At 51.0% G+C, this 134,006-nt stretch overlaps 5 protein-coding genes across 22 annotated transcripts; 3 read left to right on the top strand and 2 right to left on the bottom strand.

The window, feature by feature from the left end:
• Positions 1-3,380: 3,380 nt before the first annotated feature.
• Positions 3,381-11,676, top strand: LOC109258604 (tubulin alpha-3 chain). The gene is made up of 5 exons (XM_053902309.1): positions 3,381-3,495; positions 7,229-7,451; positions 8,333-8,481; positions 8,795-9,475; positions 11,279-11,676. The coding sequence occupies exons 1-5, from the start codon at positions 3,493-3,495 to the stop codon at positions 11,573-11,575; spliced, it is 1,353 nt and encodes a 450-aa protein (XP_053758284.1). The 5' UTR covers positions 3,381-3,492; the 3' UTR covers positions 11,576-11,676.
• A 1,359-nt stretch (positions 11,677-13,035) lies between these two features.
• On the bottom strand, positions 13,036-20,435 carry LOC109258619 (mitotic-spindle organizing protein 2B). The gene is given in 5 exon segments (XM_019435553.2): positions 13,036-13,296; positions 18,590-18,707; positions 18,709-18,770; positions 19,689-19,837; positions 20,052-20,435. Coding segments are annotated over 5 exon segments (651 nt in total). The 5' UTR covers positions 20,216-20,435; the 3' UTR covers positions 13,036-13,138.
• Positions 20,436-20,777: 342 nt separating this feature from the next.
• LOC109258618 (sphingomyelin phosphodiesterase 4) lies at positions 20,778-43,910 on the top strand. 9 transcript variants are annotated; one of them, XM_019435552.2, is made up of 20 exons: positions 20,778-21,379; positions 23,652-23,735; positions 25,189-25,275; positions 26,131-26,273; positions 26,424-26,499; positions 27,092-27,200; positions 27,309-27,361; positions 27,863-28,014; positions 29,940-30,072; positions 31,625-31,696; positions 34,939-35,025; positions 37,593-37,738; positions 38,523-38,613; positions 39,239-39,339; positions 39,936-40,099; positions 40,596-40,801; positions 41,396-41,629; positions 41,852-41,983; positions 42,180-42,308; positions 42,423-43,910. In XM_019435552.2, exons 1-20 carry the CDS (start codon positions 21,305-21,307, stop codon positions 42,750-42,752), a joined length of 2,604 nt encoding a protein of 867 aa, XP_019291097.2. In that variant the 5' UTR covers positions 20,778-21,304; the 3' UTR covers positions 42,753-43,910. The 9 variants fall into 9 exon arrangements, 8 of the variants coding, with proteins under 8 accessions (XP_019291097.2, XP_053758281.1, XP_053758279.1 ...); XM_053902304.1 differs by lacking the exon at positions 20,778-21,379 and adding an exon at positions 21,470-21,618; XM_053902307.1 differs by lacking the exon at positions 20,778-21,379 and adding an exon at positions 21,657-21,966.
• Positions 43,911-59,736: 15,826 nt separating this feature from the next.
• LOC128777040 (coiled-coil domain-containing protein 74B-like) lies at positions 59,737-65,523 on the top strand. Of its 5 annotated transcripts, XM_053902301.1 has the most exons (8): positions 59,737-60,034; positions 61,246-61,287; positions 62,388-62,447; positions 63,458-63,620; positions 64,449-64,626; positions 64,701-64,783; positions 64,865-64,936; positions 65,090-65,523. In XM_053902301.1, the coding sequence occupies exons 1-8, from the start codon at positions 59,785-59,787 to the stop codon at positions 65,226-65,228; spliced, it is 987 nt and encodes a 328-aa protein (XP_053758276.1). In that variant the 5' UTR covers positions 59,737-59,784; the 3' UTR covers positions 65,229-65,523. The 5 variants fall into 5 exon arrangements, with proteins under 5 accessions (XP_053758276.1, XP_053758272.1, XP_053758274.1 ...); XM_053902299.1 differs by lacking the exon at positions 62,388-62,447 and having other exon boundaries at positions 59,739-60,034; XM_053902298.1 differs by lacking the exon at positions 62,388-62,447 and having other exon boundaries at positions 59,739-60,034; positions 64,437-64,626.
• Positions 65,524-66,236: 713 nt separating this feature from the next.
• On the bottom strand, positions 66,237-133,231 carry LOC109258626 (mediator of RNA polymerase II transcription subunit 15). Of its 6 annotated transcripts, XM_019435586.2 has the most exons (18): positions 133,088-133,231; positions 110,271-110,358; positions 96,594-96,645; positions 94,821-94,850; positions 93,110-93,322; positions 84,310-84,557; positions 82,884-83,210; positions 81,681-81,806; positions 79,258-79,382; positions 71,142-71,294; positions 70,917-71,044; positions 70,564-70,698; positions 70,409-70,472; positions 69,465-69,531; positions 68,783-68,943; positions 68,518-68,684; positions 67,960-68,058; positions 66,237-67,274 (listed from the first exon to the last, which is right to left on the bottom strand). In XM_019435586.2, the coding sequence occupies exons 1-18, from the start codon at positions 133,153-133,155 to the stop codon at positions 67,138-67,140; spliced, it is 2,388 nt and encodes a 795-aa protein (XP_019291131.1). In that variant the 5' UTR covers positions 133,156-133,231; the 3' UTR covers positions 66,237-67,137. The 6 variants fall into 6 exon arrangements, with proteins under 6 accessions (XP_019291131.1, XP_019291127.1, XP_053758266.1 ...); XM_019435582.2 differs by lacking the exon at positions 79,258-79,382 and having other exon boundaries at positions 71,142-71,278; positions 133,088-133,229; XM_053902291.1 differs by lacking the exons at positions 67,960-68,058; positions 79,258-79,382 and having other exon boundaries at positions 71,142-71,278; positions 133,088-133,230.
• Between the last annotated feature and the right edge of the window lie 775 nt (positions 133,232-134,006).

Below are 134,006 nucleotides of genomic sequence, written 5' to 3'. Positions count from 1 at the left end.
GAGCTCACGAACCTTGGGATGGAGCCCTGCATCAGGCTCTGTGCTGTGCGTTGGTGGAGCAGAGCCTGCCTCGGAGTCTCTCTCTCCCTCTCTCCCTTGCTCTTTCTTTCTCTCAAAATGAATAAAATAAACATTAAAAAATAAAATAAAAATGGTATGCCCATACAATGGAATATTATTTGGCCGTAAAAAGAAATGAAATTTGAGGTGATGATAGCATTCTAAACTTGCTTGTGGTAATGGCTGCACAACTCTGTGAATATACCAAAAGTAATTGGACATTTTAAACAGATGAATTGTAGAGTATGTGAACTGTATCTCAATAAAGCTGTTTACAAGAAACAGGAGTGAAGGATCATGCTACCACAGGCATGTATCATGTAACAGGAGGAATGTGTCATGCTATAACATGAATGAACCTTGAAAACATGATGCTGTGAAAGAAGCCATTCACAAAAGACCACATATTGTATGATTCCGTTTATAGGAAATGTCCAGAATAGGTAAATCTACCAAGACAGAAAGTAGATTAGAAGTTGCCTAGGGCTGGGGCGCCTGTGTGGCTCAGTGGGTCGAACATCTGACTCTTGATTTCAGCTGATTGTGATCCCAGGGGATTGAGTCCTGTGTCCTGTGTCTCCATGCTGAGCATGGAGGCTTCTTGGGATTCTCTCACTCACTTGCTCTGCTCCTGCTCTCTCGCTCTCTCTCTCTCTCTCTCTCACTCTCTCTCTCGCTCTAAAATAAAATTTAAAAGAAGTTGCCTAGGGCTAGGGAGATGGGAGGGACTGGAGGTTGGTAGCGAAAGAGCATGGGTTTTTTTGGAGATGATAAAAATGTTCTAAAATGGATTGTGATGGGGCGCCTGGGTGGCTCACTCGGTTATGCATCCAACTCTTGATTTTGGCTCAGGTCCTGATCTCACGGTTTGTGGGTTTGAGCCCTGCTTCAGGCTCCCCGCTTACAGTGTGAAGCCTGCTTGTGATTCTCTCTCTCTCTCTCTCTCTCTCTCTCTCTCTCTCTCTCTCCACCCCTCCACCACTCATGCTCTCTCTAAATAAATAAATAAATAAATAAATAAATAAACTTAAACAAATAAGTCACCTTCTCTAACTTTTCAAATGGATTGTGGTGATGGTTGCACAACTCTGTGAATATACTGCAAACCACTGGATTGTACACCACTTTAAGTGGGTGAGTTGTGGGGTACCTGGCTGGCTCAGTTGGTAGAGCATGTGATTTGATTTCAGGGTTGTGGGTTTGAGCCCCACATTGGGTGTAGAGATTACTTACAAACAAAAAACATATTTTTAAAACAATGAGTGAATTGTATGGTATGTGGATTATATCTCAAGAAAGTTGTTACTAAAACAAAAAATCATATTGTTGGATCCAATTTTGTAAAACCCATGTATAAGTATATACACAGGGGAAAAAGAAACTAAGAACACCTTGACATATTAATAGTGTTTAGCTATAAGTTGTGGGTTTGGGGATGATTTTTATTTTCCTTATGTTATTCTTCATTTCCTACACTTTCTACTCTGAATATGTGTCACTTTTAAAACCAGAAAAAATAAATAGTACTTTAAAATGTGATACAGGCTACAATTCAGTTACGTATGTGGAATGATTGGAGCCGTGAGGGTGGAGGAGGGTGCTATAGACTGAATTGGGTCCCCCTGCCAAATTCCTACGTTGAAGCCCTAACCCCCAATGCGACTATATTTGGAAATAGGAGGCAATTAAGGTTAAATGAGGTCATAAAGGTGGGACCCTGATCTGATAGGATTAGTGTCCTTATAAGAAGAGACACCGAGAGCTTGCCCCCTCCTCCCACCCCTATAGGCAGACACAGCAAGAAGGGAGCCTTTTGCAATCAGGAAGAGAGCCCTCGCTAGAAACCAACCCTTCCAGAACTTGACCTTGCATTACTCTTCTAGCCTTTAGAACCGCCAGAAAATAAACTTCTGTTACTTATGCTACCCGGTCCATGGTGTTCTGTTATGGCAGGTGACCTAAGATAGAAGGATTCACTCTCTTGGAGGGAAGAAGCAGGGAGGGTTTCTCCTGGTTTCCCTGGCTCTCCGTTGACCTCCTTCCATCTCCCTCCTCCCTGCTGCCAAAGCTATCTTTCTAAGGGCCGACCGAATCATACTATCCAAATGTTCCCAAGGCCTACAGAAAACTTCCAGCTCCTCTCCCTGTTGTGTTCCACTGCAGGGGCAACTGAGTTCCCCGCTCATCTGTAATAAGTTAAGGGTCTGCTCCAACATGCTCTAGGGAATCACCAGAAAGGATGTTGCATTCTGGTGATAAGTTTGGGGTTATGCCAGAATTCCTTTTACCCTGCTTTTCTCAGAAATAAATACACAGTGGATCCCAAAGAAAGTTAAGTCAGTCTTTACAGAATGGAAGAATCAGGTGATTGTACCAAAGTTCCCCAAAATGGACACTGCACTCCAACCCAGCCTTGGCGGGGGGAGCCTGGGGTATACCCTCCAACTCCCTTGTCCCCAGAAACTCAGAAATCCCCAGATTAAAGAAGTAATCAAATCCTGCCTGGTTCCCGGGCGCTGGATGGCAAAGGCCTTTCTGCACCGGAAAAAGGGTGGACAAGAAAGCTGGGTGCAGATTTTGGGTATGAAGCTGGCATCCATCTTGTTAGTTGTTAGTCTATCTCAAGTCTCTTGACATAGAACACACCTCCGCGGACCAGATGAAGACACTTGAAGTAACAAAGTAACATCTGTGAACATGACTTCATAAGCCTCCAATCAACAGCGTCCACCTTCTCAGGAGACCCCCCCCCCGCCCCCCCCGCCCCCAAATTTCCCCGTAAAACCCCTCGTTTATAAGCCATCAGGGAGTTCGGGACGTTGAACACCGGTTTTACGTTCTCCTGGGTGGTGCCACACCAACCAATAGCCTATCTTCAAGGCAAAAACTTGGTGCAAGTCTTTTATTGGCTTGCGAAGCACGGGAGAGCAGCTCTCCTTTGCATTAGTTACAGGTAGATGGTGGGCAGGCCTTGAGAGGGTGTCTCGTTTGCAAAGACCGGAATCACGAGCAGACAGGTGAGTGGGCCTGGGCCTCCAAGCAAGAAGGCGGCACAAGCTTGGCGTGAAGCCACGCGCACATTGAGGCCTTACGTGCACGAAAATGTGCTATGTCCCACGCAGAGAAATCCGTGACCACTCCCACCTAACATCCCAGGATGCATCAGAATGCTCTGCTTTGGCTAGGCCACAGCCTTCCCGCCAAAGCCATATCCAATCAGAAAGCACCATACTCCGCAAGTCAAGTAACGTCCAATCAGAAGCGGGATTCCAGGCCTAGGTCCGCCCCGAGGCACTGAGGACCAATGGGCACCTGGGCAGCGGCGGGCCAATCCCGGGCCGTGTGCACAGCGCAGCAGCGGCAGTTGGGCGCGTGGCGTCTGTGGCAGCGGTTGAGGTCTGGTAACGGCGTTGGGCAGCAGCTGAACTCACCATGGTGAGGTCCCCCCCTGGCCACTCTCGGGTCATAGAGGCCCAGGCAGGAGGGAGGATGAAGCCCGCCACATGAGGCCCCTGGGTGGGGCAAGACTGCGACAAATCCTAGGGCCGGGGCTCTGTGTGTGTGTGTGTGTGTGTGTGTGGCGGGGGGGGGGGGGGGGGGGGGAGATCGGGGAAAGAGGGGGCTGGGGGGGGCACGGGAGGCCCAGGGCTGCCCGGACGAACAGATGATAGTCCTCTCGCTTGTTCTCTGGGTGTGCGAACCCTGAGGGCAGCGGCAACCTGCGTCGTGGTAATGTCCCGGATGAAGGGGGGGTCGGCAGGTGCAGATGTCTCCTCGAAAATTGTAACTTTATGAGCCAGGTTGGAAGCTGGGTGACCTTGACTTGTTGGGTGGCCTTGACTCAGTCTCTGAGGACAGCCGTTATGTTGGGTTCCTGAGGCCTGGAAGGTGGTTCTCAAACGTTGGGGTCCCAGGACATCCCTACAGTATGTATGTATGTATGTATATATGTATGTATGTATGTTAACGTATGTTTATTTTTGAGAGAGAGAGACATACACACAGCACAAGTGGGGGAGGGGCAGAGAGAGAGGGAGACACAGAATCCGAAGCAGGCTCCAGGTTCTAAGCTGTCAGCACAGAGCCCAACGTGGCGTTCGAACTCATGTGATATGAGATCATGACCTGAGCTGAAGTCCAACACTTAACTGACTGAGCCACCCAGGTGCCCCTACAGTATTTCTTTTTTTATAGAGTTTATTTGAGAGAGAGAGAGAGAGAAAGAGTGCAAGTGGCGGAGGGGCGAGGGAGAGGGAGAGAGAGAATCCCAAGCAGGCTCTGCACTGCCAGCCCAGTGAGCTCAAACTCACAAACCATGAGATCATGACCTGATGGGGAAGCAAGAGTCACGCTTAACCATCTTAGCCACCCAGGCACTCCATGGACATCTCTACAGTGTAACAAAGTAGGACTCCAAAAAGCCTTTGTTTATGTGGGTTATCTCCGTAGTCGTTTGCCATGTTAGAAATTTTAAAAATATTTATTTACTTTAAGACAACATGCTGACATAAACACCAGATATCCAAGTTGCAATAGCCATAGTTTGTCGGCTCTTGCGAGGAAAATAACATTCTGTGAAAAAAGCTAGTTCAGTTGGCAACTGAAAGCACACAAGTGCTATTTCTTAAAACAGCTGTATTTCAGCAGGTGCACAAGAGCTTTATGGATACTTTCCGTTTTGTCACAGTACTTGAGGGTGGATGTTTTATAAAATAATCATTTTTTGCTTCATCATGAATATTCTGAAATGAAATTGACTTTTTTTTTTTTTTTTTTTGGTCTTTTTACCGTGAGTGCATAAGGGTGAAGAATCTAACGAACACTGGTATAGTTTGGTGCCACTACCTTGATTTGTACTAGGGCATTAACAGTTTTACCCCCCCCCCTTTTTTTTTAAGTTTATTGTTTTGAGAGAGCGTGAGAGAATCCCAGGCAGGCTCTGCACTGTCAGTGCGGAGCCCAGTGCGGGGCTTAAACTCATAAATGGTAAGATCATGACCTGAGCTGAAGTTGGATGCTTAATTGACTGAGGCACCCAAGCACCCCAGTTTTACCCACTGTTTGATTATGCACCATCAGTGAACACGGTGAAATGTGAACACGGTGAAAAGGGCTGGTTATCTCAGTAGTCCTACTGTGAAATCGCTTTAATTTCCAATTACCCTGAAGAGGTCTGTGGATCTCTAGTGGCCTGAGAAGGCCGGTGATTACTTTGAGGACTGTTAGCGGGTAGGGGATCAGTAGAAACAATTGACAGGAGGAAGAGAGCAGAAAGGTCTGCGCATTTGCTGTCTGGAAGCTGAAGCTTCTGGGTACGTAGGGAACAAAGCAATCTGCCAAGAATATGAAGAGAGCAGTTGGACCGGAGCTTGAAAAGAAAGAGGATGAAGATAAGGCTGAGTAAAGTAAGGTAAAATTTTAATGATCCAGGTGAGGTTGGTGATGAATTTTGAATGGCTTTCTATTGAAAGCTAGGAATGACTTTTCTGACTGCTTTTCATTAGTTTCATTGGATAATCAGATGGAAGTGGCCTTGCAGATCATGTAGCACACCAGCCCCCATTTTGTAAAAGAAAAAACTGAGGGATTTTCTCAGGGTACAGAGCTTACTGTGATCATACTAGGGCTGAGTCCGTAGAAAAGTAAATCAGGCATCCTGTGAAGCATAGGCTGCCTGGATATAAGTAAGGCAAAATGAATAATACTGATCTGTAAATGGTGTGATTGTGTGGATTCCAAAAGACTTCCCAGAGTGTTGATGAATTTCTTCTCTGAAGGAGTGCATTCCTTGTCATTGGAGAAGTTCTTTCTGCAAGTGAATAATAGTTCCTTCTGGGAGGGATTCTTAGGGTATTGTGGCGTTACGTGAATCTCTATGCCCCTAATTGGAGAGTTGGTGTTTGTGTAATAAAAAACGGGACTTCAGGGGCACCTGGCTCAGGCGGTTAAGCGTCCGACTTCAGCTCGGGTCATGATCTCACGGTCTGTGGTTCGAGCCCCGTGTCGGACTCTGTGCTGACAGCTCAGAGCCTGGAGCCTCCTTCGGATTCTGTCTCCTCCTCTCTCTGTCCCTCCCCTGCTTGTGCTGTCTCTCCGTAATAAACAAACCTTAAAAATAAGAAAAAAAAATTACCTGCCAAACTTAAAAACAGGACTTCAAGTTCTTGGTATTGTATATTAGGATTTAGGGTAGGTGGGACACCTTGAATTTTATTTGATCTCCTCTATGTATTTGTGAGGATACGGTGTCTAAAATAGAACAAATGATTAATGACTGTACAGTTATGTTTATGGCGGGAAAGATATGATACAGTCAAAAAATAGGTACTTTGAGTCTAAGGAAACCACCAAAGGACAGTGTAGTGTCCTACCATTTGTGATGCCTGGTTGCCATTAACTCCTAGCCTTGAGGTGAAGGGAGTGGTTACTAGAAGTTGAGAAGGTGGCTTTATAAAGAACACTGACTGCTGAAAGTTTGTGGCCTTGATAAACACACTCAGGGAGCCCATGGCAGTCCGGCAGGGTGGGAGCCAGGAAGTGAGCACCCTGACCACACTGTCCTCTAACCTCGCAGTCTCTTGCTGATGCCTGCCTTGGCTAATGCAACCAGAAGCCAGGTGCAAGGAAGCCCCTTTCATGCAGTCCAGATGGGTCAGCCTCCCTGAGCACAGCCCTGGGTGGAGAAAATAGAGGGTAGCTGTAGATGGGTAGATGGATGACACACATATGGTGACCACTGGCACCTGGGCCATGGTGACCTGTGTCCAAGTCCACTCTTCCTTCCCTGATCTATTAGTTGTTACATTCTCTTTGGACAGGACACCATCAGAAACTAGTAGCTATATTCTTTAGAGAATAACTGTGGCTGTATGGTGACTGTGGCTGTATGTGACTGTACGGTGTGGCGTTTACCATTGACATTACGTGTATGGTAGCAAACGCTTTTGTGTAGGGGCTAAGTCCGGCACTTAGTAGCTCGGGTGGTTTAGAGCACCTCAGTTTTCATAGGGACTTGAAAAGGGTCACATAAGCCTTCTGGGAAAGGTCTGGGAAAGCCATAGACAATGTGAAGTACATATAGATGTGTGTGTTAATATGGTTTCCATGCCATATAGTGTTGGTTCCCTTGAAGACAAGGGGATCTCAACGTTTGTGTTCTGGTTCCCAGCGCGAGTGCATCTCTATCCACGTGGGGCAGGCAGGTGTCCAGATCGGCAATGCCTGCTGGGAACTGTACTGCCTTGAACATGGAATTCAGCCCGATGGTCAGATGCCAAGTGACAAAACCATCGGTGGTGGGGATGACTCGTTCAACACGTTCTTCAGCGAGACTGGGGCTGGCAAGCATGTGCCCAGAGCGGTGTTTGTGGACCTGGAGCCCACCGTGGTCGGTAGGTGCTCGGGCACTTGGGCAGCTTTCCCGGGAGAGTGGGAGAGCCTCCCTGAAGCCCCCTCCATGCCCCCTGTGCTCCTTTGAATCCTTTCTGCAGAAAGGACGGGGTGTACAAGTACACGCCTGTGGCTACATCGGGTGAGAAACTGAGGCTCCTAAGTTAGGAGAACCTAACGTACAGGAAAAACATAGGCTGGTAATAGATTCACTCGTGGCCGCCTCAGCCCCAGGCAGGTGGTTGTGTAGACTCCACCTGCGGGGTGCCCAGGCACTGGTCCCTCCTTAACGCTGCGCACACCAAGATGCTGCTGCGTGAGAATCTTGACCTGCATCTGACAGAAAGGTAAGTAGAGAACATTCGTTGGCTTCCTCCAGATTAGAAGGCTGAAGTGGTTGCCAGGGAGAGCTGCAAGGAGAGAGCACCTTTCAGTGGCCACCCAGGGGAAGACAGGATGTCACCCTAAAGCCTGTGAGAGGCAGGCCACAGAGGGTGCCCTGATGGGACTGGCCGGCCAAAGTCATGCTGACCTGGTGACTGTCCAGCATGTAAGCGATTTTTTAGTTACACTCTTTGAGGTAGCTGTGGGTAGGAGGACATATGTATGCACGTGCAGAGTCACCTGTGTGCGGGTGTGAGTGGTTTCCCTCCTTTGAGGACCAGTCAGATTGGACTTTGTACCTCCACTTGACTTTACCTGCTGAGCCATAGATTGCTGTTGTGGTCTGCGTGTTACGCAGAGACGTTTTCTACGAGACCCTGATGCTGCCGACCGCGAGGAACGGCACGTGCTTGGTAGATCCCGACGGTCCCCAAACCCACCCCTCCTGGTGAGTTAACAACGGGCTTGAAGCCCTGCGGCCCACGTGTCCTCTTTGTAGATGAGGTGCGCACAGGGACCTACAGGCAGCTCTTCCACCCAGAGCAGCTGATCACCGGGAAGGAGGACGCAGCCAACAATTACGCCAGAGGCCATTATACCATCGGCAGGGAGATCGTCGACCTGGTCCTGGACCGGATCCGAAAACTGGTAAGGGGGTGCCGAGAAGGCTTCCTGTGGACGTTGCCCCGGACGGGAGGGTATGCAGGGATTGCGACCAGGAGGTCGCTCTGGCAAAACCCCAGGCCAGAATCTTGAGTCCACGTTTCCCTTCACGTGTGGCTTCAGTGCGTCCGTACATCTCTAACGTCTGCCTTGCTTTGCTCCTGAGCGTCCTGCACGTGCGCTGTGGACGATTTGAATGTGTGATCATCCCGCAGAGGCAAAGAAGTGAGCGTGGCTTGTTGGAGGTCGGCGGTGTGGCTTCCGCGGGCACTGACTCGCGGTCTCTGGTTTCTCTCAGGCGGATCTGTGCACGGGGCTGCAGGGCTTCCTCATCTTCCACAGTTTCGGGGGCGGCACCGGCTCTGGGTTTGCGTCCCTGCTCATGGAGCGGCTGTCGGTGGACTACGGCAAGAAGTCCAAGCTGGAGTTTGCCATCTACCCGGCCCCCCAGGTGTCCACGGCCGTGGTGGAGCCCTACAACTCCATCCTGACCACCCACACGACCCTGGAGCATTCTGACTGTGCCTTCATGGTGGACAACGAAGCCATCTACGACATATGCCGGCGCAACCTGGATATCGAGCGGCCCACGTACACCAACCTTAATCGCCTGATCGGGCAGATCGTGTCCTCCATCACGGCCTCCCTGCGATTCGATGGGGCCCTGAACGTGGACTTGACGGAATTCCAGACCAACCTGGTCCCCTACCCCCGCATCCACTTCCCCCTGGCCACCTACGCCCCGGTCATCTCAGCGGAGAAGGCGTACCACGAGCAGCTGTCTGTGGCCGAGATCACCAATGCCTGTTTTGAGCCGGCTAACCAGATGGTCAAGTGTGACCCTCGGCACGGCAAGTATATGGCCTGCTGCATGTTGTACAGGGGGGACGTGGTCCCGAAAGATGTCAACGCAGCCATCGCCACCATCAAGACCAAGCGCACCATCCAGTTTGTGGATTGGTGCCCAACTGGATTTAAGGTAGGACTGGGTGATGTTGAGTGGTGTTCCCGGTCAGCAGGCAGCCGACCAAGCACAGCATGCCCTTTGTAGGGGATGCCCTGTTCCATGGCAGCCAGCCCCTTGGTCACAAATTAGTGAGCCAGAGTGATAATTTATTCAGTGGTGCCATTTGAACTCCCTTCCTGAGTTACCACATTGTGTATCTGTGTGAGAATTTTCTTTTTTAACAGAACAGAAAGTTTGGGGAAGGATTTTTGTTGCCGCTTCTGGGTGAAAGAATTAGTGTGGGAAAAATAGTTTGGACTTAGAAATGTAGCAATTTTCAAGGGCATTTTGACAATTTATGTGGATATTTGAAATCGGGGTATCACTATAAACATCAGTGTTCCTAAATCCCACGTCATTCTTCAGGCATAAGGAAATTAAACCAAACCTAAATGTCCCATGCAGCATTTGATTTAACGAAAAATGGTCATGGATGTTTTCGGAAGAAATGGCAACATACTCATTTCTCTGTTAGTAAGATTGGCAAGTTTGGACAGAGGCTGCCTCCAACACAGTTTGTGCCAGTCTTCCATCTGATACAGAATAGGAAACTTGCTGTAGCTCTTCAGCTTTGTCCAGTACTTGGACGCTAAACTGTCGATGCTTTCCATCTGGGAAAATGTGCTTCCCTCTGCCTTGCTTTCCATGCCGCCTAGCTGGCTCAGACCTTACTGCTTCTGGTGGGCTTGCTGCAGCGGGTCCTTCACTAGCCCTTCCTATTCTGGGTTCAGGGATCGGCACAGTTGGCAGACCAGCCATGTAGAGTTTTATGTGGACACACCCACACCTGTTCATTGGTGTCTCGTTGTGGCTGCTTTTGTGCTCCAAAGAGAGAATTAAGCAATTGTGACAGAGACCATGTGGCCCACCCAGCCTAGAATATGTGCTGTCTTGCTCTTTTTTTTGTTAACGTTTATTTTTATTGTTGAGACAGAGAGAGACAGAGCATGAACGGGGGGAGGGTCAGAGCGAGAGGGAGACACAGAATCTGAAACAGGCTCCAGGTTCCGAGCTGTCAGCACAGAGCCCGACGCGGGGCTCGAACTCAGGCCGTGAGATCACGACCTGAGCTGAAGTTGCACACCTTAACCAACTGAGCCACCCAGGCGTCCCTGTCTTGCTCTTTATAGACAAAGTTTGCCGACCCCAGCTCTAACTGACCCTGTGTATCCCTGCCCAAACCTCTGGTCGTGTTGTCTCCTGGTTTGGAAACTTAGAATGCCTCCCCTTTTGGACCCAGCCCTCGAATATCACCCCCTTTCTCCTACTTAGCACACACATAGGCCACCTCCTGTTGCAGTAGTAGCAACAGTCCTAGGACCTGAGGGTGTGCCTGTCGCCCTGTTATGCACAGGCTGGCTCATTTGGTAGGAGACCGGGGGTACGATCTCCCCTGGTGATAACAACCATAGTACTCTGAATCGAGTGGAAAAGGTTTCAGCTCCAGAAATGAATCCCCATCTTGTAGAAGCCTATGGGGAAAATAACATGAGGAATACAAAGCAGTGTCCCCTTTTAGAAGAAACAGCCCTGTTGCCTGAGCACCTGTCACATGTCTCAGTTGCTGGGACACAGCCCTTCAGGCAACTTGGGACTGAGCCGGGAGCCAGGGCTCCTTTCCCCAGTTTTGCTGGTCTGGAAACCAGCACCCTGCTCACCTGACACCTTGCCGGGCACAAAGAAGGCACCTGCATGTCTTTTGTTTCCATGAAAGCAGCTACCACTTCTGGGTTTGACACAAGTTTCACAGACTGTTTTCTTCCCCTTCTCTGGCAGGTGGGCATCAACTACCAACCCCCGACTGTCGTTCCCGGAGGGGACCTGGCCAGGGTGCAGCGGGCCGTGTGCATGCTGAGCAACACTACCGCCATTGCCGAGGCCTGGGCCCGCCTAGACCATAAGTTTGACCTCATGTATGCAAAGCGAGCCTTTGTGCACTGGTACGTGGGGGAAGGCATGGAGGAAGGGGAGTTCTCCGAGGCCCGGGAGGACCTGGCAGCTCTGGAGAAAGATTATGAAGAGGTGGGTGTGGATTCCGTGGAAGCAGAGGCTGAAGAAGGGGAAGAATACTGAATGGGGACATGGCTGGCAGGCATTCCTCTCTCCCTCTCTCTCTTGCCACCCTGCAGCACAGGTGGTTTTCAGTTGTTTCCAATTAAAGTTTCTGTATGAAACTTCGGTCTGTTGTGATGCCCCTTTGGGATGCACTCATGCGACTGCACAGATGGGTGGGACCCCAAGGCCTGTCAGGCCGTGTGGAAAGCTGTCCTGGGCTGCACTGTGAGTTGTGTACAGCACTACCTACATCTGTAGGGAGCCAGTGCATACTTGACATGATCTGCATGACCTGGGGAAAACAGTTATTTCCAAATTGAGGTTCCAAAGCACAAAGATTTCCTAGATTCTAGCGAAACTGAGTTAGGCTTTCAATTGAATTTGCAATTTTTCAGGTTTCTCTGTTGATGGCACATGGTGACTAATGTGTAAGTTTGGAACTGGAGTTTGAACACCTGAGGTCCATGGAAGGGGGCTGTCCACAAAGTCCTTAATGCTGTGGGTCAAATGTGTAGGGTGAGGACATTCGGCAGGGGCGGGGCGGGGGTGTTGGAGTTTTATTGGATTCTCCATGGCATTCACAGTCACAGGGTGAGCTCTAGATTACGGTTCATCTTTGACTTTACTGTGCACGTAACCTGTAAGACAGCATTTCCACTCCACCCTCAGACCCTTGCAGCTCTACCCTGGGAATGGTCTCGGCAAAAGCACTGCACCTTTCTCTTTAGCGAAACATGTTGACGTGCATTTATAAAAGTTTTAGTAGGGGCGCCTGGGTGGCTCAGTCGGTTGAGCGTCGGACTTCAGCTCAGGTCATGATCTCACGGTCCGTGAGTTCGAGCCCCGCGTCAGGCTCTGTGCTGACCACTCAGAGCCTGGAGCCTATTTCAGATTCTGTGTCTCCCTCTCTCTCTGACCCTCCCCCATTCATGCTCTGTCTCAAAAATAAATAAACGTTAAAAAAAAAAAGTTTTAGTAACAAGAGTTTGAACTGTGCAGGTCACTTCTATGTGGATTTTTTACAGCATGGTACTGTGAATGTATTTCTCTTACGATTTTCTTTTCTCCAGTTTCCTAGAGTATAATACAGTATATAATAGTATATGATATATATAGTGTATGTATACAGTCTATAATACATACGTAAAAGATGTGTTAGTTGACTGTATATTAACAGTAAGGCTTCCTACTAACAGTAGGCTGTTGGTAGTTAAGTTCTGGGGAGTCAAAAGTTACGCTGGGATTTTCAACTATGCAGGGGTTGGTGCCCCTGACCCCCATTTGTTCATGGGCCAACCATACAGAGATTTTTCTGTATGACCTGAAAATAAGGTATAGTAGGGTGAAACCACTGGTTTAGGTCAGTTAGTTGTTACGTTCAGCTGCAGTACATCTAGGCCCACAATGCAAAACTGATTCTCAATCTTTGAGCCTTAATGTATTCAAAAGGTGATAGAAAACAGCTTGGATGGACCCTCGGTTTTTCACAAAGCTTTATTACCAACCGGAGGAAACCACACGTAGCCTCTGCTAGGAGGCTGGTGGAGCCCACAGCTGGGTGGCGTGAGAAGTCTGCCCGTCTCAGGTGCTGCTCCGAGTGGGGCTCTTCCCCGGCCCGCCCCCCTTCGGCAGCCTGGTAGCACTGGGTTGTCGGGGCATTCTTTGGCTGGATCCTTCCCGGCCGCCACGTTCTGCCAGTGCTGGGCCTCCACCCAGAGCCGTGCTGCCTTTGTTTCTCCCTGAGCGGACGCAGAACACAATTGTTAGGAACCAGGGCAAACTCCACAGTCGGCGAGCTCAGCCGGTTGACTCCTGCCCTGGAGAGTGTAAGGAATCGCCCGACCACCAGCAGCACAGGAGGGCTCGCCACCAGGGCCACCACTTTGAAGCCTCCCCTGGCGCTCCCTGCTCCAGATCACCCACAGCTGAACTGCTGGAAGCACATCCATCAAGAATGGAAGTCAGGCTTTTGCATTTGGACCTTGGAATCTTTCCCTCAGGCGTTTCCCTGACTACCTCAAAGTATTTTGCAAACTTTCGCTGGTCAAGCCTCTTGCTCTCAAGTTCAGCTCCAGGATCCTGTGACTGGCTTCATGCTGAGGCTTGACTGCTCAGAGGAAGCTTGCCCTGACCACAGGTAGTCACATTCAGATGGAGACCACTGGTGCAGATATCCCTTGACTTGTAATTTACTTACCTTCCCCTCTTTCTGTGAAGACCGGAAGATCTGTAATCACACTTGGGCCAAACTTTATTCTAAAGGAATTCAGGATGTTGACAGCATTCACAAGACTGAGAGGACACCAGGAGGCACAAAATGCGCCCAGGGAGCAGGCTCACCCCCTGGGTCACTGTCCCTCCCCACTGGGCCTTCCCCAGCCAGGGCTCCTCTCTGCTCCAGCCTGGCAGGGTCCATCCTGCAGACTCTGACCAGGGGATGCGTCCCATGTTTGACCCTCAACCTTAATGTCAGTTCTTAGTCAAATAAACAGCCTGCAATGGGGACATGTGGGTTTTTGGAGAAAAGACACCATGAATTTCTTGGGGGCATGTTGAGTCACTCCTGGTTCACCATTTGTCACCTGGAACAAGGGGAGGCACCTACATTTGTGACACTGCAGATCCTGGCTTCTTCAAGACATCAGACTCCCTTTCCATCCTCTCTGACACTACTTTCTCCCCAGGACTCCTACAGAGATAGGACAGCCCTTCCTAAGAGCATTTCTGAACAGCTCCTCCCCAGGGAACAACAGGGGGTCTTTGCTGCCTAGTGGGGTGGAAAGGGTTACCATGGTGCCACTGCTTGGAATTCCACAGCTCAGATTTTCCCCTGCCCTGCCTCCCTGGGCTTGCACAGGTTTGATTCAATGGAGATGTAATAACACGTTACAGAGGGCCAGGGCATGTGGTGGGGTGAAGCTGGGCCAACTCAGCCTGCCAGTGGTTCATGGAAAAAACAAAAGTAGAGAACCGTCACCACACATTTCCTTTTTCCGGTTACACATTCTGATATTCTGGTTCCCGCTGACTGGTCAGTGGGCAAGGATCCTGTCTCCTGTGAGTGCACGAGCCCCGCCACTCTACAGCTCCCAACCTGCTGGTCAGCTATGAGGCCATGTCCCTCTCCAGGCCTGGCCAGACTGGCATAACTCATCTGTAGCACCTGGCCTACCCCTGCATGCTTAGGCATCCTACAGACTAGGCCCAGGGTCCCTGAAGGACCTGAAAATATAGCTCAAGCATAGGCCACCCCCAAAATGGCAGTGTGGGTCTCAGACGTGGGCCCGGGTCTGAATGCAGCTTTTCTTCACCCTGCCATATATCTGAATTTCCTCTCCCCCTCAGTATAATGACCAGGGCCCTTCTGGAAACTCCAGGATGAGAGGAAAGGAGAAAATAGCAAATAATGTTCATTTTTAACCTTGATGAGGCTGACAAACCCTGGAAATAAGACACCAATGTAAATTTGAGCCATTAAGAAAACCATCTAACCGTTTATCGAGCTCTGCAATTCTTGGAACCTTCAGGAATCACATGCTCTCAGTTAGTGGAGAGACCCACTTAGGCCTCATGCAGAGCTGGGGAGGCATTCTGGTCTGAGGAGAATGGTGTGAGGGCCTGTCAGTGGACAGACCTGCTCTGTCCTGGACACAGCAGGGGACTTTCTGCAACCGGTCTTACCTGCCCCAGCTCCCTGCAATGGGGTAGTTAGGGTCCGATGGATTGGAGGGCAGGACTGAGCCAAGGGTGATTATAGGCTAGGGTGGGTGGCAGTGACATGCCCCCAGGCCCGATGCCTGAGGAGCCCTCACGGGTGTCAAAGACAATGAGCACTGAAGGTTAAAAACAGCCTGGCTCACGGTGTTAAAAAGTTGGTGCTCCTCCTACCCCTAATACCTGCCCGAACCGCCCCCAACCCCAGATGAAGCAAAACCCCAAAGGCAACCCTAAACACACCCCCTGCAGCTGGGGAGCTGGCCCGCCCCAGCGGGACCCACTGAACCATTTAACTCTGGTGTGGCCCATGTGATCCCAACTCCCCATCCCCTGCAAGCTCTGTTGGCAGAGGTGCGGGGGGATCAAGGGTTGACAAAAAGCCCAGAATGTGAGAAGCTGCTCCCATCTTGCCCATGTTCCCCGGGAGTGGCCTTTCTCCTGCATGGTGGGAGCACTCCCTCGTGCTCAAATGGGCCGGTGGGGCCCCTGCGGTCAAATATTAGTGAGGGGCCGTAAGCGGACACTGGATGTGTGTGTGAGGAAGGAAAAGAACAAGGGGGTGAGGCAGCATAGCAAGTGCCCTGATATCCTCAAGGCTGGCTGGCAAGGTCTGGTGGCCAGGGTGAGCGTGCAGCCAGGACCACCTATCACTGCTACTCGAGAGCCCACCAGAAGGTCTACACCCACCAGCCAGTCCTGCCGCCCTCTCTGGCTGAGCACACAGGAGTGGCTTAATCAGTGCTTCCAGAACACATACAGACATAATGACAAAGACTGATGTGCACCATGGACATGCATACTGCACTTTTGACCCTTAACTGGGCCTGTGCTTCTTAGGAGATGTGACCCTCTCCTGCACACATGCGGTACATACAGCCCTGACTCAGTGTTTCAGGCAAAGTACAATTGTTCTGGAGCAGCGCTGTCCCAACAGAAATATGATGTGAACCACATGTAACTCATTTTCCAGTAGCAACATTAAAAAGTAAAAAGTGGGGGAGGGGCCGGGTGGGCTCAGTCAGTTAGGTGTCCGACTTCGGCTCGGGTCATGATCTCATGGTTTGGGGGGTGGAGCCCTGTGTTGGGCTCTGTGCTGACAGCTCAGAGCCTGGAGCCTGCTTTGGATTCTGTGTCCCCCTCTCTCTCTGCCCCTCCCCCAGTTGAGCTCTGTCTCTCTCTCTCTCAAAAATAAATAAATGTTAAAAAAAAAAAAAAAGTAAAAAGAAACAGGAAACTAATGTAAATCATGTATTTTAATTAACCTAAAATGTGCAATATTACCATTTCAGCATGTAATCAATATGAAAATTACTTGTGAGGTATTCTTTTTGTTCCAGTTCTCTGGCATCTGGGTGTCTGGTGTATACTTAAACTTGCAGTGAGTCTCAGCCGCAAGCCCTGGGGGGCCCATGGCTCCTGTATTGGACAGCGCAGCTCTGTGTAGGGCTCACAGCTTCTGCATACCAAACTTCATCTTACACATTCCAGAGGAACATCTTTTTAAAGCATACAGTTTCCCTAAACCTCAGCAGAGAACACTCGACCGAATTTTATTTTTCCTTGGTGACCACACCCTCATCATGACAAGCATTTACCCTCTTTGTGCTCTTAGGGTCTTCTGTTTCCCCGTGTTCTGCCTAGTAGAGCCAGGAATGGATGAGCTTGTCAGTGACAGTCCCCACAGGCCACCTGGATGCTGTGCATGCTGCAGCTTACCAGATCAAACTCCTGGGCGGGCCTCCAGCCCCTGGTCTGCAGCAGCTGCCACCCCAATTCTGTGGGAAACCTAAGGCCAGCGAGCCCTAACAGCCCCAAACCCCCATCATGATCCTAGGCCACCACAGTCCCCCAACTGATCACTCTGACAACTCTCCTCATTTTTTTCTACCTCAGATTCTGCCCAAGGTCTGTGTGGACAGACAGATTCTGCAACATGTGGCCTCAGAGCTCTTGATCTCTGATGGCCTCTGCCTCTTGGCCACAGCACACTCCTGGCATGGCCCCTCATGTGCCCCACTCCCCTCCACTGCCTCCCCACCAACCCCCTCTCCAGGCTGCCCTCTACCCTCACTGGGCATCTCCCCAGGACCTCTATGTCCTCATATCCTGGCCACTGGCTGCCCAACCCAGCAGACCCAAGGCATAAGCACTTGAGAAAACCCTGTGGGGCCCAGCACTCCACGCCACTCCTGTCCCTATGCTTGGGGCTTCTTCCCCACCTCTCTCCGAGCCCCTCTATGTCAGTGCTCTGAGCACCAAAGCAAACCCACTCCACCTCTGGGCTCTCCGCCCTCCCTTTCCCACCTCTCCCCTCCAAGCTCAGGCCTGCTCCCACCAGTGACCTGGGCCCGCATCTCAGGCTGGAGCGCTCCCCACTACTCCTACCTCAAAGGGCTGCAGGGCAACAGGACTCTGAGCCTGCGTAACCCTTGCTGCTCCAGCAAGGCTGGCTACACTGGCTTCCTCCTGTCTCTGTCACCATTGGTGTATCTAGCCATCTCCCAAACTGGAAGGGGGACCTGTCCATCTCACAGCCCCCCTGAGCCCTCAGCGCTGAGAGCCAGCCTGGCACCCAGTCACTGGGTGAGCAAGCAGCAACACCCCCTTGAAAGAGGAGGGCTCCATTCCCAGTTTCTCCCTCCCTCTCCCCACTGATTCCTCAACTCAGCCTTGTAGTCTACTGGCTCTACCCTGACCTGCCCCTTGGCCCTTCCCCATGCCGAGTTTCAGGTGGCACCTAGAACAGCGAGGTAGGTGATGTGGGAAAGGATACGGAGAGCACAGCCAGGGCATCTGTGGGATCTCAGGCCCTCACACGCCCCTGGCTCTGGGCCTCCAGCCTCACCACACCGGGCAATGCCTGGAAGGTACCCTCAGCTCAGGAAACAGGCAGGAAAGGACAATCACATCTTACCCTCTAGGCTACCTGTCAGGTGACAGCATCTAAGCAACCAAGGTGTTTCTCACACCTAAGGCTTCCCTCTCTACAGCAAAGTAAAGGCTCTCCTGCCCCTCGGCCTGTTGCCCTCCTCTCGGGGTGAGGGCACCTCTACAGACCACAAGTCACACCTGGCAGAATTGGCCTCTGGGGGCAGGGGGCGTTGGTCCCATTCCAGCAGTACTGCAAGTGGTCTCTAATAAACCAAGATCTGATATCGTGTCCCCAATCCCTAAGCTGTGTAACAGGGATGGCCCATAGGGTCCTGCCCTGGCAGTTCATCTCCAAGTTGCTCTGACTCTCGAATAGGGGCCACAGCAGTTTCCACAGAAACAAGAAAGAGCACCAACCCCCAGAGATAAACCAGTAAACGCAACCTGCAAAAGGAGAGAACAGGCAGCAAGAGAACCGGAGGGAACCGGGGGGCCCTGGAGAGAGAGGCGAGTGCGTGGCAGCTGGGCCGTGGAGCAGAACCGGAGAGGCCGCAGGCCGCGGGGGCCGAGGAAAAGGAGGGCCTTGCAGGGGGACTACAGCTCTTGGCAGAGAGAAAGGAGGCCTCTGGAGGTCAGAGAGAGACACAAAGAGAGCAGACAGAGCGTGGATCAGTAAGGAAGCCTGCGCTCCAGTGCCCAGGGCCTCTCAGGAAAGGGGGCGTGGGTACCCAGGGCCCTGGCACTCCCTCCCACAGGGACCCAGCCTGCCCCCCACCTGAACATCGGCCCCTTCTCAGGATGTCTGTGAGTGCCCGAATGCTTCTGGCCAAGCATTCAGGTTGTTTCTGAAACTGGGAGCAGATGCGACACACCAGGAGGATGCAGCTGGAGCTCCACTGTGACACCTTTGTCATGGGCACCTGCTTATCCCCCAGTCATGCCTCTCGAGAGTGAGGAGGCCCCTCAAACTTGAGCCCAGTGCGGTGCCCACTCAGGCCTCTGCACCCTGCGTGTCTAGGGCAGCCAGGGGCTGCCATGATGACCCGTCCTGCAATCCGAGGAAGAACGCTCAGCTGGCTAGACTCCTGGGCAGCACCTGGGCCCAGATGGGGTATAGGCTAAGGGGTGGCAGTAAGACCTCTGCCTGCCCCGCTCCCTGAACACTTTCCTGGAGGCTGTACACACCGTGAGAACAGGAACCAAAGCCACCTTGTTCCCGTGTTTGTGGAATGAAAGCATTTCTACCCAAGGAAGGAGGCAGAATCCCACATGAGGCTTAGCCTGCTGGCCACCCTGGACACCCACTTTGCGACCACCTGATCTGGACTTGCATATGTAGCAAAGGGTAGCAAAGAAACGAAACTGGGGACTGGAAACCAAAAGGCGAGCCCTTGGGCAGTCCCTGTGGGTCCTGGGACAAGACGCACAGTAAGGCCAGGCCACTCAGGACCAAGCCCACCTTGTGTCTGGCACCGCCCACGTGCCTCCCCTGCCACCCGCCTCCTGAGTCACAGGGGCAGGGAGCACCGGGCCCAGCTCTGACCTCGGGTCTCCGGGACGCTCGATGTGGGCAGAGACACGGCCACAGGGTCCTGGGGCTCGCTCGCCAGCCTCTGCCCAGCACACATGGACTTGAGCATCTGGAAGACAGCGAGGGGCGCCACGTTCAGCTTCAGCAGGTCCACCAGGATCCTGGAGAGAACACACGCGGTGGCCAGTGAGCCTTCCTCGCCCAGGCTCAGGAAGGCCACTTCCCTCAAGACCCCAACTCTACTCTGGGCGCTCAAAGGGGTCCGAAAAGGGCGGGGTGGGGGTGGGGGGCTCCTCCAGATCAGAGGCCCGGGCGGGGGAGCAGGGGTGTCTGGGGGGTAGGATGAGCGCGCACTCCCCACCCGCGCGCGCTCACTTGAACACGTCGGGGTCTATGGCGCCACCCGCCGCCTGCGCCAACTCGTAAAGTTCCATCTCCTCGGCGCTCAGCACCTTCTTCCGCCGCAGCGCGAGCTTCTGCAGGGCCGCCTCCAGCCCCGGGGGTGCTCCCGGCCCGGGGCCCGCGCCCGGGGCCGCCATGTACCCGGCTAGCGGGAAGACGAGCGCCCCGCCCCGCCCCGCCGCGCTCCCTCCTCTGACCCCGCCTCCGCCGGGCCCCTCCGGCAGCTCCCACAGCGCCTTCTACTGGCTCCGCCGGTCGCTTCTCTCCCTGCAGCGCTACCGCCTGGCCTGCCCCGCAGCCCTACAGCAGAGGGCGCAAACCGGTTTGTCTCCTCTCCGCCGTTCGATCCGCAGAATTTACCTGCGGGATGATGAGGGATAAAAGCAGAAAAATGTTCATCTTTAGCCCAGAAAGCTGATAGCCTGCATAGTTTTGATAAGGATCAAATAAGTACTGGTTGCTACATTCTTAAAGGGTCTCATGACTGCCTGTATGTCTCATCGATAGTTAATACCGAACTGAATGATAAGCACCAGAGAAATCTTGTGACAGTAGTTTTAGGAGTAGAAATTGCAAGAAGACATTTATGATCTATACTCCCTGCACGTCCTCTCCCCCCTGAACACTAAGCATATAACCACTAGCTTCATACAGCAAAAATGCAGCTCTTTCGGCCCACAAGTCCTGTATCGTGCTACCTAAATGAACTTACTAAGTTGCACGGATCACCTCAAGAATTCTTTTTTGAGGGTCGCACTCAATGATCCCACAACAGGGAGACGTGTTAGGCGTAGGGGATGCCGTGGCGGACCTCAGAAACCCGTTTCTGGGCCATCAGGGTCGGGCCGCATTGGTCGTTCTCGCTTGGGCAGCAGCACCCAGGGCAGTGCCTGGCATATTGAAGGCGCTCAATAAACGTCTATCGTAAGAAGGTCAGTCAATGCACAGTGTATGATTTTTCCGCTCCAGTTCCCCATTAGAGGGCGCGCTTCCAGGACCTTAATAAACGGCTTCTCTTTAGCAGGCGCACGCGCGCTCCTTCCAGGGCACACGGAACTCTGGGCTAAGGGACACAGCTGCCCCCGCTGCACACGCGCATCCGGAGGTGTAACCCATAAACCCCGCCGGCCTTCACTCTGCGCACGCGCCCTTTGAGGTAACTGCTCGCAGAGGTAGCGGTGCGTTTCCCGCCAGGCCAGGGGAGGCGTGGCGCCAAGCGCAGCTTGATGACGACATTTCGGCGCCGGGTAGCCGAATGGCGGTCTCCGTCCCTTAGGCGGGCGACTTTATGGGTCCCACAGGTGAGTGGTTGGGGCCGCGTGCGGGACGGCCCCCGCGTTCCGCCCCCCCCCCCTTCCGGACCTCCGCCTAAGTCATTTCCGTTTCTACGCGAGCCGCAGGCCTTAGGCCCGGCGCCGGTAGCTCTGCCCCCGGCCGGGCGGGCAGGCTGGGAAGCCAAGGGCTCGGCTGTGCGCTCATGCCGTCTTCCTGGGCTGCGCACTCGTGCCACCTTCTCGCGCGCCTCGCACACCCGGTCCTGGTGGGTGCTTGGTTAACGTTCGTTGACGGGTTGGCGGAAGGAGAGGTTCAAGTGAAAGTTGAGCCTTGGGCTCCACAGGCTGTGTGGGAGGAAGAGCCGGGTGTGGATTCTCGCCTGACTCTTCCTCCCTGTGTGGACCGACCTTTGTGAGCCTCAGTTTCGTCTTCTGTAATATGGAGCTCCCATGCTCACTTAACAGGATACTTGTGAGCATACTCTGGGAACATACTCTGCTTCTCAGAGCGCAACCAAAGGGAGGCCTTGGCAGTAGTGTGATTCGCTTGGAATGACTGGCGATGCCTCTCTGAGAAGAAACTCCAACAGGATCCGAAGCAGCCATTGAAGAAAGTGGGTGTAAAGTGGCGGATGAAGGGAACACATGGTACACAGCGGACAAGGGTGTGATGGATCAGCCAGGCTGTGGCAGCGTTAGAGAACAGGGCAGACGAGACACTGCCCTCTCTTGGAAATACTCCTTGTTTTGGTGCCTCTGGGCCTCAGTTCTTAAGCTGCTGCCTATGCAGGCTTCGTCTAAGAAGGAGGTGCTTCCACCCCATCATGTCTAAAGCTCTGCCCTTTGCAAACAGGCCAAGATTTTATGCTGCTTTGATCCTTCTGCTTTGGTCATCTTAATCAGTGTTCTCCTGGCCACTTGGTTCAGGAGCAAAGTGTTTACATTTTCCTTGAAACTGAATTTGATAGCGGGTGCCTGGATGGCTCGGTTGGGCTTGATTGATTGATCACTCGTGGTTTTGGCTCTGGTCACGGTCTTGCTGTTCATGGGTTCAAGTGCAGAGCTTGCTTGGGATTCTCTCTCTCTCTCTCTCTCTCTCTGCCCCTCCTCTGCTCATGTGCTCTCTCTAAATAAATAAATAACCATTTAAAAAAGACACCTGAATTTGATAGCTAATATCAAGAATTGAAGAAAACCTGGAAGATGCTTATATTGCCAAGAAGCAGAGATGCACATCTCCCTTCAGCTCCACTGCCTCACAGCCTCCTTGCATCTAGTCTTTCTCCATCCACATACACTTTCATTTGCCACCTCAGCACCTTTACTCTTGCTGTGGGCACAGCTGTGCCAGGAAAGCCATCATCAGTGGGACTCGGCAGGCTCCCTTCCTGTTCAAGTCTGGATATTTTCAGTTTCTGACCTGGGTGGTCAGAGAGAAGGGAATCTAAAGAGTTGCTCCTGATTTTCTGATGGCTTGTTTGAAAGCTTCCTCCAGCTTGCTCATCCCCTCCATTCATTCTCATAGAGCACAGGTGACATTCGGGAGATTCACCCACCTGTCTCTGTGGGAGATGTGTTAGGAGATGAGTATATTAGAGTCTTGGCTCTGCTGAGTGAGGGCAAGTGAGTTACCTCCTCTCTGCTGCTAGTTCTTTATCTGTATTGGCCCAGCAGATTGTTGTGAGGAAGTATAGTCTGTTCTTGCTTAACAAACTTAGCAGCTTAAGACTGCGTCCGTTTATTATCTCACAGTTCTATAGTCAAGTCCAGGAGGGCTTGGCTGGATTCTGTGCTTAGGATATCACAAGACTGAAATCAAGGTGTTGGTTGGCTTTGCTGTTACCTAGAGGCTCTCAGGAAAAATCTTTCCAAGCTTCTTCAAGTTGCTGGCAGAATCCACTTCCTTCGGGCTGCAGAACTAAGGTCCCCATTTCCTTATTGGCTGGCAATGGGAACTGCTTAGGGTCCGCCCACTTGAGACTTCAATTGTATCTGCAGAATTCCTTCACAGGACCTGCATGAGCATTTGGTTGATTCTTGGAGGGCTATCTTTAAAATTCTGCCTACCACTGAGTATTAAATGAGGAAACGCGTGGAGGGTCCTTAGAACCAGGCGTGCCACACAGCAAGTGCTGTACAAGCTTTACAGATTCGCCACTGCGAACCTGGCTCTGAAGCTGGCCACCACGTACTGCATCAGAACAGCGTTTTTGTAAAACGTGAAACTTGGCAGCACAGGCTGTGCTGTAGTATAGTGTCGTGTGGCAGATGTTGAGATTTCGCCTTGGTTTTTTCACAGTGGTTTCCTCAGGTGGCCGTTTTCAACGTTCCCCAGGAGGCTGCTATGGCGTTCCCTCACCTGCAGCAGCCCAGCTTCCTCCTGGTAAGTGTCAGTTGCCCACGTGAGGGTCAGTGAGATGATGGTTCTACAGCTGAGGGACTTGAGAGTCCTATCCACTGACTTGAACTTTGCACTGGTGGTTTTCTGAGGGGCATGTGAGGAAAAGAACGTTGGACTTGGGATTAGAACCCTTAGACTTGGCTCTGCCCCCTAATGGTGTAGGACCTTGGGTTTACTCAACCTCTGAGCCCTGTTTTTCTTATCTACAAGAGGAGCTTCTTACCTACAAGATAAGCTGATTCACATGCCATTTTTACTGCTTCCTGAGGTCTGGGGAGGAGCACGGGAAAGGATATACATCAGAATTTTCATGTCTTATAAACCTTTACACACTTCTGGGATATTCTAATAATCGTACTGTCATCCCTGGATAATGGAGGGACAGGGACCCTGCTGTGCTGGGGGCAACCAGGACTGTACTCTAAGTATTAAACATGACACCAAGAAGTTAGGTGTGAGGCAGATATCAGTGGTGAGGATTCCTAATTTCAGGTCCCAGAAGATACTTCTCGTAAACATTTATTCAGAAGGACATCCTTCCATGGTGCACCCTCTAGAGCCAACAGATGCAGTGCCTCTGGCATCGATTGGGTAGAGACCAGGCATGCTGCTAACCTACCCACCCTGCGTGGCTGCAACAGCCCAGGTTTCCACCTCTGACTGAGACACCACCCTCATTTAGAGGTGGCTAAGGCCTTAGGTATCCTTGGGCAAAGCCCTCTTGGTTCACATTCTGATATTTTCTCCTGATCTGAATCCATACCCCATGACCTTGGGTAGATTTCCTTCATTCTTGTCCTGAGTTTCCTAGCCTGTCCATCACCTTCATGATTAGTGTCAACATTTGGTTAAAGCTATCATTTCTCACCTGCCTGCCTTGTTTCTTAAGGTAGTGAGTTTAGTTGGTTTGTTACCTACTGAATAAAGGGTAGCTTGGTTAAGAGGCCTTCTGTCACTCTCATTTTGCTGGGCATCCTCACTGATGATCACAGTGGGGTCATCACAGAGGGTCATCACATGGGAAATTTCCAGTTCACGTGTATACACTCAGTGAGTACCCTGTGGTCTCTGAGGGGTGTCCTATGCATAAGCATCCTCTTCTGGTTGTGGGACTGACCCTGGAGCTGACCCCCTGCTTATGGATTGTGTGGAAGTCACTTCGGTCATGCAAATGTGCAGTTCTCTGCTATAAGTGGGGATGCCTGACAGAGGGTGCAGGGAAGAAGCCTGAGAGTTGGCGATGTAGAGAGCCAAGGCGTCTCCTAGTCGTGTCCTTTAGGCCACTGACACAGGCACGAGGTGCCGGGGAACCAGGCCGGTGGTATGTCTGACTCCTACCTATCATTTGGATTTCTGTTTTGATTCGAGCCAGGATAACTGCAAAAGCCACCAAGTGAATATGCTCATGATCTTTTTGGTTTGTTCTATCTTCTAGGCTAGCCTGAAAGCTGACTCTGTAAATAAGCCTTTTGCACAGCGGTGCCAAGACTTGGCTAAAGTCATTGAGGATTTTCCAGCAAAGGTACAGCTCTGCTAGCATCTCCTTGGGGCATGTCTCCTACTCGTTGAAAAACTTTTTTTTTTTAAGTTTATTTATTTATTTTGAGAGAGACAGAGAGACAGAGAGACAGAAAGAATATCCCAAGCAGACTCTGTGCTGTCCAGGCAGAGCCCTGTGCAGGGCTTGATCCTGTGAACTGTGAGATCATGACCTGAGTGGAAATCAAGAGCCAGATGCCTAACCGACTGAGCCACCAGGCACCCCTGAAAAATGTTCTTATATAAGCCCCTGATTCCTACCTCTGAGCATTGCCCTGGACAGAGGCTTGACCCAGTATCGTAAGTGTCGCGTGTATGGACACATGTAAACATGTCAGCATGTAGGCCAGGGGTTCTCAGCCACAGGTGCTTCTGTCCTGCATGGGATTCTTAGCACCGTCTGGAGACATTTTTGATTGTCACACAGGGGAGGGTGCTACTGGCATCAAGTGGGTAGGGACCAAGTGTGCTAATAAGTATCCCCAAATGCACAGGACAAACCCCGCCCCAACAAGGAAGCATCCAGCTCAAAAAGGTTGAGAAACCCTGATGAAAATACTGAAAAGATACATTTAAATCACACCCAGAATTATCAAATAGTAGCGTAAGCCCAGGCAGCTGACCTGGACAGGGATTCTCACCGATGATCACAGGAATGTCATCAGGGGTGGTCAGTCACTCCAGAAATTTCCAGTTCATGTGTTCACGCTCCATGAACAAGGTGGCAGTTTGTGGCACGGGGCTGGTCTGGGTGGGAGGCTCACGTGGCATGGAGCCCGGCAGTGGGCACCGGTCCTCAGCAAGCCTGCCCGCAGCCTCCCCTGCACACCCATTTCAGGAGCTGCACGCCATCTTCCCGTGGCTGGTAGAGAGCATTTTCGGCAGCCTGGACGGTGTCCTCGTTGGCTGGAACCTCCGCTGCTTACAGGGGCGAGTGAGCCCTGTGGAGTACAGCATTGCAATGGAGTTTCTAGACCCCGGGTAGGTAGGTTTGTCACCTGAGAGGGGCCGGGTGTTTTCTCATGGTGGTCCCATTCTTGAAGCACTGAATTTCTCAAAACTCAGAAACCGTCAAAGCAAGATGGTTTGCAGTTCATTGCCCTGTTTTTGTTGTTTTAATTTCATCTCCAGTGGCCCAATGATGAAGTTGGTTTATAAGCTCCAGGCCGAAGACTATAAGTTTGACTTTCCGGTTTCCTACCTGCCTGTAAGTAAGCCGTGGGGTGAGAGCCGTGCTCGGGCAGAGCACCCTGCACAGCGGCTGCGGCCGTGGGGGAGGCGGGCAGGGCTTGAGGGGCTGCGTCAGTGGGCACGGCACCATGGTGTCTGCTCAGGGCCCAGGGGGCGTGGCACATAGAACTTCAGTGGTTACTTTTTTTAAAGATCATTCCAAACTCTGCCCATGGGGAAGGCGCCACACTCCTGGTTTGTACCTGGCTGAGTGGCAGGCAGGGCCTTGTGACCAGTTGCTGTTTTTCTGAGTCTCCGGTCCAGGGGGCAGAATTAAGGGATGACTTGTTCAGGGGATTTGAGGAGCAAAGAAGACGGGGAACGTCAAGTGCTTGACAAGGCTCAGAAACTCAAACAGCTGCTGCCCTTGCTGTTTGCGGGTGTTCCTGAGGATGGCGTGAACAATTCTGAGTGGAGGCCCTCTTGCTCTGGTGCTACCCAGAGGACGGCACCACTCCCCCAGGCAGGGTCTGAGTGCCTGTGGCCTCCACCGCACCCCTCCCAAAGGCTGCACTGCATGGGGCGCCCTGCCAGAGCCTGTCCACAAGCCCAACACGCTCTCTCCGCAGGGCCCCGTGAAGGCATCCATCCAGGAGCGCGTGCTCCCCGACAGCCCCCTGTACCACAACAAGGTCCAGTTCCCCCCGACGGGGGGCCTCGGCCTGAACCTGGCCCTCAGTATCCTTTGTCAGTCCCCCAGGGGTGGGGAGGCCATGGGTGGCCAAGACGTAATGCTGAGGGTGGTCCAACAACCCCTGCCTGTTTGCCCCCTGACACTGCCATCAGATCCGTTCGAGTACTACATGTTCTTCTTTGCTTTGAGCCTCATCACTCAAAAGGTACGAAAGGGATGCCCCTAAGCAGCTCTTTACCAAAGCCCCCATGAAGGGTGGGGGCTGTGGCCTAGGACTTTCTTTCTCTTCCCTCTCCAGCTCCTCCTTTGCATCCTCCTCCAGCCTTCGCCCTTCAGGCCATTCTCACTTAGTGAGGATGACAGGCTGGTGGGCGGATTTGACAGGTCATGTGGGGTGACCTGGGTGCCTCGAGTGGTAGTCGGGAAGGCTTCCCACAGGAAGTGCTTACTGGGCATGGGCGCAGGGCAGAGGTGCCCAGGAAGTTTGCTGTACATCATCTTCCCATGTGCCAAAAAGGACTGTGGGGTCTAGCCCCCTGTGGTGGGAACTTTGCTCCTGGCACTGCCCACGGTGCTTGCGTTCGGGCCCTTGGGATATGGCCCATGTCCCAGGGCTCATGTGCAGTGATTTGAGCCCTGCGGTTGCTGGGGTTAGCAGCCAGGGTGGCACCCAGAGCTACACACCAATGCAGATTTGCTTTTCCAGCCACTCCCTGGGACTCTCCACATACGAACTTCAGACTGTGCCTATTTCATCCTCGTGGACAGATACCTGTCATGGTTCCTGCCCACAGAAGGCAGTGTGCTCCCCGCACTCTCCTCCAGTCCTGGGGGGCCCAACCCCTCACCCGCTCCCAGGTAAGGCTCTCTGGTTGCCCTGGCCCTTGGCCTGGGGTGGCCCAGCCCTGTGGCTAGCCTTTAAGGCCTGGTTCTTCCATGAGGGGGTGGTCTGGTCAGCAGGCATTGCTCATAGGGACAGTAGTGCCACTCTTTGTTCATGGTGTCCCAACTTTTCTTATGCCTGAGATCTCAACCCCAGCTACCCTAGCCCAGACTGGAGAGGAGGGTAAAGGAGGACATCTGTGTGGGTTTTCAGTGATTAGGTCCTGTGGCCACAAGGACGAGGGCTGGCTTTGGTCTGGGAGTGGGCTGTGTTCTGCCCACAGCAGCCCTCCCCACATGTGCATCCAAGCCCCACACCGAAGCGGTGTGTTGCCAGGGCCGATTGATGGCACTAGGCAGGTGGTGCTGGAGAGAAAGGGGCTGTGGGCAGGCCACAGCAGGGCTGACGTGTGGAGGAATAAGAACAGGAAGAATGTGTGTAGGCTGCAGGACCAGGTCTTGGCCTGAGCCAGAGGCCCTGGGGCAAAAAGCCTTTCGTGCCAGTCCAAGGCTGGGCTGTGGCTAGACCGTGCAGGACGGGAGTGTAGAGCCAGCCTCAACTCGAGGGTGAACTGAGGCCTTGGCGGGGTGCATTTAGCCAGTGGCTAATTGGCCGCCTCTCCCCAGGAGACGCTCCTGACCTGGGAGCTGCCAGCTGTGCTCCTCACCCTCCTCAGTCTTGCTGGTGTACCTTCTTCCCTGGGAGGCAGGTTCAGGCCCACCCCACATCCGCTGACATGTGCCGTGCTGTGACCCAGAACTCACATGTGTGCACAGATGTGCCCAAGGAGGGGGGATTGAAAAGAGGAGGTGGGGGCACGGAGGTGGGGAGAGGCTGCCCCGGCATCAGTAATGCTGCGGCCAAGAAGGACCAGGGCTGGCCAGGTTCACACCCTCTCAGAGGCAGGTTTCAGCTGCCCAGCTGTTCTCTGGGCCCGATTTTGTTGGCTTGTTTTAACATAGAATTTCAGACTTACAGAAAACTTGCCACAATAACAAAAAACTTTTAAGTCCTTCACCTACGTTTCTGAATCATTTCATTCTTTATCTGTATGTGTTTTTTCTGAGCCATTTGAGTAAGTTATAAATACAATGCCTGTTCCCTCTTAATGTCTTGGAGTGTATTTCCTAAGAGCCAGTGCATTCTCCTACACAGCCTCCTGCACTTCTATCCAAGTCAGGGAATTAATATTGCTACCCGGCTGCCATCTAATTCTCAAACCCCATTCGGGCTGCACTGTCTACCCCACTAATGTTTGCTACCTGGCTGGGATCTGGGGGAGGGTCACTCTCTGTGTGTGGTTGGCTCTGGTCCCCCTCCAGTCTGGAACACTCTCTCAGTCTTTCCCTGTTTCCTGACCTCAACACCTTTGAAGCGTGCAGCCTGGAGGTGTGCAGAATGCCCTTATCTTAAGTTCTCTGGTATTTCCTAGTGATTAGACCCAGCAGCCCGTGGAGTCTGTGTGCTTGCAACATTGTCTTGATCGCTGGGCCAAGGGCGTGTTGGCCAGGTTTTCCTACCATAAAATTAAATGGGTCCTTTGTGCCTAAATTAATTAGCAAAAGGGATTTGTTGGGAAGATCTACTGAGACTCTGTAATTATCAGTGGTGTTCGTGTCCCTTGACGATCGTCAGCCAAATCAGTTATTAATTGGTTGGTTGCCAGATGATAGCTGTCTGGTTTCATCCTATAGTTATCAGTGGGCATTCTGTGGTAGGAAAGACTTTTCTTCCTGTCTGTTGATTGTGTGTATCGATATGGATTTGTATGGATTTGGGGGTCGTTCTATGATTCAACAAGTGGTAATGGTTACTGTTGCCAGTGATGTTGATGTTGAGATTGCCCCCGGTTGTGCCAGCAGGATCCCCTAACGAAGGCCTTTTCCTGTGTCTCCCTCAGAACACCAACCATGCCCTTCGCTTCTTATGGCCTCCACCACACCAGCCTCCTAAAGCGACACATCTCTCATCAGACATCTGTGAATGCAGACCCTGCCTCCCATGAGATCTGGAGGTCAGAAACTCTGCTTCAGGTGAGCGCGAGGAGGCTCTTCTCATCTTCTGTTTCAAAATAAACTGCCTGGCCACCTTCCACCCCCAGGGGCAGAGGCCTAAAGACTGTCCTCAGCCTGAAAGTGGTTCTGAATTGTTGGTGTTCCCCTGCTGTGGCGTGTGGGAAATCAGACTAGAAGAAACGTGCCCATGTGTCTAACCTGTATGTCATTGGCAGTATTTTTCATCCCAGCGTCCCCTTTCCAAAGACTTTTGTCTTTCTCATGGTAATATGAGCGCTGCTCAGTTTCCATTGGATCCGTGTAAAAGCTTTCCCCGCCTTCGACATTTTCAACCTGTTCCCACGTTGCTGGAGATGTTTCCTGTGATCACCATCATTTGGATATTAAACCCCTGCCCCAGTAGCGTTTTTGTTGTTGTTGTTTGGTTTTGTTTGTTTGTTTTATTTTAGGGAGAGAGCGCATGCACACGAGCAGGGGAAAGGGGCAGAGGGGGCGCAAGAGAGAATCTTAAGCAGGCCCCGTTCTCAGCGCAGAGCCTGACACAGGGCTTGATCTCATGATTCGTGAGATCATGACCTGAGCCGAAATCAAGAGTCCAATGCTTAACCAACTGAGCCACACAGGTGCCCCAAAGTTCAATAATGTTCTGTCATGTGGATATTCCCCTTTTTGTGTTTCTGTTCATCTATGGATGGCCACTTGGGTTGTTAGCACATTTTAGCTATGGTGAATAGCTGTTTCTACATGGATGTACAAATATCTCTTGGAGACTCTGATTTCGGTTCTTTGGGGTATATATCCTGAAGGGGAATTGCTGGGTCATATGATAGTTCTATTTAATACTTTAAGGAGCCGCCATACCATTTTCCACAGTGGCTGTACCATTTTATATTCCTGTCAGCGGTGCACGACCTTACCAAGGCCCATCATTTTCTGTCTTTTAGTATAGCCATCCTCATGGATGTGAGGTGGTGTCTCCCTGTGGTTTTGATTTGCACCTCCCTCATGGTTAATGATTTGAGTATCTATTCATGTCCTTATCGGCCATTGGTACGTCTTTGGCGAAGTGTCTATTCAAGTCCTTTGCCCATTTTTTAATTGAGTGGCTTTATTTTTTTGTGGTTGAGTTTTAGGAGTTGTCTTTATATTCCGGGTATCCATTGTTTATCACATACACGATTTGGAAATACTTTCCCCCATCCTGTGGGTGACCTTTTTCTGTGGATAATGTCTTCTGACGTGCAAAATATTTTTGAATTTTCATGAAGTCCAATTTGTCTGGTTTCTTTTGTTGCCTGTGCTTTTAGAGCTAGAAATCATAGCCCAGTCCAGTGTCCTGAAGCTTTCTGCCCACAGTTTTTGCTAAGAGTTTTAAGTCTTAGCTCTTACATGTATGCCTTTCATCCGTTCTGAGTTATTTATTATTCGTGGTGTGAAGTAAAGGTCCAGCTTTATTCTTTTGCGTGTAGATATCCAGTTTTCCCAACACCGTTGGTTGAAAAGAACTGCCCTTGGAATGGCTGTGATACCTTAGATGGAAACCATTTGACCATCCAGTGCTCTCTTGCAGGTTTTTGTTGAAATGTGGCTTCATCATTATTCCTTGGAGATGTACCAAAAAATGCAGTCCCCTCATGCCAAGGTAGGTTCCACACTTTTTCATCCCCTCTGCTCTGGCCCTGGTGTGCCTGGTCCACCTGCTGCTTCTTGTCCTTGATCTCAGCTCGTTGTCAAGGGCTGGATGGTGGGAAGCAGAAACTCACCATCACCCCTTACTCTGATGCCGGACGGCAGGTGGGTTTCATTCTGTGGTGGGCTTGCACCCTGCGGGCTGGAGGCCTGTCCTCTCTGGGGTCCTCCCCATGCTACTTCCAGAGCCCCCTCCCTGGCAGCCGGAATGGCTGAGGTTGTGGTGCTCGTGCTCTGGGGCCAGGAGAGCTGCGGATGCCTCTGGGAGTCACATCCGGGCCTGTTCCCTCTGCTGTCACAGCGTGTCCTGCTTTCCTGCTGAGGTGGCACCCGGCCGACTTCGCTCACCTTGGTGCCCATACTGCCTTCCACCTCCTCCAGAGCATTAGCAGGCAGCCCTTTCTGCAGTGGGTGGGAGCTGATGCCTCCCTGCATGCAGCCTGGCCTGTCTCCTCCTCTTCTTCCCTTCTCTTCCCTCACAGGGCAGCATGCTCATTTGCAGAGGCGTGGAGGCAGCTGTGTCCCTGGGACGTTCCCAGGGCCGGCAGCCTACTGGACTCGTCAGAGTACAACAGCTCTGTTCGCCTCTTATTAGGCAGGGTGGGCACCTAGGTTCACGCTCCATGAAACAGCCTGAAACGTGCGAACTGGGGCCTGTAACCAACTGTGTGATCTGTGGCTTCTGTGCACTTCTGTGTTTGCTCCTCAGACTTTGCTTTTGTCAACGCCAGACAGAATTCTTGAGAGATTCCTTACGAATTAACACTCTATAGGCTAAAATTCACGAGAGTGGCCTGTGACCTTCCCTCTGTGATTCCAGCAAGTGGTGGTGGTTCTGCAAAGTGTTGGCAACCAGTTCTGCTTCCCTGCTGCCCTTCTGAGTACCCATTTGGGGAGCAGCCCCCAACCACTGCTCTCTTAAAGTGCAGAGTGACCCAAATCTCTCCTTGACATCACAGGGAACAGAGGGAAAGCCAGAACTCTGTCTTGGGCCTCTCGCGTTACTAAGTGCTTGCACTGCCATTGCTGCTTCCACAGTGGACTGGCTGCATGTTCCTGGCTGGTGCACGGGGGTCAGGGGCCAGGCTTCCCCCTAGGGCCCTGGGGGCTCACTCAGCCCCTGTGCATGTGGCTTTTGCAGAGGCAGGGGCTGCTTTGCTGCATTGCCTTCCCATCTGCTCGTTCTGTCTTCTGAGCCAGTGGGAGCACATTCACTGTCATTTTTAGCAGATCTGCCAGTCACAGAGGTCCTCTAGGTTGTCTCCTGTGAGGATCCCGAGCCCTATACGAGGGAGGAGGGTGGGCCGTCCCTGCCGGAGCAGGGGAGCCTTCCCCTTCTTCCTCACGTTTGCTTCCTCTTGGCCAGATCACAGGGCGGGGGAGAGCTGCTCAGAATGACTGGTAGTCAGGGGGCGACTGGGAAGCCCCCACCAGGTACCCATTGAGGTGTTTTGTTTTGTTTCCTATTTGTCTTTGCCTCCCATTGAGGCTGAAAGCAAAACCTAAGAAAACCTGGTGTGTGGGAAGGGGAGAAGGACAGCCATGGAGGTCTGCTTCACCTGAGGCTCCTTACCATTTGCCCAGGCCTGTGCTGTGCCGTTTGGAAATCCTAGCCTTGGGGTCAGTTTTCCTGATGTGAAAGATGCAGGAAACGCAGCTCTGAGAGGTCCCATGGTGCTTCCATGCCTAGCCTGGGTCCAGAGTGTATGCTCGCTCCTTACAGCCCGGGCCTCTGCTCTGCCTCAGCTTACTGGGCAGGGAGGGCTTCAGGAGAGTCAGATGGTCGGTAAAGACCGCATATTCCTGCAGGACACTGTGGGGCCTGCACTGTGTTCCTGCAGGCTGGGCAGACCCCCAACAGGGGAACCGTGTGCTCCCTGATTCCTCACTGAGAGCTGTCGCTGAGCCCGGGTCTGGCCCAGAGGAAGGCCATGAAGGGCAGACACCTCCTTGCTGTGCTGCTTCCTGCCCCTGCTCTGCGCGTCTGTGGCTGTGCCTGTCTCCTCAAGGTCTGGCACATGCGTTCTGACCTCTCCCGTGTGAAGCATGGTACGCGGTGGGAGGCATGGCCCTCCCAGGGCAGGATGTGTGCCAGGGCCGGCTCTGGGTTGTGCTTGGCTAAAGGGGACTGCTTTAGCAGGCCTTGTCGCTGCAGCGGGGCAGGGCAGAGGTGGGGTGGGGGTGGACAGCTTAAGCCAGCTCTGCTGTCATCCCCCATGGCCCAGGCTGTCCCAGCCTCAGGGTTCCAGCTGCCTCTGGGTGTGTGTGGCCATGACCAGATTCCTGGGGCCCGTCGGGACTGACGGAGGGCTCTGTGTGTCTGGAGTCGGGGAGTCCTGGTGAGGTACGAGAGGTGGGTCTCCCAGGATTCGAACCCATGAGTGTTCACGTTACCTTTAACGATTTCGGGAATGTGGGATGTGGAAGGTGTCAGGCCTGGTGAGCTAAACCTTGCTTGCCTCTGTGCCACCCTGGGAATCAGCCCCATTCAGGAGGGGTCGCTGATTGGATCTTTGACACCTAGGAACTGATCTCATCATATATCAGTTTGGTAGATTTCTTCTTGGGACAACACAGAGAAGTCCAATAAGTTACAAATTTTTCTTTCTTGAGCAAAGAGGTCTCCATCTGGAACTAGCTCCTCAAAAATTTCTCTTCTGAGCCTCAGGGCCTTCAGGGCCTCGGTGGCCATCAGTGTGTCCCAGCAAGACTCCTGGGATCCTGGTGGGCTCCAGTGTGCACACACTGCACACGGAGCATTCAGGGTTGGGGGAGGGCAGGACCCTCTGGAAGGAAAGTGAGTCAGGCTGACCTCAGGGAGCTGGAGAGAACTTCAGGCCCCAGAGACATGAAGGAGGCTGCCCAAGTGACCTTGAGGGTCTGTCTGTCCCTCTGCCTGGCAGGTGGAAGAGCACCCCTTGGGCCTGGCTCTAGTCTGCCCACCAGGAAGGGCTCCGTCTGGGCGGCTGAGAGGGTGGTGTCCCATTGGTCTGAGGCTGCTGGGCTGTGATTGTTTGGATTGTCACTGACGTGCTTTTGTTTTTGTTTTTGTTTTTTGTTTTCTCTCCTTACTTCTGGGCTCACTTTTGTCTTTCTCTCCCTGCTGTCCCCTCCCCGGTCTCTCCCCTCCTGTCCCCTGCCCTGTCCTCTGCCCTCCCTGCCTGTTCTTGGCTTCTCTGTTTTGTTGTCTCTCAGCTGGAGGTTCTGCACTACCGACTCAGTGTCTCCAGCGCCCTCCACAGCCCTGCCCAACCCAGCCTCCAGGCCCTCCACGCCTACCAAGTACTGGCCGCTCTCATATTGTTTTGTTTCACCCCTGCCCTGTGGTGTGAGCCATGGAGCGCATGGCAGTGCAGTGGTAAAGCGAGGGTCCGGCCGGGGACCCACTGGGGTGATTCAGGCCAATTCCAAGCAGAGTGAGGCCAGTGTGTGTTGGGGATGGTGGCAGGCATCCGTCTTTAGCCTGGCTCAGCCCTCAGCTTGGTCGACTAGCCCGGGTTTGGGGTGTGGGGCCACCAGATCTGCCTGGCCAAGCCCCAAGCCAGTTGGAATGTGGTAGGCTCTTGGGAGTTGGTGGCTTCTGTGCTTGGCCCTGGGTTGAGGGAGCGGAAACAGTGTGGCCTTCGCAGTGGCCTGACTCACCTGGCTTTGCGGGCCTGGTACCTAGGAACTGACTGAGCCCAGGGAAGCCCAAGGCTCATGGTGGCATGGTCTGTCAATCCCAAGCCTGTGTGAGGCCAAGGGGCAGGGAGGACGAGGGCTTCGTCCCCTAGCCTGGAGAGGCTGTTGGTCCTTGAGCATGCTGGGGCCTGGCCTCTTGTGGACTTTTGTGCTCCCACAGAGGTAGGCGAGAGCCAGAGAGGGCCTCACGGAGACTGGTCTGCTTTAGGCAGAGATGATCAGTGTGGACGGATTTGAAGTCTTGAGGTCGGTAGATGGAGTGCAGGACTACAGGCTGTTAGAGGGCAGATGGAGTCTGGTAGTTCATGGATTCATGAGATGAATGTCAGGAAGTTTGGGCAGAAAGCATGCATCTAGATCCCATGCCCGAGGCCAGGGTTCTGTCCAGTTCCCCCTCAGTGGGAGCACACCACATTTAACCTGATATTTGAGCACACGGTAAGAAATCACGTTTGCTGGGATGGGGTGGTGAGTGCACACAGGGTTCCCACTCAGAAGCAGCAGCCACAGGGAAGAGGGAAGAGAATGATCCAGAAGGGCCAGCAGGGGCGGGTTTAGCACAGAAATGGTACCACTCCAGCATGTGTTGGGGAAGGGCTCACTTGGCCAAGAGCAGCGTCCCTGGAGAAATGTGCACAGCAGGAGGGGTAAGAGCCCTCCCCCCACCCACCATGGGAAGGGTTGCTGAGCTGAGAAGGGCTGGGCCCAGTGAGAAATGCCACTGGCTTTGGGAAAGTGTCCCTAACGGCCATGCGGGTGGAGGAGGCCCACTTACAGCAGCGGTGGCTGGATTCCTGTGGGGATTTGGCTCTCGAGGGGGGGGGGGGGGGGGGGAGGGGGGGCGGTGAGAAGAAAGGTTTGGCTTCTGTCCAGAGGGAAGATAGCCCAAGGAGCTTCCCGGTTCAGTGCAAACACTCTGTCCTCCGCTAGGGAGATGGTGGGTGGGTCGACGAGGGGCCAGGAATGAGAAAGGGGGAGGCTCCTGGGGGGAGTTACAGCCTGGCAACAGTGCCCTCTGATCCTCCGTTACTGTGAAAATATCTTACGTTTTTTTTGTTGTTCAAATGATGCAAGTTCATCGCTTAAGCTTACAGATAAGCAGAAGAAAATCTCCTCCTGAAGCCCCGTAGCTTCCCCCGCAGTCATATCGAGTCGTGTGGTGTGTTGCCTAGGCCTGTGGAGACAGATCCATGGCAAGGAGAGCGGAGAAGGCAGTGCCGCGGGCAGTGGTGGGGCTGTGACTGGGTGCCCGGGCTGTGCCAGGAGGCACGGCTTGTGCCAGCCTCAACATTGCTCAGGATTTGGACTAGGCTGCCAAAAGCTCTATCGAGGTTGTGGAGGTCCCAGAGGCCTGGGGGGTGAGTGTGGGGAGAGGAGCGCGTCTGGGCACCCCAGAGCTGGGAGCCGGAGGCAGCGTATCCTGCCGGTGCCATCCTCTGCCACTCTGGAGACTCCATCCTGTATTCCGTCACAGAAGAGCCAGCAGACAGGCTTTCCTCTCGGGGCTGGGTCTTAAAGATCCTACCTGAATCTTGTGAATGAGAATTTCACCTGACAAGATAGAAAGCGCTCTTGTCTTGTGCTGACGGCAGGGCTGTTAGCAATGGAGGAAGGGCCACCCTGCGCCAAGCCCCCAGCTGGCTGTGTCCAGGACAGGAAGTGGATGGAAGGGTGAGGGTTAGAGCAGGAGAAGGAATTTGGGAGTGTTTCTCCCTGAAAAGGGAAGCCATGGGCCCCAGCGAGCTGTCTTTATATACCTGGGAGGCAGGCAGGAGACCCTGCGTCCGGATCCAGGGTGGGATACTGGCCTGCCTCGCCCCCTGCTCCTCCTCTGGCTGGCCAGGAGTTGGGGGGGACCCCTGAGGACTTGGCCGGGCAGCAATGACCCGAGTCAACCACAGAGGGTAAAAGAAGGGGTTGGAAGCACACAGGGAAGCATTCAGGTCTGCTTTAGCAAAGCCGTCCCGCCCTGTCTTGCGTGCTCTTAGCAGGTCTCAGAGCTGGCATGCGAGGCCTATCTGCTGCGTGCCAGGCCCAGGGAGGGCCCTGTGGGTGGCCCACACATCCTGTCGGGGAGAAGTGGTCCTGGGCGGGACATACATGGCCAGGCCTGGGGGCCCCACCCTGGGACCAGTCTGGGTCCTGACACAGCTCCCCCTCAACCTCAGGAGTCGTTCACACCCACGGAGGAGCACGTGTTGGTGGTGCGCCTGCTGCTAAAGCATCTGCACGCCTTTTCCAACAGCCTGAAGCCTGAGCAGGTCTCTCCCTCCACCCACTCTCACGCCACCAGTCCCCTGGAGGAGTTCAAACGGTGGGTACAGGGCATGCACAGGGCTCCCGTGTCCCTGGCTGCCACTGCCTCCTACTGCACATACTCGTTGCCCACAGTAACCTATCCTTAGGGCATGGGGTCGGCCTGTGAGGCGTCTGCAGGGTGGGGCAGGTGGGAAATCACCTTGACCCCTCCGGGGTCTGTTTCCCGACCCCTCCTCTGGCTCCACAGGCGGGTGGGGGCTGCCTGGCTGCCACGGCCTTTCCTTCCAGGCCTGCCGTCTTCAGTAGAAAGAGCCAGGCTGGCCAGAAAGAGGCCCCATCTTGTTGCCCTGTCTTGTCCCCTCCCCAGTGTGGGCAGAGTGGAAGATCTACATTGACCGCACTCAGAATGCCCAGGAAAGCCGATGGGCTGGGAGTGCCTTCACTGCAAAGTGGCTCATTTGTCATGGGAGACTGAGCTCTATGCTGCACCCTCCCCCTCCTCTTCCTCTCTGCTCCGCCAGTCCTTCTGTCAAAAGGGCCAGGATGGTGGCCTGACTCCTAGGCCAACTGGGTCCAGCAGAGCAGGTGACTTGTGTGTGGTGACCCAAGCAGAGGTGGTCACAGGAGCCATACTAGGTCAACCGCTTGTGTGCTGTGTGTCCTTGGGACATTCCCTAATCTCTCTGAACTTTGGTTTCTTTGTGAAAAATGGGGCCCAAAATAGGAGGCCTTACCTTCAGGGGTGCCCAGTGTTCACCCCGGCAGAGCTGGCCCTTGGAACCGGGAGCCACTTGGCTCACCTATGAGGGGACCCTCTCCTCACCTCCCCTCCCCTGCAGGGCCGCCGTCCCGAGGTTTGTCCAGCAGAAACTCTACCTTTTCCTGCAGCACTGCTTTGGCCACTGGCCCCTGGATGCGTCCTTCAGAGCCGTGAGTGTCAGCCCCATCTTGCTTTCTTTGTCTTTGCCCTCTGTGCTTGATGAGGGAGGTCCCGTGGGGCGGATGCAGGAAGGAATCAGCTATTGCCGCAGAGGGTCACATTGGTGGGTCACATTGTTCTGCTCATTTGAGTTTTCAGAGCCAACCCCCAGGTACAGAAAAGCTGTCTGCCCTGACCTGGAACCCAGTGGGTCCACGCTGGGTGGGTTCCCAGCCCCACTGAGCCGCACAGGCTCCCTCAGCTGGGGAAAGCACTCCTGTGTTCCACACGTTCCACACTCGCTTCCGAAGGGCTGGCACAAGGGTTAAAACTCATGTAACGTTGTGTGTCAGCTATCTGCAGATTAAAAAAATCATTTTAATTAAAGATGAAAAAAGAAACATCATAGGGGATGCGGAGTTCCCTCCTGCTCCCTCTCGGAGTGGCGGGTGGGAAGAGAACGTGGTAACGCCTCCAGGAGAACCGAAGCCCCACGGTTAGGATCACCCCCTCGTCACCTGAGCTGCCTGCCGGGAGCCGAGCTCCAGGCCACCCAAGGATCTGGACCAAAGCCCCAGCCCCACAGCCCAGCAGAATGCCAGCCTCCAGGCCCTCAGGGCACACGTGTCCCACCAGGTCCTGGAGATGTGGCTGAGCTACCTACAGCCCTGGAGGTATGCACCTGAGAAGCAGGCTCAGAGCAGCGACTGCCAGGCCCGGTGTGTGTCGGAGAGATGGTGAGCCCCGGCCCGTTGTCCTCCCTAGGGGGACCTGCTTCCAGGTGGGGCACAGGCCCCTCCCTCCTTGACTGTGCTTTGTTGTCTGGGCCCTGGGCTTGATCTCCCACAGAAACAGCTGGTGACTCCTCTGTGCTGTCCCCTTGCCGTTGACTGTCTCCCCTCAGATGTATGTTTGCACTCGCCCCCAAGCACCCCTCGACCCGTCTTTACTAGCGTTCTGCGTAGCAGCCACCACCGCCTCCCCTCCCCCGCTCACGGCCAACCCCCCAGCCTCCGCCAGCGCCTCCTCTCCACGACTGCCTTCCTTGTGCTCCTTCTGGTGCCCAGGCCAGCCTCTGCTGCGGAGGCTTTGGCCCTCTCGGGAAGGGCCGCATCCTACAGAGGATTGTGCCGTCTATAGGAGGCCTAGGTCTTCCCTGCCTCCCTTGTGCCTCCTCCCTCGCCCCCACCCCTGGTCCCTCAGCCACGATGAGGTCGTGGCAGGGGAGAACCTGGAACCCAAGGAAGAGAGCGCTAGTGAGGCGGGGGCATAGACTGGTGTAGTCCTGCCTCCAGTGGGAGTTCTGGGCCCTGATGCACTGCCTGGTCCCCAGGGCACCCTTTGTGCAGGAGAATCTGCTGATGTACACCAAGCTTTTTGTGGGCTTCCTGAGCCGCGCGCTCCGCACCGACCTGGTCAGCCCCAAGAACGCGCTCATGGTATTCCGAGTGGCCAAAGTCTTTGCCCAGCCCAACCTGGCTGAAATGATCCAGAAAGGTAAGCCCTTAGCCAGAGGGAAGCAGCACTTAGAGAGGGACCCACGGACCCTGCATGTGCCTCATGGGCTCGGGGTGGGCTGGCAGAGGTGCCACGGGGACTCCTGGTACACGGTGGCGGGGTGGACGTCGGAGCCTAGCGGCATCCTGCCTTCCCTGTGGCACGCGTGCCGGGCAGGAGCTGCGGGGGTGCTGGGCGGGGGAAGCAGAGCTCAGAGCTGTGTCTCCCTGGTGACTCTTGGTGGCATCAGAAAGCAGTCTTGGCCCGTGTCGTGTCTTAGATGGCTTTATCGGGTGTTAGCTTCTCTGGTTTTCTTTTGTGCATGTCGGCCTTCCTGTTGAGACTGGTGGGGGCTCCAGGAACATTAGGAGTTGGGCCCCTGTGCCACTCGGTCCCTATCCCTCGGAAGCCTCAGCGGCACCCAGGAAGCCAGCCAGCGGCTGCTGGCTGTTTGGTGCCATGGAAGCTGAAGCCAGAGTCGGGTTCTGCTTTCCAGGGGAACAGCTGTTCCTGGAGCCAGAACTCGTCATCCCACACCGCCAGCACCGACTCTTCACAGCTCCCACTTTCACCGGCAGCTTCCTGTCCTCGTGGCCCCCAGCCGTCACAGACGCCTCCTTCAAGGTGAAGAGCCACGTTTACAGCCTGGAGGGCCAGGACTGCAAGTACACCCCAATGTTTGGGCCCGAGGTCCGGACGCTGGTGAGTTGGGGCTCCCCCAGGCCGCACGGCCGTCCCGAAGCCGTGGCAACAGCAGGGCCAGGGAGAGCACACGTGTCGTACGGAAGGAGGAAGGTTGGGTGTTGGTGGACGCTGCTGTACCTTGGCTTTTTTTCTTTTTTCAGTGCGGTCTACGTTTTTTCTGATGATAAAGGCAGCACTTGCTAGAAAGTTTTCACATTTAGAATATGGGCGTCTTGGGGGCACCTGGTGGCTCAGTGAGTTAAGTGTCTGACTTTGGTTCATTCAGGTCATGATCTCAGGGCTCCTGAGTTCGAGCCCCACATCGGGCTCTGTGCTGACAACTGGAGCCCGGAGCCTGCTTTGGATTCTGTGTCTCCCTCTCTCTCTGCCCCTTCCCTGCTCACAGTCTGCCTCTGTGTCTCTCCACAGGAAATAAACACACACACACACACACACACACACAAATGTAGAATATGCACGTCTTAGTCTTGAAAGACCCTGGCCTCCTCCTGGCCTGCTGGGGGCCCCCAGGTCTGCCTGCCAGCCTGTTGGTGGCTGGGTGGCGTCCGGTGGCACCACCCGAGCTGGCTGACCTGCCCCCATGCCCCGCAGGTCTTGCGCCTGGCTCAGCTCATCACGCAGGCCAAGCAGACTGCCAAGTCCATCTCTGACCAGTGCGGGGAGAGCACGGCCGGCCGCCCCTTTCTGTCGTGGCTGGGCTTCTGCTCCACAGACACGAACGGCTCCTACGCAGCCAACGACCTGGACGAGATGGGGCAGGACAGTGTCCGCAAGACAGACGAGTACCTGGAGAAGGCCCTGGAGTACCTGTGCCAGATGTTCCGAGTACGAGCCGGGGGAGCTGTCCCCTTCCTGGCGTTCGGTCCCGCGGCCCTCATCCCCTGCCCAGCCCGTGGGAGATACAGCCCGTGCCCACAATGTCACGTCTGGGTCCCCTTGCTGGCGCCGTTAGAGGCCCAGGGGGGCCAGTCTCCTCCCTTCACCCCGAGAGTGAAGGCAGGTAGCAGGAAGCGGCACTGCCTCCTCACGGGGCTTCCTCCCTCACAGCTCAGCGAGGCTCAGCTCACCCAGCTCACGCTTGCCTTGGGGACAACTCAAGATGAGAATGGGAAGAAGCAGCTCCCAGACTGCGTCGTGGGGGAGGACGGGCTCATCCTCACGCCCCTGGGCCGGTACCAGGTAAGGGCCACACCCCGGAGGGCTCCGCTCTCCTGGCGGCGTGGCCGTGGCTCCCGCTGGCCGAGCCTCCGAGCCCTGTTGCCCCGGCAGGCCCGGCAGCGGAGACCGCACTTGGGAGGCGTCGCAGAGGTGTGTTGGCAGGGCTGCTCGCGCGGCCCAGGTTTCACCCGGGGCTCGCCTCCTTTGCTGCTTCTAGATCATCAATGGGCTGCGAAGGTTTGACATCGAGTACCAGGGTGACTCAGAGCTGCAGCCCATCCGGAGCTATGAGATCGCCAGCCTGGTCCGCGTGCTCTTCCGGCTGTCCTCCGCCATCAACCGCAGGGTGAGTGCACGCGGGAGGGCCGCCCCCGCCTCTGGTCCTGCCACCCTCGGGGAGAGGCCGGGGCAGCGTGCGGCCCTGCCCGCGCCCACTCCCTGTGCCTCTGTCTCTGCCCAGTTTGCAGGCCCGATGGCAGCCCTGTGTTCCCGTGCCGACTTCCTCGGCAGCTTTTGTCGATACCACCTCACGGAGCCTGGGCTGACGGACAGGCACCTGCTGAGCCCGGTGGCACGAGGGTGTGCGGCCCGCCGTCCCCGGGGCCCTCGGCTCAGCCTGCGCTTCCTGGGCAGCTACCGGACGCTGCTCTCGCTGCTTCTGGCCTTCTTCGTGGCCTCCCTGTTCTGTATCGGGCCCCTCCCTTGCGCCCTGCTCCTCGTGCTGGGCTACCTCCTCTACGCTGTGGCCATGACGCTGCTCACCGAGCGCAGCAAGCTGCACCATCTCTGACCTCAGGCCGGGTGCCGATGCAGGGCCGCCAGCAAGAGGGCCACACAGCCTCTCCCTCGAGCCTGAGAGGCCACCTCCGAGCTAGGGGGCCACTTTCCTGCAGCCACGGAGCCATGCGACGCGTAAGAGGAGATGAAACCGGAAGGGTGTGGTCCAGACTTGGCAAGGAAGGGAGTGACATCAAAGGGCCTGTTAGTGTCACAGGACGGGGCCGGACCCAGCCACTCGGTCCTCCCTGCTTCCCTCAGCCACAGGCCCTGCAGTGAAATGGGCCTCCAGGCCTTTCTCCAACCTGACGCCCCAGGGTCTAGCTGTGTGAGGCCTGGGAGGCAGTGCTGCCCAGGAGGGGCCTCGCCATCCTTAAGGTTGGCAAGGTGGTGTGCCTTTCCTCTCCCTGCCGACAGCGGGACGGTCCCTCAGTGTCTGGTTCCAGAGAAGATTCCAAAACCCTAGAGGTTCCTGAGAAAGTTAGAGGATGGTTCTCTGATTCCTAACTCTAAACCTAGATTTTGCCATCGCATTTGGCAAAGTGAGGGTCATTCTTCACGCATTGCCAGCAATTCTGGGGCTGGGCCCTACAGCTCCACTTTCTAGAAGAAAAGATCCTCCAGGAGCACAGATGCTCAGTGGGACAGTGCTTCACCTCCGGCTCCCTCCTGGCCCCCAAGCCATTAAGCACGTTGCTTGGTGGCAGCCCAGCGTCACTGCCTCATCCGGGACAGGCTCGCCTGTCCCATGGGCAGAGGGGATGTGGCTGGGCCATGGGAGTTGGGCATCGTCTGGTGCTGCAACCAAAGATGGTCAAAGGCATTGTTTGTACCTTCGGTAAAATCGAGTGCAAAGACACTAACTTTTTGATGACATGTGAATGTTCATACTACACAACAATTTCATGTTCTCTGTCGAAAGTCATCCCCACAGGGTCTCAAGCACATGCATTCATCTTACAGGGGACGCACCAGAGAGAACATCTCAACGACGATTTGAAACCAAACCTTTGTTTTGGGTGTTTTGGGTTTTTTTTAAGTTTCCAAACTAAATGTTGAGCTTTGTGTTTTGATGTGAACTCAGAATAATGGCATTCTGGGGCCTGTGACCAAAAAACAAACCAAGTTTGTAACTGACCACAGATCTGAATAAAGCTGTTTTTGCTCCCGAGTCTTGTGGTCCCGGGGCTCAGCCTCCACGCAGGTCTCCCAAACAGCTGGGGTTGGCAGAGACCACTGAGGGCACCATTGTCCTTCCCAGGGGGACGGTGGGTTTGTTTACAGCAGCAACAGACCAAGGCAGCCATAAACCCCTAAGTGGCCATGACGGGAGAGGGCAGGCCTCCGAGAGCTCCGGGAACCAGGCCCAGAGTTGGCCTCAGCCAGCATGGGCCCTGAACTGTATCTAAGCTGGGAGAATTTTTTTTTAAGTTTTTACTTAGTAGAATCCCAAACAGGCTCCACGCTGTCAGCACAGAGCCCCACGTGGGGCTCGAACCCACGAACCACGAGATCATGACCTGAGCCAAAATCAAGAGTGGGTCACTTAACTGAGCCACGCAGAGGCCCCTATGCTGGGAGAATTTTGCCTTCTACTCAGCACGCCAGGGGTGGCCTTAATACAAAAAGCTGGCAACCCCAGGATGTGAGTCAAATTTCCTGTGACTCCCGGAAGCTCCGAGGGTTGTGTGTGCAGCTGGGAACCGAACCGTGCACCTTCCGGCCCCACATGAGTGCCTCTGGGGTGCTTGGCCAGGCGTGAGTGTTAATGTCCTCCTGTCCCTGGGCAGGATTGTTACTTTTGTCAAATTCGATGGAAGTAAGATCGTATTTCTACAAGTTGGACGTGAACAGATGAGTGAGTGACTTTTTTTCCCAGACTCATTCAGTCAAGGAAAGCGATACGAACACACGGAGATGATGGTGTGGGGTCAGATCTCAGTGGCGCCGTTTCCCCGGCACACCTCCCTCATAGCTCCCCCTGACGGTGTCCACCCTGCCCACAAGGATGGGTGTCCCCGTGACCCTTCACTTTCCCATGGCTTTCCTCATCCACATTTCTCTTGTGCCCTTCTTTCACCTGAAAACATTCTCCAACACCCTAAAATGCGAAAACAAGACACTCCACCCGTTCACCCATGAGCTGTAAAACAGCCACCTGCTGTGTATACCCTGCGCTGTGCCGGGTGGGCGCTGTGTTCCCCAGAGAGAACAGACAGGACCCTCCGTTTCCCTGGGACTCAGTAGATGCAGAGTCCGGAAGTCATAACGAACAGTGAGGTCAAGGAAGGGAATGGTTCCAACGGTCGGGGTCTGGGGGAGCAGCGGCACGTGGTCAGACAGCCCACAGCGTTCGGTGGCTCCCGCCTCAGGAGCAGGAGCAGAGTGGGGTCCGGCGTGGCTGCTGCTCCAGGTGAGGGCAACGGGACCTTACCCTCACTGTGACCCCGAGCTACTTTGCAAAGAGCTCTGAGCTGCAGCGTTGAGAAAGGGCCGTGGGACGAGAGCAGAGGCAGAGGTACAGGCGGAGGAGCCCTGGAGTCACAGTTGGGGGAATGGGGACCGCGGGTGGGCAGTGCCCGCAGCAGTTCTGTCCACAGCACACTGGAAGGGTAGGTGACATCCAAGGGCAGAGGCTGCAGGGCCTGGCTCGGGCTCAGACGGGCTTCCCGCCGCCCATTCATTCCCGCCTCCTGGAGCTTCCCATCCTGCTAACTGGCCTGGCCCTCCAATTCCTCACGCCTCCGCCACCAGCCACCACCACCCCAAATGCTGCCAAAGGGCCAAATCCAGACACCTCAGAGCTCACGACCCCTTCTGGTGGCATTCAGCACAGGAAGCACAGGTGCACGATCTCTGGAGGCTCTGCTCTGCCTCCCGCGCCTCAGACTTGCCAAGCCCTCAGGTGACATTGTTCCCAGGAGCCCATGCTGGCCCCACTGCCTTTCAAGACCAAATCCATCAGACACCGAGGCTTCACCCGGCCCCACCGCTGACCCCAGGTGGCTCACTCAGGCTCTGATTGCTCGGTATAGGTGACGTAGGACAGAGGCTCTGGAATTGGGAGGAACCTGTACTTCCCCTCTGATGTCGAAGAGTAGATCAGACCTTCTGCATGAGCAGCCCTCAGATGATACGTGACTCGGGTAGCTTTCACTTTAAAAACTTCGCTAGCTTTTTTTTTTTTTTTTTTTTTTGGACTCTGCAAACCAGAATTCCTAGCATAAGTTTCTCAAACATCTACGGACCGAAATAGATCAAATTGTTTCCCAACCTCTCCTCTCCCCATCAAGAAGTCCTACTCCCTCTCAACCAATATTCCAGCTGTGAGAACAGCCACTGACTTTAACATCCATGTGAGTCACCGCTGCCCCAAGAGGTCAGAAAAATGCAAAGAAGCCAGAGAAGGGAGCAAATGCCTTCCAGCCATAGAGTAAGGTGGGCCCTTGGGGGCGCCAAGCGCTTACTGCACCAGGCGGTAGGGGAAGGTGAAGTTGTCAACCGTTCAACTGCTTTCACCGTCCCTTTTGGGTCTCCGCACCATTATACATCTGCAGCCACCTCCCTTAGCCTGCCTTTAGCTGTGTTCAGCTTCTGGAGAGCAGCCGCTTCAGGGAGAATTGGACCTATAGGACCTGCCACGCAGCACCCCCACAGCCTGAGTGCAGCAGACATGGCATTTCCCGGCATGCACTCAATTTATTTCTTGTGATGCTCAGGTGAAAAGCTCCCCAAACCATCTGGAGAACGGTGGACTTCCCACAATGAACGTCTGCATCTTCTGCTGTACAGAACACCATCCGGGAGGCTCTGAGTTTGTGCATCTGACGTCTTATTTAAGGGTCTGTGTTCTAGGCAATGCAGTAAAGTGGGTGAAGCGAGCCTTCTGCCTGGGATGGCTTCAGACGGCCCGGAACTTGCTTCCTCCACCCTCCCTCTCTGGGTGGAAGGAGCGCTGTTTTCCCCACGCACAGCTTGGTGCCCACTGAGGAAGTGTACATTCTGCTCCTCGGGCCACGTCTCTGAAGGTCGGCTTAGCCTCCTTCCTTCCTCAGCAGCCGACTGCCACCCATCCTGGAAGACCGCCAGTCATCACTTCCTCTAAGAGACCTTGCCTCCTCCACTTCCCCTCCTCCTGGACTGGATTTAGTGCCCTCCTGTGCACTCATTGCCACCATTCAGCAAATAAAAGTAAAGAGGGATGTCTTATTTGCTTGGTGCTGGGCACTTCCAGGTGCTGAACAGAGGCTCCTGGCTGGCTCAGTCGGTAGAGCACATGACTTTTTTTTTTTTTTTATGTTTGTTTATTTTTGAGAGAGAGACAGAGTGTAAGCGGGGGAGGGGCAGAGAGAGGGAGACACAGAATCCAAAGCAGGCTCCAGGCTCTGAGCTGTCAGCACGGAGCCCGATGTGGGGCTTGAACTCACGGACCACGAGATCATGACCTGAGCCGAAGTCAGGTCCTTAACCGACTGAGCCACCCAGGCGCCCTGAGCATGTGATTCTTAATCTCAGGGTCCTGAGTTCAAGTCCCACATTGGACATGGAGCCTACTTAAAATAAAACAAAGTACTGAATAAATAAATACTTCTGCATGAATCTCCAGCTTGTGTGTTTGCTCCTTGAGGACAACTATCATATTTTACTCACCTTTCTAGCTCTGGCATCGTGCAAGCACACAGCAGCTGCCCAATAAATACGATTGTTTGACAAATACTGTACCTATTATATACACATCCAGCCCCTAACACCTCAGGAATCACAATATGAATGCCTTGGATAAGTTAATTTGTACATGAGTAGAAAGGATCGAGGTCAGGGAAGGGGCTTTTCAGCCTAAGGTTGAACAAAAATCACTGGGGGAAAAACACGATCACTGCACTGGAAGGGTCCTGTCCAAAAACTTAGAGCCAGAGAGAGGATCAAAGACCCAGATAGAGGAGCTGAAAGTATAAAAGAGGAGAGCGGCGCCTGGGTGGCTCAGTCAGTTAAACATCGATCGGACTGTGGCTCAGGTCATGATCTCTTAGGTCGTCAGTTTGAGCCCCGCTTTGGGTGAGCCCTGCTTCTCTCTCTCTTTCTCTGTTCCTCGTGGGATTCTCTCTCTCCCTCTCTCTTTGTCCCTCACTCGCTTGTACCCTCTCTCAAAAAAAAAAAAAAAAAAAACCTGTTAGGAGAAAACAGAGGAATAATCTTTATAACTTTGCATTAGTTAATAGTGTTTTAGGTATGACACCCAAAGTACAAATGCCAAAAGAAAAAATAGGGAGAGTGGATTTACTCATATCGTGGTGTATATGAGTGCTTCGTTCCATTTTATGGCCAAATAATATTCCATTGTGTGGATATACTACATTTTATTTATCCATTCACCACTTGGTGGACACTTGGGTTATTTCTCCTTTGGGGCTATTTATTGTGAATAATGCTGCCATGAACATTTATGTATCCATTTTGTATGGAACTATGTTTTTTATTTATTGTTGAGAGAGAGAGAGCGGGGGGGGGGGGGAGGGCAGGCAGAGAGAAGGGGACAGAGGATCCGAAGCGGGCTCCATGCTGACAGCAGAGAGCCCGATGTGGGGTTTGAACCCACGAACCACATGACCTGAGTCAAAGTAAAACGCGTAATTGACGGGGCCACCTAGGTGCCCCATTTATTTCTTTTTTTAATGTTTGTTTATTTTGTGTGTGTGAGAGAGAGAGAGTCAGGGGGAGGGGCAGAGAGAGAAGGAGAGAGAGAATCCCAAGCAGGCTCTGCACTGTCAGCACAGAGCCCAATGTGGGACTCGAACCCACGGACTGTGAGATCATGACCTGAGCCAAAATCAAGAGCTGGACCCTTAACTGAGCTTCCCAGGCTCCCCTGGAACCTATATTTTCAATTCTCTTGGGTTATGTACCTAGGAGCAGAATTGCTGAGCCTTCTCTTTACTTTTTGAGGAATTGCCAAACACTGTTGCAACATTTTACATTCTCACCAGCAACCTGTGAGGGTTCCAGCTCTGCCTCATATCATGAACTCTTAGTAGTGTTTGTCTTTTTGGCGACAGCCATCCTGGTGACTGTGAAACGGTATCTTATTGTGGTTTTGGTTTGCGTTTCCCTGATTACTAACAGGTGCTGAGTATCTTTTCTTGTGCTTATTGGTCATTTGTGTATCTTCTTTGGAGAAATGTCTGTTGAACTCCTTCACCCATTTTTATTTTTATTTTTATTTTGTTTTTTTTATTATTTTTTGAATATGAAATTTATTGTCAGATTGGTTTCCATACAACACCCAGTGCTCATCCCAACAGGTGCCCTCCTCAATGCCCATCACCCCCTTTCCCCTCCCTCCCAGCCCCCATCAACCCTCAGTTTCTTCTCAGTATTTAAGAGTCTATTATGGTCTGCCTCCTTCTCTCTCTGTAACTTCTGCTTCCCCCTGCCACTCCCCCCTGGTCTTCTGTTAAGTTTCTCAGGATCCACATAAGAGTGAAAACATATGGTATCTGTCTTTCTCTGTATGGCTTATTTCACTTAGCATCACACTCTCCAGTTCCATCCACGTTGCTACAAATGGCCATATTTCATTCTTTCTCATTGCCAAGCAGTATTCCATCGTGTATATAAACCACAACTTCTTTATCCATTCATCCATTTTTATTTTTTAAAAATGTTTATTTTTGAGAGAGAGAGAGCATGAGAGGAGGAGGGGCAGAGAGAGGGGGACAGAGAATTCCAAGAAGTCTCTGTGTTGATAGCAGACAGCCTGATGCAGGGCTTGAACTCACAAGCTGCGAGATCATGACCTGAGCCAAAGTTGGATGCCTAACCGACTGAGCCACCAAGGTGCCCTGGCCTTCACCCATTTTTAATTTGGATTATTAACTTTTTTATCATTGAATTGTAAGAACTCTTTGCATATTCTAGATGTAAGCACTTTATCAAATATGTGACTTGGAAATATTTTCTCCCATTCTGTAGATTGTCTTTTCATTTGGAAAGTATCGTTTTTCAGTACAAAATATTTTTTAATTTTGAAAACATAGGCCCACACAAAAACAGATACACAAATGTTCGTGGCAGCATTATTTACAATAGCCCCAAAGTAGAAATAACCCAAATGTCCACCACGTGATGAAGGGATAAACCAAATGCTGTATGTCCATGCAATGGAATACTATTTGGCCATAAAAAGGAACGAAGTATTTACAATATGAGTAAATTACAATTACTCATATTTACAATATGAGTAAATCTTTTTAAAAGCTATTTATTTACTGGGTTGCTTGTTTATTTAGGAAACTCTATGCCCAGAATGGGGCTTGAACTCACAAACTCGAGATCAAGAGTCACATGTTCTACCGACTGAGCCAGCCAGGTGCCCAAGAGTAAATCTTGAGAACATTATATTAAGTGAAAGAAGCCATTTGCAAAAGATCACATATTGTGAATTCTATTGCTACGAAATGTCCAGAACAGGCAGACCTATGGAGACAGAAAGTAGATTATTGGTTGCTTAGGACTGGGGCCAAGAGAGGCAGTGAGGAGTGACCATTAATGGGTACAGGGTTTCTTTTAAAAGAACAAAAAAGTTCTAAAATTACATTGTAGGGGTACCTGGGTGGCTCAGCTGAAAGAGTGTTTGACTCTTGATCTTGGGGTCATGGATTTGAGCCCCATATTAGGTGTGGAGATTACTTAAAAACTAAAAAAGTTGTGTAAAAAATTGTTACAATCAGGGGCACCTGGGTGACTCGGTTGGCTGAGCATCCGACTCTTAATTTCAGCTCAGGTCATGATCTCGTGGTTCATGGGATCAAGCCCTGCATTGCAGTGTCAGCACGGAGCCTGCTTGGGATTCTCTCCCTCCCTCCCTCTCTCTCTCTCTCAATAAGTAAATAAACTTAAAAAAAAAAAAAAAAAAGAATCAGGGACTTCCGTGAGTGTGGGAAGAGCCAAAAGAACAGAGGTAATGGAAGCTATCTGCAAGAGCAAAGAAGCTCATGCTAAAGACCTCAGCCTGAAGCACCAAGGTGGGTGGGTCTCAAGATTCTCCAAGAAGCTTCCACAGACCATCTCAGAATTCAGTGATGAAAGGGCTAGTGCTCCAGGAAGCCAGTGTGGATCTCTTGTTTACCCACATACTTGACTGTGACTGATTCACCTCCATCTTCCAAACCTCCTACAACTTTCTCTCTCTGGCTGGCTCTATCCCAAAACCCTAAGGGAAAGGGGATTCTGGAAAATAGAGTTCTCAGCCTTAAAAATGAATGATGCTGGCGCCGGGTTAACCACAACCAGCGCAGCACAATCTACCCCTTGGTCAGCTCAGCTTTGCATCCAAACACCTCCTTTTCAACATTTAACTTCCAAGTAAAGGTATTCGGAGCACCATGCTTTCACATTGTATGATTCAGCTATCCTTCCGACAGCCGAACCGAAAGAAGAAACCCAAAGTTCCCCCTTGTCCATCTCTGAATAAATGTGCCTTTGTTTCCTGATTCGGATTCTGCTATCCTGTAGCCTAATATTGAGTTACAGAAATAGCCATGATTTATACATTAATACTTCCTGGTAGCATGAGAATGAGAGAGGAGAAAAAGATAAGTATGAGGTACAAAAGTCCATATCAAAGTAAGACACAGGACATCTTTGGCCACAACTGTGCTCGCGGCTGTGATTGGTCACATGACAAGATGAGTGTTCTTCCACCACCCTTTCTCTTTGTCCCCAGCAAGCACCTCAGCCAGTCATATTGGGGGGGGGGGGCGGGTAATCTGGTGGGGTGACCTAGATCTTTATCCTTGAAAAAAATTTTTTTAATGTTTATTTATTTTGGGGAGAGAGAGCGTGGGAGAAAGCGCACATGCGCTCAGCGGGGGAGGGGCAGCGAAAGGAGGACAGAGGATCCAAAGTGACTCTGCACTGACAGCAGAGAGCCCGAGAGCCTGAGAGCCCGATGTGGGGCTTGAACTCACGAGCCACAAGAACATGACCTGAACCGAAGTTAGATGCTCAACCCACTGAGCCACCCAGGTGCCCCTTTATTCTGGAAGTTTTTGTGCTTTAAATGGTTCTGCCTGTTTTATTATTTATTTGTTTTTATAAATTCAGTGTTTTCTGAAATATACTTTTTTTAAATATATAATTTATTGTCAAATTGGTTTCCATACAACACCCAGTGCTCATCCCAACAGGTGCCCTCCTCAATGCCCATCACCCACTTTCCCCTCTCCTCCACCCCCATCAACCCTCAGTTTGTTGTTGTTTTTAAATTTTTTTTTACATTGTATTTATTTTTGATAGAGAGACAATGCACAAGTGGGGGACGGGCAGAGAGAGACTGAGACACAGAATCCGAAGCAGGCTTCAGGCTCCGAGCTGTCAGCACAGAGCCCGACGTGGGGCTCGAACTCACGAACCACGAGATCATGACCTGAGCCCAAGTCTGACACTTAACTGACTGAGCCACCCAGGCGCCGCTGTTCGCAGTTTTGTTTTTTTTTTTAATTAACGTTTATTTATCTTTGAGACAGAGAGAGACAGAGCATGAACAGGGGAGGGGCAGAGAGAGAGGGAGACACAGAATCTGAAACGGGCTCCAGGCTCTGAGCTGTCAGCACAGAGCCCGATGCGGGGCTCGAACTCACGGACTGTGAGATCACGACCTGAGCCGAAGTCAGCCGCTTAACCGACTGAGCCACCCAGGCGCCCCTGTTCGCAGTTTTTAAGTCTCTTATGGTTTGCCTCCTTCCCTCTCTGCAACCTTTTTTTCCCCCTTCCCCTCCCCACTGTCTTCTGTTAAGTTTCTCAGGATCCACATATGAGTGAAAACATACGGTATCTGTGTTTCTCTGTATGACTTATTTCAGTTAGCATAACACTCTCCAGTTACATCCATGTTGCTACACATGGCCAGATTTCATTCTTTCTCATTGCCAAGTAGTATTCCATTGTATATATAAACCACATCTTCTTTATCCATTTGTCAGTTGATGGACATTTGGGCTCTTTCCGTAATTTGGGTATTGTTGAAAGTGCGGCTATAAACATTGGGGTACGAGTGCCCCTATGCATCAGCACTCCCGTATCCCTTGGGGAAATTCCTAGCAGGCTTATTTATTTTGCGCGCGCGCGAGAGTGTGCAGGCTCCCAGCGCAGAGCCCAATGAGGGACTAGAACCCCTGAACCGAAAGATCATGACCTGAGCCAAAACCAAGGATCGGACGCTTAACCGACTGAGCCACCCAGTCGCCCCTTAGTCCTGCCTGTTTTAGGTTGCTATAGTTTTCCGTCATTTTTACCACAGAATGTGGGAGCCCTAGGTAAGATTACCAAGAGAATCTCCTGGGTTGCAGGTGTTCCTCCTTGCCCCCATTCTGGAGTAGCAAACCGATTTACGCTTGATAATCAAGCCCAGCCACCCAACCAGTACAGCAACCCCCTTTTTGCCTGACAAAGTCACCAGGTGGCAGTCTCAGCTTCCTGTTCAGTGGAACCAGCGTGTCCCTTGCCACCTGTGGCAACCAAGCAAGACCTCTAAGCCAGCAGAACCCAAAGCTGTGGGGGTGGGAAGTTGAAACTTTACTGGTAGGTCATTAGAACAGTAACAGTGAAACAAGCTCCTCCCACTTCTACCCCTTGATTCCTGAAGTCTTTGGATATCTTTGCCTCGGGGAAAGAAACTTCACTACACATTAGTGGCTGCTTCAAAGCACATCCCGCATCTCCCGGGACATTACGCTAGCTCCACCAAGTGATTTCACCCAGCTGAAACCAGAAGCAAATCTTCAAAAGTCCATCCCGCCGTCCTTCAGGGTGATGGGAAATACAGTAGGACCGGTGAGTTCCAGACAGAGGCACTGACAACATCATGGTTTCGCGAGCCCACGGCCGCACTTCGCTTGCTGTAAAATGAGGTAAAACCAAAACTAAAGATGTAAGATTACAAATATAAATAAGAGAGGAGCTAAGAATAATAATGGGACTGTATTAGAATGTGGGACTGGTGATAGAAGTGAGTTAAACCCTCACTCATTAGAACAGGAAAGGAAGCCGGTGGGTGTGGCTCATTTTGGTAAATCAAGAAATAGTAAAGGTGCCTGGGTGGCTCAGTCGGTTAAGTGGCTGACTCTTGATTTCAGCTCAGGTCATGATCTCACAGTTCCTGAGATCGAGCCCCACATTGGGCTCTGTGCTGACAGCATAGAGCCTGCTTAGGATTCTCTCTGTCTCTCTCTCTCTCTCTCTCTCAAAATAAATAAACTTCAAAAAATCGTAGCAAAAGCACATCACCGAAAGCTATGGAGGTAACTACTAGAAAAAAGAGCCCCAATATGTAGTATTCATGTCTGGGGCGTTGTGAATAGTGGCAGCAAAGACTGAAATCTTTCTGTAACAGTAGATTTTAAAAGATCTTCATTATCTCTTAATTTTATTAAAGGAATATATACACTTAAAAGGAAAAATGATAAAATGAATATCCATCTGACTTGCCTGTCTCTTAAGGAAAGTATTCTTTTCCTATTCTTTTGACATTTTTTCATGCTTATTTTGAGAGAGAGAGAACGCAGGCACCAGTGGGGGAGGGGCAGAGAGAAGGAGAGACAGAATCCCAAGTAGGCTCCACTCCATCAGCACGGAGCCCCATGTGGGGCTCAAACTCACTAACTGCAAGATCATGACCTGGACTGACATCAAGAGTCATCAGACACTTAACCGACTGAGCCACCCAGCCACTATGGGAAAGTATTCTAGAAAACATCATCCATTCTACTCAATGTTTCGTATCCAAGCCACCAAAATGCTCAATCCCTCCATATGGGTCCCAAAGAAATTTGTTTCTGAAGAATGTACATACTTCCTTTGCCAGAGAATGAAAACTCTATTCCACAGTGACTTTTCCTTTTGCCTTGTCAAAAAACTGTAATGTTAAACAGTCAACTGTGATGTTGCTTCAGTAAGAAGTGATTTTTCTCAGGTTCCTGACACCATTTTTTTTTTTTTACATTTATTCATTTTTGAGAGCATGAGCAGGGGAGGGGCAGAGAGAGAGGGAGACACAGAATCTGAAGCAGGCTCCAGGCTCCGAGCTGTCAGCACAGAGCCCGACGTGGGGCTCGAACTCACGAACTGCAAGATCGTGACCTGAGCTGAAGTCGGATGCTCAACTGACTGAGCCACCCAGGCGCCCCTGTTACTGTTTTCTATTTATTGCTCTTTGTTTCTCTTTTTGTCTTCCACTCTTTTCCCACCTTGTCTGGCTTTAACTCAGACTTTTTTTTTTTTAAGTTTGTTTATTTTTCAGTAATCTCTACGTGGGGCTTGAGCTCCCAATCCCAACAAGATTAGGAGTTGCATGCTCTTCTGACTGAGCCAGCCAGGCACCCCTTTAACTGAACCTTTTATATTATCCCATTTCTCTCTTCTCTTAGCATATCAATTATACTTTTGATTTAAAATTATTTTAAGTGTTTGCCCTTGAGTATACACTTACAGTGAATCCAAGTTCTCTTTAGAATAACACCATAGCACCTCACCTTAGAATATTTCTGATTTCTCCCTCCCATCTCTGATAGCATTGCTGTCATTCACTTATTGATAAACTATAATTACCAAATGCATTGTTGCTATGATGATTATTATTTTTTGCTATGGTTATTTTAAACAAACTGTTATCTGTAAGATTAATTAAGAATATGATGGGGCGCCTGGGTGGCTTAGTCGGTTAAACATCCAACTCTGGATTTTGGCTCAGGTCATGATCTCACGGTTTGTGAGTTTGAGCCCCACATGGGGCTCTGCGCTGACAGTGCAGAACCTGCTTGGGATTCTCTCTCTCCCCCTCTCTCTGCCCCTCCTGCACTTTTCTCTCCCTCTCTCTCAAAATAGATAAATAAACTTAAAAACAAGAATATGAAAAAGAAGGGGTGCCTGGCTGATTCAGTCGGTGGAGCATGTGACTCTTTATCTTGGGGTTGTGAGTTCGAGCCCCACAATTTTTTTAAGTTTTAAGAATATGAAACAGCAATTTTTTTTTACCGTTATTTATTCCTTCTCTAATGCTCTTTTCTTAATGTAGATCTTAGTGTCTGACCTATGTCATTTTTCTTCTTTCTGAAGAATTTCTTTTAACATTTCTCACAAAGCAGGGCTACTGGCAACGAAGTTCCTCAATTTTTGTTTGTCTGAGAAGGTCTTTATTATTTCTTCTTTACTTTTGAAGGAAAATGTAGCTAGATACAGTACTCTAAGTTTGTGGCTTTTTTCTTTCAACATGAATATCTCTCTTCACTCTCTTGCTTGTGTGGTTTCTGAGGAGAAATCCGATGTGATTCTATCTTTACTTCTTACTATGAAAGCTCTTTTTCTTTTTTCCTCCTCTGGTTTCTTTCCAGATTTTCCCTTTGTCTTTAATTTTCTCCAATGAGAATGTGATATGCCCAGGAGGAGATTTTTTGTGCGTGTTTCTCCTGCCTGGTGTTCCCTGAGCTTCCTGGATCTGTGATTTGTTGTCTTTCGTTAATTTTTGAAATTATCAGTCGTTATTGCTGTAAATATTTTTTGTTCCTTTCTCTCTTCTCCTTCCGGTCTTCTCACTCTACATATGTTACACCTTTTGAAACAGTCACGGGATTTGTGGATATTCTGTTCTGTCATTTTCATTCATCCTTCTCTTCATATTTCAGTTTTGGAAGTTTCTCTTGACATAACTTCAAGCTCATTGATTCTTGCCTTGGCCTTGCCCAGTCGGCTGATAAGCCCATCAAAGGCATTCTTCACTTGTGTTACAGCGTTCTTGATTTCACACATTTCCTTTACCTTCTTAGAGTTTACATCTCTTTGCTTACATTATCCATCAATTCTTTCATATTGTCCACTTTTTCCATTAGAGCCATTAGCATAGTCATCATAGTTGTTTAAAATTCCCAACCTGATGGGGCGCCCGGGTGGCTCAGTCAGTTGAAGTCTGACCGTTGATTACAGCTCAGGTCATGGGATCAAGCCCCGTGTCAGGCTCCTCGCTAAGCATGGAGCCTGCTTAAGATCCTCTCTTTCTCCTTCTGCCCCTCTCCCCTGCTTGCACTCTCTTTCTCTCTTTAAAATAAAAAATAAAATAAAATAAAATGTGAAAAAATAAAAATTTCAATTCAATAATTCCAACATCTCTCCAGATCCAAGTCTAGCTCTGATGCTTGTTCTGTCCCTTCAGACTATGTAGGTTGTTTTTTTTTTTTTTTTGTCTTTTAGTATATCTTGTAATTTTTTTTAGGTATATTAATTTTGAGAGAGAGCGAGCCAGCTGGGGAGGGGCAGAGAGAGAGAGAGAGAGAGAGGAAGATAGAGGATCCAAAGGAGGCTCTGCGCTGACAGCAGAGAGCCCAGTGTGGGGCTTGAACTCATGGACTGTGAGATCATGGCTTGAGCCGAAGTTGGGCACTTGACTGGCTGAGCCACCCAGGCACCTCATAGTATGCCTTGTAATTTTTTGTTGAAATTTCGATATGATGTGTTGTGTAGAAGAAACTGAGGTAAACAGGCCTATAGCATGAGATTTTGTTTATCTTGCCAGGGTTTAGTCCACGTTTATTGCTTGTTGCAGCCATAGGTGTCAGAGGCAAAATATTCCTCCGGTGCCCTCAATTTGTCTTCCTTGTTATCTTTGGGTTTTCCTAGAAACTTATTATTATTATTATTATTATTATTTTTAAAGTAGACTTCATGCCCAGCATGGGACCCAATGTAGGGCTTGAACTTGTGAACCTGAGATCAAGACCTAAGCTGAGATCAAGAGTCAGATGCTTAACCAACTTAGCCACACAGATGCCCCTAGACACTTCTTAAATTAGTTCTGAGATGGGCAATTCTTTCGCTTGTATCCCATTTTTACACAGGCCCCCACTGATGTGGTGGAAAGATGTGGAGAGAGGGGAAGGCTAGAAGCGGCTAGAGTTAGGTATTTCTTTTCCTCCAGGTCTGTCAGGCTCTATTAAAATCCCAGCCGGTTTGGCATTTGGGGCTGTCTTAGTTTGTTTTGAGGGAAATCCCTGAAACAGAAAGCTCTGGGCAATACTTCAAAATGGCTGCCTCACCCTCTTCCTGTTGGGACCACAAGGGGATTTTTCCATCTTTCTTCCTCATGAGAATCTGGTAGGGCTCCTGGAGGTTAAACTCACAAAGGTGCGGGGCCCCTTAAGATTGGACCTCTGCCCCCTGAACTCTTTAACCCTTGTCTACACTGGCCACACCAGCAATTCATCAATTACAGTTTAGCTTTTCCTCCCCTGGTAGTGGTTCAGACAGAGATTGATGCTCCAGTGGGTTGTGATTCTCTGTCTCTCCAATGTGGGGGCAGCCGTTTGTCCTGTGATCTCCGTTCTCTGATGGATCTAAGAAGAGTTCATTGATTTTTCAGCTTGTCAGCGACTTTCTCTTTTGTGCGGATGGCAGTGATGATTGCCAAGGCTGGACCAGGAAACCAGAAATCCAGGTACATTTGTAGTTGTAGGATTTCCTTTTTTTTTCCTTTCATTTTTAACGCTTTATCAATCATTTAAAATGTTTTCTATGATTCCACTCACTATAGCCATCTTTTTCTGTAGGTTTTAATCATATTCATTATAAAATACTTTCCTGTAACTTTTCTTATCTAGTATTATTTGCAGATCTATTTCCATTGACTGAATCTGGATTTTTTTTCTCGTGACTCAGTCACATTTGTCTGTTTCTTGGCATGTCCGGTATTTTTTATTGTATATCAGACATCATGGATGACAGGACACAGAGACTCTGGGTTCTGTTATAATTCTCTGAAGAGTGTTGAGTTTTGTTCTCCAGGGGGTTGAATTATTGGAACATCACCAAAACCTTGCGGAGGCTGGGCTTTTAAGTTTTATGAGGGTGGGTATTTTCTGATTTTGCCCTTAGTTCTAAGGCAAATCTCTTATTTCTAGAACATAGTCTTTATTACCAAGGTGTGATCCTTTTGGGGTTTAAAAGAAAAACTGAGGCGTTTACCAAGCTCCTCTGTCAGACTCCAAATTCTGTCTCCCCTGGAGCTAGCAGCAAATGAATCTCTTCTCAGCTTTTGGCCTTCCAGCTCTTTCTCTTTCCCTGGAATCCCTGGAATTCTGTGGGCAGTTCAGGCCAGCCACATATTTGAAGTTTATTGCTTTCAACTCCTCACCTGCAGAGGCTCCAAACTTCACTGTGTTGCCCCCTCAGTTTCCAGCTGCAGTGTCCTTCCCAAACTCCATCCTCTGCCTTCTGCGGCCAATAGGACTGTGGCTTCCTGTTTGAGGTCTGGCTGACCAGAAGAGAGAGCTCAGGGAAAAAGCAGCTCTTCTTTTTAAAAATAGTTGTATTTATTTATTTTGAGAGAAAGAGAGCATGCAAGCGGAGGAGGAGCAGAGAGAGAGGAGAGAGGGAGAGAGAGAGAGACAGACAGGGAGAGAGAGGGACCCAATCAGGCTCCTTGCTCTCGAGAGCGCAGAGCTTGACACGGGTCTCCATCTCGCAGTTGTGACTTGAGCCAGACTCAAGAGTTGGGTACTTAACCAACTGAACCACCCAGGCGCCCCAAGCAGCTCTTCTTTCAAGAGCTGCCTTCGTCCACTTTGCTTTTTGTTCTTCTCGTTGTTTCCAGGTGGCTGTTTCATATATTCTGTCCACATTTCATAAAGCAGAAAGTCCTCTACCTTTGGATTTTTGAATATGTAATCCATATCATCTATTCCAGAAGCGAACTATTAAAATAAACAAGCATAGAAAATTGGACAGTAAGACCTACTGTAAAGGCGGACGATTATCCGACCTTAATTCAGAGGATGCCTTTCAAAGTCAGGGTGTACGAGCTCAGGCAAACTTGACGCAGGCCCCACCCCCACCAGCAGCGTGGTCTCTCGGGCATCACAGACGACGCCCCGCCGCACGCCCCGCCCCCCTCGCCCGCTCGCGCCCGTTTCCATGGCGACGCGGCACCAGGCCGGGGCAGTCGAGCCACCAAGTGGGAGTGCAGCGACCGCAGAGGCGGCGGCAGAGGCGGCGGCAGCGGCGACATGAGCGCGGGGGTGGCGGCGGCCGGGCAGCGGCCCCCCAGCTCGGGGCTCCCGGGCTCCCGGGGCACGTCGCGCCTGCGCCCGCCCGCCATCCTCCAGCCCGCGCAGCACAGCACGCAGGTTGGGCTCATCGAGGCGCAGAAGCGGGTCGTGGACCTGGAGAAGAGCCTGCAGTTCCTGCAGCAGCAGCACTCGGAGACACTGGTCAAGCTCCACGAGGAGATCGAGCACCTCAAGCGGGAGAACAAGGGTGAGTCCGGGCGCCGCGGCCGCGAGTGAGGCGTCTTCCGCGGCTGGGGCCCGAGGGAGAGGCAGACCTGCCGCTCCCGGGTGCCTCCAGTACCGAAACACTCGTGGACTCTAGAACACGAGGTTTAGAAACCCTTAAACAGGGTATAAGGAGGACACAGGGCAGCAAGCCCCACCCCGGGTCCTGCTACGTGGGTCTCGGACTCCCTGCCTCCTCCGCACCCCCAGGCCCCAAACCTGGGTCTTCGTGGGCGGGGTCGACGGGGCCGCCCCACCATCTGGTGATCTGGTGGGGTGGTCTGGCTGTGTAGCGTTTCCCACAGTAAGCCGGGTCGCAGTCTCCTCTCTAGGCAAGTCGGGCCCGCCTGTTCTAAAAACTTTTATGGAAGTAAAAAGTGCGAGTGTACAGCTCAGTGATTTTCACAAACTAAACACAGATCGAGAGCCGACTTGCCATTCCCATCCAGCCCCTCCTTGGACACCTCCCCCTGCCCCCGCGTCTCCTCAGGGCAGGTCCTTCCTAACTTTGCCCCGCTGGTGGCTCCTCACCGCCATGGGCCAGGCCTGAAGCAGAACTTAAGGCCTATCACGGTGGGACACTGCTGTCCTCTCTTCTCCCTTATGCTCTAGTTGGAACTCCTCCCCCCACATTCTTAGCCCTGTCTCAGTTTCTCCCCACCTTTCTCCTGTTGCCTTTACCTGAAGTGCTATTAGATCAAGGGCTCACCATGATGTCAGGACTCCCTCCTCCTGACATAAGGAGTCTTGAGTCTCACCCCTGTCCCTCCCTGATGCCCAGGCTGGATGTGGCCAGCCCACGTTCTGGGTGTCACTTGATCATTGCTCTGACCACATTTGCTCATCCATGACTAGGGGCTCCTGGAGGACTGGGTCATCCTGACTCACTCACCTCTGTTCTTCTGGAGCTTGGGGCTCCACCTAGCAGAGGGTGCCCTATAGATGTCATGGGCAGAGGAATGGACTCCTGGCGAGGCTCTCACCCAAGGGCTCTGGCTCAGGGAACAGCTAGAGGCATTGCTGGCCCTAAGACACCCAGGGTAAAGGCTTGGCCCATGGGGCAGTGTCCTGGCTGCTAAGGTCATGTGTGAGGTCTCTCAGGGGTTCAGCGGGGAGTGCACAGGGCAAGCCAAAACCTCTTCTCCCCAAATGGCTGCAGTTTCAAAAATGACCAGTGCACATGCTTGCTTTCAGATCTCCATTACAAGCTAATAATGAATCAAAAGCCAAAGAAAGGTAAGACTGAGGCCCTTGGGTGCCTGATGGGAAATTACTTCTGTCAGGAGTAGCCCCTCCAGAGTGCTTGTGTCTACCCAGCTAGCTGCACTGGCCCATGTACTATCCCAGTGGGGAGGAATCCTGGGGGACCTGGACAGACACCACTGCCCCCCACCCCCCGCCATGGTGTGGGTGACTGTGCACCCAAGCACAGCAGGTGGGGCTCTCGGGGATCCCAAGGCCTGAAGTCTGCAGTAAGGAAGCAGGAAGAGCAGCTTGGGGTGGGGCTGCCGAGACCCCACCCCTGCCACCACCACCCCGCCCCCGGGCCCCCAGCCTTGCGGCTCTGCTGGATTCTTTTACTTGGGTTGCTGCTATGGCAGCCCCCAGCCCTGTGCCTCTGGCACAGACGGCTGTGGGCACAGTCCTTCTGGGGATCCTCCCTGCCATGTCTGCTGTGACCAAGTGTAGAGACAGAGAGACCTGCAGTCACTCGTCTAAGGCCCTTCCTCATCGTGACAGCCCCTTTCTCTTTGCCTGTCCTCCAGCCCAACCCAGGGAGACTCAGGCTGTGTTGGGCCTGTTCCCCCCACATACCTTTGGGGCCAAGTCTGACATCAAGAGGTGGTCTGAGAGGTGTTAGCCTGGTATGCCCCAGTCTGGGGGTGTCCCGGGGCTCCCTTCCTAGGGGACATGGAATATGGGAACAGTGGTGGTGGGCCCTCCTCGAGCGGAGCAGAGCAGTTCCAGTGAGCTATCCTGGGCAAGTGGCAGGGCCTGTTAATGGTCCCAGTCCTGCAGGGTCGGGGGTCCCCAGTGGGCTATCAGAAGAGGCCATCCTCCCATTCAGGGCCTGCTTCTTCGGGCCCAAGCCCGCTGCTTTCTGGATGGCCCTTCCAGAAATCACCTTCCCCTTGGCCTTGGTTCTGCCTCACCAGAGCGGGGGGGAGGGCTCTGCACAAACACAAACACAAACACAAACACACAGGCCTGCAGGGCCAGGAGGAAGGTACGGGTGGCCTGGCCCCTCCTAACAGCGGGGCACAGAAGTGTCCGGGAAAGCTGGGACCAAGGTGGTGCTGCCACCATCTCAGACTAACCCGGTGCACTTCCCACAGGCAGCACTTCCAATTCCAGCTTTCAGTCCATCAAGTCCGTCTCAAACTCGACCTTGTCAGGTGGCATGCCAGCACCCTCTGTGAACTCAGGGTCAGGGGAGGGGCACGTGCCCCACTGGGGCCCTGGGCCCCGATGGCCAGTGTGGGGTGCTGACCAGATTGCACCTTTGCCAAGCTCTGTGGACTTAAGGGTTAAGGAGTAGCTGAAGGGAGCCAGAGAGGGTGGCCGCCAGGTGCCGTCAGCTGACACCAGCAGGAAGGAGCCGAGGCGGGGTGTGACAGGACCATGGATTGGCCAGAGGGAGACTATGAAAGCGAAAGCGGGGTTGGCTACAAAGGAAGTGAATGTCAGATCAACGTGGGGCACAAGGTCCTGTGGCAGGCACACCCTGCCTGCATACAAAGAGAGGAGCCCCTGAGCCTTCCTAAGTGGTCTTCCAAGGGCAGCCTGGCAGAAGCCCTGCTTGTCAAACACGACAAACACCTGAAAGCAGGTGGATACAGGTGGGACAGCCCTGCCTAGCGTTCTGGGCTTGTGGTGTCCTCTGCAGAGTGAGGGGAGCTAATAGCCCCTTCTCTGCACTCGGCCTCCCTGAGAGGCCAGGCATCCTCCCCGGGTGTGGCCCTTGCCCCTTCCATGCAGGGCCTAGGCAGGCCGTGGGCCTTGTCCGTGGAAAGGAAGTCTGTGCAGGCCGGGTCCCAGAACTCTCATACAGTTTCATTTTGCCCCAAATGGGGTGCTGCTTCAGAGTCAGGGAACAGCTGCGGGGCCACCCTGACCCCTGGACTTCCCCGAGGCATGGGAGACTGACCCAGTACAAGTAGGGGGAGGCCAGCTTCTACAGCAGCAGTAGTTTTAGAGCGTTCAGCAGGCACCACCCACAGACCCCCTTTTTGGGTCACCTGGCAGCCCCCACAATGGGGACTCTGTTACCATCTCTCCTTTACAAGGAGGAAACCGAGGCAGAGGGCAGGCGCTCCTTGGGCACTCACAGCCAATCCTGGAGGACGTGGGCCCTGGCTCTTGATGCCCACCCACAGTGACTGCCCTGTCTGGGTCTGATCTACAGCCAACTCTCAAGGAAAGGCCAGGCCCCGGCCCAGCTTCTCCAAGAAGCAAGACTCAAAAACTGACATTCCTCCGAAGACGGACCTGGAAGAGAAGACCCCAGCTGCTGCCCTGTTTCACAACAGCAAGCGGGACAACGCTCCAGGGGTGCAGGGGCAGGCCAAGTAAGGGCTCACCTGTACCCTGTGGGCCCAGCGTTGCATTTCGTAGGTTCACATTCTGGAAGCAGCCAGCTGCCTTGCCCTTCCAAATGGGTCAGTCTCCAGAGTGAAAGCAGACTCACTCCAGGCAGGCCCATCTGGCGGGCAATGCCCTGTGCTGACCTGAGCCCACACGAGGGTGCCAACAGCAGCCCAGAAACTAATTTCTCACAGAAATGGAACCAAGTAACTTGGCCTTTACATTAGTTTGCTTTTCACCAAGACAACAAGCAAAAGAACAACAGTAAGTTGGGTTCCTGGGCTCACCCTGGGAAATGTGCTTGGCCTCCGCAAGGCACAGAGCCAGCAGGCCAGAGCAAGACCGGGTTGACACCTGTTTCTGGGACTTCCTGGAAAGCAGCAGTGAACCTGGACTTTGCATCCGAAGAGACCCTGTTGTCCCCTGGGTAGTTCAGCCAGCAGGGCGGGGTCCTGCTTCTCTGCACGGTCCTTACTGAGAGTCCCTCTCAACCAGCCCCACGGGTGTGGGGTCAGGACTGAGGGCAGTCACACAGCTTGAACCACATCTGACCCTCAGTGCACCTTGAGGGGAGAGGAAGGGATACGCCCAGGTCACAGCTGGCACCAGAGTGGCCCCCCCACCCCCGCCACCTGGCGTCTGGAGCACCCTGGTCAGCAGAAGGGAACCAGACCCCGAGGAGGCTGTGTAGACACACCCTTCTTCCCCACACCAGCCGCACACTGGTGTGGATGCCGCCCTCAAGAGAGGTGGCGGGTGGTTAGACCAATCCTGGCAGGCTAGCTCTGGGCTGCTGTTAGTGCCTGTTCCAGAGATGAAGAAGTGGAGACGTCCAGTTCAGCAGCCCCCTGGGTGGCAGGCAGCCAGCACAAGGGCAAGCAGCCCCCCGTGATGAATCTGCCCCTGCACCTGCGCAAGCCCACCACGCTTCAGCAGTGCGAAGTGGTCATCCGCCAGCTGTGGAACGCCAACCTCCTGCAGGCCCAAGAGGTGAGGCTCAGGCAGCGGGGACCCCAGTGCCTCCGCAGACCCCGCCCACTGCCCCTCTTCTCCCTGCCTTCCAGCTGCAGCGCCTCAAGGCCCTCCTGGAAGGGAACCGGAGGAGGCCCAAGGCTGCATCTGAGGAGGCCGGCCCCAGCTCTCCCAAGTGAGTGATTCGGCGTGGCCCCCACCGCATCCCGGTGAGGTCTGCTCTTTTGGGGCTCACTACCGACTCCTCTTTCACCAGGGACCAGGAGGCCCTTCACCAGGGAGCCATGCAGCTCCCCAAGGTCCCCACCAAGGGCATCCCCAAGAAATGGTGAGTCCCACCGGCAGGGGGAGGGTGGGGTGGCCTGAGCCCAGTACATAAGGGGCAGGGACAGCTCAGTGCCTTGCCTGGGGCCCTGCTGCCAGCCAAGTCTCCGCTCCTGCTCCCGGGGGCACCTGTAGTGACCTCCCTCTGCCCTACCAGCCTGATTCTGAGCCCTATGCCCGTGGCAGAGCGCCCCATCCTGCCCGCGCTGAAGCAGACCTTGAAGAGTAACTTTGCTGAGCGGCAGAAAAGGCTGCAGGTGGTGCAGCGCCGGCGGCTGCACCGCTCTGTCCTTTGAGGCGGGCGGCACGTGTCGGCGTCTGCATGCCAGGTCAGGGCCAGGCCAGTGCCCTACAGCTGGAGACGCTAACCCTCTCTAGATAGCACTTCAAAAGAATTCGAACACGTTTAGGCCGCGCGAAATTCCAGATAAGCAAAGTTCATGGCAGATAAAGTACTTGGTTGCCCTCAGAACCGAGACACTATTTTCTTGCTCAGTATTTTGCTATTCTGCATTTACACAAAAACACATTAAATAAGTATTACCCTACCTGTTGAAGACTGGAAATAAAGCTCGTTTCTCCACTTGTGAACCTCATCCCTCACCGCTCTCTGACATGGCTGCCCTGCCCTGTGCCCCCAGCTCTGCTCCCTGCGGTGGGAGGGGCCCACTGGGGCAGTCACCAGGACTTGTCCAGGGCCTGGTGGGTGCCCTGCGCCACGGGCAGGCACAGCATGCACCCTTCTTTGAGTGCAGGGGGTTTCCTGGCCCTTGGCTGGGCTGGGACTGCCTTCCAGGCACAAGGGCAAGTCCCGTCCCCCCTGCCACAGCGCCGTCCAGCCTCCACACTGACAATCCCAGCTAACGAGCCATCCTACCGAGCCTGCCTTCTGCTGTGGAGGGCCACGGCCATGGGAGAATGGTCCTCTCCAGGGCGCTGGGGCCCCACCCTGAGATTCCCACCCAAGAGCCTCACCACCCCCTTACTCACCAGAACCGAAGCTTCCTAGGTCTCATGGGTGTGGTCAGTTTAGTGTCGACCCTCCCCTGGCAGGACAGGGCTACTGGCCCCACTGGCCATTTCCTCAGTGCTGATCTCTGCCTCTTCTTTGGGCAGCAGGAGCTTTGCCAGAAACCTCGGGGTAAACCAGGATGAGGCACTGATACTGTCAAAAAAGGGTGAACTAAGGTCTGGGCATCCACGGCCGTCTCCAAGGTGAGGAATCTGGCTCAGCCCTGAAAGCATACCTCACTGGATAGTGGTCCCAGACTTGTGGGAGGGGACACAGTGACAAACTCACGACAAACACAGGAATAATAAATTTATTATAAGAACCACAGATGACACGGTAGTGCACATACAAAAGGGGAAACCTCTCATTGCCAGAGGGCTGATGCCCTGTCAGGGAGCTTTCACTCTCTGGAGCAGCTCTGATGACGCCAGGTCCTGAGGATGCTGCCCTGACCCAAGAACAGGCCCAAGTGCCCAGTGAGTGGGCACGGTGCCAGGTACAGGATCCACTCAGGTGTCCCTGCTCCCTAGGCACCCCCACAGTGCTGAGCAGACCCCCATGGCTTAAAGGGAGAATGCCATGAGGTATGAGTCCCAGGTGATGGCAGGGGATTCACAACTGCCTGCTGGCCGACTTTCCTTCTGAGACGCAGCCAGCGGCCCTTGGATCCAGGAGCTTCCCAGTGGCGTGCCCCCCACGGCAATGGTGGAAGGGTCTGAACCCAAAACCGTGACCAGAGAATTCTGTGTGTGTTTTCAGGGTTTCCTATGCTCTCCATGTTCCCCTACAGAAACAAAAAGTTTTCTGGCACACACACAAGAGGCTCTAACGAGACCTGGAGTTCTCCCCCAGGCTGCTGAGGAAGGACATGGGCCCTGGAGAAGCCAAGGGGACAGCAGCCCAAGGAGGAGCACACAGGGCTGAGGCATGTCCGACTCCCGGGGGGGAGTGGGGGTGGGGGAGTCCCAACCCCACCACGAAGCAGCCAGCTCCACAGCCACCTGCCCCAGTCACGTACAAGTATGGGAAAATGTTTGGCAGGTCCCCAAGGCAGAAGATAAAAGCAGGAAAGCTAATCTAAGCCCAGGTTCTCTAAGGGAGCCAACACCTAGAAATGTCCAACGTGAGGTGCGTGTCCGCTGTGGCCCCGACAAGGCTGCCGGCTATCCCCGTGGTCCCCAGTGGGTGGGTGGCTAGGCGGCGGAGAGGCAGGCCTGGTGGATGCTCTGCGCCCAGGTGTTGAGCAGGGCTGTGACCGAGTGCTTGTCTGGGAGCTGCAGCAGCCTCGAGGTCATGCACCGGTGCACTGACTGCAGGAAGGGGTTGGCGTCTGCAACAGAGCAATGGGCCATGAGTGCCGCTGTGACCTCCGCCGGGACAGCCAGTGCTGGGCCTGACCCTGGGCTGCACAAGCAACTCTTTATGAAAGGCCACCCCACAGACACAGGGCTGGCGTCTAGGGCATCGAAGCCAGTCAACATGACCAGGATGCCATCTCCCGCACACAGTGGGGTGGCCAACACGGTCCCCTCCCAGGCCCATGCGTCAGTGGAGAACTGGAATGTGAACAGGTCTGGAGCCCAGGGCTTTCTCTCAGGGACAGCCTTGGGATCCCAGCCCTATGCACCAGCTCTGCACTGCAGGGGGACTGGCCACCATCAACAGGGGTCTCTCCGGGCCTCTGGTTTGAAGCCATGTCACCCAGGTGGGTCTCCGTAAGCCCAAGCTCCTTCTGTACTCCCGTAACAGCCTTGCAGAGGCCCACAAAGGCGGTTGGACCTGCTCGCCTCTCTCTCACTATAGGTGACCGCCCTGCAGACACAGGATGGACCCCTTTCTTCCCAAGTGACTTCTGGGCAACCCACTCCTGCCCACAAAGGGGCAGCAGAGAAAGGGGAGGAGGGGCCTCAGCTGCGGGGCACAGAGCAAATCTCGGTTGCCCTGAGCTGATGCCCCCTACCAGGGTCCCTAGACGGCAGCCGTGAGGCCTCCCCAAGGCTGTCCTCTTGGCTCACCGTACTGCCACTGCCTGTCAATCCACAGTGGGCTCTGGGCGGGGTAGTCGGCAGGCACACTGAGCTCCAGCGGCGGCACGCTCGGGAGATCCTTGTCATCTGCAACACATGTGTCTATGCCTGTGACCTGGCCCAGGCTGCCCTGCCTCATAGCCCTGCTCTAAACAGGGCTCTTCATATCCCAAAAGGTTCTGGTGAGGCTTGCTGCAGTCTGGAGGTCACTCTGATTCCCACTTCCACATCTCCCTAAGGCCTCAGGCAAGCACAGCCGTATCTGGTTGGGAGGGAGGGGCTTCCCCGGCAGGCCGGTGAGAGGTAAGACTCTGTGGGCTCAGGGCTCTGCCCTCAGAGCACCTCCTGGGCCAGGTATGTGTGAGGATCCAGGAGGACACAGGGATGGTGGGCTTCAGGGTGTGGTGTGAGCATGCCTGTTTGTGGGAGGCCAAGTGCCTGTCCACATGGATCATGCGGGCCTGTGCTGGGCCTGCTCCAGGGCCTTGGGCTGTAGTTCGGGACTCACTCTCCCATAGCACCAGCCCCGCCCTCCCCTGTACGCACCCAACTTGCATATCAGGTGGACGGTGCCGTTGTTACTGCAGTGAGATGGGTCCAAGTTCACCAAGAACTTAGGGTCTAATCTGGCCACCTCCCCCTGGAGCACGTTAGGAATGCTCTGCCGTTCATCGTCTTCAAACCTACGCTTCCGAGTGCATACCACCGGGGCCCTGGAAGAGACCACCATGGTCGCCACACCACACTAGGCTGTGGCCCGTGGCCCACGGCCCGCCACCCACTGCGAGGCTGAACCCTGGACTGTACGTACGTAATGGGTGGGCCGTGGATGGCCGTCATGGCTGGCACGAATGTACGGTACAGGGAATGGTTGAAGACAGGTGAGCGGATATTGGCCAGGACGGCATCCAGGAGTGGCTGGCACAGGTACTGCTGCTTGGTTGGCGGCACTGGGGGTGGTGGGGGCGTGGGCTGTGACAGGATGGGGAGTGGGGACGTTAGCAGCCCACTCTTGGGGAGGCTTTCCAGACCCTGAAGTCCTTATCCTTCACAGCCAGACTGCTGTGGCTTCCCCACAACCTCTGCCCCCTGGAGACAAATACGGCTGATCCTGGATACATTCTCCTGCCTTCTGCAGCCTTGACCTTCCCCAGAGTTCCCTTCCCCCAGGGCTTGGACTGGGGCTGGGCAGGGCTGGGTGGAGGCCTGATGGTGGAGATGGGCATACAAGAAAGCCCATGCACCTGGGGGCTGCAGAAAGCACCCCAGGACCACAGCCACAGGGTGACTTCTCCCATGTTCCCACATATACTCTCCTTCCGCACAGCAGACCTGACCTGGCAAAAGACTCCTGGGCAAGGTCCCCAGGCTGAGCAGCATGGCCCCTCTGCCCACTCCTGACTGTGAAGGCTTCTCTCAGCTTGTGGTTCTGAATTCTCCCCACAGATGCCTGTGGCCCTTTGGACACCACCAGGCCATGGTGCCCCACTCACCACTGCCATGTCATTCTTGAGCTTCTCCAGGGCAATCTCACACTTCTGGAGTGTTTTCAGGGGGCACCTATGGGGAGAGGGGATGTGACTGATTCTGGGTGCTCAAGGATGAGGTGTCAGCGGCTCTTGAGCACTCATCCCAACCGCTCCCTGCCTAGCTTGTCCTGGTGTGCATGGAACCAGCCTTGGCCACCAGAATCCTCCACAGGAGCCCCAGTCATTGAACTATTCCTAGACCCAGAGTATACGGCAAGATAGTCCCACGTCCAGGAGCTGTCCGGTCCTGCTCATCAGAAGAGGGCATAAAGGTGATGGGTCAGGGGGAGAGACAGAGGCCAGGTCCCTGCCCCAGGCCCTAGAGTCCCAAAGAGGGATCGAGCCTAGAGGCTTGAGTGCTGCCCAGCTCCAATACATCTAGTTCTGCAGTTTCTAGCATTTTGCACAGTAAATAGAACAGAGAAGATCTTCTAGAAGGGAGCATAGCCAAACTGATGCAGAAATAGGGACAGAACCCAAAGGCCAGTCCATGTGCACAGTTCTGCAGAGCTGGCCCGTCTCTGGCGTTCAGAGCAGCACAGCTGGCAGGTAGGGGCAGGGCACGTGTGCCATGTTGTGAACCAGGGCTCCAATGCCTTACAAGTGCTTCTCAAGGCGATGTCTTGTTTCATTTTCACAGCCAACCCGGGTGAGCCATAGTCACTCCTTTTGCAACGGAGTAAATGAGATGCAGTCATTTGCCCAACGCCACTGGGAAGTCAGGGGCAGGGCAGGGGCTGGGTACTGGCACAGGCAAGGGGCCAAGGGCTTGGAGTCACCTGTGGAGGCCCGAGGCCCCTTCTTTAAACTCCGTCTCACCACCAAATGCCCGTCCAAGGCTGGGCTAACCAAGCTGCCAGACATGGGCACACCACTGTCCTACCCCCAGGACCAGGGGCAAAACTCACCGCTTAGAGGGATCTGTCAGAATGTCCAGAAGGCTCTTCATCTTACTCAGATCCTTTTTTCTGTCTGGGACAGAGAGGGGCTACTAAGACACGTGCCAGGGGTACTTGCATCCCACCCGCCCCCTCCACTGCACCCCTGCCCTGGCGCAGCCCACCTTCATTTTTATCGATCTTGTTGATCATACGGCGTAGGGGCTCGATGTACTTGGAGAGCTGCTTCAGCTTGTCCAGGTACTGCTGCTCCTCAGCCTGGCTGGAGCCAGCTGGGCTCATGACCGAGCTGGGATTCACTGCAGAACACAATGTGGTGAATGCGGCTTCAGCCCACAAGCCCGGGCTCTCTGCAAACCCTCAAGGTGGGGGATCTAGGGCTCACCCACCCCATTACAAGCTGAGGCCTCCAGAGGGTAAGGGGGTGAATCTCAGCACCTCAACCCACAGGGCTGTGTATGGGTTACATGATGGGCTCTGGTCCCTGGATCACACACCCACCCCAGGCCTGACTTACCAGGGGTGTTTAAAGGTCCCGGGGAGGGAACACTGAAGTTCTGCGGGGTGCGTGCCGTCACTGGACTCTGGGAGGGCTGCGGTGAGGGGCTGGGCAGGAAGCTACTGGGGGAAGGGGCAGGGCCGGAGCTGCAGCAAAGCAAAAGCAGATGCATCTGTGAGCTGGGGCACGAGGTGGGGCCCGCCCTGGGAGCCAGGCAGGGAGGGCCACCCCGGCCAGGCCTACCTGACGTTGGAGTTGGGCTGCGAGCTGGGCTGGCCAGGCTGCGGGGACGGCTGGGGGGGAGGGGGCATCGACTGCGGGGTCTGCACCTGCTGGCCCGGCGATGGTGAGGACAGCATGGTGAGGCTGTTCTGGCTGACCTGGAAGTGGAGGGGGCTCAGCCTGCTCTTGCCTGCCACACACTCTCACTCCTGCTGCACCCTTGCTCCCTCCCCCCACCCCAGGCCCACAGATTCCATCTGCACAAACAAGCCCCCTCTCCCTCTCAGCTTCACCCGCACACCTTCCTTCAGATGCCCTACCCTGTGAATACAAACATAGGTACAGCTCCCCACCCCAAGGATGGACACAAGTCCATGATCACTGAAGTGCTGGCCGAAAGGCCATGCTGGGTAGCCCTTGCTCCTTGGCAGGGAGACCATAAAGTCTACAGGCTTCTAAGCTGGGACAGGACATTCCTATGTCTCTACCTCACAGGTGTGGGAGCCAGAGAAGCTTATGGCCTTGGATGGTGCTGCCTGGCCTCCCCAGCCTGTGATTCTCTCATCTGTGTGCCTGTGAGGAATGTGCTCTGTGACAAATGGGACTGTCTTCCTACATGCTTCCATGAACCCCCTCAGCCATCAGGCCACAGTGGGAGGCTGTGTCTCAGGTTTAATGGGAGCAAAGTGGCCCCTGTGTCAGCCCTTGCCAGCACAGGTGGCCTGAGGATCCTCGGTCTGACGTTTGAGTGAGTCCCACAGAGAGCTGCCTCGCCCAGGACCAATCCAAAGGCCCTGCCAGTTTCAGAGCTTCCAAGGATTGGAGGTGGTGGCTTCTTCCACACCCTAGTCAAGCCCCTGAGCATCCCTTCAGAGCCTGCTTCCTGTAGCCCAGCCCACAACCCCCAACCCTAACTCTTGGACCATCCAGTTCTGCAGATGAAATCTGGCACTTCTCCCAGGGCACTCCAGACACTGGTGACATCTGGGGCCACAGCTCCACGCCTCCCTCCCACACACTCCTCTGCCACAGTGCTAGGGGGACTGGGTGAGGATCACTCTGGGGGTTGCTAGTCTCTTGGTCCTTGAATCAGGGAATAAGAAAAAGCATTTAGAAGAACCCAGATCCCACCAGGAAGACAGGATGCCCGCCCTCCTTGCCTGCCCATTCTCCTGGCTGGGCAAGGGGCCCTGACCTTTCTTCCAGTATACCAGACAAAGCTCCTAGAGTCAAACATCGTTCTCCTCCCACAGGGTGTATAGGCCAGAGAAGCTACATGGGACGCTGGTATGGTAGGGGACCCGGAAGCTACATTATCACACTCCTAACGCAGATGGGTCAGAGCGGCACCAAACCCAAGCCACTGGCCCACCAGCACATCTGCAAACAGAATGAGCTGTCCCACCACTTGTGACTAGGCCCCAGGCCTGGGAGCAGAGGGACAGGAACACACAAGCTCAGGCCTCCAGCTGCTGGGCCCAGTTGCTCTGCCAAGTGAAGCAAAATGGTCCCAGGTGATTCACACTGATGTCAGCAACATCAGAAACGGGGCCTAGGGCAGCTTAGTGTGCTGAGCTGAACCAAATGCAGCAGATTTCTCCTAGGCAGGACTCGCCTTCACAGTGCTGGGATACATTGAATCCCATGGCAAGCAGCATGGCCCCTGCCCAGCGGTGGAAAACAGGCTCTAGAATCCACTCGGGTGCCAACAAACTCCCAGGACTAGGAAGGTGAACAGGTCATTTTGGAAGAGCCCAGGTAGAGAAATGGATGGTGCCAAGAGGAAGAAGGCCCTGGGCCTGGCCTGCTAGGTATGGGAACTCTCCTTGTAGTGGTTTCTTGCAAAGCCCCTGCTGTCACCTCCTCTTTTCCTCATCTGGACCTACTGCCACACACTGCCCTGCACTCCCTGAAACTGCCTCTTGCCATATGCCCTCTTCCAGCCTGTAGCTCAAACTCCCCTGGCCTCTCCTGCCCCCACCTGCCCCAGGGAGGAGCCTTAGCCTTAGCTTCTGCTCCAGCACATGTCCCTTCTAGAAGGTACATGGCTCTTGTCTTTAGTCTAAAGCTGGTGCTTCTCTGAAGGGAAATGAGGCATCTGCAGGGTGTCACGGCTGGCGCAAAACCACCGCAACGAGAAGGCCACTGCCTAGTTCACTTCCCACCTAAATGTATGAAACTATATTTAAAAAAATTTTTTTTAATGTTTACTTATTTTTGAGAGAAAGAGAGAGAGACAGAGCATGAGCAGGGAAGGGGCAGAGAGAGAGGGAGCCACAGAATCCTTAGCAGGCTCCAGGCTCTGAGCTGTCAGCACAGAGCTGGAGACGGGGCTCAAACCCATGAGACGTGAGATCATGACCTGAGCTGAAGTAGGACGCCCAACCGACTGAGCCACCCAGATGCCCCTGAAACTGTATTTTAAAAGGCACCTGGGCAGCTCAGTCAGTTAAATGTCTGACTTTGGCTCAGGTCATGATCTCATGGTTCGTGAGGTTGAGCCCTTCAATGGTGTCTCTGCCTTTTCAGATCCTCTCTCCCTCTCTCTCTGCCCCTCCCCTGCTTGTGCTCATGCTCGCTCTTGCTCTCTCTCAAAAATAAATAAAACATTAAAAGAAAAATAGGGATGCCTGGGTAGCTCAGTCAGTTAAGCATCTGATTTGGCTCAGGACATGATCTCATGGTTTGTGGGTTTGAGCCCCACATTAGGCTCTATGCTGACATCTCAGAGCTTAGAGCGTGCTTCAGATTCTGTCTCTCTCTCTCTCTCTCTCTCTCTGCCCCTCCCCTGCTTGTGTTCTTTTTCTCAAAAATAAATAAACATTGCTGCAGCAACTTCTTACTCAACACGTCTCCGGAGGCGAGGGAAACAAAAGCAAAAATGAACTATTGGGACCTCATCAAAATAAAAAGTTTCTGCACAGCAAATGAAACAATCAGCAAAACTAAAAGGCAACTGACAGAATGGGAGAAGATATTTGCAAATGACATATCATTTAAAGGGTTAGTATCCAAAATCTATAAAGAACTTATAAAACTCAACACCCAAAAAACAAATAATCCAGTGAAGAAATGGGCAAAAGACATGAATAGACACTTCTCCAAAGAAGACATTCAGATGGCCAACCGACACATGAAAAAATGCTCCACATCACTCATCATCAGGGAAATACAAATCAAAACCACAACGAGACACCACCTCACACCTGTCAGAATGGCTAATATTAACAACGCAGGCAACAACAGATGTTGGTGAGGATGCAGAGAAAGAGGGTCTCTTTTTGTTTACAGCAGCACTATCAACAATAGCCAAAGTATGGAAAGAGCCCAAATGTCCATCAATGGATGAATGGATAAAGATGTGGGGTGTGTGTGTGTATGTGTGTGTGTGTGTGTGTGTGTGTGTACACATACACACACACACACATATACACGCACACAATGGAGTATTACCCGGCAATCAAAAAGAATGAAATCTTGCCATTTGCAACTACGTGGATGGAACTAGAGGGTATTATGCTAAGCGAAATTAGAGAAAGACAAATATCATATAACTTCACTCATAGAGGACTTTAAGATACAAAACAGATGAACTTAAGGGAAGGGAAGCAAAAATAATATAACAACAGGGAGGGGGACAAATTTAAGAGACTCTTAAATGTGGAGAACAGAGGGTTACTGGAGTGGTTGTGTGAGGGGGGATGGGCTAAATGGGTAAGGGGCATTAAGGAATCTACTCCTGAAATCACTGTTGCACTATATGCTAACTAACTTGGATGTAAATTAAAAAAATAAATTAAATTAAAAAAAACATTTTTCAAAAGTTGTTTGAAAAAATAAAAGGTACCCTCAGCACTCATACCATGGGGAAACAGGTCACACTTTCCCCACACCGTTTGCTTCTGGGTTCCATGGAGCCACTGACTGCACACAGCTCCCCTGGGCATTACAGTCCACAAGACACAGGGAAAAGAGGCCTGCCCGGGCCCGGGGCACAAGCTCAGTGCTTCCGTTTCCTCTCCTGAGCCTGCCTCTGTGTCCAGCTTCAGGCTCCCCACATCCACACTCCAGGCCGCCATAGGAAACCCCTAGGCTCCCTATATCCAATCCAGATCTCTTTGCATCTGACAACTCCACTGGAAAAATACCTAATTCAGTTGGCAGCATATTCCCTTTCCCAGGCCTTTAGGCCTTCCAGGTTAGCCCAAGGCTCCCAGGCCTCCTAAATCCCGCGGACACACCCAGGATGAGGGGCTATGCAAAGGCCTCCGTCAAGAAAGAAATGGCCTAGCAGGGCGCCTGGGTGGCTCAGTCAGGTATCTGACTTCAGTCAGGTATGATCTCACAGTCCGTGAGTTTGAGCCCCATGTTGGGCTCTGTACTGACAGCTCAGAGCCTGGAGCCTACTTCGGATTCTGTGTCTCCTTCTCTCTGCCCCTCCCCCTACTTGCGCTCTGTCTCTCTCTCAAAAATGAATAAATGTTAAAAAAAAAAATTTAAGGGGCGCCTGGGTGGCTCAGTCGGTTGGGCGTCCGACTTCGGCTCAGGTCACGATCTCGCGGTCCGTGAGTTCGAGCCCCGCGTCAGGCTCTGGGCTGATGGCTCAGAGCCTGGAGCCTGTTTCCGATTCTGTGTCTCCCTCTCTCTCTGCTCCTCCCCCATTCATGCTCTGTCTCTCTCTGTCTCAAAAATAAATAAACGTTAAAAAAAAAAAAATTAAAAAAAAAAAAAATTTAAGAAAGAGAGAGAGGAAGGGAGGGAGGGAGGGAGGGAGGGAGGAAGGAAAGAAATGGCCTAGCAAGGTGGCTAATGAGATAGAACCCCCCCAGGTCTTCAGGTTTACATCTGGTCTAGCCAGCTTCTGGGGCAGAGGGGAGCAAGATGGCTGTGTCCCATTAATGACGTATCAAGTCCTCCAGAAGGGAAAACTGCTGACCCAGCTCTGCATTTTCCCTCCCTAGGCACGTTCTGCAAGCGGCACAGGTAGGTCTGTCACAGCAGCTAGCACACGCCATTGGACACTAGTGCTGCACCTGCTCGGGGAGGGAGCTCTGAGTGCCTGCCTGCTGTCACATGCATGTCACACATGGTAAGTGAGAGTTCAGAGGGAAGTGACTTGCTCAAGGTCACATGACTAGTGGAGGAGTCCAGGCACCTCAGCATCATCTACTTTCCTACGGAGCAAGGAAAAGTATCTGGGAAGGGACCCTGCACAATGTCCCAAAGGGAGTAGAAAGGGAAGGCAAAGTTCAAGCAGAGGGGACACAGCCAGAGCACAGGTGGGCGGCAGGGCCAGGCTGCTGGGCTGCAGGGCAGAAAGACTGGTTTGGGGAGCTATGTGCTATGAGATAACCTGTGGAGAGGCTGGTGGCACCATACACTCTAACCCTCCTGGGACCACCCATGCCCACCGGACATCCCTGGAACTGCCCCATACTCCTGGCCCCTGTACATGACACATCCCCAGGAGTCACTCTACAGGGTAAAGAGGAATATGGACTCCACTATGGCGCCATCTGCTTACATTGCCAGGGATCCCAAGTACCCTCTGGACTCCTGTGCTAGGCATGTCATCCAGCATGTGTCCAGCACAGAATCCAGCTTTGTCATTGTTGTCAGGATCATGAAGTGCTCCCCCACAATATGAAGATGCAGTCAAGGGACACAGTGCAGGGTCGGGGGGCAAAGAAGAGGCTGAGATGAGAGAGCCCTGTCTCCTGAAGGGCTGACAGAAGAACAGACTTTCTATTCTGCTTGTTTTCCTGAACCCAATTTGTTGCCGCAAGGAAAGAATAAACCAGATAGGCACTGTGCACATTGTGTCAAGGTCTGAAGGTGCTGGTGGCTGCTGAGGGCTCAGTTGGGGCGCCTGCTGGATGGCAGGGTTGGCTTCTGGCTACACTGTAATGATGCATTTCTGGAATAAACTAGCTTTTCTCAGGAGGGACTAGATTGGGAGGGCACAGACACAAAAACAGCTGCATACCAATTCTGGAGCCAGGTCTGTGGCAGGCCAAATGCCCACAGTGTGTCTGCCACTGTTGCAGGGGTGGAAGAAGGAGGCTGGGGGAGTGGGTTTGAGCCTGCAAGCCAGGACCCTGCTGAGAGGTCAGGGTGGGAAGAGGGAAGGATGCGGAGCCTGGGCCGAGGATTTAATTTGAGCGTCTTGGGTCTGTTTTGCAGGTGGCAGTGGCTCCTCCAGCTTCAAGCACTGTTAGAGGGCCAGACAGAAGTGGACACCTACCACTGCTGAAGGGGTGACTACAAGGACTTCTCCTAAATGTGTGAACTGAGACCCACTGCAGTGAGAACGAGCAAGTCCATACACAGAAGTAATTCAAGGCCTGGCATACACCACATACTCAAAACGTTAGGGATTTTATTGGTCTTACAAAAGTCAGCCCTGCATGTTGATGCCAAGGTCATTTCCCCACACCCAATAACCCAACCTGTCAACCCAATGGAGACTGAGAGGCTGCGGGAAAGGAAAACAAGCAGCTCTAGGTCAAAGAGCTGAGAATCAAAGGAACCAGGATGGGAGACACTCAATAGTGGCACGTGGGCAGGTACTAGGGCTTGGGGGCTGCAGGTGCCTGATGCTCCAAGGGATGGAGCCCTGAGCCAAGAGTCATGTGGAGGACCCTATGCAGCGTTGGGTCGCGAGGAGCTGTGCCCGGGCTCTGCCCTGCCCAGCCCTCCATGCCACCTAGGTTACAGGCCTACTTTCCTGCCCCACAACTTCTGTTCCTCTAGCAAGCTCTGTCATAAGGCCTTCTTACCAGCAGATTCTAGCTACTTCTGCCTCCTGTTATGCAACAACTACCAAATGGGAGGCCGATGCCAAAGAACTCACACTCGTCAATGAGCAATTGCTACTGGCACACCTGGGGTGACTCATAGGGGTCAGGAGGCAGGAAGAGTGACGATAGACCATGCTGCCAAATGGCAAGGCCATGATCTCAGGAAAGCTCGTGCCATTGTTTCTGTGGCATGTGGCAGTATGGTACAGGGCCTAGGGCCAGACAGACGATGGCAGTGCCCTGCACAGACTACCTCCCTCACTTGCAGCAATGGCAGTGTCTGCACATGCGCCATCAGGGAAGGGCAGGATTGTCTGCTAGGATTAGAGATGCATCTATCTGCCTTATGATAGAAACGGAATCTTACAGTTTTGGCAAGTCTGAAGTTTTCACAGCAAACCCACTAAAATGGAAAGCCCGTAAGATGAGGGAACCTCCTTACCATTTTATTCTCAGAATCTCAGAACAGGGCCTGGCCCACAGAATGCACATCGCGACCATTTGTTAAACAAACAAATACACCATGGAAGAATTCCAGATGTCATACAGTAATGGAGAGCCAGGAATTCATATCTCTGAAAACGTGTGATGTACACAGAAGTCTTTATATACCTAGAAAGGAATGTGTGTAGTAAATTCTACACTCCACACAGGAAATTCTAGAACAGCACAGTCCTACAGAACTTTCCACAAGCTTGACTTGATCTACAATCTGTGCTGTCCAGTATAATAGCCACCGGCTTCCCCATGGTGCCACCAGGCACTTGATATGTAATTGAATTTCAACTTAAGGAACTGGAGTTTTACTTTAATGTAATTTTTATTAGTTTAAATGTAAATACATACATATGGCTGGTAACTATCCGCACAGCTCAAGAAAGCAAAACTATCTGCTTAGCTTCAGTTTTATGTTACCACAAAAAGAGGCACTACCATAACTATCTAAAACACTAAATTTCTTCATTTCTTTTTTGTTAAGTAAACTCTATCCCCAATGTGGGGCTCGAATTCACGATCCTGAGATCAAGAGTCACATGCTCCACTGACTGAGCCAGCAGGGCACCCCTAAAACCTTAAACTTTAACGTAAGAAAATTAGCTCCCATCTTCTCCACCAAATGAAAATACCAGAGCTACCCAAAGTATTGAAATGCAAATAAACACAGGTGTTTACTCCTATGCCCTCAAGAAACAGAAGCTGGGCTTGGCTCATGTGAGCTTGGTTAGGCACTTCCAGGACCACAGCAAAGGGAGTCACTGACGATTACAATGTGCCTCACAAAGGTACTCACAGGGCCCTGAGCTTTCCGGGGGCCCTGGGCACTGCCCCATAAGTACCTGTGCTGAGAGGGCTGTCCACCCAAAGCGGTAGAACTTGAATGGACGGCAGCTGAGGTGGTGGTGGTGAACGGGAACTGGGCTCTTACTTCCCTCACACCTTGGGCCAAGGCTGCAGTGATCATCTTGAGGTCAGAGGGATAACAGACAAGGTGATTGCAACAAACACAGTGCATGGGTGGGTGGAAAGGGGCGTGCAGCCTAAGACAGGAGTGCCCACTGGGCTGTGGGGGTCGAGAGCAGCCTGGCCTACGTATTCAAGCTCACAGCATGGAGGCCTGTGTTGGCATCGCGAATCCAGGGAGCCACCCAGGCACCCCAAAGAGTTTACTTTATTATTATTTTGTTTTTGTTTTTAATGTTTATTTATTTTTGAGAGACACAGAGACAGAGTGGGGGAGAGGCAGATAGAGAGGGAGACACACAATTTGAAGCAGGCTTCAGGCTCTGGGCTTTCAGAATACAGCCTGACATGGGGGTCGAACCCACGAACTGTGAGATCATGACCTGAGCCGAAGTCAGACGCTTAACCGACCAAGACACCCAGGCGCCCCTCACCTTTCATTTACACAAGTAATGTCAGAAAAAACCGAACCTGATGTATAAGGCTCAGGGCTTACTAATTTTCCTGAAACACCAACTACCACACTTCGCCCCAAGTTAAGAGTCTCAGCCATCCATCAGGGCCACAGCACTGGCGAGCGCCACAGGACATCTCTTTTCTGCTCTGAGAGGGAGGACTTGAGAGACAGGAATGGAGGACTGTGTGCTCAGGCTCCCAAAGCCAGCACTTCTTTCACAGAACCACACATCAGGACACACATTATCAGTAACAGCAAAAAACTGCAAATAATCTCAAGGTCCAAAAACAAGATGGCAATTAAGGACAGCAGGATATGTTTATAATAAGCATTCATGTATGTACGTACACATATACATCACACAGCATAAAATAGCATTAACTGAGGATTTTTTTTTTTTTTTTTTGAGAGAGAGAGATAGCAAGTGGGGAAGATCTGATCTGTGATGCGTGGGAGGGAGGTGGATACCACTCCTGATAAATTTGAAGGCACGTGCCTCATAAAAGCAAACCCACCCATAAACACTCAAGCAATGACCCTTTCCTCCTCCCCAGCTATCAATCAGTGTCACAATCTTCCCAGTGTCCCCAGTGAAAAAGAAGAGTCCTGGGCCTACTTTAGTTGTGCCTTAGCAGCCCTCTGCACTCCAATGAGGGGGAAAGAAAGTATCAAGGTTACTCTATGGGTGACTGAGCCCACAGTCAAGCTCCCACGCTGGCTGGGCTGGGTCCTCCCCAAGCAGAAGCAGAGAGGAGAGTAACCACCAGAAGAACAGCCCTATCCACGGGCTCAGTGCAGGGTATTGAGTGCAGAGAACACATCTGCTTTAGGTCTTAGCTCTGTGCAAACACCTCAGGTCCCTCTACTCGCACACTTCTCAGGCAGCTTCCCATGGACTGGAGCAACGTGGCTGAGACCAGACAGGACCCAGTTTGAGCCTCCCTCACAGTGAGATGTCATCAGACACTGACAGAACACGCAGCATCCCAGAAGTGCTCAACATGTGGTGCTGTGCACCTGACAGGGAGCTTGGCTGACTCGCTGGTAATGAGCAGGATAGGAGCACAGCAGGGGCAGTGGCGTGGCACCCCAGCTCAGGGCAGCACCTGGGCAGGTGGCACTTCACCTAACAGGTCTGTTCTATCTAAAGCCAATACTCTCTTCTGAGCCAGTGTTCCCACTGCCAGGTGGAGACAGAACCAAAGCCCCAGACTAGATGCCTCTTCTCCCTGGCACCAGCAGGATGGGGGATCTGTGGAAAATCATGAGGCCCAATCTCCAACCCCAAACACCATTAAGAATCTGGCCTCTACCAGGAAAGGCTGGGCAAGGCCTACTCCATCCCATCAACATCCAAAACACAGAGGGTGGGCATGAAGGGCCTCAGCTACACTTCTCAGCGCAGGGGGCAAGCACTGGGAAAGTGCTGGGCAAGGGGCTGCAGCACAAACCCACGCAGTCCACTAGAGCCAGGCACCACCATACTTGTGCTCTTCCGTGTCCAGAATGCTAGTGCACACCTGCCACCAGCCCTGCACTCCAAGCTGAGGAGAGGTTGAGGCCACAATGCTACTCTCTCCAACGTGTGTTCTCAGAGGAGGAGGGAAGGGGGAAGATGAGGGTGTCTGAAGAGAGGTGGGGGGAATCCGGTAACACCAAGCCAGGCTGGCCACCTTGAAGACCCTGTGGGCTGGCTCCTAGACTGCCCATGATCCAAACAACCAGGACCCTCACTGTAGAGTGCCTGAAATCCAGCTCCATGCACAGGTGGACATGCACCTGCCAGTGCCTACAGAAGCCCCTGGCCCCAAAGGCCCTCACCTGGGTTCCAAAAGCCCTCACCTGCACTCCGGAACCCACTATCTGGGAAGCCTGAGCTGTCGGCACCGCTGTCTGCTGCTGCACCTGGGGCTGCACCTGCTGCACCTGTTGCACCTGCGGCTGCTGCACCACCATTGGAGCGCGGACCTGAGGGAGGAAGGGAGAATGCGATTTGGAGCCATCCGGGCACATGGTGGAGCACCTACTACGTTGGTGGGAGCTTTGAATCTTGCAGCTTATCATGAGAAGGGATGGGATTGTCACGACTTCACTGGCTGTGGTATCACTTCACTGGCTTTACCTTATCCCATAGCTGATTAGAAATGTCCCACACCAGTCTGGCTCTGAGCCAAGCCCCACCTCCTCTGACTATGATGAGAAGCATGGCCCTCCGACTGGAATGTCACCATACAGCCACCACTACCATTTACTGCTGCAAGCAAAGCGATGTCTCCCAAGGCCAAGTGCACAGCCCAGCCTGCTTGACTTCTGGGCCAAGCATGCTGATGGTCTACAAGAGCCCCACCTATGAAACCAGGGGCTAGTCCCCAGGTGACAAGTGTGACCATACTTTGTTCCTCAAGATCCTCCCCAGCTTCCAGCTTGGCCCTGTGGGTCTCCTATCTGCCCGCCACTCAGTTCAACATGGCCCATCCCTTTCCACTCAATAAGTGAAAAACAGAAAAGGCCATGAAAACGAGTAAGCAAAAAAAAAACTATTAAAATGGCCCCTTGACACAGCTCCGCCTGACTTGATGATAATACTGTGTCCTCCATGTCAATGTCACCAACTAGATATGCTTTGTACAGAGATGCACAATAAGACTGACAATTACATGATTTCCTATTAATCCCCTTCCTCAAAAATCTGGTAATGACAGGGATCTTCGCTCAAAACGTAATTCTAAGCAGTTAGCAAACCCACAGTGAATGCTCAATGAGGCCGCACACCCTCTCGCACAGTGAGAATATGTGTGCTGCTGTCCACCTGATCACCCAGTCTTAGAATGCCATGGCCACTGCTGAAGTCAGCCATGCTACTTGGAAGAAAACTGTCGCCCGGCAGAGGCAGTGCCTCTGTGCAGGGTACAGCAGCTCTTAGAATGCACTCCCCCCTTGCCAAGCTGGATGCGGGAGCCAGCATGGGGCCTTCCCCACCTATGTCCAAAGAAGCCCCAGAAACAGCTGCCGGCCACACGCCCACCAAAGGCCACGGGTACTCACAAGTTTCAGCTGTGGCTGGGCATACAGCATCTGTCCAGGGAGGGCCGGAGCCTGTGACACCAAAGGCTGGGTCTGTGACTGCGCCTGGAGCTGCGATGGCTGGTTCTGAGCAACTGGTGGCTGCTGGGGTTGTGGCGGCTGGTGGTGCTGTGGGTGGTGCATCGGCTGCAGCTGCTGGGGCAGGGCCTGGGAAGGGGGAGGCTGGGGCTGCTGCATCGGTGGCTGCTGTAGTGGCGGCTGGGCCTGCAAAGCTTGCTGCTGCTGCTGCTGTTGCTGCTGCTGCAGCTGCAGCTGTGCCATCCGCTGTAGCTGCTGCTGCTGCTGTATCTATGGGCAGAATAAGCAGTACTTGGTCGGTTATCCATCTGCCTCTGGGCCCTGTGTCAGCCTTGCCCCCAGGAACCCTGTCCGGGCTGCTCTCACAGGACACCGAGGACACACCCAAGTATGTGCCTGTGCCCTGGTCACCAGACACCAGCTGCACCTGAGCCTAAGAGAACGAAGGTTCAAGGGAAGTATCCAGAGGGTTTAGGAAGGGTAACAGAGGTGTGGCCCCATCGAAGCTGGGATAAATGCTCGGGTGGCTGCAAATCCCTGAGGCCTCTCCAGTGATGCTTGTCTGGTCACTAGAGTGGGAAACTACAAGCCTTGGGAAGATGGCCAGTGTATGCTTTTCAGGATGAGGAGAAAAAGTGAGGCTGAGGGAAAAGTTGGCTCTGGGGAAGGGGGCCTCCAAGACCCAGGAGGGTGGCCACTGGGAAATGGAGGCAGCAAGCCAAGGCCTGGGGAGGGTGGGAAAGTGGAGAGATCCGCTCAGGCCTTCCCTCCCTCAATCAAGAGCAGACCTGACGTTAGATGCTTAATACGTCTAGATGCTGCCTGCCAACAACGGGAGGAAGAAAACAGTTTCTTTATAAGCAGGGCTTCTAATGTGACACTGCCACCCCCCCACAGAGAAATGAGGCTCGATTAGAGCTGCGTCCAGGCACCAAAACACTCAAGAGACAAAACAGGAGGCATGCAAGTACTCAAAAGAAACACGCTCACAGGACGGCTCAGGCATTCCTGCATTGTGGAGTGTTCTTCTCACTTCTTGCTTCAGTTAACTCTTACATGAATCGCTTGCACCCGGAAGCCTCCACAGATCTAGCCCTCCACCCCCGGCACGCAGTAGGCCCGCGGCCAGACGCCAAGCCCAATAGAGAGGACCTCCTTGTGCGATCCCAGCACCCTCCTAACAAGTTGGGGCCTATCCCTCCTCCCTGCACCAGGCCCTGCGGGGAGCCCCCAGACGGAGGAGGAAGCCCGGGCACCAGGCATCAGAAGGATGTGCAGCTGCCTCTGGACCCCCGCACCCAGCACTGTGGCTGGCGCACATCCAGGGCTCAAGGACCACGGGAAGAGGCTGAGCACCGGCACCTAGTACCTGCTGCTGGTTTTGATGATGCAGTTTAATCAGGTGTTGCTGCTGCTGCTGCTGGAGCTGCTGCTGCTGCTGCTGTACCACCGCCTGGAACTGCTGCTGCATGGCATTCTGCTGGGCCTGGAACTGCTGCTGTTGCTGTTGCTGCTGCTGCTGCTGCTGCTGTTGCTGTTGCTGCTGCAGCGCCACCTGCTGCTGCTGGAACTGCTGCTGCTGCTGCTGCAGCGCCACCTGCTGGAGCTGCAGCTGGGCTGGAGGCAGAGTGGTGAATCAGGCGGGGCACGCGGGGGAGGCCAGGGCGGGGGAGGCCAGAGCAGAGGCCGCTGTTATCGCAGCTCTGCGGACAGGGAGGGCGGGGAGACAGCCCACTGCGCCCACAGCGGGCCCACAGCCGCTGGAGCTGAACACTCCATTTGGGAAAGACAGACAGATGTGACGGGCAGCATTTGTGTTGATTACGGACCTTCTTAGGAATTTCTGTACAATAATAGAGGAAAGAAAAGGGCCAACAAGCCCAGCCTCTGGCAACCACTGAGCTACTTTCTGTCTCTACGGAGGTGCCTATTCTGGACATTTCTTATCAATGGAATCTCACAGTATGTGATCTTTTGTGACTGGATTCTTTTGTTGAGGGTAATATTTACAAGGTTCACCCATGTTGCATGAGTGTTTCATTTCTTTTTATTGCCAAATAGTATTCCATGGTATGGATTTCCTACATGTTGCTTATCCACCAGCTGATAGGCATTGCTTCTAAGCCTTTTGGTGGTTATGAGTCACGCTGATACGAACAAACATCTACAAGATTTTCTGTGGTGCAGTTTCTTTTAGGGAGATGAAAATGTTCTAAAATGGACTGTGGTGATGGTTGCACAACTCTGTGAATATACTTAAAGATCACTGAATATTGCACTTTAGAAGGGTAAACCATAAATATGTGAATTATATATCAATGAAGTTTTCTTTTTTTTTTAATGTTTATTTTTGGAGAGACAGTGCAGTGCAGGCGGGGTAGTGGCAGAAAGGAGGAGACAGAGGATCTGACGCAGGCTCTGCACTAAAAGCAGAGAGCCTGATGCAGGGCTTGAACTACAAAAGGTGAGTTCATGATCCAAGCCGAAGTTGGATGCTTAACCGACTGAGCCACCCAGGCACCCCAATGAAGTTGTTATTTAAAAAATAAATAAATAGAAATAATCCAGAGAGACCCTTTGTATGCTTTGCCCAGTTTCCCTGATGGTACCATTTTGCAAAATTATAACATAACACAATCAGGATGCATTTTCATTTGTGTGGGTGAGTACATTAAATTCTACACAATTTCCTCACCAGGATAGATTCAGTCACCATCGAAGTCAAGATACTGAACAGTTCCAACACCACAGGGATCCCTTGTGATGCCACCCACTTCAGCACCCCTGGCAACCACTAAGGTGTCCTCTATTTCTAATGTTCTGTCATTTCAAAAATGTTATGTAAGTGGGGGCTATACAGGATAACTGGCTTTTTCATTCAACATAATTCTCCGAAGATCATCCTGGATGTAACGAATATCATTACTGCTTTCCTTTTTACTGCCAAGTCGTATTCCATGGTATACCTATCTCTGTTCAACCATTCATACCATAAAGGACATTTGGGAGTGACTGCTACCATGTACATTTGTGTACAGGTTTTTGCGGGAAGGTAAGTTTTCATGTCTCTGGGATAGATGCCCAAGAGTGTGACCGCAGAGTTGTATGTTTAATTTTTATTATTAATCTTTTTAAGTTTATTTACCTATTTTGAGAGAAAGAGTGGGGGAAAGGCAGAGAGTGAGGGAGAGAGAATCCCAAGCAGGCTCCACCCTGCCAGTACGGAGCCCGACGCAGGGCTCGATCTCCCGAATTGTGAGATCATGACCTGAGCTGAAACCAAGAGTCAGACGCTCAACTGACTGAGCCACCTAAGGCACCCCTGTACATTTAACTTTTAAAGAAGCTATATCATTTTACATCCCCACTAGCAATGTATGAGTGATCCAGTTTCTTCTCATCCTTGCCAGCATTTCAGAGTGTTATTTTAGCCATTTTACTGGTATACAATGTTTTAAATCTTTTTGTTATAACTTTTTTTTTTTTTTTTTAAAGATGTATTTAAGTAGTCTCAGTCCAACGGTGGGACTCAAACTCGTGACCCTGAGATCAAGAGTTGCATGCTACACTGACTGAGCTAGCCGGGTGCCCCCACAGATGTCCAATTCTTTTTGGTTTGATGTATATCCAGCAATACTGTGGGAGTGTAGAGTGAGGCTTGCTTTATGGTTTATTCTTAGAGCTGTACCACTGCCTTTCATTTACATTCAATCTCACATTTCCTATCTTTCAGCAGGAAAGTTTTGTCCATTCACATTTATTGTGATCACTTGTATTTCTCAACTTATTTGTGTCTGTCTTCCCTTTTTTAAGCTTCTTTCCCTCTATTTTTGTTTTCCAGATTTACTGAAGTATAACTGACAAAGTTTTTTTCCTTTTCTGAAATATATACATTTTCAAAGATTTTTTTTTTAACGTTTATTTATTTTTGAGACAGAGAGAGACAGAGCATGAACGGGGGCGGGTCAGAGAGAGGGAGACACAGAATCTGAAACAGGCTCCAGGCTCTGAGCTGTCAGCACAGAGCCTGACGCGGGGTTCGAACTCACGGACCACGAGATCATGACCTGAGCCGAAGTCGGCCACTTAACCGACTGAGCCACCCAGGCGCCCCTCAAAGATTTTAAAGTACTCTCTGCACCCAACGCTGGGCTTGAACCCACAACCCCAAGATTAAGAGTCACATGCTCCACCAACTGAGCCAGCCAGGCAGCCCCTGAATTATATTTTTGTTGGATGGTTGGAGCTGAATTTTACATGTTGTTTGGATTTTTACTTTTTTCTTACTCAATTTTTTCCTACTGGTTTGGAATGTACAAACTATGTATACTGCTTCAGCAATTCCTTTTTTTTTCTTTTTTTAAAAAAGTTTATTTATTTTGAGACAGCGAGTGTGGGGAAGAGGCATAGAGAGAGGGAGAGAGAGAATCCCAAGCAGGCTCCATGCTGTCAGCACAGAGTCTGATGCGGGGCTTGATCTCACGAACTATGAGATCATGACCTGAGCTGAAATCAAGAGCTGGATGCTAAACCAACAGAGCCACCACGGTGCCCCTCTTTTTCCTTTTTTTCAAGCAATTATTTTTTCAATTTCATCAGGCATACTTAACTTAACCATACTTAACTCCAAACTTAAAATTTATCCATATTTTTAACTTCATTACCAAATACAAGAACCTTAGAACCCTGCTTGGGATTTTCTCTTTCTCCCTCTCTCTCCCTCCCTCCCCACCTCCCCTGCATGCACACAAGCTCTTTCTCTCTCTCTAAAAAAACAAAATTCTCTCTCTCTCTGCCCCTCTCCCCTACTCGTGAGCGCTCTCTCGCGCGCGTGCGCTCTTTCCCTCTTTCTCAAAAGTAAAATAAAAGTAGGTTTCAGGTACTGATAGACCTGGTATTTATCCTCAATACACCTCCTGACTTCCATTTAGTATGGTCCTTGTTTATCTTTTTACACCCACACAGCACACTTCTATTAAGAAGCAGAACAGGGGTGCCTGGGTGGCTTAGTCAGTTAAACATTTGACTCTGGATCTCAGCTCAGATCTTGATCTTAGGGTTGTGAGTTCAAACCCTGTGTTGGGCTCCACGCTGGACGTGAAGCCTACTTTAAAAAAGGGGGGCAAGGGGAGGCAGGCCAGAATAATGACTAGAGGTACAGCCTCTGAGCCGGACTGCCTGGACTCAAATACCAACTCTGTCACTGCTCTGTGCCTCAGTTTCCTTAGCTGTGGAAAAGAGACAATAATAGTACCTACACTGAACGAAGAATTAAAAATCTGTTCTAGGTAAAACCCTCAAAACAGTGCTTGGAATGCAGCAAGTCTGTATGGAGTTAGCTGGAAGCATTATTATTTTAGAGAGGTGATTTTTGTTTACACCAAGGATTCTCAACCTTGTTCCTCCCGACATTTTGGGATAGACAATTCTATGTTGTGTGGGGCTGTCCTCCGCACGAGAGGTTTAACAGCATCTGTAGCCTCTATGCTACATGGTAGGAGTGCGCCCGCAGTTGTGACATCCAAAATGTCTCCAAACATTGCCAAATAGCCTCCAGGGTACAAAACGGATGAGAATCACTGGTTTAGATTCACACACGCTTGCTACCTTATATGAAAAAAAAGTCTGTTCTCCCATTTTACACCTGGCATCACAAGAAAGATGGTATGAGAGTTAAGAGGAAATGGTGAACAAATAAAAAACCTTTCAGTGAAGGTCTCTTGAGCTTTGTTTATCTAAAATGTCTGCTTCCCCCCCAGTCATTGGGAGTTTTGCTGGCATACAACTGTGGTCAGCAGCTCTATCCCCAGGGCTCTAACAACTTCCTACTTTCTTCGTGACACCATCACCAAGTGCTCTGAGTCTATGTCTTGCTCCATTCTAGAAACTGGCTATTTCTAACATACTCTTCTGGCCTATGGTGTTTGTGGCTTTCCCCAAGCAGGTTAAGGCATGGATGCCTTATTTAACCTGCATAGGACTGCAGGACTTTTCCAGCTACCATCTCTCCTCATATACTGGTTGGCTTCTGTTCTCTCTCCATCTGGTCCTTTTATTAGTTGTTAGACTCTGATTTTATCCTCTGCATTTCTTACCCTCCTATTTTCTTAGTACTTTTTAAATGTTTATTTATTTTTAAGATAGAAAGAGAGAGGAGACAGAGGATCTGAAGTGGCTGAAGTCAGGCACTCAACCGACTGAGGAACCCAGGTGCCCCACACCGTCCTATTTTCTTTCTTTCTTTTATTTAAATAAATGCTTATCCATTTTTGAGAGAGAGAGAGAGAGAGAGAGAGAGAGAGAGAGAGAAAGCACATGTGAGTGGGGGCAAGGGCAGAGGTGGGGCACAGAGGACCCAAAGCAACCTCTGCATTGACAGCAGTGAGCCTGATGTGGGGCTCGAACTTATGAACTGTGAGATCATGGGTTGAGCTTAAGTTAGACACTCAACCAACTGAGCCACCCAGACGCATTACCCTCCTATTTTCTATTTCCTCTTCTCTGGGCTATATTCTAGGTAATTTCTTCAAATGTTGTCTCTAGTTCACAAATTCTTTCTTCAGTTGTATCTAATCTGCTGCTCAGGAGCACCTGGGTGGCTCAGTCTGTTAAGCATCTGACTCTTGATTTCAGCTCAGGTCATGATCTCATGGTTCAGTTCGTGGGATCAAGCCCCACACAGCACAGAGCCTGCTTGGTATTCTCTCTTTGTGTCCCTCCCCTGCACATGTGTGCACTCCCTCTCTCCCTCTCTCTCTCAAAATAAATACATACATACACACACACACACACACACACACACACACACACACACACACACAAACTTTAAAAAAAATCTGCTATTCATTCATCTCTACCTTCTCGTTTCAATAATTTCATTTTTTAATTTTTAAAATGTTTTTATTTTTGAGAGAGAAAGGGAGATACAGAGAGCGAGTGGGGGAGGGGCAGAGAGAGAGGGAAACACAGAATCCGAAGCAGGTTCCAGGCTCTGTGCTGTCAGCACAGAGCCCAATGCAGGGCTTGAACTCACGAACCACGAGATCATGACCTGGGCCTAAGTCAGGCGCCTAACCAACTGAGCCACCCAGGCGCCCCTCAATAATTTTACTTTTGTTTCTACAAGTTCTACTTGGTTCCTTTTCAAAAATTTTTCTAATGTTTATTTATTTTTGAGAGAGAGAGTGTGTGTGTGAGCCAGGGAAGAGGCAGAGAGAGGGAGACACAGAATCCAAAGCAGGCTCCAGGCTCTGAGCTGCCAGCACAGAGCCCAACCCGGGGCTCAAACTCACAAGCCACAAAATCATGACCTGAGCCGAAGTCAGACACTTAACCGACTGAGCCACCCAGGCGCCCCTACTTGGTTCCTTTTCAAAGCTGCCTCATCACTCCACCAGGTATCCCAGTGCTTGTTCAGTTGGAATTCCACCCTTTATTTCTTTAATCAGGCCAAGCCCATAGTTAACAATTATTATGTGTGTGGTCCCTGAGCATCTCCACATCTGTTTATTGTTTCTGTTCCTCCTCATAGTATCTCTTCTTCCTTTCAGGACTGCTGGTCTTTATTTGTGGTGCTCAATGCTTGATCTGCAATTGCCACAGGGCTAAACTGGGAGCATTCTCCAATCTGCCCTTGCTCCTGGGGGAACTAGGGATGCCAAGGGGTCCGGCACAAATCCCACTACTCAGAGGGATGCGAGGCTTGCTTTCCCCAATCTTGCAGTGGGCCAAGACATGGCCGGGCAAAGAACTTCCCCTACCTTCTGCTGGCCCAACAATCCAAAATGCATCTAGGATCTAGTTGTCTAGAAGGACGAGGGTTCCTCAGCATCCAGTCTGTCAAACAGACAGAAATAGGACTCATTTTTAAAGCTGGTTTTACAGGTATATGATATAAAATTCACTGAGGAACAAAAATGTACAGAGTGAAAAGTCTGTCTCCCTTCTAATGCTGTACTCAAGCCCCCAGCCTCACCTACAGTCAGCAGTTTGTTTCCATGACTAATTCAGGTCACGTGGAGACTATCACAGCGTGTTCTGGACTATCCTTTGAGAATCCTCGCAAAATCTCTGACCCAGGCCCTGTCCTGAAGCTGCTTTAACTACACAGTGCCATTTGGAGAAACTGTGAGAAAGGAATTAACAAATGTCCATTGGGCCACAACACCTATTTTGCGTAGACCAGGCAGACAAGAGGTCAAAGGCAGAGAGAGAGGGATGCTGACAGGCAGCAGCAGGACATGAAAGTAGAGAACTCACATCACATCAACCCACATGAAAGACCAGGTCCCTCTGAAGCTGAAAACAGGATGTGGGCCAAGGTCAGACTGGGGAGGGTGTGGGCAGGATACCCAAACTTTGCCAGTGAACTGACAAAGTCTTAGGAGTGAAACTGCAAGGCAAATAATGGTAGCATTCTAAACTCCTACACATTAAAAATGATTTTTTATTATAAAATGTAAGCTGTGATAAAAAGAAATCAACCACTCTGTAACATAAAAAGGAGTCAGAACCAGTACTTCTCCTGAGCATCCTTCCATAAGCCGCCCCATGTACGTACCAGGTATGCTGACAAGACAAGAGGGGACACGGAAGCTGGAGAAGAAGAATCAAGCAAAGAGCTAAGAGTCAGATGGCAAGGTGTCAATAAGGGGAACAGAACAATGATCCAAGAAAGAAGGGGATGTCTGGGGATGGAAGGTTCCAGTCCAAGAGTGGGCAGAATGAGCCTCCACATGGCATCTGTGAAGAGCAAAGTGATGCTCGTACAGGAAACTTGAACAAAGAATGGGGGTGCTCGGGTCAGGCAGCCTGGGCTCGACCCCAGCTCTAGTGGGCAAAGCAGAAGCAGGGACACTGCCCTCTTTGAGGGTTACTATGAGTGATGCATGAGAAAAATACATCGACACATCACAACCTGTACATGAATCAGGGTCACAGAAGCTTTATTTGCAACAGCCAAACCTGGAAACAACCTGAACACCCTTCAAGGGTGAATGGATAAGCAACCCATGGTACACCCAGTCCATGGAATACAATTCAGCAATGAACAGGAACGACTTACTGAGGCAACTTGGGAGAATCTCAAAGGCATTACGCTGAGGGGAAAAAAGTCAGTCTCAAAATGTCAAACATTGTGCGATTCCATCGATGTAACACTTGCGAAGTGACATAACTATAGAGATAGGGAACAGATCAGCGGTTGCCAGGGCTTGAAGCTGGAGGAAGGGTGTGATTATTAAGAGATAACACAATAGCTTGCTACTGGTGATGGAACAGCCTTGCATGCTGACCCTGGTAGTGATATCACACATGATAAAGTCTCATAGAACTACACGCACATAAGCTCGCGGGCAAGAATGCATGTAAAAACTGGAGATGTCAGAAAAAAGGCCACCTGAGTTAGCAGCATTGTCCCAAGATTCATTTCTCGGTTTTGACAATGTACTAAGATGTCAGCATTGGGGAAGCTGGGTGAAAGGCACACAGGCACTCTCTGTGTCATTCTGCAACTTCCTATGATTCTTAGACTATTTCAAAAATAAAAAAGGAAAAAATTAACAAAGCACTTTGCAGTACTGAAGTACACTCTGCATACTGAATTACTGGTTATGAAAATCAAACGTCCAACAAGACAGGCCCTGGAAAGAGGAGGGAGACCCGCACTACGCACCCATTCCCAGCTGGAGTAGCTGCATGGAGGGGACAAGGGGCTGTGTTCTGTAGAGAAGCGCCAGGAGGGCAAGGTACATCCTTCAGGGAAGGAGGGCAAGGGCAATACTGGAAGGGACGGCTCTTGAGATGGAGGTCTTCTGGGGGTTGTAGGGTGCCGAAAGCACCACTTTGTGGCTGAGAACAGCCTGAGACATAACTGTGTCTATTTCAGCTACAAAACACAATCCCCCCGGATGGAGTCCCAGACTACCCCGACCTCTTCTGAGTCCTCCACTCCTGCTCAGGGGTAGGAGGAGGGCCTCAGTGTCACTTAACCCTTTTGATAGTCTGAAAAAGTTTTGGAACTTTTTCTCTCCATACACAACAAAGATAAAAAGACAGAGCTACTTGGGGAGTTTCTCCACGCTTTCCTCAATACCATCCTAAGCAAAGGGATAAAAATGTACATCGCCTGCAAAGAAGGTGGCAGATTCTCTGAGAAGCACAGTACTCACTCTGTGGAGCTGCTGTAGACACAACAGCCATGCCGTGGGGGGCCATCCCCGAGGTGCCAGGGGGCGGCTGCCCTGAGAGGGGCATCGGCTGCCCCATGGTGCCAAGGCCACCCATCCCGCCCAGGGATTGTCCTGGGCCCCGAGAAGGCATGCCGATTCCAGCTGCTCCCGCAGCAGGCCCACCAGTCAGGCTCTGTAGTGCATTCATAGGGTCTGTGGGAACACAAGGGCACAGCGTCTCAGCCAAGTGCCTGCTGAAACGCAAGTCTCCGAAGGTTATGAGGCCTCACAGAGCACACACTTCCTCCCACCTCCAGGCACAACTCCCTCGAAGCCCCAAGCAGTGAAAGGCCAGAGTCCTGGGAGCCTCTAGGCCTCCAACCGCGGAGGGGCCAAAATATCAGTATCTCTGTCACTGCTCTTGAACAGGGAGCACATCTCAAACCCTAGCCTGGCTTGTGCCAGGGTCCTATTGTTGAGGGATAAACAAGCCCTTTAAGGTATATAGCAGTCCCCACCCCTCCTGGCTGTATACCCCTATTGCTGGGTGAGACACAGCTGGGAACTCCAAAGACAGCAAAGGACAGCAGGCCCTTCTTCACAGTAAGAAAGAGCCTGGGGGCCAGAGAACTGAGGGGGGGCACAGACAGATGTTCTCCCAGGGAGATTACAAGTCTCCTTGCACACCAGAAGTCCACCTCTACTAAGTCTGTGCAGAAACCCCACTAAGGAGTTCTCAGGACACCACACTAAAACAAGCTAAGGTGTGAGGGAGGTGTGAGGGAGGAAGAATCCACAGAGTGCCACCAGGCACAGTGATGCTTGCCAGTAGGCAGGGGACTCAGCTCAGTGAGCAATGCTATGACCTGGAACAAGGAGCCCAGGGCTCTTGTCAGAACAGTATAGACTCACAGCAAACAACTACCTACAGACAGGTATGCCCCAGCCAGGTCAGCCTGCGCAGAACTGAATGCCAAAGAACCCTATGCTCTGATGCCAAGAACTGAGACATTCTCCTGGCCACATGCTCTTCATCCCATCTAGCCCTGGGTGGCTGAGAATCACTGCACATGCCAGGAGGGGTAGCCCAGCAGGGAAACAGGGCCCACACAGACAGGTGCAGCCAGCTTGGCTGAGGCAAGCATGGGCACCCAGCATTTACAGCTGTACTGCCTGCAGTAAGACAAATAGCATGCCAGGCTGGCTCCCTTTGTGACAGATCAGAGCTCCGTCGGCCATCATGGATTCGCTAAACCCCTTCACTGGCAGCTCAGTCGGCAAGACCAGGGCTGACGCAATACAGTTCCCATGAAACTTTGTAAAGGAAGTGAATTCATAGCTATTCTCTAAAAAATATACTACCGATTATTATACTAGATATACCATAATAGTCTTCTTCCAGAGAGCTCAACATTTTAGGTAATGTGTCCATTATTGTGTGAGTTTTTAAACATCTTTTTGCTGGACAAAAACAGTATTTGAGTGACATGGGATGGGAAGGTCTCATCTGACTGCAGTCTGCCAGGAAGAGGAAGCATGGAGGAGGGGCGGGCGTGGCTCAAAGTTCTCACGGCCAGCCAGAGTTCTTTCTGTGAATTTTCTCCTCTCATAACAGCTTAACCCAGACCCACGCAGCATCCACAACTGCATTCTTGCTCCCCCAAACCCAAGGTCGGGATAAAACTTTAATTGAAACAGGAAAAACTCTTACCACTGACGGAAGCTTGAGATTTTTTGTTATCTGTATTTAAGAAAACAAAAACAAAAAACAAAGTAAACAAAATTTTACATAACCACATATTTCCACAGTAAGCCAGCTTTGTAGGCATTTGCCCAGAGGTCATTTGCTGAAACTAAACAGAAGATAAGATACCTCAGAGCACACGTGTGTTTGTGTGTGCATGTCTGTATCCACTCCAGGCAGAGCTGACACTCAAGGGGGTCTGAGGGAAGAAGGTATAGAACTGCCCATGGTCAACCTGGGGCCTCAGAGAACTGTCCTCCACCCTCCCCCCCGCCCCCAGTAGAAGCTTGCCCTGGGCCTACTCTGGTCCTCCATCCTTCCCGGGATCAGGGTCTCAGCTGGGCCCCTGAGCAACAAACACAAGAACTGTAGGGATCCACAATGGGCCCAGAATGGTATCCAGACCTCCACAACACCTCCTTTTTCAGCCTGCCCTGATGAGGAGGCAGCATCTCCACTTTCTACTATGAGGAAACTGCGTCTGGCCAAGGCTGGCTAAAAGCCCCACCTAGCTGGCCCTAGCACCAGGGGGAAAGCACTGCAACAGGGCTACCCTCTCTGGGTGAGGCAGGAGCGGGCGAGTGGGCCAGGGACACGCCTGGCCCCAGGGCTGTGTGCTGCTATGCCAGGCTGCCTCCCAAACAGGCCAGGCCAGCCCAGTCCCGACAAGCAGAGCCGCTTGCCAGGACAGACCAAGGCATCTCATCCAGACTGCTCATTCCCCAGGCTTCTGGTTCCAACAGCTTGTTCTAAACAACAGAGGGCCTTCCCAAACACAGCAAAGAAAGTGGAATCAAGTGAAGTTCATCTGGCCGGCCATTCTGGGAAAAAGTGTGGAAAGAAGCAAAATCTACGGGCCACACAGGGGCTCTGGGGTTCACAACATCTCCTTTTTTCTGAGATTACTAACACCATAGCCACCTCTACAAGCACGAAGAGAAGCCACTAGACGTGCCAACTGTGTGCTGCAAAGACAAGCTGTGTCAAGAGGAGCCCATCTCCTGTGGTCACACAACTGCAGGCAGGTAGGAGGCACTGCTGGCTGAAACCTCAGAGCGCTGAACCAGCCTGGTTTCCTTTAGAGACTTTAGATATGGTGACCATCCAGGAACAGTCACTGTCCTCCATGCTTATGCATAACACACAAAAGACCACCAAGACCCCTGAGCCCAGTCTGCGAGGACACACACTTTTAAAGAGCCATGGCTGCTGCCAGGCTGGGCTGACAGGACCCTAGCAGGACCCTGGGAAGCAGAGCGGGTGGAAGGCAGCAGGCACCAGGCGACCCTCACCAGGGCAGGGAGCCAGAGGCAAGACTTATGAAGTTCCTGCCTGACAGGAACACACATTTGGGTCAGACCCCCATGGGCCAATAAAGCCAACTCCTAGGGAAGGAAGTTTCTTTTCCAGGGTAAACCTGGCTTCTTTAAGAACTGCCTAGAGACAAAAGCCACAGTCTTTTGAAAAAGAAGATTAAATGGACAAGCAAAAATAGCAGTCCAGACCACTTGGAGGCTAACATTTCCATTATGCCAAAATCAGCATTTTTGAGGTTGAAGCTCTGAAGAGGATGGGAGACGGAATCAAATGCAAAGCAATGTCGAACTTCCCAGAAAGCAGGAGCTTTTTACACAGGCATTCTGCCTCAGGCACTGTGGCCAAGAAAGCCCCCACCACCCCAGGAAAGGGCCAGCCTCTCCTGGCAATCAAAACCACCCAGAAATGTAAAATTTTACTTACGAATGTCTCGAAAATGGATAATAAGCCTGGCCACGAGAGAAAGGTATTCGTCCTAAAAGCAAAAACAGGAAGCAGTTTAATCCCAGGTGAAGAAGTGAAGTCATGTGACGCCCCTTCCCACCCCCTACACTGCTGTGTCACTGAGTTGAGGGTTCTTCCTGAAAGGCTGCCGGCTCTCGCCTGGCGCGGCCTCCTCTGGAATCCATCTCTCAGAGAAGAGCTGTCAATGCTCAGCTATGGCGGGCCAACAAAAAGCACAAAGAAAAAGCCAAGAGGGATACCGAGAGGCGTCAAACCGCTGCTCCTTCCACTCTGCTGCAAAGGCTCAACGGAGAGGACGGCCAGCCAGCTCAGGCGCCCCTCCTCTCACAGGGGGGACGGCAAGTCCAGAGGGGATGAGGGGCCAGCTTGAGGTCACAAGGCACATCAGCAGTCGACATAGGCAGGCCGCTTTTGTCTTTGCACTATTTGTATCCAAGTACTTTCGCTTTTAATACCCGGCCTGTTGCTCTTTCACTGCTGACGTGCTTGCATGCAAATCTGGCTGTGCGCCCCTGGCTGCACTTTTCAGAGAAGCTGTGTTAATCTGAATTTACTGCACAGGCAAGGGAGAAGGCACAGTGCCACTCAAGGGTGGCAGGTGAAGGCCACTGCCGAGGGCCCGCTTTTTGCCAGCTGCCGGGTTTCTGGAACTGCACAGCAGAGCCTGCCTTCTACTGATTGACCTCTTTGCGACTAAGGACACTCGCTCCCAGGTGTTTTGGGGAAATCACTACTGTGAGTTTGTCCTGTGGTCAACAGAGGAATGTCTGAGTTAAATTCTTATTTCAGCGAAGCTGTCCCATCCTTCCCCTCCTTGAAATACCCGTTCCTCTGGCAAGGCAGCCCCAATAAGGCAAAGCCTTCATTCTCCATCCTGCTTGCACGACCCTCCTAAGTCACTGTGACACAGAGAGGCCACTAGACAGCAGGCTGATGGGATGACATCCACACAACCCAGAACCCAGCTGCGCGCAGCATCTGTGGAGGTACTACCCTGGGAACACATGCCAGTGAACTCAGGCACAAGAGTAAACCCACTGTCTTAAGAACACCTTTGGGGAAAAGTGGTCTCAGGTGAATGAAAAAATATAAGCACACTTTCTAAATCTTCATTACTCCTCACTCACCCCCAAACTTCACCCCACCACTCTTTTTTGGCCAGGGGAATCAGCAGAGGCAAACACGAGGGGAAAAGGCCTGGGGGAAAGGCAAAGTTGGGATAAGAACGTGCAAAGGGGGGCAGGTACAAAGAGAGGGACAGTGAGCCTCTCCTGGAGCAAAGGGACATTTAGCGGGTGTTGTCAACACTCCCAATTTCCAACTCCTCCCACCAATTTCCAGTAGGAAAGACAATATGCCGAGGGTAAAGGGAGCCCCCCTAGAGCCGGGAACTCCTGCCTATGGATCACCTGGTCCTTGAAGGACAGCAGTGTGGTGAGCAGGGAGCAAGGAGGTGGCGGGCCTGAAGGAAGCTCAGGAAGTAAGGCGGCCAAGTACAAGGGGACAAAAATTGGGAGGTTGCCAGGTCAATGTCTGACATCTTGTTAGGGCCTTGGGCCATCTGTTAAATTGGGGATACCTTAAAAGAACTTGCTGAGTTTTATCTATTTCCATAAAAGATAAAACAAAGGGTGACCGGGTGGCTCAATCGGCTGAATGTCCAACTTTGGCTCTGGTCACGGTCTCGCAGTTTGTGAGTTCGAGCCCTGCATTGGGCTCGTTGCCGTCAGTGCTGAAGCTGCCCACACAGAGCCCACTTCAGATCCTGTCTCCCCTCTCTCCCCGCCCCTCCCCCACCTGTATGCACTCTCACTCTTTCTCTCAAAAATAAGTATTAAAAAAGAAAAGATAAAATGAGGAAGCAGGTTGAAAAAGCAACTAGATACTTTACTCAGACACAAGATACAATAAAAATGGGGCTCAGGAGCATGTCCCCAAAGCCTTGAATACAGAACCAGGACTGGGTACTCAAAGCCCTACTGCAGTCCCTGGCCCAGAGCTGGATGGCCAGAGTGGTCTGTTCCTGGCTAAGGCCACCCCACTCACTGCCAAGTGAGTAGAGTGGAGGCTCTGGGGACCAGACTAGACCAGCCTGAGAAGGCCTGGGGCACAGATCTGGCCACCTCACAGTAGACATGGGCACAGAAAGCAGTCACGCGGCTGCCAAGAGGTTTTCTTGCAGGTTAAATACATCTCCAAATTTCTCGCAAAGCCAGGCCACCCAGGAACCACTAGGAGTGGAGCGCTGCACATCTGCTGCCAGTGTTCCTCCTTCAGTAGACCCTGGGGTCTGAGACTGCACCGCTCACGTCCCCCAGGGTGGGCTATTTTACTCCCATGGCTCCTAAGTCATAGGTGCTGACTGACCTTCCCGGCGTGAGAATTCTCAAATTCTACTACTCCCTTCTGCTCCAAAGCACCCCACCTCTCCAGGACTATTACAGAGAAAGGGCTGAAGAGTGTGTGATGTCCCTTACATTCGCTCAGTCTTTATGATCTGTCCCGCTCAACATCAAAAATCTAAGTGTCAGGGCTGCACGTGAGGCTGGGTATTACCAGACCAAGGCAGTAACAGCTAATACCCTGGCATTTACGTGGTGCCAGGCACAGCTCTAAACCTTTACATATATCAATGCTTTTAATTCTTCCAACCACCTACTGAGGCAGGTGCGTGGTGTCCAGTTTGCCAATGAGAAGATAGAAATGTGGGGAGAAAAGCTTTATACAGTTCAAACCCCAGCTTGACCCATGCAAGTCTAGCATGAAGGCCCAAACGACAAGGGTAAAAGATGTCTCCCCAACAGGGATGTGGAGGGAGCAGCAGGAGCAGGGACACACACAGGCTCCATATAAAATTCTAGACACCACACCCTACACGCTATACACTACCTTTTGTATAAGACATGGGGAATCTGAATACATATGTATGCTTGTATCTGCAAAAAGAAATGTTGGAAGGATAAACTAAAATCGAAGATTAACAGTTACTCCCAGAGGTATCAGGGATTGGGCTGGAAATGAGACTTCACACCTTGTTATATGGTTTTCACATTGGAAGCATGTACATTAAAAAAAAAAAAAATCAAATTGAAGATAATACTAAACCAAAAGAAAAAGTACAATTCCTAAAAATTCAAAATAAACTGAAACATATGAGTTAACTATCAAGATGGTGTCAAAATCATACAGTGAAAAGAACCTTTTGAGAGATCATTTTAAAAAAGAAAAAGCAAACAAAACAAAAAACTGCATGTCCTTAGTGTAAGGGATACATTTTAAGGGCAAACAGAGCTGCAAAGAAATCTTAAACTTCATTCCACATTTTGTTATTATGTTACCAATATTAGTGGTAATATTAGTCTGTTTATTCCAAAGGTATTTTATTTTATCTTGAAGTTTTAAAACTTTTTTAGTAATCTCTACACCCCAAACATGGGGGTCGAACTCACAACCCCGAGATCAAGAGTTGCATGCTCCTCCGACTGAACCAGCCAGGCGCCCCCAAAAGTATTTTAGAGTAAAGCAAGTAATTATGCTAATATTAGAAGCCAAGATGTTCACATTAAGAGAAAAGATACATGTTTAAAATGAAAGTAAAACCCTGTAAGGTTAAACTGGAATGGGAAATATCAGTGTGAAATTACGGGGTTTTTGAGGTTGTCGCTGTTACCACAAAAACATATTACTTCTTAGCTCTCTTCACAAATAGGTGCAGAAGCCATCAGCACCAGTGCCCACACGGCATGCTCTAAATACCATTTCAGCCTCAAAAAGGAACCAGGGCTCCATAGAGGAACGGCCCATTCCGGGACCAAGACGCAAGTAAGCTGCAAAAGATGAAAGAAGTCATGATAAGGGGCCCTAAGAGGGACAGGAGGGAGCTTGGGGGCTGCCCCTCCATGAGGAAGGGAACACAGAAGCATCAAAATGAACCACTGCAATGGACTGAAATACACGAAATGCACAGCCCCAAGCTCCTAATAGTCACAGGAAGAGAATCTACCCTCATTCCCATTCCCAAGCCCTATTGATCACCTCCCCCCTGGCAGGGTGGGGGGGGGGGGGAAACCAAGGGTAGCAAGTCCTTGGGTTACAAAGGGACAATGGACTAGAAAGCATCCCTGGGGGGTTCAGAATTGGCTGTGTTTCAAGCAACCAAGGATCCCTGGTTGATGAAAGAAAACCCTTCTTCGCAGCAAAATTCCTTGTAATAAATGTGTAAGGAAAGCCAGAATTAAGGACAATTACCACTTTGCAATACCCAGTTAAATGGTGGAACATGAGGTGATAAGTGGATAGGGAACTTTTAGGAGAAGAGTCAGGCTGTCACTCTCTGAACTCCTGACCAGCTGTTGTCTCGTGGGGAAATACAAATACATGGCACCATCTCAGACATATTCTTGCTAATGAAATCACTGCACCCTGGGCTCTTTCCATCTAATACTCCGTTTATAAGAAATAAGGGGTAAAAAAGAGTGAGTCAGGCAAACACGCATGCCAATGACTCTGCCACTTAGGATTCACAAGGAAGTGAGGAACCTGGCAGAGAAAGCTCTGTATCATCTTGGAGAAGACACGTTATCATCAAAAATAGTATGTTGGTAGATGAATGTGAAAGATGTTTCTGGGGAGGACTCAGAGGAAATGAGAAACAGAGAATCCTTGTTAGCTAGTGACAGGAAGTTTAGCTGTATCCTACTTGTGGGGAAGGCAGAACTTGTAAGCAACAAATTTGGATATTCGGCTGAGAAGACTTCCAAGCAAAATGCTGAAGTTCTGGCCTGCTTTCTTCTTGCTGCTCAGAGTAAAATGCGAGAAGAGAAAGAAACTGAGGGAAGAACTATCAAGCAAAATGGAACCTGGACTTGGTGGTTTGGGAAACTCCCAGGCTACCCAAATTGCTAAAATGAGGAGATTCACTGTTAGGAAGGTGTGCTCTGGAGAAAAGGCCAAGGGTGTGGCTTGACACAAATTTTGCTAGTGCCAAGGAGACTGGGCACAGGATTCACGAATCCCCTCAATTATCTCACAGAAGCCAAGGCCAGGGAAGAAATCATACAGGAAAGACCGGTGGAGAAATCCCTGGTCTAATGGGGTGAATCTTGTCACACATACAGGAGACCCACGAAGGCATTTGAGTGTTACACCAGCAAAAACAGTGCCAGGTTGGCCTGAAAAGGAGAGAGACTAGAAGAAATCAAAGAAGGGTGTCAGACTCCCAAAATTCTACAGGCAGAAAATAGCCTGATAAAATCACTCAGATGCAAACATGTGCTATTCCTTAAGAAAAGGAAAGATGACCACAAGGGCAGAGTTTTAGGCCAAGAGGCCAAAGCCAACAGCCCAGAGACTGGAGTCTCCAAAGTCTGGTAATTACTTACAGCAGCTACAGGAAACTAATACACTCTTTCTATAGGCTCACCTATGTTATAGCATGTTTCAGTTATTCCATTTTTTTATATGGCCAAATAATATTTCACTGTATGGAGATACCACTTTTTCTCTATCCATCCATCAACTGATAAACATTTGGATTATTTCTACTTTGGGCTATTATGAATAATGCTATGAATACTTATGTACAAGCTTTTGTCGACATTTCGTAACTGTTTAATTTTTTGAGGAATCATCACAGTTTTCCACAGTGACTGCACCACTTCACATTCCATCCAGCAACGCAGGAGGTCCCAATGTCTCCAGTCATCATGAGTGTGAAGTGGTATCTCACTGCGGTTTTGGTTTCCATTTCCCTCTGACTAATGATGCTGAGGAGCTTTTCATGTACTTCTTGGCCATTTGTGTATCTTCTCCGGAGAAATGTCTACTCAAGTCCTTTACCTTTTTTTTTCTTTGAATTAGGTTTTTTTTGTTAGAGTTGACGGAATTCTTTATATACTCTGGATACCAGTCCCTTATCAGATAAATGATTTGCAAATATTTTCCCCCATTCCATGTGTTGTCTTTTCACTCCCTTGATAGTGTCCTTTGATGCACAATAGTTTTAAATTTTTTTCTAATAGTTTTCATTTTGATGAGTCAAACTAACAGATTTTCTTTTGTTGCATGTGCTTTTGGTGTCACATGTCAGGAACTGTGGTCTAATCCAAGGTCACAAAGATTTATGCCTGAGTTTTCTTCTGTTTTATAGTTTTAGCTCTTATATGTAAGTCTTTCACACACACATTCTAATTTTTGTGTATGGTGTGAAGATGGGACCCAACCTCAATATTTCATATACAGTCATCTAGTTGTCCCAGCACCATTTGTTGAAAAGACTGTTTTTCCCCACTGAAATCTTTCAGTGCCCATGTCCAAAAAAAAAAAAAAAATCTATTAACAGTAAACACAAAGACTTACTTACAGATTCTCAATTCTACCTCATTGATTTGTAAGTTTATCCTTATGCTAGTATGACATGGTCTTGATTACTATAGCTTTGTAGTACATTTTAAAATCTGGAAGTATTGGGGTGCCTGGGTAGCTCAGTTAGTTGAGTGTCTGACTCTTGGTTTTGGCTCTGGTCATTATCTCCCATTCCATGGGGTTGAGCCCCATGTCGGGCTCTGCACTGACAACAAACATGGAGTCCACTTGGGATTCTCTCTCCCTCTCTTCCCCCCCTCCCCTCCCTCGCTCGCATGTGCACACCCCCCCCAAAATAAATAAATAAACTTTAAAAAGTAAATTAAATTAAATTCAGAAGTATGAGTCTTCTGTGTTCTTTTCCAAAATTGTTTTGGGTATTCTGAATCCCTTGAGTTTCCACAGGATCAGTCTGTCCACTTCTACAATGTCTGTTTGAAAGTTTTCCTCAGATACCAAGAAGTGTATCAAATCCCAGAGCAGGTGCTCCAGAGCCAGTGTTCTTGGCAACAGGAAGCCTTTGATAAGTACTGCATTGTGAGTCATATATTTTAACATTTTATTTTTATACATTCTGAAATATTTTAGATGTACAAAAAGTGAAAAATTAAACAAATGCCAGTGGTCTCCTTACCTAGCTTAAATTTAAAAATAAGACACAGGGGATACCTGGGTGGTTCAGTTGGTTAAGTGTCTAACTCCTGGTTTCATCCAGCTCAGGTCATGATCTTGCAGTTCCTGAAACTGAGCCCTGCTTGAGATTCTCTCTCTCTCATTTTGCCCCTCCCCTGCTCTATCTCTCAAAATACATACATACATACATACATACATACATACATACATACATACATAAATAAGGGTGCCTGGGTGGCTTTGTTGGTTGAGCATCCGACTTTGGCTCAAGTCATGATCTCATGGTTCATGGTTTGTGAGTTTGAGCCCCATGTTGGGCTCTCTATTGTCAGCATGGAGCCTGTTCCGGAGCCTCTGTACCAACCCCCTCTATGCCCCTCCCCTGCTCACATGTGTGCTCACTCGCTCTATTTCTCTCTCCCTCTCAAAAATAAACACTTTTAGGGTCATGAGCTCAAGCCCCACGTTGGGTGTGGAGACTACTTTAAAAAATAAATACAGACAGACCAAAAAATAAAAATAAGACAGAAAAAAAGCAAGTAAGCAAATGAGCTAGCTCTCCATGCTACCACTGACTCACCCTACATCTCAGTTTCTTCACAGGTGAACTGGAGAAAAATGTCACACGGACTAGACCAAGAGAATACTTCTCTCAGTGCCTCAATACATGCTATTGCAAACATATCTGGTGAAAATCAAACAATCAAAATTGACAGTTAAGCTTCTGAACAAATATGTTTACTAAGGATGGTGCAGGAATCCTGACTATCATGCATTTAGACAGAATGGAGTAAAGGAGCACTGCCTACAGGACCTTCCTCATGAACCAGCTACACCCAGCTAGGCTTTCCTAGCAGATCTCAGTAGCTGTTAAGAAAATGTTTATCTTGGGGCACCTGGCTGGTTTAGTTGGTAGAGCATGCGACTCTTGATCCCAGGGTCATGAGTTCAGGCTCCACATTGGGTGTAGAGCCTGGGGGGGAAGGGAGGGGAAAAGGAGGGGAGGGAAGAGGGAAAGGAGGAAGCAAAAGGGGAAGGGAAGAAGGGTAGGAGGAAAAGGGGGAAAGAAGGAAGAAAATGCTAGTCTTTTCATGTGTTCACATTTTTCAATGTACACAATTGTGCTTTTCTGAGCTCTAAGATGCAGCACTTCTAATGCCTGAATTCTTGGGCAGTCCAACAGGTGCCCATGGATAGCAGAAGGTATATTCAGATTCAGTCAAAGCCAGACTCTGGGCTTGTGAGGTCCCTCAAAAAGGCTAAAGGTAGGAAAGCATCTCCTTTTATCAGATGTACATAGGCATCCTCCTCTTCTCTTGCTGGGAGTGTGACTGGGCCTGACTCTATTTCCCAGGCTGTGCTCGTCCCTATTTATTCCAGCTGGTTGGCTGTTCAGCTCAGGCCCTCCTCTTTGATTACTCCTAAGGTAGCTTCCCACTTCTGATGCTCACAGCCTCCCTGGTCCCCGCATTTCACTTTGGCCTCCCGGTGGGGGTTTAGTTCTGTACTAGTCCTTTCTACACTGTAAACCAGAAACACGGACTACTTTTGCATAATACTATATTAAATGCAAGTGAGTAAATGAGTGTTTAACTTTTACACTAATTTAAAAACAACCAAGTAACAAGCAAGTGTTCAGAACTGCACCCAGCCGTAGTAAGCATCTCTACATGCTGCTGCTGTAGGTGTCGACACAGAGGTCCCCAGACCCCTGACTGTGCTCTCATCCAGTGGATGCCAATCTTCCCAAACCTTCAGAGGCTGGTTCAAGTGTTTGGAGATGAAACTATCACAATAACCCACCATCCCCGGGTACAATTATTTTTGCTTCCATCAGCCTCCTTTAGGCAGAGAGTAGTCCCATCTGTAGGAATTAAAGGTGTTAAGGAATTAAAGTGGCTGTTTGGTATCTTTTGCCTTGACGGATGGGAGGCAGTAAGAGAAGTGGCTAAGAGTGTGGTGACACCAGACCATCTGGCTCCATTCCTGGCTCTACCTCACCTAGATCTGTGACCTCCTAGATAAGTTAACTAGCATCTGTATGCCAGAGACTCCTTCTCTGAAACTGGGGACAGTGGTACTATATTTGCATCATAGAGCTGATGTGGGATCACATGAGCTCACACGTGAACCTTGCAAGGGGACACCACTTTACAGGGAACAAATGGAGTCTGGCCATTAAACCTGGATCCAGCCAATGATAGAATGGGCAGGGCTTTAACTTGGGGTGCTAACATCCACACTAGAAGCACGAGCCCATGCCAGGCAATTTGGTGAATTCTTTTTATTTTTTTTAAGTATTTATTTATGTAAGTCATCTCTACACCCAACGTGGGGCTCAAACTCACAACCCGGAGATCAAGAGTCACGTGCTCCTCTGACTGAGCCAGCCAAGGGTCCCTGGTAACTTCTTCTAAATGAGAGCACTCAAGATTTTCCTTGCCTTGAGAGATACACTAGGCAACCTGAGGTGCCCATTAGTGCCCCAGTTCCCTTCAGGGTGGACACCTCTGGACCGGCCAGCTTGTCAGGATTCCCAGGGAAGGTCAGTCCCTTCTCTGTGGCCTCTTCCACCTCCCAGCCCTTCCTAGAATCCAGAAACAGAGAAATTACTCTCCTTCATCCTTCTCTCTGCTCTGGGTCTCCACTTTTTCAATTCTTTCACAGTTGTTCTAATGGAATCTCAGGTCAGAGGTGCAGGTAACAAGAGTGCCCCGGCTGCCATCTGACCAGTCCTCACAGAAGGGCCTCACTGCACTGACTGGCGCCAGCTCTATGAGGAGCCTAAGCAGTAGAAAAAAGCTGGCCACTCGACAACAGTGCCTAAGGAGCAGGTCTGTCTCTGTAAAAAAGACAGGAAATTTCCAACACCTGTTAAAAAAACAAAAACAACAACAACAAAAAACCTCTTCCAAATAGCTGGGGCCTCCTCTTGGAGTTAGGGATTTAGGACGAGCTTGGTCAAAGGAAATGGACTGCTGTTGTTAAGATCCAGAGTGTGGGCTGCAGTGAGGCAGAGGCTAAGAAGGTGAGGGGGCTTTTGTGCTGCCAGGTACCCCCTTTGGGATGGAAAGCTTATTCCTCAGATGATCAGAGAATATCTGTGACAGCCAATCTCCAAGAGGGCCACCAACAATCCCTGGCTTCCCTGTACAAACAGGCCACTGCTCACTTCAAAAGACAGAGGCAATTCCCACTGCCCTGGATTGGCACTGGCCTCAGGATCTCCTGTATCTGAGTGAGGTTCTAGGACTTGTGAGGACTGGCAGCTTCTACTTCCTCCTCCTCAGAAGCTAGCTGCCACGTAGTAAGGAAGTCCAGGCCATACTGCTGGAGACACCATGTGGAGGCCATGTCAGGAAAACCAATGTGCAGATAATGTGAATAAAGCCTTTATGGACCTTCCAGGTCAGCACAGCTGCCTGCTGAATACAGCTGTATGAGAGGTCACACAGGAGACCAGCAGAATGGTCAGCCAGGCAATTCCAATTGCCCTGACTGCTGACCCGCAGAATCAGGAGAAATAACTCACTGCTTAGATCATTAAGCTTTTGGGTAGTTCCTTATCAAACAATAGATAACAAACAATACTGAACCAACAAGTTCTGCATTTCAAAAGCTGAAATAGTTCAACAAACCCTAATCAATATCTTTTAATGCAAAGAAAATACAAACAAGACCAGTAATAACACCCCATCCCCCCAAATATTTGCAAATTCTACATCTAATAAGAAACTTAGATCCAAAATACATAAAAACTCTAACAATCAATTAAAAAAAAACACCAGAAGTCAATTTTAAAATGGGCAAAGGATGGGGCACCTGGGTGGCTCAAACAGTTGAGCATCCGACTTTGACTCAGGTCATGATCTCACGGTTTGTGAATTCGAGCCCCATGTTGGGCTCTGTGCTGACAGCTCAGAGCCTGGAGCCTGCTTCGGATTCTGTGTCTCCTCCTCTCTCTGCCCCTCCTGTGCTCATGCTCGCTCTCTCTCTCTCTCTCTCTCTCTCTCAATAATACATAAATGTTAAAAAAATTTTTTTTAAATTGGGGCGCCTGGGTGGCTCAGTCGGTTAAGCATCCGACTTCGGCTCAGGTCATGATCTCACAGTTCATGAGTTCGAGCCCCGCATCAGGCTCTGCACTGACAGCTCAGAGCCTGGAGCCTGCTTCAGATTCTGTGTCTCCCTCTCTCTCTGCCCCTCCCCCACTCTCTCTCTCTCTCTCTCTCTCTCTCTCTGCCTCTCAAAAATAAAGAAACGTAATAAAAAAATTTTTTTTAATTAAAAAAATAAAATTAAATAAAATCAGCAAAGGATCTGTATAAACAATTCTCCTAAGAGTATATACAAACGGCCAACAAGCACATGAAAAGATGCTCAATATCATTAGTCACCAGGAAATGCAAATCAAAACCACAATTTTTGTGAGATACTGCTTCACACTCATTATGACAGCTATAATAATAATAAAAAAAAGACAAACAATAACAAGTGTTGATAAGGAGTGGAGGTATTGGAATCTCATACCCTGTTGATGGGAACGCAAAATGACACAACTGCTTTCAAAAAGTCTGGCGGGGCACCTTGCTGGCTCAGTAGGTGGAGCATGAAATTCCTGATCTCAGGGTTGTGGGTTTGAGCCCCACATTGGGTACAGAGATTACTTAAAAATAAATTTAAAAAAATTTTTAATATTTATTTTTCAGAGACAGAGACAGAGAATGTGTGGGGAAGGGGCAGAGAGAGAGGGAGACCAGAATCCAAAGCAGGCTCCAGGCTTTGAACTGTCAGCACAGAGCCTGACATGGGGCCCAAACCCACGAACCATGAGATCATGACCTGAGCCGAAGTCAGACACCTAACAAACTGACTGAGACAACCAGGTGCCCCCAAAATAAAATCTTTATTTAAAAAAACAAAAAACAAAACCCACAGCCTGGCAGTATTACCATATGATTCAGCAATTCTACTCCTCAGTATCTACCCAAGAGAAATGAAAATGGTATGTCAACAGGAAAGCTTCTACACAAATGTGTGTGTTTTTTTCTAAAGATTTTATTTATTTTTTATTTATTTAAAAACATTTTTCTAAATGTTTAGTTATTGAGAGAGAGAGAGAGAGAGAGAGATCGCACACGTGCATGCACGGGCAAACAGGCAGAGAGAGAGGGAGACACAGAATCTGAAGCAGGCTCCAGGCTCTGAGCTGTCAGCACAGAGCCTGATGTGAGGCTCGAACTCACGAAAGGTGCCAAAGTCAGATGCTTAACCAACTGAGCCACCCAGGTGTCCCAAGAAAATGTTTATTATGTATATCCAGAGTGCAGACCCCTCCACATCTCAGTGCTCAGCTCTTCCTTACACTTACATGTGGTCACAAACACATCATACAGGTGGTTTCTCTTCTGGAAATTGCTTTCTCCAGCCGATAATCTTGATCTTTCCATTTCGAAAAACATTCACCTCATCTAAACACACAGACCATGTCCAAATTTCCCGAACTGACCTCTATATGTCTTAAAACTTGGTTTATCCAAACCAGTATCCCACTGAGGGCCACAAACAGCATCTACTTTTTTTTTTTTAATTTTTTTAACGTTTATTCATTTTTGAGAGACAGAGAGAGGCAGAGCATGAGCGGGGAAGGGGCAGAGAGAGGGAGACACAGAATCTGAAATAGGCCCCAGGCTCTGAGCTGTCAGCACAGAGCCGGACGTGGGGCTCGAACTCACAAATTGCGAGATCCTGACCTGAGCCAAAGTTGGACGCTCAACCGACTGAGCCACCCAGGCCCCCCTAACAGCATCTGCTTTTAATTCTTGACATGAAACGATGTTCTAGAACTCCCAATACCACACTCAGGAACAAAGTGCTCAACGCAGACCCAGTGCAGCTGAGGGTCTGCACAGTCAGGATTTGAGAGGGAGGCAGGGCAGGTGCAGTGGTGCAACAAAAGCCCTGGCTGGGCATCAGCCCCTTCTCGCATAAGCTGGGTAACACTAGACAAGCCGCTGGCTTCCTTGTTCCTGTTCTGCTTCATTTCTACAAAAACAGCTCTGCCCTGGGGAGAACACTCTATTGAAAGGAGGTAGTCACATGAAGCCCATGGCACCTGGCCCAGGACGAGCGCTCATACATTGGAAATCCTCCCCAACTATTCCACCTGTGACATTCCTCGGCCTGGATCCTAGCTCAAGGCCTCAACTTCCACAAGCATCACCTTTAGCACTAAACAAAAGATGACAAGAACTCTTCTGGGCCCACGTGTCAGGGCCCTGTGGAGCTTCGCTGAGCACCATGGGGAGCACTCTTACTCAGAGGAACAGCTGGACCCCATTGAACACCCTACAAGAGCTGGGCTCTGCCCACCATGAATGGATGGTACTGGCAATGGGGTTGTAGTCACAGGCCAGGCCTACATCCTGCATGTCTCCCCCCACCCCCCCGCCCGTATACCATGGACACGTGGGAAGACTGACAGCATACTGACGGTAAAGGTGACAGTGCCCACAGTCAATCAGTGAGCAACCACCCCGCCCCCACTCCATAGGCAGATAGCTTCCAGATTCTGCCCTGCACCCTCCCTTTCCTAAGCCTCGCTGCCAGGGAGGGTGACTGCACCCACCAAGGCCTTACCCGGGTCTTGGCCTTCAGGAACACATGGCTCTCCATATCCTTGCTGGATTTACTGTGGGCCACACCAGCTTTTCTCATGGCATCCTCACTGTAACACAGAAGAAGAAGAAGAAGAGATATTGACATGTGCCTATAAGTCTGCTCCTGCAGGGTTCCAGGCCAGCAGGCCCTGCACAGCAACTGCCCCTGGACGGAAGAGGCACTGTCCCATGGCATACCAGCCTAGCTAAGGTCCAGGAGAGGCATCAAGGGAGGGACTCTCAGCACAGCGATAAAAGGCAAGCAAGCTGAGCAAGGGAGTAAGAGGGCAGAGCCATGAGAAGGAAAAAACAGTAAAGGCAGACACCACAAAGCAAAGCAGCTACCTCCAGCACAAAGAACCAGAGGATCTAGGCCCTAGGAGTCACTCACAACCCACACAAAATCAAGTGTATTCAGATGGCTGAGTAGCCAGCACCCTCGATTTCCTACCCTCTGAGTGGCCTGGGTCCCCACTCAACTTTGGCATTAAGAACCGTGGGGCCCTGGCTCCAGTCTCCTCCTCTGTAAAACAAAGGAGGCACACAAAGTCAACTCTTAGTTCCTCCCAAAGTACGTGGGACGTGCAGGTTCTCCGGGTTGGACAAAGGAAATAAACCCCACAAATGTGGCAAACACTTAAAAACACATTTGCCAAAACATGCCCAATCAGAGACAGAATGCTATCATAGGTTTTCACCGGCTAATGCTCTGCTAGGATAGAGCCACGTACACCAGCTAAGCTTGAGCTCCCTGTGAATGGCAGCACACACCCTGCCGAACACACACAAAGCTAAGAAAACATTTGTGTGTGTCTGTTAGAAAGGAAGGGGCATGTTAGGCTTGGGTCCCAGGGACTGGGCCATCTGCTCAGAGCCTGCCCTCTTTCCCAGCGTTGGGCATGCTGATAAACACATGAACGAGCACGTCAGGGCTCTGCAGACTCACCCCAGGAGAATTAAAAAAAAGCCTGATCCAGAGGCACCTGAGTGGCTCAGTCGGTTAAGCGTCCAACTTCAGCCCAGGTCATAATCTCATGGTTCATGAGTTTGAGCCCCGCATCGGGCTCTGTGCAGATAGCTCAGAGCCTGGAGCCTGCTTCAGATTCTGTGTCTCCCTCTCTCTTCCCCTCCCCCACTCCCCCTCGTGCACGTTCCCTCTCTCTCTCAAAAATAAATGAAACATTAAAAAAATAATAAAAATAAACATAAACACGCCCGGTCCAGTGGTGCTAGAAAGCCTACTGACTGCTCCACACAAACAAGCAAACCCCAGGGTACTGGAAGAGTATGCAAATGGAGCTGCAGGATCATGTTTGTGATCCTTAAATTCAGAAAGGAGGCTAGATTCTAAGACTTGGACAAATCTGTATTAATGTGTAAAAGAAGCATAAAATGACACTGACCCATTACACTGCTGGGTAACTCATTAAACACATGGGTTCAGAGTCCCTACCCCCATCTGCTTCCCCAACCTCCACCGAGGCAAAGAAGCAACAACATGTTCCTGTTAACAAGGCAGCCAGGATGGAGCAGACACACGCACGGGGGGGCAATGTGATCAGGGCCACAAGAATGGAGTAAAAGGAACAATGCAGAAGGACAACACGAGATCAAACTCATGGGGAAGTGAGTGTGGCAGGCTCAGAGGACTGAGCCAGCATGAGGCAGGCATCCATATGTGGAGATCAAGAGTTGTCACCCAGTTAGGCTCTAAGTCACTGAGCATTTCCAACAAGAGAACTGACTGAGCAAACCCGCTTTCAGAAGGACAACTCACCTGTGCCCCCAAGCCCCCAAGGCCATACCTGTTCCCTTCCCCACCTTCCAATAGCAGTGTGAGGCAAACCTTGCCATGGAGACTTGCCAGGGCTGAGGGCCACAGAGCCGCAGGAGGTGAGGGGAGAGGAGTAGACACAGCAAGAGGGTACTTGCTGGTCAGTGGAACATGCTGGAGGCTGGCTGAGAAGAAGTGGAGAGGCCATGGATAGAAGGTGGAGCCAGAAACCAAGGTGTGAAGCACAGAAAGGCAGAGGAAGGGCTGAGGGCTCTGAGAGGGGGACTCGATTACGCAGATGGGCTCTGTGCCCAAGACAAGCAATCTCCAAGGGCTTAGGCAGGCTCCTGGCTGGCTGAAAGCAATTCTCCCAAGCTGCTGGCTGGCCACTTTTAATGGAGTCAGCAGACTCACAGGCCCCACACAAACTCCGTGCACTCTAACCGCAGCAAAGACACCTGGCACCATCCACAGAGACAAGACACAGACAACAGCTTAATAGCTTTGAAGCGGGGGGGACCTTGCCAGGTCCAAAGGCACCAGATCCCAGATGTGCGGAGGGAGGAGCCCTGCCCCATCCTGGTCAGGGCGACACCACTGAGGACACGGACAGTGTGGTCATTGGCTGTAACTCAAAGAACCTGACGAGCATCATCAAGACAGGAGGCCAGTAACAGGCCTCTCTTGACAAGCTAGAACACACACCTTAACAAGAGCAAACAGAACTAGAATGAAAGTCCACCAAAGGGGCTGAGCAGCTATGGAGCCAAGGACGAAGGCCACTCTTCAGCCGGGAGCCAGGGCTCTGCGAGGCAGCAATGGGCCCATGTCACGTACGTGTCGTTTCCACTGCTGCACACAACACCTGTCCAAACAGGCCCTGCATGTTTGTTGGCTAAAGAGTGAAGAGGGCCCTGAGCACTATTTTCAGTTCTGCAAACCATATTTTTAAAAATGTTTTTGCTCCTGTTTCTAGTCTGCAGATCATGCTCCACAGAATAGAAGATGAGGCAAAAAAGAAACCAGGCAGTTCTGCTCTCTGTTACCACCCCACGCTTTCCCCAAGGAGGCCCTGTCCTTTCCTTTTCAGCCAGCTCAGCATCTTGCCGTCCATTATCTGGTTCTAACTGCACAGGGAACAGTTTCTCACATCAGTGCTTAAGGGTGGTGTCCCTTCCTCCTTCTGTACCAAAGACCAACGTGCTCACTGCATGAGGCTGCCGTGGGTCCCAGCCCCACATTCAGGGCAGCCCCCAGGCAGATGCAGGACCAGCTGCTCTCCACAGCCCCCTGTGCTCTGTCCCCACGATGCCTACAGAAGCAGCTGAACCTGGATGGCCACTCCTCAGCCTCTGTCTCCAGAAGACATACCCCTTCCAGCAACTGTCACTCAATAAAGTCAAACTAGCACACAAGAAAATAGATCTAAAGACAGAGTGGTGGTTACAGCCTCAGAGAAAACAACTTAGAAGAACAAACAAGTCTTAGTGAGCTCCACCCACACACGATCAAGCCTGAGGTCAGTGCGGGGAAGCCAAGGGCCTGCCCAGCTGGGGGAGGTCAGGGAGCAAAACTAGGATCAGCTCACAAGGGTGGACCCAAATCGGTGGTCCTGCCCCAGTTCTGATACCAAGGCAGCCGTTCCTAACCCTGAGGCTGACAGGAAGGTGGCAGCACCATAACAGAGGGGCCTGTCTGGTGGCCACTGCCTGGGCATGCCCAGGCCTCTGAGATGGATGGAGGACTGACACTGGCTCAGGAGCAAGCAGTCCCCCCTTTCAAGCTGGGCTCCACAGCTCCCCTGGTATAGCTTCCTCCTGTTTGCCATGGCTACACCAGTCGGCCTGGTCAGGGTTCAACTGGTATCTGGTTTAGACCAGAGTTTCCTGGGGGAGGACCTGATCCACCCCACAGGCCCTGTGAACTCCCCTACCAGGAGGTCAGAGGAGGCCCTTCCTGTCCAGACCCTGCCTGAGCAGAGGGCAGTGACACACCAAAAAACAAAAAAACAAAACAAAAAAAACCCTGTAACCTCAGCTCTATGTCCACCAATTGCCCACACTGGAAACCTGGGAACCCCCTCTTCACTTCCTAATTCTGACTTCTGTTCCTTAAAATCCAAGTCCTCACCCCATCTCTCACTGTACCTTTGGTGGTCCTTCTTCATAGGCTTCTGTCTCCCGGTCCCACTCCTACCACCTCTGCCAGCTTCCCAAGCCACATGACTGCCAGTGGGAGTGGGAAGTGACCCAGGCTCTGTCCCCACCTGCCTCAAGGGCCTCGCTCCTTACCAGCAAGGCAGACAGCTGTGGAGCCCACTCCCTCAGCCCCCCAGAGCCCTGCTGCCAAGTATACTGCCAACCATCCCCCCAGCCCTGCCTGTTGGGCCCTCCAACCATGCTCCTACCGAGGCACCCCCACTCATTGTCTCAGAGAAACCTCATGGTCACCCTGGCCACACCCGAGGCAGCTCCTGTGGGAACTGTCAGCTCCCTGTCGGTCAGCCCTGCTTGTCCTATGAACACCTTGAGAGCAGAGATTGGTATGCAGCAGGCAGTAATCAGTACCACATAACTGCCTATTTTTAACACAAGGAGTGGTAATGCCATGCATTTTGACAGGTCACAATATACAGAATTGAGAATCAGTGTGGCAGATACAGGAGAAATCAATCCTCGAATAAGCACACCCAGGCAGCAGAAGCCAGGGTGACAGGAAAGGTATGTGCCAAGATGGGTGGAAGTGCTGGGCACTGGACCTGCAGGAAGCAGACAGAGGAAGAAGGGCCTGGGCTCCAGAATCACCCAGAAATCACACATACTGGGGGCTCAAATTCCAACCTGGCCACTGGCCAGCTCCGGGTCTTGGCAGAGGCACTCCATCTCCCCCACACACATACACACACATGCTCCTCATAAAGAAGCTCTCTGAAAGGGCTGTGGTTAGAATGAAGGCAGGTGCACAGAAGAGTCAGGGTGTGAGGACAGGCCCAGCCTTGGCACAGCCTGCACAGCTCCTGTCCAGCATCCGGCCTACATTTTTTTCTGTCCCCAAATTGGGAAACTCAATTTGTCAACTGGAGTTGGTTCATATTCTTTGTAACACAAATCAGTGCAGGATAAGGCAAAAAAACTACAAACTGTGTCCTGGGAAGGTATGCATGGATGTAAGCTCCAAGTGTTTTAATGCTCCAGCCTGCCCCTTGCGACTCCACCCCCCAGCCGGTGACCCTGGATACAGCATCTGGATACAGACGCGGTGTGTCCTTACCTCATGGGGCTGGTCTGAGGATTACAGTAATGATGTCAGGCACTTGGCACACAGGAAGCACTAGGGTGTGTTACAGAAATCAGAAAGCAGTCTGCCTAACTGCGCAGTAAGACTGCATCCCAAAATACCTCCAACGTTCAATGATGCTGGTGTCGCTCCCTTCCTAGCAGATGACAGCAGTCTCCCTCAGGCAGAGCTGCTCTCCTACTGAAGCCGAGCCACCTGGAAGTGTGCCCCAGCAGCTGCACACTTCTCAGGAAGGGGCTTTGAGTGGGTGTGCTGATGAGAAACATTAAGCGGCCTTCCCTGCTCTCCGGCTGCCTGACCCTCCCATCATGCTCCATTCCAAAGGGCCCTGGTTCACACCCAAGGGTCTTTCCACCTCTCCTGACAGCACCCTCTTCAATGCCACACGCTTCTCCAGACTCAACCACCTCTGCCATTGCTGAACGTGTGCTCACATTCACAGAAGAGCGAGCCCGTCTGGTCTCCTGCTGCTGTCTAAAGCAGGAAGGTTCTTTCCTCTCTCAGTCACTCACCCTCCTAGCTTCAGGTGGACAGGATGCCCATCTATCTGTGTGAGGCTTCTGTTCTGCCCCGAGGAAACCTCTCCTCATTTGAGAACCACACAACCATCAAGCAACTGACCTCTCACAAGGCAGGAATTTTGCCAGCCCCGCCTCTCCCCACCCTACAAGAGAAGCCTCCAGATGAAGTGGCACCTGCATGTGCAAAGAGTCTGTTCAACTACCTAGGACCTTGCAGTTTACATGGGTGACCCTTCACCCTGTTTGTGTAAAAGCCCCAATCTTACGAAGCTCAAGATAACAGGAGAATACTTACATAACACTGGGATGAGGAAGGCTTTCCTAAGCACACCATCAAAAGCAGACACCATATAGGGAAAAAGATCTTGCCAAGTTAAAAAAGAATCCTACCACAATTTTACCAACCATCTACCAAAGAGATAAGGAAAAGGTGCCCCTGATACTCCAGACCCTGGGCACTTCAAGTCCGCCGCTGATACCAGAGAAGCAAGGCTCTGGCATCCCTGCTTCCCTATCAGGTGCTCAGGACAGCACCCACCCCACCCTCACCCCATGCCTATGCAATTGTCGTGTATGTGTGGGGGTAAGCTCCCAGCACTTGTGGCACAGCCCAGGAATGCTCTGTTTGGTAAAGCAGAGCTCAGGCCAGCACAAGAGAGAGCTGTCCCACCCTCTCTAAATGCCGGCTGGGTCTAAGCATTGCCCATGGTTGAGGCCTATCCCAAACCTTCTGCCCTGCCTCAGAGGAGGAATCCTATGAGCCCACCCCTAGAAGGGCCAGGAAGTGAAGACAGACCAGAAGGAAAGCAAATCACTACACTGGTCCTGAGCAGGAAACACAGTTTTGACTTAAATTAAGCTAGCTTAAGCCACAGTGCAAATAAACATGTTCCCTGCAATAATTTCATTTAAAAATAAAATTAAATATGAACCTCCAGGCTGGCATAAGGAACTGAACCTGCACGTCTAATTTTGTTCCGTCTTAAAACCCCACTAAAACTACCGATAAAGGAGGATTTTGTTTTTCTTTAACACAAACTCACAAAGCCAGGAAGGACAGGAGTAATGGCTCCAACAACAGGATTTTAGAATCTAGAAAGCCGATGGTCCAGTGGTGATAGACACGGCAAGCTAAGAAAGCAGAGTCCTAAGTAAGTGACAGTGAGGAGGGCTGAGGGCCAACCCAGTGACAGCTCCAGATCTTGGCAAAGCTCAGGACAGGGTGTGCCAGGCACTCAGGAACCAAGGGTAAATGGAAAGATTCCTGTGTGAAAGCCTTCCCCGCATCCCCTCCTCCACTTCACACTGCTGGGTAACCATTCCCACACCAGCAGATACCAGAGATTTATTCTCTGGAGAAGAGTCACTGGACTGGGAGGGGTCAACCCACCCAGGTGAGAGGGCAAGGGGAGGATAATGAAAAAAGTGAACTATGTGGCCACTGAGTGTCTAGATCCACACTAACTGTTGAAGCCCACCTGTCTCCCTTCTGCCCACCCGTGGCTTCCTCCAGTGTAGCACCCAGGCCTTCACTCTACAGCCCAGTGTTTAGAAGACCATGTTTTGGAGGAAAGACACAGAGCCTGAAGCTACATGAACCTCTGGGGAAGCTCCCAGTGGACAAGCCCCTCGTGCTAAAAGCATCCGCCTGCCTTCCTGGTACCCCTGTCCTCTTGAGGTGAGCCACCAACCAAGGGCTTCCCAAGACACCCTTACGTGGCAGATGAAGACCCCATGAGAAAAAATGCCAAGAAACTATCTTTACTATCCAAAGATAAGACATTGCATCCATTTAACAAGAACAGGAGTCTATAAAACAGGAAGTCAGGTTACAAAAAGCAAAGCAAAGAGTTCTTAGGATTAAAAGCATGTTAGCAATGAAAAGTCAGAGATAAAACTGAAATCTCCCACAGAACGCAGCAAAAGGACAAAGAGATGGATATAGAAGATAAAAGATAAATTACAAGAGGACCAAAGGGCCAACATTCAGACACAGGGGGGCAGAGGGAACACAGGGAGAAGAAGGAACGTGACACAACATGATTTGGAGGAACTTTCCCTGAAGCACCAGACATGAGTTGTGGCAGTGAGACAAGTCGCCTCGAAGCTCACTGGGAGAAGTGCTGGGCCCGCACAAGCAGCACGAGAAACAAGAAAACAGCGGGATGCACTTCTCAATCCTTGACTTAGTATTTCCAAACCAGAAGCCCATGTGCACCCAAATGGACATGGCCTCCAGAAATTGAGTTCTTTCTCTAGAAGCTAGTGGGATGAGGGAGTGAATCAAAAAGAACACACCACAGGATACAGGAAACAAGAAACCCAACAATGGAGCTGTGCAGCTCAAGAGACTAGCACTGCCTCTGGCCTGTGCCCATGAGAGCTCCAGAGGGAAGTCCAGGGAAAAAGCCAGAGCTGACAGACAGCCTGGCAGCACTGAGCATGGGGATGACCGTACTGAGCGGTGACTGGAAGATACAGGAAAAGTCAGCCACAGGTACACAGAAAACTGGGCACATTTTTAAGAAGGCAATTTAATTCTGGAGAAAAAAAATAATGGTCATCTGTAGGATATCATTTGTATAGGCATAAAACGTAAGTATTCCTTACGGATTTACCCAGAAGGTAAAATACTGGCAGAATGAGGGAGAAGCACAGATAATGGCTGCGTAAAGGGAGCTACAGAGAAAGTCAATAGATAATTTATGAAACTCATAAACGTGATGACCTGAGATAGAGGCACATGCACGTTACACGGAATCATGGGCACATACCAGAAGGAAGAGCAGAGAGTCACAGGGGAGTACTCAGTGAGTGGGGACACACCACGGTTTCTTGTCTTTTACCACTCCTTGACTTCTAAAACTGAATGTGCATATATTATTTGATAAAATAAGAATTGAAAGTTCAATGACAAAATCCACATAAAGAGTGTGCCACAGACTCTGCCACAAAGAAATACTTAGTGAACACCAGCTGTTAATAAGGGTCTCCTCGGGCCACCTGCTTGGCTCAGTGGGTAGAGCATGTGACTCTTGAGTTCAAGCTCCATGTGGGACATAGAGATTACTTAAAAAAAAAGGGGGGGGGTCTCCACCTTTCTTTTTTTTATCATCATTTATTTATTTTGAGAGAGAGCATGAGCGTTCAGGAGGGGCAGAGAGACAGAATCCCTAGCAAACTGTATGCTGACATTGTAGCAACACAGGGCTCGAACACACAAACTGTGAGATCATGACCTGAGCTGAAAATCAAGAGTTGGACACTTAACCAACGGAGCCGCCCAGGCGTCCCTCCTTCACCTTTCTAATCCTTCCAGACTCAGACAACACGGAGACATGATGCTCACACTTCATTGCCAATTTTGACCCCAGGAGCATCCCAAAAAGCCTACCACACATTCCACAGCCCCTCAGTCAGAGAAGTCCTGAGCAAAGCAGTCCCCTGCATCCTCCCATCCAGCTGAAAAAGCCCCTTCCTGTCCACCCCAACCCCCAAAGCGCAGGACTGTTCGGTTGGGTCTTCAACCTTCACCAAGTCCTTAGGAAGCTCCAGAGCAGCCTCCCGTGCCTCTCTTGGTCTCCTCTCCTCTCAGTTCCGTGGCAGCAGTTTACTGCCCCAGGTGGTTTCGTCTAGGAGGCAGGCAATGACTAGACACCAATTGTTCAATCACCAATAGTAATCAATGCAAACACCTGGCCTCAACAGGGAGTGGGCCTTCTTGACCTCACAGGTAGCCATTAGCAGAATACAACTGCTTCCTTTTCTTTGTTGCCATCCTTCTGCATTCCGGTTCTCTGACTTTTTGAAGAAATATAAAGTGTTTTCTAACTAGATAAAAATCTGTGTTTCAGAATTTAGCCAGCCACCTACATGTAAGGAAAGAATATTTTAGTCTTGCAGAAAGAAATTTCTTAATCATACAAACACAAGAGACTGAAAGCACTTTCTTCTCACATTCCTCTTGGTTTGTTTGATCAAGCTCTCCAAATTCTGCCCTCAAGATTTCTCAATCCCCAACGAACTGGATCAACAGAAGAACTACTCCTAGAGAGAATATCATTGCCCTGAAAAGAGCATGTTATTTGAGCTAGTTCAGAAGACCTACAACCTTTGTCATTTACTCCAATCTGCTGGTTTGGCCTCAACAGGTCCAGGAGAGTCCTCGAGATCCCTGTTCAGGCACTGGCCTCTGGGCTCCAGGCCTGCAACCACGTGCTGAGGATTCTCTCTGCCAAGCCAATAATTTATTAAAATGCTTATCTCACATGATTTTGTGGTATTTGGAGAGTAAAGCCCTATCGTCTACAGATCTGCACTCAAGGACTAGCAGTTGACATCATATGGTGCCTGGAATGTGATTGAAAATAGTCCAGAAGTGGGTGGAGAGTGATGGGTGAAACTGGCCATATGTTGCTAACTCTCCAAGTACCTGAGAGAACATTCTTCTATCTCTACTTCTGCAAATATTTGGAAAAGGCCATAATGGAACTTTTAACAAGATAGTAAATAAAAAGCTCATGTCAAGCATGCAGGATGACTGCGCAGAGGAGCTTGGAGAAGGCTTACTCCCAAGACTGCCTCACTGTGAGGCCATCTTGGCTGTCACACAGGGAGTGACCATGCACTCTGAGTCACCCTGGCTGCACAGTCCCCCTCAGCCTAGGGAAGCATGGCCCTCTAGAAGGCAGCAACCAATAAATGTCTTAAGAAATCTCCCACACCAGAGGTCAGTCCAGTTCCTCACAACCCAACCACGGGAAGAGTCCCATTGGCCAGAAGCTTTGCTGTTGTCCATGCCTCATATAAAATGGGGCCATAGCACACAGGTCCCAGCCAGAGTCACCCCCAGGAGATGAACACAATCTGAGCTGTGAAAAAGCCAAAACTCAAACCAAACTCAAGAGTTCAAGTATAAATTTTAAAAAAATTAAAGTTAAAAAAAAAAAGTTCAAGTATAAAAATATACAGGTATAAATAAACAAACAGAGGTGTGTGTGTGTGTATATATATATATATATACACACACACACACATATATACTCACATATTTAAAATACATACATATCTTGGCACAAAAACAGACCCTCAGATCAATGGAACAGAATAGAGAACCAGACAGAAATGGAACCACAAATGTATGGCCAACTAATCTTTGACAAAGCATGAAAGAATATCCGATGGAATAAAGACAGTCTTTTCAGCAAGTGGTGCCAAGAAAACTGGATAGCGACATGCAGAAAAATGAACCTGGGCCACTTTCTCACACCATACACAAAAATAAACTCAAAATGGATGAAAGACCTAAGATAGAAAGCCATAAACATCCTCAAGGAGAAAGCAGGCAAAAACCTCTTTGACCTCGGCTGCAGCAACTTCTTATTCAACATATATCCAGAGGCAAGGGAAACAAAAGCAAAAAGGAACTATTCGGACCTCGTCAAAATAAAAAGCTTCTGCACAGCAAAAGAACAATCAGCAAAACTAAAAGGCAACCGACGGAATGGGAGAAGATATTTGCAAATGACGTATCAGGTAGAGTTAGTATCCAAAATCTATAAAGAACTTACCAAATTCCACACCCAAAAAACAAATAATCCAGTGAAGAAATGGGAAAAAGACATGCATAGACACTTCTCCAAAGAAGACATCCAGATGGCCAACCGACACATGAAAAAAGGCTCAACATCACTCATCATCAGGGAAATACAAATCAAAACCACAATGAGATACAACCTCACACCTGTCAGAATGGCTCACATTAACAACTCAGGCAACAACAGATGTTGGCGAGGATGCAGAGAAAGAGGATCTCTTTTGCATTGTTGGTGGGAATGCAAGCTGGTGCAACCACTCTGGAAAACAGTATGGAGGTTTCTCAAAAAACTAAAAATAGAACTACCCTACAACCCAGCAATTGCACTACTAGGTATTTATCCAAAGGATACAAGTATGCTGTTTCAAAGAGACACACGCTCCCCAGTGTTTATAGTAGCACTATCAACAATAGCCCAAGTATGGAAAGAGCCCAAATGTCCATCGATGGATGAATGGATAAAGAAGATGTGGTATCTATATACAATGGAGTATTACTCAGCAATCAAAAAGAATGAAATCTTGCCATTTGCAACTACGTGGATGGAACTGGAGGGTATTATGTTAAGTGAAATGAGTCAGAGAAAGACAAATATATGACTTCACTCATAGGAGGGCTTTAAAATACAAAAAAGATGAACATAAAGGAAGGGAAACATAAATAATATAAAAACAGGGAGGGGGACAAAACATAAGAGACCCTTAAATATGGAGAACAAACAGGGTTACTGGAGGTGTTGTGGGAGGGGGAATGGGCTAAATGGGTAAGGGGCATTAAGGGACCTACTCCTGAAATCATTGTTGCACTATATGCTAACTTGGATGTAAATTTAAAAAAATTAAAAAATAAATACATTTTAAAAATAAATAAAATACATACATATCAAAGCATACACCCACAGAAGCAGGACTGAAGAGAAAAAATTAAACTGTCAGCAATAGCCATCTCTGGGTAGAGAGAGTATGGAAAACATCTTCCTGTTTTGAAATCCTCTACAATGTTATCTGAAAGGGAATTAAGTACTGCACCCATCAGTCCTGAACACAATGACCAAAACAGGAGACAGAGGCAGGCCCAAGCTGCTGGGACTGGCTTCCCGTGCCCACACCGCCCCACCCCAGTCTCTCCGCACATCTCCTCTGCCCACCACACCCACCGCCAGAGCCTTCTGCCTGGCCTCCTCTGCCACTCCCACCCACTTCACAACTGCAGCTAACTGCTCTTCCAAGTTTGTTCCTTGCATCACCCACTGGCCGCTAGACTCTCTCCTTGGAAGGGTTGACACCCCACACACTCCACACACCATCACCTTAAATTTTTTCATTTATTTAATGTTTATTTATTTTTGAGAGAGAGACAGAGCACGAGCAGGGAAGAGGCAGAGAGAGAGGGAGACACAGAATCCCAAGCAGGCTCCAGGCTCTAAGCTGTCAGCACAGAGCCTGACACAGGGCTCGAACCCATGAACAGAGAGATTATGACCTGAGCCGAAGTTGGACACTTAACTGACTGAGCCACCCAGGTGTCCCTATACACCATCACCTTGTACCCCACCTGTCAGAAGCAGCACAGAATCAGGGCCCATCTCCCTCAGGGGTGCATATCTGTGTCTTTCTCCTCCCCTTCCTCCTGCATGTACACACAGTTGCCAAATTTCAAAGCTTCCTTACATATAGGGTCTCTCCCTCCTAAATCATCCTCTCCATTCCCACTGTCGTGGCACCTAGTGGGTCTCAAATTTGAGTATGCATTCAAAATCAACAAGGATGCTTATTATAAAGGCAGGTTCCTTGACAATGTCAGATGTTGGTAAGGATGTCTGACAAGGGGAACACCCCACGTGGCTGGTGGGAAAAGTAAATGGATACATACCACCTGGGAAAACTGTCTGGCAGACTGCACCCCAACGTCCATCGAGTGTAGAACAGAACAGAAAAGTGATCTGGGGTAGAGTTGCACAATGGATGACACATGGCATAAGTAAGAATGGCTACCTAAAAGGTTGATCATCCATCACAGACATGCTAATTGAAAGAAGCTGCTGAGTGAAAGAAGCCAGACATGGTGTGACTCCAATGACAGGGAAGTTTAGGAACAAACGTCTCCCTGGCCTGGGAAGCCAGAAGAGTGGGGGCACATTGGCTGAAGCACAGGGGGGAGCCTGCTGGGTGCTGGGCCTGTTCCAGATGCAGACCTGGGCTGTGGCTAAGGGGGTGTTTTCATGTGTGAACATTCATCTGGTAGCGTCATGCTGAAGATGTGTCCTTGTGTCATTCACTGAAGTAGGTTTGTTATACTTCAATATAGAGAGGCACCATGTGAGACAACCAGAGCTCCTAAGCCCTGACCCCATCCCCAGGTTGGACTGGATTGGCCTTGAGCCTGAGTTCCTAGTACACAGCACCTGGTGAGGATTTGCTCTGCATTTTCACAGGCCTGAATCCCTCCATCATGAATCAGAGCAGACCCATGGCTTTTGGAGGGCACAGAGTGTTCCATTAGGGCTTCTCAGAGCAAATCTGGCATTCTTTGTAACAGGTGCTCCATGCCACACACAGTGGCCAGATCACTCAATAAAACATCACCTCTGATGAGGATTGAGAGGGAGTCAGAAAGGGGAGAGGGGGCAGAAAAGAAGGATGAGCCTCTGGAGGTGTGGAGAGGGGGGAGTTCTGGTCCAGGCCCCTTAGCCTGGATGTGCCCACCTGCCTGTCCCTCTCCTGGACTGGATGCGAGTGGGTCAGCTCAAAGGCAGCTGGGTCACTCCTATTCCCTACCCACCCCTATCCGCGCCCCCCCCCCCCCGCCCCCGCCTCCAGCAGATTCCCAGGTGGGGAACTTAGAGAAGACTGTGGGGCCAAGGGCAAAGAGAAAACAGGGTCCAGAAGGAGGAGGGAGCAAGACAGAACTTGGCTGTTATTCACCAAGCATGAGCTCCAAGATGTGTATAAATGAGAAAATGGGTAAACCTGAGGGAAGGGTGTACCCAAGCACTCTATACTATCCTTACAATTCTGCATGTTTGAAACACTCTCAAAATAAAAAGTTCAAAGTAAGGAGAACAGGGACTTCAAGAGGTCAAATGTCTTCTCCAAAGGCTCACTGCTCTAAGTAACAGCTATGCCACCTCAAGATACTTAACTCATTCAATCAGTGATCTTTATTAACCCTCACCATGTTAGCAAGTGATTTGTTATTAAAATGGAAGGGAGCATCTCCATCACAGTATAGGTTTCAAGATTATTATGCCTGGGCTTCTAATGTATCTTCTTTGTTCTCCAGGATTGGATACTCATTTGTTTATCTGTTAAACAGAACCACCTACTAACCGCCTGGACTCTCCATCTTTAATTTTTTTTTTTTTTTAACGTTTATTATTGAGAGACAGAGAGAGACAGAGCATGAGCATAGGAGGGGCAGAGAAAGGGGGAGACACAGAATCTGAAGCAGGCTCCAGGCTCTGAGCTGTCAGCACAGAGCCCGACGCAGGGCCTGAACCCACAAACCACGAGATCATGACCTGAGCCGAAGTCAGATGCTTAACCAACTGAGCCACCCAGGCGCCCCTGAACTCTCCATCTTTAAATAAATGTCTTGATTTTTAAAAAAAGGCTCAGAATGCGAAGTGGTTCAATGTTTAGGTAGCACTGATGGAGAGAAAGCCCTGGAAGGCCATCAGAAGAGAAGCCAGCACTGCTTTCCACCATCCTACCTCTGATTATTATGCACCTCTTATCTAAGCCAAGGCATCATGCCAGGAGCTCAATGAGATGCAGAGGTATAAGACCAGATCCTACACTCTAGGAATTCATAATACTGTTGGCAAGGCAAAAAAAATAATGATGAGTGTAAAAATAGCAAAAAAGAGTTAATCTGTTTAGTACATGCCAGGGTGCACCCAGTGCGGGCCCTACAAACTCAAGAGGAAGTAAGAATTGCCATGGTCTGAGCCATCAGGGCTCATGAGAAGGGGATGATGCCAAAGCCAAACCTCCAATAGGGAAGAGAAAGAACAGAGAAGTATGAAACCAGAGGGCCTGGCATGGAGGAGGGAGCATCTGGCTGGGCCTCTCATACCAGCATGGTGGGAAAGCCATCTGGAAGGACAGTTTCAGATTGAAAGGAGAATGCTTCTTAAAAGGGGTGGAAAGAAGCGTCTTAGGAAGGCTGTGGTGGCACTCAGGGCCCAGATGAGGGAGGACATCCACACTGAAGGCAGAACACATGTGACTTTCCACCTTATGGTAGCTATCTGTGACCATGGCTCCATCTTCCTCATGTGCACACAGGGCACTTCATCTGGACCACATGTTCTGCTTGCTAACCTGTTCTCAGTATCATTGGGTTATGAACATCTCTCGTGTCATTTTTTTAAAAAGATTTTTAAGTAATCTCTGCACCCCAAAGTGGGACTCAAACTTACAACCCCAAGATCAAGAGTCACATGTTCTACCGACTGAGCCAGCCAGGTGCCCCTCCCATGTCTTTTTTTTTTTTTTTTTTAATAAAGTTTATTCATTGGGGGGGAGAGGGAGGGAGTGACAGGAAGAGGGAGAGAAATAGAAAGAGAAAATGAATGAGCAGGAAAGGGACAGAGAGAGAGCGGACAGAGGATCCAAAGTGGCCTCTGCACTTACAGCAGAGAGCTCGAGGCAGAGCTCAAATTCAAACTGTGAGATCATGACCTAAGCTGAAGTCGGATACTCAACCAACTGAACCACCCAGGCGCCCCGTCTCATATCATTTTTTTTAAGCAATTTTAATGTTTATTTATTTTTGAGAGAGAGCGCAAGCGCACAAGTGGAGAAAAGGTGAAGAGAGGGGGACAGAGGATCCGAAGTGGGCTCTGTGCTGACAGCAGAGGCTCGAACCCATAAACCATGAGATCATGACCTGAGCCAAAGTTGACGCTTAACTGAGCCACCCAGACACCCTCTCCCATGTCATTTTTTTAAAATTGTTTTAATGTTTATTTTTGAGAGAGAGAGAGAGAGAGAGAGAGAGAAACAGAGCATGAGTGGTGAAGGAGCAGAGAGCAGGAGACAGAATCTGAAGCAGGCTCCAGGCTCTGAGCTGTCAGCACAGAGCCCTACACGGGCCTCAAACCCACATGCAGTGAGATCGTGACCTGAGCCCAAGTCGGAGCTTAACTGCCTGAGCCACTCAGGTGCCCTTCCCGTATCATTTTTAACAGCAGCACTGAACCTGCCATCTCCAGCTCCCACAACAAATCTAATCCAGCTCCACTGCTGGCTAATCTCCCCTGTCCCACTCCTGACTTGATGTGGGCATGAGCATCCTCACTGCCAACAGATTTTGAATACTCTCCTCCCTATAGCCTTGGAGGAAATGCCTAAGGAAGTAGACATTTTAAGCTTACGGGAATAAACGGTATTGCCAAATGGCCTTCCAGAAAAATGGCCTCATTTATGTGCCTCCAGCAGCAGCTTGTGAGGAATGTCGGTTTGTCTGTGTCTTCCTGTTCATGGTTCACTTTCTCCAACTTGGGGTGCCTGGCTGGCTCAATGGGCAGAGCATGTGACTCTTGACCTCAGGGTTTGGTTTTGTTTTTTAATTTATTTTTGAGAGAGAGAGAGAGCATACAAGCCGGGGAGGGGGTAGAGGGGGAGACAGAGAATCTTAAGCAGGCTCCATGCTCAGCGCAGAGCCCAATGTGGGGCTCCATCCCATCACCCTGGGATCATGACCTGAGCCAAATTCAAGAGTCAACGTTCAACCGACTGAGCCTGAAGCTGAATGTGGGTACATGGGCATGGGGTCTTTATACTACTTGGTTTCTGGATTTAAACATTCCATTTTGAATTCTTAAAAATTCATTAGAATTCCTTTAAAAATGTGCCCTCTGGTATGGAACCAACATTATTGCCCTGAGGAATGCTTTAAAGGGTACTCCCCTGCCCTGCATGACAGTGGCATGATGATCATGTGACCACCGGGAATGCCAAACATGGAGCCTGGGCTAACCACCCACCTTGTCACAAATGGTAGTAAGAGTCGGAAGACTTCTGGTCAGGAATGGATGTTAAGGGCTGCAGGTGTGGCAGGTGGGTGGGATCTCTTACAAAAGGGAGCTGGTGAGCCTGGGAGGCTGGCTACAGCCTGTGTGGAGGCCAAAGATCATCAGAGGCTTGCTGGCTGGCCCTTCCGCCACTGTTTGGGTCGCACTGACTCACAGGGAGTTGCTAAAACGGATGCCCACTGGCACTGGCTTGGGTTAATTTCCAGAGCTGCCATCTCCCCTCTACCCCTAAAAAAGGCATGACCTCTCTTTCAGATTATAAGGCAGTTTGCCTCTCCTGTCCTGCCATGGTTCAGCAAACATTCATTTGTAATATGTAGAGCATAACTATAAGCAGCAGTGACTTCTCCTCTACACCTCAGTTTCTTCCCCTTAAAAACAGGAGTAACAAGTGCATCGAATGACTCTGCAGGCATGAAGTCAATGGGCTAACATAGGTCACCTCCTGCAACAGGGGTTCATGTCAGCTGCTGTGTTGCTGCTGTTAAGGAAGCCCTGGACCCCTGAGCAGATGAGGGCTCACATCCCTTCAGGTTACTGTCACTCCTGGTCTAGAGGCAGTAGGGCCAAGGGTCAAGACTCTTGAAGTCAATGGCTCCACGATCACTTCCTGATTGCTGTCAGGGGCAGCAAGGCTTAAGGTGGTCAGACAGATGGGCCCCTGGCCTCAGGGAATGAACATTTTAGTGGTGGCTTATACATAAAAGCCTGCAAGCCAGCCCAGTTGTTGAGATACCGACCAGGCTATCAAGAAAGCAGAGGGGCTCAGGAGCTTCCCCACTGGAAAACAAGGGCCAGAATCGCACCAGGAGGGTACCAGGCTGTTGGGATGCCTGAACGCAATAAGCCACAGAAAAAGCTCACCCAAGACTCGCTCACTTCTGCTTGGAGGATAAAACATAACCCACAGGCAGAATCTAGACATGCAAGTTTCAGGGCACTCCCCATCCTTCTTCCTAAGGCCTCTCCAGGACCTTGGAAGTTGCTGTTCAGTTGTTTGTTCTTTGTTCCTTATGTTTTGTTTTGCTTTGTTTTATTACGTTTCTGGCTAAATAGCACTCAACTTTCTCCTTATGGTACAGGCAGAAAGCTCTCCATCTCCTAGGTCGCAACTTGGAGCTCAAATCTCTTTCAGAGGCTGACTTGTCTGCCCTGAGTCTGCTTCATGCTCCCTAATCTCCTGGCACTTGAGTAGAGAGCCCTGATACACGCTGCCCTTCCCCCACCACCCGTATCTCCTCCCCTCTGCAATCTGTTCAACCCAACAGACATTTATTTATTTCATGTCTATATGTGCAACATGCTGTACTAAGAAGTGGGAGGCATAAAAAGTCTCAAGAATAAGATGGAAGAAAAATTTAGAAGAACCGGAAGAAGTGATTGACGAGGTCCTTTCATTCATTCACTGCTTACCTACTCCATTCCAGGCACAGTGCCGGCAACTACAAATACATGCTTGTTCTCTGGGATCCTACAGACCAGACCCATGGTCAACACTAATCCAATAATTCCCCCAGGAAGGCCCAAGGTCCACAAAGGCCAGCTTGAGAACTCTAAGGGGGGCTTCTCCTGGAGTGCTGCGGGGACAGTAGATGTTCAATGAAGAAATGATCTGAACTCACCAACAACATCACAACTACCCTCCCCACGAGCTCCTTTAAGTGTCATCAACTCCCATAACCAGCCTTGGGGGTTTCACCTTCACCTTCCAGGGCTCCTACTCCTGCAAGAGCCTAAGGAGGAGGCATCTGCTAGGGCTCAGGTGGAGGTCTTTTTATTTTCCCTCCACCTTCCCTGTTAAGACAGACTGGACTCCAGCCATTTCATAGATAAAGATGATGATCCAGAAAGGTTAAGTATCCTGTGCATGGTCATTTGGGCTAACAAGTAGAGAAAATGGGGTTTCCAGAGCTTCACAATGCACACTGGCACAGGTAAAGAAGACCACTGTAGAGAGAGCGGCGCACGCAGCCTCTAGGAAAACACTTACTCTTGCACATCTCAACAAGTGTTTTATTTGCCAGGTGCCATGTTTCATAGGACTGGGGTCCCACTAGAAACTACAAGGGGCTGAGATCCAACACATCGAAGGAGGTGACCCACTTTGGCCAGGTAGGCAGGGAAGGATCTGGAGTATTTGTTATTTAAGCAGACATTTAAAGGAAAGGAAGAGAAACTGGTCATAAGGGGGGGGGGGGGGGGGGGAGTCTACCCATTGTCAAATACCCTAAATACTTGGTAATAACTTGTTTAAAAAGAGAAAAAAAAAAACCTTAGAATGTTCAAGAAGCTGAAAAACCACAGAGAATGGAGCAAGCTGGGGGGTTTGAGAAGAGGTGGCTAGGCCAGGCCACCTGGAGTCTTATTAATGCTAAGAGAAGTCACAGAAGGTTTTCAGCAGGGCAGCAGAGAGCAAGGGGAGGTGCAGTCCAGAATGGGCCCAAATGAGGTAGAGGCGGTGGAGGGCTAAGAAGAGGCTATACTACAGAGTCCCTGCAAGGGCTCTCCTAACCAGCCCCAACTCAAAACTGCTTTTTCTCATGATGGACAAGAGACTAGATTATTGGGCCTGTGATCTGAAGCACTGTTCTCTTGGTAGATACTCAAGAGCAAGATGGAGAAAGTGAACGAGCTATCAGATGCTTCTCCTTCTGCTGAAACTCCCCAGCTCTTCACTATGCTTTCTTTACTCCCTCACTCATCTATAAACTACTCGGGTTCAAAACATTTCCCAAGATATCCACCTTCAACCAACAGCATGAACACCAGAGGAAGTCAGAATTAAACCCATGAACACAACAAATCAAGGTACCAAGAATCATGATTTTCAAAGTGAACCATAGAGATAAAACAGACAAATCTGCGAACTCAGAACACCACATCATGCTAGGCAGACAACCTCTGAAACTGCTCATCCCAGCAGTGGTAGCAGAAGGGCTCCCAAAGATGTCCATGGGAATCCATGAACACGCTACGTTATATTTACAGAGATAATTAAAGTTATGCACTTTAAAATAGGAACATCACCCTGGATTATCTGAGCGGCTCCAATCTAATCTGAGTCTTTACTAGAGAATTTTCTTGGCTGAAGTCAGAAAGATGCAGTAGAAGAACCCACACCTAATGGAGGGGGCCAAAATACAAAGTGTGAGACTGAATACAGGCCGCTTCCAGGAACAAAGACTGACCACTGGCTAACAAATAGTAAGGCACAAGAACACCTCAGTCCTACAACTGCATAGACTGAATCTGACCAACAACCTGAATGAGCCTGAAAAGCAAATTCTACTGCAGAGCCTCTGGGGGAAAAAAATGCACACCTAACCAACGTCTTGATTTCAGCTCTGTAAGACCCTAAGCAGAAGACTCAGCTGAGTCCACCTAGATCTCGGATCTACAGAAACTGCCAGGTAATAAATTTGTGTTGTTTTAAGCCACTGTATTTGTGGTATTTTGTTACGGCAACTAGGGAAAAACTAACACACAAGCAGCTATCTGGTGGAAAGGAAAGGAAAGGAAAGGGGAGGGGAGGAGAGGAGAGGGAAGGGGAGGGGAGGGGAGGGGGAGAGGGGAGGGGGGAGGGGGAGGGGGAGGGGGAGGGAAGGGAAGGGAAGGGAGGAAAGGAAAAGAAAAGAAAGAATACAACTTCCCTAGAAGCAGAAGGAAGTTGAATTATGAAGTATACAGTCAGTCAGTCCTTGACACCCAGAGACTCTTCAATCGCCCTCCTTAACCTCTGACTCTCCCCCCACCCTCCCCAATTTCCTTTGATGACAACTCATCCTTCTGGTTCTTTGGTCTCCCCAAAGAGAAATCACTGCCCTGGGGGCTTTTCTTGCAGGAGCTCTGAAGTGGACCATCCATCAAGATTTCAGCTATAGACAACTCCAGGGCATCCAAAAAACCCCAAAAGCCAAAAAACAAAAAAACCCCAATATTATCGGATTCTGCAATATCTGCAGAATTGTCCCCAGACTACTCCATGGCAGTGCCCAGAGCCACTAACTCTACAGTCCCTATGCCTTCCACTGTACTAAGAGGCTTCCCAACATTCCATCCCACTTCCTTCCTTCCACACTGCTGCATTCCACCCCCTCCAGTTAGTCATCAAGAACTGTCTATGCTTGCTCTCCCCTATCTCTGGAATGGTCTTCCTCTTTCAGTTTCCACCACTGTCTACTGCAGACCTTTATAATCTCCTGCCGACTAGGTCATTCCACAACCATTTTATGGAGCAACGTGACAGGCAGTGATCTAGCAGTAAGAATATAGGGATGAAAAATGAAAGGTCCCCAAACCCCAAGAGTTCAAAACTCATAATGGCCTAATTGGCCTCTCTCTCTCTCTCTCTCTCCTCTGTTCTTGATCCATCTCCAGGGACTCAGGGAATCTTCCCAACTTTGGCATTTCACTACCTCAAAGCAGGCCACATGCCAAATACAGGCTCAACTCCTTAGCACAGCACTCCCACCACTAACATGTCAGCACCTGCTCACCCTCATTCCATTACCATCTCCTGAACCTCCTTACTCCTCAAACTCCAGAAACCAGCCTACAGCAATGTCCTCCATGCAGTGAGCATTCACACTTCTCCACTATTCAGCCTGGAACGATGGCCTTTCACACTCCTACTTGTTTTTTTAGGGCTCAGTTTATTCGTTACCTACTCCACAGACTGCTCTTGGTCTGCTCACGCAAACTGACAATTCCTCCCAGAAGAAAGACGGCACTGTAACTACTCCTTTGTGGTAGCGCGTTCCCTGAGGGCAGAAGCTGTCTCAGGTAAATTTGTGGCTATCACCGCACCAGTAAGCTCAGCAAAAGACTGCTAAACGAAACAAGTAGTCGGTGGTGAAGCCTAGGGCGCACTGGCAGCATGGAGGGGTTCAGCAGCTGAAACTGGGGACAAAGCACTAACCCCAGCTCTTCATTCCGTCCTCCCAACCAAAGGTCGCTTCCTGACAACCTCTTCCTGCCACCCCTCGAGAAATCCACACTGGGGCGGGACTGGGGGGGCGGCGGAGGCAGGTTACCCCTAGATTCTCCATCCCCTACCGCCCTCAGCCCCAAGCACCTAGCCTCCGAACGTCATCCTCCAGCCACCCTCTTCCAATTTCTTTCTCTCATTCTGATGCGCTTTTCTTAAAGAGGAATCACAAAACACCCAGATCTGCTAAAGCCGCCACGGGCTGCCCCTTTCCTTTTTCGAATTCAGTGTTGATTCAAAGCAGGGGAAAGTCTGCAACCAAAGCACACAAATGACGAATGAGAAAGCTCAGGACGATGACTCATAACCCAGGACTCGCTGGTTTGCAGAGTTCGGCCCCAGGAAAGCTAACGAACAGTCCGTATCAGCGAAGAACGGAAGGGACAGCCGAAGGCTCGGCCGCGCCCTGGCGGGGCTCACGCGAGTCCCTGGCGCCTTCGGCCTCCCGGCACCCCCAAGCCCCCGCGGGTCCGGCCGCCCTAGGTCTCCCACGGGTCGGGCTCGGCCTCGCCCTCCGCGCGCAGGGGGGCTTGAGGGGGGAAAGGTCCGGGGATCTCGGCCTCTAGACCGGCCCCTACTCACATTTGACTGACCAACTTCTGCCGGAAGGCGGCGCTCCGCCAGTCGGTCTCCTGCCCCGAAACGTCCATGCCGGTCCCTCCGCTCCCACCGCCCGCGTCCCGCTCTGCCGCCGCTGCCGCTGCCGCTGCCGCCGCCTCTACCGCAGCGCCAGGCCTAAACCCGGAAGCCGTTGGAGGCGCCTCTGCCGCGCCGGAAGCCGAACGGGGATTGTGGGAAATGGAGTCGCGCGCGAGGGCCTATGGGAAATGGAGTTTCAAGGCCCAGCCGGGCAACTTCTCGGCGCCCGCCCCATCCCGCGTACCCCAAATCGCTGGCCTCTCTCCCAGCGCGGCTGTCGCGCGGGACGTTGAGCCCACATGCTCTGGGCTGACGAGAGCCGGTGTGCGGGAAACATGGCTGCATAGTAGTCCTGATACTGCCCTTAGCAGGCCCACGCTGGCCACCTGCATTTCTTGCGACCCTACTGCGTGCTAGTCTCACCAAATCAATGAGATCCGCACCTTTGGGCAGAGCTGCTAGCAGTCTACAGATGAAATGGAAAGATTGTTTATCTGTCAAATATTTATCAGCACCTACTGTGAGCCGAGTACTGTGCCAACATGATCCAGGTTCTGCTTTCCTGCCACTACCTTGCAGCGCCACATGCAAAGCGTGACCAGATAGACTTTTGTTACTGCTTCTGTTAGACTTGCAGAATTTCATATCCCACTGTATTTTGTAAGGGGTGGGGATGTAAGGAGCCTAAACTAAATCACATTTATTAAGTTTTAGACATGGGAAATCTTGCTTGGCCCAAGAGCCATGTCCTGTTCATGGAGAACACAGTCCAGATCCTCGCTGGTGGCCAGATATCACACAGACTTGTTGGGTGGAGGCAAGTGAGCTGGAGGTAGGATGCAAGGGAGTGAGAGGGCCTGAG

The sequence above is a fragment of the Panthera pardus genome, unplaced genomic scaffold (genome assembly GCF_024362965.1).
Source record: "Panthera pardus isolate Hobbes unplaced genomic scaffold, ASM2436296v1 HiC_scaffold_15, whole genome shotgun sequence".
Lineage (NCBI taxonomy): Eukaryota > Metazoa > Chordata > Mammalia > Carnivora > Felidae > Panthera > Panthera pardus.
This window is presented reverse-complemented; position numbering and strand designations above follow the sequence as displayed.

Excerpts from the sequence above, each read along its gene's own strand:
- LOC109258604 (XM_053902309.1), top strand. Across the intron at positions 7,452-8,332 it reads CCTGGAGCCCACCGTGGTCG|ATGAGGTGCGCACAGGGACC; the intron begins GTAGGTGCTCGG and ends TCCTCTTTGTAG. Across the intron at positions 8,482-8,794 it reads TGGACCGGATCCGAAAACTG|GCGGATCTGTGCACGGGGCT; the intron begins GTAAGGGGGTGC and ends GGTTTCTCTCAG.
- LOC109258618 (XM_019435552.2), top strand. The coding sequence starts at position 21,305 with ATGACGACATTTCGGCGCCGGGTAGCCGAATGGCGGTCTCCGTCCCTT. Across the intron at positions 27,201-27,308 it reads CGGCCTGAACCTGGCCCTCA|ATCCGTTCGAGTACTACATG; the intron begins GTATCCTTTGTC and ends CACTGCCATCAG. Across the intron at positions 28,015-29,939 it reads AACCCCTCACCCGCTCCCAG|AACACCAACCATGCCCTTCG; the intron begins GTAAGGCTCTCT and ends TGTCTCCCTCAG.
- LOC128777040 (XM_053902301.1), top strand. The coding sequence starts at position 59,785 with ATGAGCGCGGGGGTGGCGGCGGCCGGGCAGCGGCCCCCCAGCTCGGGG. Across the intron at positions 62,448-63,457 it reads CTCAAACTCGACCTTGTCAG|CCAACTCTCAAGGAAAGGCC; the intron begins GTGGCATGCCAG and ends TCTGATCTACAG. Across the intron at positions 63,621-64,448 it reads GGGGTGCAGGGGCAGGCCAA|AGATGAAGAAGTGGAGACGT; the intron begins GTAAGGGCTCAC and ends TGCCTGTTCCAG.
- LOC109258626 (XM_019435586.2), bottom strand. The coding sequence starts at position 133,155 with ATGGACGTTTCGGGGCAGGAGACCGACTGGCGGAGCGCCGCCTTCCGG. Across the intron at positions 96,646-110,270 it reads TCCTGAAGGCCAAGACCCGG|GACGAATACCTTTCTCTCGT; the intron begins GTAAGGCCTTGG and ends TTTTGCTTTTAG. Across the intron at positions 70,699-70,916 it reads GGGACCTTTAAACACCCCTG|TGAATCCCAGCTCGGTCATG; the intron begins GTAAGTCAGGCC and ends TGTGTTCTGCAG.